The following is a 144,179-nucleotide window of genomic DNA, read 5'->3' as shown; positions in this document are numbered from 1 at the left end:
AACTGTGTCTGCAATGTCTTCTAAATACCTATCCTTTGTTTTTATATTTACATTACAGATTTTCAATATTAGTTTAAAAAACAAAAAGTTTAATGTTTTTAAACTACAACAAATAATCTTTTTTATAGATTTGAAAGATATTTGTAAAATATTTAGCTTTAGATCATATTTGTTTCGTCGCATAAAGTAACTTACGTCTTGTTTCTTTCCTACTTTCTTTCTTTCCAGTAGTTTTTAATTGTTTCACTGCCGCGCGGGATTAGCCGAGTGGTCTAGGCGCTGCAGTCATGGACTGTGCGGCTGATCCCGGCGCAGGTTCGAGTCCTCCCTTGGGCATGGGTGTGTGTGTTTGTCCTTAGGATAATTTAGGTTAAGCAGCGTGTAGGCTTAGGTACTGATGACCTTAGCAGTTAAGTCCCATAAAATTTCACACACATTTGAACTCATTCTTTCACTATGTATTTCTCTTCTTCTTCTGTCCATACTGCACTCGTATTTTTCTTTGCTTCCTCCTGGTGGCCTCTGAAACTTTTTACTTTTGTTCTCAACTTTTCTCTTTCTCCTATGTCTTCCACCAGCATTTCCATTTCCTTCAAATCTGCTTCAGGTTCTTTAATCTACATCACTGATGTCTTTAGGTTTTGTCAAAAAAGCTATAAATCCTTTTTGTTATCGTTTATTTCATCTAGCCTATTTGGGTGTCCATAGAATATAACTCTTTTCTTCCTCATTGTGTCTAATATACATTCTGTTTTCTCAAAAACTCCTTTATTTCATCTTAATTTCTATTTACCATTGACATATTTTGTTTTCAAGATCTTCCTGATTATTTTCCTTCCCGTCTCTTTTATTTCACCCAATTATTTGGCTATATTCAACGAAAGGCATTCTGAAACATACATGCATCCTGGTCTAATGACAGCGTTGTAGTGCCAGAGTTTTCCATTTCAGGAAAAAGATTTATTGTTATAGAGGTTTTTTTTTAACTGAAAAGCCTTTCCCATTTTCTTTTCGAAGCTACTTTCTTTGTACAAATCATTCGGATGTATTACATCACCAAGATATTTAAATTTTATCGCCTACTCTATTCTTCCATAGTCAGGTTCCATGTACTGACTTTCCGAAAAGTAGGCATAGACTTGATTTTGAATCTCTGTCTTGTTGGATATAGAGCAGCAATGCTTCATCATGGATTCAGCTAGAATGGCAAGATCGCCTACAGACACCAGTTTATACCCTTTTCTCCTAACTGCTATTCTTTAATTCCTTCTCTTGTTTCGTCGGTTTTAGACTGGACAGTGGAGTATTTACCGTTAGAGCCCACCTTTGGCTCATATGCGGTGAGGAAGAAGATTTAAGAATAAAGAAGAAGAAACATATCTTCATTATCCATCACAGTGGTTGGAAGAAAATCAGCTGCGTATTGTAACAACAATAAATGAAACAACATCAGGCTGCAGTTATGTTGTCACAAGTTTTATTGTACGATCGATTTAGAAACTTTACACTTCATACTCAGAAGCACTTTTGCACACATCTAGTCGAAGACTACGTGTTAATTTCCCTACGTGTTAATTTCCCTACGTCTGCAACACTATTCAAGCGACGCTACATCCGTGGGCAAGAGGTTATTTTATTTATTGCTTAAAAAAAATACTCAGCTCAAGGCTTTCTTGCCATTCGAGTGAGTTGAAGACGCTGCAGGGTCGCCAGCATTTGCAGTAAATATATAGTTTACATTTAAGATTTCGCCCTGCTGCGCTGTTTGTGCTCTTATGCGTCATAGTTTCCGATTAAAGTGTATGTCATGCTATGAATTTTGATCTGTTAAGCAGAAGCTGTTTCTCTATGGAACACTTGCTGAGAGCCCCTATGCTCCGTTTTTTGGGAAATCAACCTTTAGCGGTTTTGAATTGAAAATAATAACAATGCCACTCAAGATTTGACTGTAAAATATCTTTAACCCACGGAAAATTAAAAGACACTGACTCAAAACTGGATGTGCTAAAAAGTTTGAAGGAACATAAGTTGTAATTTTACTTTATCAATCCGCATGTCAGGTATTAAAAATTGGCACAAGAATTTTATTTGCATGGTCCGTCCCAATCAGGTCTGCTGTGTATTATTGCGAAATTACGTACCGGTCTTAGCGACTGATATCATTTCATTTCTATTGTTAAGCAGTCCTGAAAAATATATGAAACATAAGCGATGCTGTTCATATATTTAAAAAATACTAGTTTTATATTCGTGAAAAGTCAGCAATTTATAGTAGCTTTCGGTCACACTGCCCTTGGGCGCCCAGTTGTCTTCAAGACAGCGGATGGCATTTTTGGTGACACCGCTCTTTCGGGATTATGCCATGGTCTAACAGATACTTCAGCGCCTTCCCCATGCCATAAGGCATCTTCAGAATCAATAGTAATGTAGACGATCGATCCTTAAGCGTAACTAGCTTTGAAAAGAAAGTCATTGTACACTGTAATTTTTAAAGCAAGTTTAGATGGACAATCAGTGGCGGCACGTTACTGCATACCCGTCTCAGATGGTTAACAATTTTGTTGCTGGGATGGGACGCAAAATACGAGATAACATTTGAAATTTCGCTTGTCTATCGTAGGTGACATTTTAAACTTTTGATGCATTATGTATTACTATAATACATAAAATAGTTTCTGTTCTCGAAGTACCTCTTTAAACTGTAACTGGTAGTTTTGTGTGTGTGTGTGTGTGTGTGTGTGTGTGTGTGTGTATTACTTTCAAAGAAGATCCAAGTTTATATTCTAATGTGACGTTACAAGCTGAGATTCCACAGCTACCGGCTACTCTAAAAACATCCAATTATAAGCCTCCAGAGGTGTCGTACCACTGAAACTGACGGTGTCCTCGAGACTATGACGTCATCACTAAGAGGGAAGTCGCGACAGTTAAGATAAACAGCCTTCATTCCGAAATAATCGAAAGTTTAACGAACTTTCGAAATTAAGGACGCTGCACATTTGCGTAGGATACATTCATTACTGCTTATAAGGTACCTTTCTTATTCTCGACATACTCTGGAGTTATGTGTTGTTTCTGTGACATTATTTAAAATACCAGAATGGAGAGAAAAGCTGAAGGAAACTCGATGACAGCGTATGGACTATCCCATTCGAATATCATACATCTGGTGGCGCTATAAATACGATTAAAACACCATTTCAGACATACAATTCTAGGCAATAATAACGAAAAAACTGATAACGATAATTATCTGACTGAAACGCCACTTCAGCCCCCCCCCCTAAGATGCTCTCTCATAGTTCGGAACAAGGTCCAACGAAAGCTGCCAGTAGCAGACCGTAGCAGTGCAGCAACTAGAAATGTGGAGCGGCGAGTGTTTGCAACCAGCAGCCGCCACTGTGTGCGGTGATTGTGTTCCGGAAACTGCATTCGGCGAAAATAGTTCCCATTGCAGTTTTAGCACAATAAAATTGCTTTCTTGTGGCCAGACCAAATCGGATTTCTGTAAGGGAATACGAACGGAAAACACGATTTTATCGCGAATAAACGTAACAGCAGTTTCAATCTGTTGCCGCTACTTCCAGCTTAAATGCAATGAATTTGGCAAGCCTTGTCTCGTAAATCACGTTCGTTATCTAGAATGGAACTCTCGCTTTCTTTCTTATCCGTTGCGTTTATCCCGTTTGGAGCGGAGTCTCCTTTTTCCGGGATTGTGTAAATTTAATTCTAATTTTAATTCTCTGGCCAGATGGCCTTCCTGATATCACAATCGTCAAGGTAAACGTAACAAGGGGACCGTGCCAACTTCCCGGCATCGGTCAGATTCATACCGATAAGGGGTTTAGGGCACGATTAGGACTTCAACTTGTGTAAACAGGAAGGCGCAACTCTCAATCCTTTACGAGAAGAAACTGTTTCAAAATTATTGGCGTCGCTCGCGTTCAAAGAGTCTGCAAAAGATTCAGTAAGCGCTTACTTACATAACCGCAAGAACTATGGATCCAATCTGGCTGCTGGTACACAGTTTTTCCCTTTGCAAGTAATCCTAACAATAGACGTCTTGCCTGCCATGAAAGTGCGTGACGACCGAGAACCACTTATGAATGTAAATCAAATTTGTGCTTCAATATACACATTATACAAACCATGCACATTAAAAAATTCTGCATTCATTAGAAGTGCTGTCTGTCGCAATAATTACTGCCTTTCGTGTTCCTCTGATCAGAATACTCTGATTCATGCTGTGCTCCATAGTTTACAAATGAAACTAGTTGCAATTATAGACACAATTATATACATAAAATGACTGTATTGATTTCATTAAAATTTCTTGTGTACCCTTCTTGATATCCAATCTCCTAATGAAAATTTTTTCTCCTTTTTTTCATGATAAAGATTATGAAATAATAAATGAGTAGTTAAATATTGGTAATCTGCGCAATTGTTGTGAGAAATAGGTGAGAACGAAAATAAAACGAGTGGTGTTGGGAGATTTGACTGAAATACCTTGCACAGAGGTAACTATGCGGTTACTCGCTCAACTACGGACTCCATAAATGCTAGTCACCTTACAAAGAACACATTAAGGAGACAAAAGTCATGAGATACCTCTTAATACCTCCTAATCTCCTTTTGCTTGGCGTAATGCATAAACTCGGTGAGGCATGGATTCAACAAGTTGTTGGAAGCCCCAGCAATAGTGCTTAAATCATCATTTGTACAATAATATTGTAACAGGTGCTCAATTTCTAATGTATTTCGTCAACCTACATCTGTAATACGATAACGTGACGTGCGGAAGGCGTATAGACATCTCACACCAGATACACCCACAGATCGATAGTCAAATCGAAACCAGCTCTATTTTGACCGCCATCTTGTCCACTGCACTACAGCTTTGTTTTTGTGATCGTGTTTCCAAGTTACTGGTACGTTTGTGAACATTTGTGAACAGCGATCAAGAAACCCAAGAGTGCCACAGAAATAGAAACACCTCAGCTCATCACAACGAGACTGCCACGCCAAAAGAACAAAGTGAGTGACTCATACAAAACATTTTGATGCAAACATCAGTCCAGCTTTGCAAAGCGACGTTAGGTTTTCTCTTCTTCCACAGAATAACCACAACATTTACGAAAAGACTGTTTAATATCTGTCTGATCTTATTGTGTAATTGTTTTTGTAATGCCATATATCCTGATGATTAGGTATTCCCTCGAAACATGTGGTACAGTAAATAAATAATAGATTAGTTAACAAATCTTGTAACAAGTAGCGACATTTAAAAAACCTTTACATATTTCTTGAGACAGTCACGGTCGAAAAATAGTCAAAATGGCTTCAAATTCGCTCGTATTGTCCAGAACGTTCTTCAAATAAACACTGTACAAATGTGGCATGTGATATGGCGCACTGTCATCCTTCAAAATTCCTTCGTAGTTTTGGGAACATGAAGTCCGTGGATGGCTGCAGAGGGTCTCCAGGTAAACGAACATAAATATTTACAGTGAATGATCAGTTCAACTGGTTCAGTGGACCCAGTGCGTTCCATGTAAACACCGCCCACAGAACTATGGAGCCACCACCAGTTAGAACGGCGCCTTGTTGACAACTTGTGTCCATTGCTTCGTGGGGTGTGCACAACACTAGAACCCTACCATCCGCTCTTGCCAACTGAAGTCGGGAGTCATCTGACCAATCCACGGTTTTCCACTCGTCTGGGGGTCGCTCTATATGGTCACAATCCCAGGAGGGGCGCTGCAGACGATGCCGTGTTGTTAGCTATGGCACTCGACTCGCGTCGCACTGTACTGTAGCATTACCGCCATCTGTATATGTGCATATCGCTATACCATGACTTTTGTCATCTTCGTGTAGGTTCAGTTGTCCCTCCCATACGTCTGACAGTCACTATACCAACAGTTTAAGAATTACGGAGAGTTGCCCTTTAATATCTCATCTTGTTTTATACATATTTTCAAGTACTACAAACCTGGAAGTGCTTTAAGTTTTAAATGCAACGAAACCTGAATAACGTACTTCTACTCTGCCAGGATATATAAAACTTTAGGACGCCACTAAAGGCAAGTAACCATACAGCGCAACCGGCAGCATAATATCCTTTAAATGTGTAGTGTAAGTATCATATATAAATAATGCAGGGTGTGTAATATTAATCAATAGTGACAGCACATTTGATCGTAGGCTATCAGAACAGCCATGGCAGAACAAATACCACTCAGACACATATATTTCTGAGGAAAGACGCCGGCCGGGGTCTTTCCTCAGAAAGTTCTAGGGGACTGATGACCTCACAAGTTAAGTCCCATAGTGCTCAGAGCCATTTGAACCAGCCAAGGATTATCTTCACTATTCTGGGTTAAATATGACTTTGGAACGGAAAGGGATGAATTATGCTGCCACACAAATCTTTGGTCATTTGCCAAATAACATTGAAGTCTGACAGATAGCTAAGCAGCATTTAGAAACAAATTAAAAGAATTTCGGAATGACAACTCCTTCTACTCAGTAGCTGAATTTTTAGATATGAAGTATTTATTGTAAAAAAATTATCGCGTAAAGAAAACTTATGTTAAATTGACAATTTCCACAGTTATACGAAATGTCGTATCCACGATCTGTGGAACAGGTATTAACGTAATGTAATGTAGTATCAGAGAGGGGAGCCCTACTGCTAAAAAAGCCGTTATCTATTTAGTAGTCTCCAATAGCCAGAGACAATTGATTTAAAGAAATATTCCATAATTCTCACCGAGGGAAAGAGTAACTCAAAGCTGTTCACTGACCATCAGTGTTCTACCTGCATTCCGAGATTACTTAGCAGTTTTTGATCGACATCTGCTAAAGACTGATAGGATGTACATTAGGTTTCTTTGGCCTACTGTCCAATCAGTTATAATGACTTATCCACTTGAAGCATTACCAAATTCGGACAAAGTGTAAATTTCTTGAGGAATAACACACAGTGCTGCTATTTTCTTGCTAGAATGTTGCAAAGCTGTAGCCTATCTAGTGAACATAGTGCCTGGACTTCTTGGGAGAGTTGCAACCTGTTGTGCTTTGGAGGCCATGACTTCCAGTTACTCGTGTCACTAGGGAAAACGAAAAATGGAAGGATTATTATAACATTTTACCTCCCGCCTTTTTTCTGAAGGACAGATATGAAAGGCTTATTCCACACTTATTTCTTGTGTACACAGGCCACCTGCATGAGTCTAGTTTTTCTGATGTTGAGCTTCCAGACATTTTTGTAACACAGTACTGTTCAACTTCGTTATAGATCATCTAGTTACTCGCGTGTCATCAGCTGAGCAGAATATACGCAGCAAATGTAACGGAATCCCTTGTGTATGCAGTTAGCTACTTCTTCTTATGCAGATTGCTTCGTGAGAAAATATGTTGATCCTCCGCTAAGTTACTAATTAGAGGTTAATGCCACTGAAGAAACTCCAAAGGTCAGAGGCAAAACACGACGCTAATTAACCCTCCCAGTCGCTCTTTTCGGTCATTAGATCAGCTCCATTACAATATTCAAAGCTCCGCATAAAACGATAACTTCGTTATTTCATTTAAAAGGTAATCAATGTTAAGTTTAACAAATTAATTGTTTTAGTTTCCTTTTCGGTGATAAATAAACTGAATGATTAGGTGAGCTAAACATTCAAAATTACATTCCCATGAACAATTCCAATAAGAAAAATGACCCATAAAATGCAATATACGCTGTGCACCTCTATCACAATATTCCATTACCTCACCTAAGATGACCGAGATTCGGCAAAGGCGAAGATATTCTGCATAGTTCCGCGGGTGAAGATCTACGAGCGCCCCTTGTTCGCGCTGAAAACTGTCACAGATATTTGATAGCTTTCTGACTTGTACATCAACTGCAAGATGGCTATAACATCTTCAGCTCACAAAACGGTTATGTGTAAGTTTTCTACCTTATGAAAACTGGCAGTTTTATTTGCTATATTTGCTACAGACAGGGCTTTTGGATACCGGAACACATGGGTGTTACGTAGCTCTTTGGTTAGTTGGAAGTAGATGGGATCACTTTCCGCCACGAGTAGAGTCTGCTGAGGCAGCAGCGCGGGTGGTAGACATGCTGCAGAGAGGATGATTTTTTGACAAGCCTCCTGATGTGGCTGTTATTTGGAATGAGGTAATATGGGCGAAGTTTTTACTTGCTGTGAGCGCTAAGCATAAACCCGCGAAAGTTGCTTTTTTGTAAGTATCAGTTTGTACCCTCTCCTCTCGGTTAAATGTATTTGAAAAGAAAGTAAAAAAAAAAAGAAAAATTAATTTTAGTTAAATGTTGACTGAACTTTAGTTACTATCTGAATCAGCTTCATTGTTTGTGACAATACCTGAAGAAGATTATACACTGAACAGCTAAAACATTGTGAGCAGCCACGCGGGGCAGCCGCGCAATCTAGGGCGCATTGTCACGGTCCGTGCGGCGCCCCCGTCGGAGGTTCGAGGCCTCCCTTGGGCATGGGTGTGTGTTGTCCATAGGGTAAGTTAGTTGAAGTTAGATTAAGTAGTCTGTAGGCTTAGGGACCGATGACATCAGCAGTTTGGTCCCATAAGACCTTACCAAAAATTTCCCAATTTTCGATTATGACCACTGCGCACCGTGACTTTGGATGCCACCTGGTGGCATTGCGGGCTCGTGACGCGGTAACAAAAGAACGTAAGCGGAGCGGACACGGACGGGGATCACCCTAGTGAAGATATAGGCTGCGAATGAGGAAATCTATTGAGATAAGCGGCTTTCTCAAAGGGCAAATTATTATTATGCAGTGCCTGTGAAAGAGTATCTAGTAAACGGCCAAGCTCTTCGAATGTTCACGTGCTACTGTCGTGACCATCTACGGAAAGAGGTAGAAGGACAGCGAAACTACCACTATGCGCCGATTGGTTGGACGTCCATGACTCTTCACAAAACGTGGGTTGAGGTGGTTTGTCTACTCTGTAAAGTATGATATATGGTGATTTGTGGTATTTCTGCCGAAAGAACAGAATGATGGTACACACCGTTCACCGTACAATGTCGAACGTGGAGCTCCGCATCGTATCACCCGTACTTGTTCCCATGTTGGCCCAATGACATAATCAGTTACGGTTGGGCATGGGACCATCGCGATTCTATCATCGATCAGTGATAACGTGTCGGCTCTTCAAGGGGAATCACATTTTAGCTACATGAGATCAATGTTCGTCTCCACAAACGCTGTCATCGAGGTTAACGGCGGCTCGGAACGTGTAGCGCACCAAGGATGCAGGCTGATGGGAGCAGTATTATGCTATGGGACACATTCTCCTGCGCTTGCGTGGGACCTGTGGTACTAGTCGAATACACGCTGACAATGGCGGACTTCCTGCATCCCGTCATGCTTGATGTCTTTTCCGTCGCGATGTCATCTTCCAGTAGTATAATTGTCCGTGTCTCGGTTCCATAGCTGTGCTACAGTGATCTCTCGGTGACCAAATTCGCCTGGTATAAATGGCATGGAACTTATCTTTGTTAATATCGGGTACCTTCACCGCGTGTATAAATCAGCTGCCTATTATTTAAGCGAATTTCATGATCTGTGTATAGACGTCTAATGTCACACACCTCCACAAACGTACCAAAGACTGTTGGATCGCTGATGCGCAAAATCAGCGCAGTAATTCGTTCCAAAGACGGACAGAAAAGATATTAAGCAGGTTGTCATAATGTTTTGGCTCATCAGTGTAGCTCTCATGTAATGTAATTCAGACTCTTTGTGGTTAAAAGCAGTAATATAACTTTTGGAAACTTGTGGTAAGTTTCTAAGGAACCAAACTGCTGAGGTCATTGGTCCCTAGGCTTACACGCTACTTAATCTAACTTAAACTAATTTGCGCTAATGACACACCCATGCTCGACGGAGGACTCAAACCTCGGACGGGGCAGGCCGCGCGAACCGTGGCAAGGTGCCTCCAACTGCGCAGCCACCCAGCGCAGCAGTAATATAATTTCAGTTAAAGCACCCATTTCATTTATTTGCTGTCAGTTAGCTAAGCTTCCATACGACTGTTTGAAAGTAAAACTCAACATAGTTTTGCTGACACACATTGTACTGTTGTACTCTTAGCAACATAGCATTTCTTATTGGCAAGCATCAAAAGTTAGTGTTAAGTCTTTCAGCCGTGCGACGATTTCTTTCAGGGACATGCAGCTCAGTGTTTTAATTCAGTCATTAAAGGAGAGCAGAGCAGCTTTTCCTACAGCGCAGGTGGAAATCAACTCTAGGGTCACGACGACATTTCTGAAGAAGAATTAGGGAACTGTATCAATTTGTACATTTTCTATACAATCCACAAGTTGCATATTTTAACAGCATAAAGATTTGAAACAAGACAGCTGACCATTGCAATTTTGATTGTTGATGAGGAAGTCATTCATTGTTTTAAAAAACTGTGTGAATTCCTAACTGATCAAACTGCAGAGGTCATCGGTTCCTAGACTTGTAGTCTACTCAAACTAACTTACGCTAAAGAAACGCACACACCCACGCCTGAGGGAGGACACAAACCTCTGACGGGAGGGGTGGCGCTATTCTTGGCATGGCACTTCTAAACGTTCGGCCACTTCTCGCGGCCTCAGTTCTTTCAGTATCAATACAAGTACAGGTCGTCAAGTTTTGTTTATAGGATATACATCTCACTTACTGGATGAAATATACACAGTTATCATTTATATTCGGAAGTATTATAGCTATGGCACTTCTAAGTCACGGCGTACTGACGACTTTATAATCATAATTCAGAACACCTCCTCCTCTATTCCAAATACACTGACGGAAAACAAACATTGCAACATCAAAAAGCAGGTGTGCGACATAAAAGTTGGTAGGCGTGTTGCTACATGTAAAAGATGATGTTTGTTAAGATTTCACGCCAGTTGCGTAAGAGTAGCGCTAGCTGTTTGCTTTAAATACACGTTGTAACGGTCGTGAGCGTTAGTTACGTTTGAGCTTGAGTTGATGTTAGTCAAGAATGAATTTCAGGTGACAAAGACGCCATTATCAGCGCCTCACTGAGGTTGAACGAGGTCGTGTAATAAGGTTACGAGAAGTTGGATGTTCCTCATATGTTACTGCAGAAACATTTGGCAGAAACGTAGCTACTATACATGATTGCTGGCAGCAGTGGTCAAGAGAATGTACGATCGTAAGAAGACATGTCTCCGGATGGCCACTACCACCACCGAGAAGGGAAACCATCGTCTTCGGTGTATGGATCTGGCGCATCGCACTGCATTTACAGCAGCAATATGAGCAGGCAGTTGGCACCACAGTCACACAACGAACTCTTACAAATCGGTTACTTCAAGGACAGATCAGAGACAGATGCCCTATAGCACGCATTCCACTGCCCCGAAACCATCGTCATAAGCGACTTCAGGGTTACAAGCGAGAGATCATTGGACGGCAGGGTAGATGTCGGTTGTGTTTTCTGACGAAAGCTGGTTCTTCCTCGGTGCCAGTGATTGCCGTGTGTCGGTTAGCAGAAGGCCACTTGAGGTCTTACACCCAACGTACCTGCTTGCTACCATAGACCCACTGGGCTTACTTCTGGAGTTACAGTCTGGATGTGCCATTTCGTTTGAAAGCAGGAGCGGTCTCATGTTTATCCCACCCACCCTGACCTTGAATTTCTACATCAGTCTGCCGTTCCTACATGTTGTGCTGCCATTCACGAACAGTATCCAGCAGCAGGATAACGTTCGCCCACATACCTCTGTTGTAACCCAATATGCTCTATGGAATGTCGACATGTTACCTAGGCCTGCTCGATAACCGGATCTGTTTCTAATCGACCACATATAGGACTTACGTTGACAACTATTCCAGCACCATCAATATATAGCATTAACCTTCCCCGTATTCATCGACTAAATGCAGTAGGCGTGGAACTCCATCCCAAAAACTGATATCCAGCACTTTATGACAAATGCATGCTCGTTTGCAAGCTTGCATTCAACATTCTGGCGGTTACAATCATTATGAAATGTACCTGGATTTCACATTTGCAATGCGTTACTTTATACTGACTTATCTTGCACTTACATTGACCTGTGATCTTGCAATGTTAATCACTTAGATATGCTACCTACACAGATGTACCCGAATTTTCATTACTCTAAGATTAATTATTTTTTGGTGTTGCGAGTTTTCTTCCGTCATAGTAGTACATAAAGATACACCACGTAGGCATCCTCACTGTTCGTAAAGTAAACACACCTGAAAACTTACAAGCACACCTGCTAACTTCCACTTGCTTGTACGGGGACCCCGGATACATAGACAATGGCACGACAGTGCTGGTGTTGATAGCGTGTGGTGCAGACAGCCTTCACGATCACCAGACAAAGTGTATGGCCAACCACTGCCACAGTCATCGCCACGGCTAAGACAGCGGATCGAAGCTGCAGTAGAGCGCTTCGCCACCGACACGTTGCACAATGTTTCCGAAGAGTATAAATATCGTCCTGACGTTTATCTAGGAGCACGTATCGAATTCCCGTAACCGGTTAAAAGAACTTTGAGGCAGACTATATTAAAATGTTAAGGTTCCTAGAGAACGAATTGTGTCCTTCATTTTGCATCAACAGAAAATTTAAATCTACACACATGAAAAAAGTTTTGCATCACCTTGGTTCCGGGAGTTCTGAAACCTGTACAGATGATTGCTGATCAAAAACACACATTGCATTTTGTACCACCGTACAGCGAGACCTTCAGAGGTGGTGGTCAAGATTGCTGTACACACCGGTACCTCTAATACCCAGTAGCACGTTCTCTTGCATTGATGCATGCCTGTATTCGTCGTGGCATACTATCCACACGTACATCAAGGCACTGTTGGTCCTGATTATCCCACACCTCAACGGCGTTTCAGCGTAGATCCCTCAGAGTGGTTGGTGGGTCACGTCGTCCATAAACAGCCCTTCTCAGTATATCCCAGGCATGATCGATAGGGTTCATGCCTGGAGAACATGCTGGCCACTCTAGGCGATTGATGTTATCCTGAAGGAAGTCATTCATAAGATGTGCACGATAGGGAAGCGAATTGTCGTCCATGAAGACGAATGCCTCGCCAGTATTCTATCCACGTATCGTACAGCCGTTATGGCGCCTTCCATGACCACCTAAGGCTTACGTCAGCCGCACATAATGCCACCCCAAAACAGGAGGGAACCTCCATCTTGCTGCACTCGCTAGACAGTGTGTCTAGGGTGTTCAGCGTGACCTGGCTGCCTCCAAACACGTCTCCGACGTCTGTGTGGTTGAAGGCATATGCGACTCTCATCGGTGAAGAGAACGTGATTCCAATCCTGACCGGTCTATTCGGCATGTGTCTGGCCCATCTGTACCGCGGTGCATGGTGCTGTGGTTGCAAAGATGGACCTCGCCATGGACGTCGGGAGTGAAGTGGCGCATCATGCAGCTTATTGCGCACAGTTTGAGTCGTAACACGACGTCCTGTGGCTGCACGAAAGAATTATTCAACATGGTGGCGTTGCAGTCAGGGTTCCTCCGAGCCATAATCCGTAGGCAGCGGCCATCCACTGCAGTAGTAGCACTTGGGTGACCTCAACGAGGCATGTCATTGACAGTTCCTGACTCTCTGTATCTCTTCCATGTCCGAACAATGTAGCTTTGTTTCACTTCGAGACGCCTGGACACTTCCCTTATTGAGAGCTCTTTCTGGCACAAAGTAACAATGTGGACGCGATTGAACCGCGGTATTGACCGTCTGGGCTTGGTTGATCTACAGACAACAAGAGGCGTGTTCTTCGTTGCTGGTGGAATGACTGGAACTGATGGGCTGTCGGACCTCCTCCGACTAATAGACGCTGCTCATGCATGCTTGTTTACATCTTTGGGCGGTTTTAGTGACAACACAGCAGTCAAATGGACTGTGTCTCTGAAAAAATATCCACAGTCAACGTCTACCTTTAGGAGTTCTGGGAACCGGGGTGATGCAAAACCTTCATTCGATATGTGTATGTTGTGGCCATCATACATTTGTTCTGTTCTGCATTCGGATACGCCATAGTTTTTGAACAATTCTTCCGTTTTCCTAATTTTTCTGAAAATGGCGACCGTCTTGCGTATTGTTAGGTATTACTGAATCATTCGATAGGCTCTGGTCACAACTCCAATGAGGACGATTTACTGACTTGAGATTCAGCTTCACATTATCCATCCGGATAGTCGCACGCTTATTCACGCCGCTTGCGAGATTAGGGACGCCTCGCGCACCCAATCGCCTGGCGGAATAAACAATAAGGGCCGGTGTGCCCGCCAGCTTGAGTTTGGTTTTTTTGAGTGGTTTACCACAACAAGGATGGTGAATATCGGGCTGGTATCCAGATCATGCGCCAGTTACACGTTTCACAAACATTTAGAAAACGCTCTCAAATTTCACATGGGTTAACACGACGCAGACAATATTCGTCCTATGGGGACACGGGTAGGGACAGCAAGGGTACCCTCTAAAATTAACATTGCCAAATCCATATAAACAGGTGTCAACATCATCGGTTTCAGGCAGATGACTCCTTCCGTGGGTGAAGTGTTCAGTGAAAGAAATGCCATCTCACGAAGTCCAGTCACCAGACAGAGGCAAACACCGAAGGGTTTTCTACCCAGTGCTAGGGTGAAGAACTCTTCTCCTATAGAATATGCAGGAAAAAAATTCCAAGTTGACCAATCTCTTCTGCACCTCGAATTTTCTTTTCTCTTCGCGAACTATCCGTGGTCTGTTACTGTGCCGACGAGAAATTGGTGCACTTATCTCGACAAAGTTCTTTGAGAATCTCGACGTTCATTCAGCAACAACACATGTTAACATGCTGTGAAAGTAGCTGTCAAAGGATAACAGCATCTATTAGATTGGTGCATAAGCTCGTAGCGTATCTGTTTTAAGGGATTTATTTATCTGTTGTCGTTTTTTATTTATAGTTCGCTATTGCTGTTTGAGTTTACATAGTGTGATTTTGTCATTTAGAGATAGTGAGTGCAGCTGTGGACGCTGGCAAATTGAATACCAAGTCGGGAAATCGGAACGTTTCCGACATATTCTTTTGTTTGAGTATAGTAGAGGGGTGACATTAGGGGAGATAGCCGGAAACATTTGTGCCATGTATGGGGATAACGTGATTTTACAGAGAAGGGCAAGCAAATGGTTTTCTCGTTTTAAGGAGGTTTGCACATTAGTGCCTCTCCAAGTTCAGGAAGACTTCCGCGGTTTGATGAAGATCGTTTAAATGCGTTAATCCACAGTGATCCAAGTCACTGTATTCAAGAACTAGTAAATGTGATGAACTGTGACCATTCCGCCATCATGCGACATTTGAATGGAAAGAGAACGTTCAAAAATTGGGTGTATAGGTATCACATGCTGCTGATCTTTATTCTCTAACAACTGAGTCGACTAGCAGACGCAATGCAAGAACATCGACCCGGATGACTGCATGAAGTGATCCTACTCCACGATAACGCCTGCCCGCATTCTGCTGGGCTGTGAGAAAACAATATTAAGGCTTTAGGTTTGGAAGCTATTCCTCTCCCGCCTTATTCACCCGATCTTGCGCCCACAGATTTTTACCTTTCCCGTTCTCTATCGTACTACCTTCAACAAACTTATTTTTCAGATGAAAATCAGCTCCGAACATGACGAGTTCTTAGCCTCAAAGCCACGAGGTTTCTACGGTCACGACATCAAAAAGTTACCACGGAGTTGGCAGACTGTCTTGAATAGGGAAGGACAATATATTACTGATGAGTAAAGTCTTTGTTATGTGTATCTGTTGTGTTTGTTGTACTTATCAAAAAACTCTACGAAGTTATGCACCAATCTAATCTAAATGTTTACGGAAAATATTTATACTCTTTAAGTCATCGAGGTTACAGTCTACAGTGAGAGCGGAAAATTTGCTTTTAAGCTGTATTATATTGTGCAGTTAAAAAGTCAAGAATTGCCGCGGTGTCCCTCCTAAACTTGCAGTTTTTGGTACACGACAAGGTGTTAAATAGTCATTCTGACGCAGCGTTATCTACACACATGACACCCACGCTATAATCCGTTACCACTACAGACAGATGTCATGACTGCAGGGATTCCAAAATCAAATGTAGGATCATTCGATGTTCAGTCGCTGTTGTTGCTCGCACTTTATTGTAGTTTTAATATTTCAAAAATGTGCCCTGATTTGTGGCCAAGTCCTATGCAGGACGACAAGCGGAGTTCGCGTTACACACGGACGAAAGAGCTACTAGTATCACTGTTCACAGGAATTGGCGATAAATGTAAATGAACAACTAACTTTCTAGAAACGAAGTTCTATGCAGAGCACTAGACATCGCTTCCATTCGGAAACTGCCGTGTCACTTCACCCAGAACTCTAGCCAGACCAAGCTGTCTAAGCGTCGAGAAAACGGTGCCGTTTATGTTTTTGATTGGGTACTACCAGCATATGCCCGTACAGCTCAAACAAATTTCTTCTACCTTTTCAAATGAAAGTTCCGTCATTTGACTAAATAGATCTTTTGTTCTACTGCAAACGCGTGATTTCAGTGTTTGGCCATTTTCAAGTACCAGAATGTGGGGCATGATCAGTCTTCTATAAACGAAGTCATAGTCGAAATTTCGTAGATGATCATTCCAATTATAGAGGCCCGATCATAAACAACATTTTAGTACTTGAGAAAGACCAAAAGCTGAACACATGATTTCGCAGTAGAATATGCGAACTAAACAGTCATATGGTGGAACATTCATTTAAAAAGAGTTTCAACACTGTAGTCCAAAGCCACGGTGAAATTCCAGAATGAGTTGGTAGAGCACTTGCCAGCAAATGGCAAAGGTCCCGAGTTCGAGTCTCGGTCCGGCACACAGTTTTATCTCCCAGGAAGTTTCACGGTGAAATTATCAGAAATCTACCTCCTCTCATTAAATCAGGTTGTTCATCTGCTCAGTCAATCACACACTCTGTTACGAAATGTAATAGAGAAAAACATAAAATTAACATCCAAATATACCTCGTCCCCCCCATCCCTCCAACCATGTTTTTAAGGTTAATAAAATTTTTAAAACTGAGAGCAATTTCTTTTGTACAGTGATTGTATTGTTTTGTATGGAACTGGTGATCTAGAAACGACGAAGAGGCTTCCCCCCCCCCTCCCCTCCGTAGCCCTCAGTGGTTTACAACCCTACAGCAGGTTACAGAAGTCCACTCACCCCAGCGCCGCCCCACACCGAACCCAGGGTTATTATGCGGTTCGGTCCCCAATGGACATGCCCCCTCCCCCCACCCCGCCCCCCGCGGGAACGTCTCACACCAGACGAGTATAACCCCAATGTTTTCCTGGTAGAGTAAGTATGGTGTACCCGTACGTAGAGAAAGTGTTTGCGCAGCCGACATAGTGTAACAGAGGCGGAATGAGGGGAACCAGCCCGCATTCGCCGAGGCAGATGGAAAACTACCTTAAAAACCATCCACAGACTGGCCGGCACACCAGACCTCGACACTAATGCTCCGGGCGGATTCGTGCCAGGGAGCGACACGCCTTCCTGCCCAGAAATTTTACAGTTTGTACTTCAACGTCAAATAACGCAAAAATCATAATAAAATTTTAAAAGTGAATAATATCGTAAAACTGTAGGGAAAAAGCGCCAGCTTATTAACAGCTGTTTGCGGAGCACTTATTCTCTTCCCGCTGACACACCCGTTTTCCGAGGAACACAGTTTGGAAACCCCACTGTAGAGAGCGGGGGAGTGGCATAGTTATTACAGTGTTCGTGATGCATGAGCTTGGCGGAGGCCGCCGCTTCTATTGCCGCAGTCGTGGCTAGTCAAAACTCAAAGTGCTATATTTAACTGTAAAACTGCCAAAGCGTTGTCCTTAAGAGTTCCCTGTTGCGAAACGGTTGGTCGTGCACTCGTAAAAAAGCAATTAGTGGCATCGTTGGGAAGACTAACGTTAATTTCGAGAAACTGTGTCGACCATCAGAACTACTACATAAGTGAATTTGTGTGATTACGCTACCAGTAACTAAACAGAGTGACAATCAGCACAATAGCTTCCAGTGCACTCCAAGTAGACCACGTGACGGTGCTGGTAACTTCCTATGGGACCAAACTGCTGACGTCATCCGTCCCTAGGCTTACACATTACTTAATCTAAGTTACGCTAAGGACAAAACACACACCCATTCCAGAGGGAGGACTCGAACCTCCGACGGGGGGAGCCGCGCGAACCGCGTTATCGCTTTTGACTAGCAGATTATATTTGGATCTTTCAAGATATCCGTGGCAGTCATTGTGTACATACTCTCCCAACATTTAGCGAATTAGTGGACAGTTTAAATTTTGGTTGGTGGTTGAGCTCAAGGCACACACTAAATATTCAGGCTGATGTGCCTGTATTGTGCAAGGTCGCAGTACGTGTGCAAACGTAAGTGTTTTAACCCCTAAGGCATGAGCGTATAAATTTTATTCTCACGCTTACTTAAAGCATTGACACAAAAAAAAATCTCAACAGCTGGAAGGAGTTGTGGAACACAAACGGAAGCTGGTAAGCGTGTTTCTACATCTGAAAGGTGACATCTATCGGAATTCCACACCGTTCGCATAAGACTATAAGCACTACTATAAGGATGCAAATTACGTGTGCTTTAAATACACGCTCTAACGGTCGTTAGTTACCTTTGAGATTGGTCGTGATGAGTTGATGTTAATCAAGAATGCCTTTAAGGTGACAAACATGCAATCATCAACACCTCACTAAGTTAAAAGAGGTCTTCCAATAGGAAGAAGAAGATACACCTCGTACAATAGCGACGGTTAACCATCCGTTGCCATGTGTGAAGGAATCATTGATGTCAATGCTGAAATTCAGTCTGCACCCACAGAAGACTGCTGGTCCATCCAGTAGAGAGTGTGCAGCAACAGATTTTATAGTATTCTTCTTCTTGTCTGCAGCAGATGTTGTCATTTCAACGTCTTCAATTGTTTTATATATTGTATGTCTTGCACGACGACGATATCTTCTGTAATAATATCGTCGTCGTGCAAGACATACAATATATAAAACAATTGAAGACGTTGAAATGACAACATCTGCTGCAGACAAGAAGAAGAATACTATAAAATCTGTTGCTGCACACTCTCTACTGGATGGACCAGCAGTCTTCTGTGGGTGCAGACTGAATTTCAGCATTGACATCAATGATTCCTTCACACATGGCAACGGATGGTTAACCGTCGCTATTGTACGAGGTGGTTCTGGAGTTCCAAATGTAGGCGGCCTCGAAAGTTTTGTTGACCGTGATGTCATCGCCTACAGAACCTATCATGTTACCGAAAATGCTAATAAAGATTTTGGCAAATCTACCTATATGTCACCCTCACCCTTTACTTTATATACACGTAGTAGACGTAAGTTATCAACAAATGAAACTGTATTTATTTGGATCAAAGGCAAAGGTACCTGTGAATATGTAAAGTTTGTTGGTGATTGTACTTTGTATTTTCATAAATAAAGTGATTTGTGGCGTAGCTGAGAACCGCTGCAGTATCGAAGAAAGAACGGCGGGAACGTAGCAACTGTGCATGATCGCTGACAGTGGTGATCACAATATATGGTCGCAAGTGTGGGCTCCGAAGGGACAATTGACATTACGAAGAGGGAAGACCATCATGTTCGGCGTGTGGCCTTCGCGCATGGTACTGCATCTGCAGCACCAATCTGGGGAGTAGTTGGCAGAATGTAACAAATCGTTTTACTGGAAGGACATCTCCATCCCGTATACTCTGCAGCGTGAATAACACGCACCCCAAACCACCGCCATTTGTAACTTCAGTCGTGTCACGTAAGAGCGCATTGGAGGGAAGGGTGGAGATCTGTTGTATGTGCTGATGAAAGCTAGTCCCGTCTCGATGCCAGTGGTCCTGCGTGTTGCTTACGAAGTCAGCTGTGCCCCTGCAACCAACTTATCTGCTTGTTAGGCACGCTGGAGCTTCACCTGGAATTATCGTCTGGGTCGGAATCTCGTATTGTAGTAGTAGTACTCTCATGGTTATCTCATGCACAGTGACTGTCAATTTCTAAATCAGTCTGGTGATTCGACCTGTAGTGCTGCCATTAATGAACAGCATACCAGTGGGTGTTTTCCAACTGGAAAACCCTGGTCCACGTACCGCTGTTCGAAACTTGCTCCACAAGATATCGACACGTTGTTTTGGTCTGCTCGATCCCCAGATCTGACTCCAAGTTGAGCACCAGCGTCATCAACAAACTGCATTAATTGTGCCTGGATTGACCATTCAACTCCAACGGTCATGAAACTCCATAACACAAACTGAAATCCGGCACCCGTGCAACGCAACACAGCCACGTTTGCATGGTTGCATTCCACATTCTGGCGGTTATTTCTGTTAGTAATGTACCAGCATTTCACATGTACAATCAGTTATCTCTTTTTTACATTAACCTGTGATCTTACAATGTTAATAGCTTAAATATGCTAACTAGACAATTATATCCCGAAGTATCAGTCCTCTGCACTATTTTTTGTTTAGATTGGTTTTCGTCAATATATAATTAACTCTATTTATTTCATCTAATACTTATATACACCAGCCATTCCGTCTTACTTTCTAATGGCACTACAGTGAAAGAGCGTGATAGCGAAGTCATGTTGATATCTTTGCCACCAAATTCGCCTGAATTGAGCCCGATGGAACCCATGTGGGAGGCTATCGGGAGCCAGCGCCGCGACCACAAACCACTGGCTTGTATTTTACAATAATAGCATGATCTATTCATAGACATCGGGTGGTACATATCTTCAGAAATCTACCAGGAAGTTTTCGAATCCTTGTCACGCCGAAGCACTACTTTATTGCGTTCCGAATGTGGAGCAACTCGCTATTAAGCAGGCGGGGCGGTCATGATGTTTTGGCTCGTCAGTGTATATCGTTCCAGACTGTACATCAATGTGCGTTCGGTATGAGATGCGGAGAAGTAAGGAACAACATTATTTAGTTTTGCCACCTAGTACTACACTAGAACGCGTCTGCAACGTAACGCTTAAGCAGCTGCTACTGCGCTGATCGATTTTACTGGCACTAATCACAGTGCAAGGATACAATTAAATGTTAATGAAAATCACTTATCTGATAGATATGTCGTTCCTCCAACAAGGAGATGGCCTCAGACAGGGCCAACCGATTCGGCTCAAATTTGGCAGGTCGCTTGTGTACAACCTAAAACGGAGGACTGTAAGATATTTTGGGTCAAAACCCCCGAAATTTTGAGAAAATCACCCCTAAAGGTTATTACGAGCAATCGACTCAAAATTGTAGGGATCGGTAGATAATTGTAAATAGAGCATTTTTCATCATCAGGTATGGGGCCCGCAAATTCAAACTTTTCCTGAAATCGGGGAAAGAAACTTTTACAACTGCCGCTTCTGTATCCACATGGTAAACGCTTTTCGTCGACAGCGCCGATAGCGCAACGGCTAAGGTAACTGGTTGGGAATCGGAAAACGAGGGTTCGAATCTCGAAGAAACCAAGCAGTTATCTTCTTTTCGTTTGAAGTTTTACATATCTCAATTGATAGGGATTGGAGGGTTAATGAGGTAAGTAAATCAATGTTGTGTTGTTGTGGTCTTCAGTCCTGAGACTGGTTTGATGAAGCTCTCCATGCTACCCTATCCCGTGCATGCTACTTCATCTCCCAGTACGTACTGCAGCCTACATCCTTCTGAATCCGCTTAGTGTATTCATCTCTTGGTCTCCCTCTACGATTCTTACCCTCCACGCTGCCCTCCAATACTAAACTGGTGATCCCCTGATGCCTCAGAACGTGTCCTACCAACCGATCCCTTCTTCAGTCAAGTTGTGGCACAAATTTCTCTTCTCCACAATTCTATTCAATACCTCCTCATTAGTTATGTGATCTACCCATCTAATCTTCAGCGTTCTTCTGTAACAACACGTTTCGAAATCCTCTATTCTCTTCTTGTCCAAACTATTTATCGTCCATGTTTCACTTCCATAAATGGCTACACTCCATACTAATACTTTCAGAAACGACTTCCTGACACTTAAATCTATACTCGATGTTCACAAATATCTCTTCTTCAGAAACACTTTCCTTGCCATTGCCAGTCTACATTTTATATCCTCTCTACTTAGACCATCATCAGTTATTTTGCTACCCAAATAGCAAAACTCCTTTCTACTTTAAGTGTCTCATTCCCTAATCTAATTCCCTCAGTATCACCCGATTTAATTCGACTACATTCCATTATCCTCGTTTTGCTTTTGTTGATGTTCATCTTATACCCTCCTTTGAAGACACTGTCAATTCCGTTCAACTGCACTTCCAAGTCCTTTGCTGTCTCTGGCTGCAGTACAATGTCATCGGCGAACCTCAAAGTTTTTAAGTAAATCAACAAGGAATGATAATAATAAGGTAAGCAAACTAATTTCCCAAACGCCGTGATTTGTAAAGTACTAAACTTTGAAGCCTTGTTACATGAAAACAACTCCGAGTAAGAGTGCTGCGAATTCCTCACGAGGGATCACAGATAGCCAATCGCGAGGCACGAGTCAGAATGCACGCGGGGATAGTTCTGTAGACCCGGTTGCCTCTTCGTCATATCATAGTTGTGAACCTGGAAGAGTGAAGGTGTCCAGCACGAGCCTTATGGAAGTCAATCGGAAAGAGTTGCTTTCCGTCATTAGGCTCCCGCTAACCTCGCGTATACATGTAGTGATTTTTCTATCGTTAATGCGCCGAATGAAATACGTTGTGTGAATAATTACAGTGTTCTTCCGTAAGTAACATATGACGAGTACTGTATGTAGCTTGTAGTAATTAGTTCGTCAGTTTATCCCGCAGTAACTAGCTATTGTTTGTTGTGTCATATCTTTCAGGTGCATAATTTGAATAATGGAGGATGTACACCCTTTGACTAGCGCTGCAATATATACACTCCTGGAAATTGAAATAAGAACACCGTGAATTCATTGTCCCAGGAAGGGGAAACTTTATTGACACATTCCTGGGGTCAGATACATCACATGATCACACTGACAGAACCACAGGCACATAGACACAGGCAACAGAGCATGCACATTGTCGGCACTAGTACAGTGTATATCCACCTTTCGCAGCAATGCAGGCTGCTATTCTCCCATGGAGACGATCGTAGAGATGCTGGATGTAGTCCTGTGGAACGGCTTGCCATGCCATTTCCACCTGGCGCCTCAGTTGGACCAGCGTTCGTGCTGGACGTGCAGACCGCGTGAGACGACGCTTCATCCAGTCCCAAACATGCTCAATGAGGGACAGATCTGGAGATCTTGCTGGCCAGGGTAGTTGACTTACACCTTCTAGAGCACGTTGGGTGGCACGGGATACATGCGGACGTGCATTGTCCTGTTGGAACAGCAAGTTCCCTTTCCGGTCTAGGAATGGTAGAACGATGGGTTCGATGACGGTTTGGATGTACCGTGCACTATTCAGTGTCCCCTCGACGATCACCAGTGGTGTACGGCCAGTGTAGGAGATCGCTCCCCACACCATGATGCCGGGTGTTGGCCCTGTGTGCCTCGGTCGTATGCAGTCCTGATTGTGGCGCTCACCTGCACGGCGCCAAACACGCATACGACCATCATTGGCACCAAGGCAGAAGCGACTCTCATCGCTGAAGACGACACGTCTCCATTCGTCCCTCCATTCACGCCTGTCGCGACACCACTGGAGGAGGGCTGCACGATGTTGGGGCGTGAGCGGAAGACGGCCTAACGGTGTGCGGGACCGTAGCCCAGCTTCATGGAGGCGGTTGCGAATGGTCCTCGCCGATACCCCAGGAGTAACAGTGTCCCTAATTTGCTGGGAAGTGGCGGTGCGGTCCCCTACGGCACTGCGTAGGATCTTACGGTCTTGGCGTGCATCCGTGCGTCGCTGCGGTCCGGTCCCAGGTCGACGGGCACGTGCACCTTCCGCCGACCACTGGCGACAACATCGATGTACTGTGGAGACCTCACGCCCCACGTGTTGAGCAATTCGGCGGTACGTCCACCCGGCCTCCCGCATGCCCACTATACGCCCTCGCTCAAAGTCTGTCAACTGCACATACGGTTCACGTCCACGCTGTCGCGGCATGCTACCAGTGTTAAAGACTGCGATGGAGCTCCGTATGCCACGGCAAACTGGCTGACACTGACGGCGGCGGTGCACAAATGCTGCGCAGCTAGCGCCATTCGACGGCCAACACCGCGGTTCCTGGTGTGTCCGCTGTGCCGTGCGTGTGATCATTGCTTGTACAGCCCTCTCGCAGTATCCGGAGCAAGTATGGTGGGTCTGACACACCGGTGTCAATGTGTTCTTTTTTCCATTTCCAGGAGTGTAGTTGGGAGCCTGTTACAGACGACGGCAAGCGAGAAGCTACCGACGCTGTGTCTTGGTTTGTAAAAGTGTTGCAAGACAGATGCATTATCAATGCTCTACTGGAAGCAGGCAGTTCTGTTTCTCGGCATTCCAGATTGATAGGAGCGGCTATCGTCGAGCGATTTTTGGAGCTGACAAGCGAAATGACTTTTGTTGATACTGAAATACTATACCATGAAGACGAAGCAGAAGGTGATTCAGTGGAAGATATCCTGACCAGTGAATCGCAAAATGGCCATAACACTTTGGAAATCTCCGCATTACTCGGAATATGTGCTTCATCTGTTCCCGATGAGTATTACGACCATGTTACTAAACGATTGTACTACGGCACTATACCCCTTGAAGTAAAAGTAAAGGCGGTAGCGCCAGCCACGAATCATCCAAATTGGAACCCACAAACACTACAAAAGAATGGAGCAACAACCGCCCTGAAAAGGAAGAAGGACTTGAAATTGTGCGAAAGTGATATCGTTAAAGAAGGGACAAGATACGACAAATACCAGACGATAAATAAGTGAACATACAACCGATTTGTCGAATCTCGTTGTCGTAACGAGAATGTAACAACGCGAATACTTCAGGAGTGGACTACAGGTGCAGCGCTTCAATATACGGCCAACAAGGATTTTATGTTTGCTGCATCATTATCTAGGGGAAGAAATTTCAAACCGGAGTATAAAATTCGTCAACGGCACGTCACTAAATACGTCTCTCATAAGGAGGTACAAAATATAGAAGATATGCAGAAAGCGGCGGCTCTTTCCAGCACGCAAACGGTGTCATTTATGACCGGTGTTAATCATGATTACGTGATAAACACCGATCAAACAGGATGCGAGTATCGGGTGAACATTCGACTCACGTTATCGCATAAGGGAGAAAAACGAACCCTTGTCGCAGTTGGTAGTAAGAACAATCTGAAACATTCGTACACGGCGCAATATCCCATCACAGCCTCTGGAAACGTAGAAAAATGTTTACATTACCTGCTCCAAATCCAGGAAACTGACGAATGCGATTTACACAACATTTCATGACAATGTTTTAAAACCATACGTTTCTGATAACAAGTTTTGTCTAGTATTGGATTCCTGGAGTGGACAAATAAATACTACAATATATGACACAATGTTTATAGATGATGAGAGTCAACCGACGTGCACAATAAAAAGTAATACCGTCAAACTGCACACCTGTGTGCCAGCCGTGTGATGTTTATTTCTATCGACAGGTTAAGAACTTTAGTTCCAGGCTTCGGAATTGCTGTGTGTTTCTGGAAACCCAGCGGGAATTGCACAACCGCACGGATGCAGTAGCTATCCACAGCATAATTCATAAACAACTTTCAGCACCGATTTTTCAGGCAATGACATCGTATGCGTGGTACGCATCATAATTAATTCCCGAAAAAGACAAATTTTTAAATGTAAATCAAGTTTGTTTTCCGCACACTCTACGGAAGGAACAGTGTAAGTGTCGAGAGATTGCATTCATTAGATTTTCTTGGTGCCGTAAGTATATTTGTTTCGACTGTTTATACGACAAGTACCATCCATCTAGTTGTTCGAAGAAAAGTGAGGACACGTAACAGTGACTGGAAGAGCCATTGTAACGTGACATGGAGTAACATTTTAGTTGTTTACTATCCCAAGAGATTTGAGAAATTTATTTGCCTACCTTAATATTATCATTCCTTATTGATTTACTTACCTTATTAACCCTATTATCCCTATCAATTGAGATATGTAAAAATACAAACGTAAAGAAGAACATCCGCTAGATTTCTTCGAGATTCGAACCCGGGTTCTCCCATTCCCAGCCAGTTACTTTTTTTTACTTTTTTTTTTTTGTCGTTGCGTACGTCACATGACATTCTGTCGTTCGTTTCTTGTTGAACCTTCCACTCAGTTTTTTATTATAGAGGCCAACCTGCTCTCTGACGGAACACGCTGAGCTCCCGTGCTGGCGAAATACGAAATATCGATATCAGTTGCATTGGGACTTTATGAAGAGTTACCTGGGCCGTTGCGCTATCGGTGCTCTCGGCGAAAAGCGTTTACCACGTGGGTACAGAAGCGGCAGTTGTAAAAGTTTCTTACCTCGATTTTTGGAAAAGTATGCGTTTTCGGAGCCCATACCTGATGATGAAAAATGCTCTATTTACAATTATCTATCGATCCCTACAATTTTGAGTCGATTGCTCGTCATAAACTTTAGAGGTGATTTTCTCAAAAACGCGGGGGCGTTGACCCAAAATATGACAGAGTCCTTCGTTTTAGGCTGTACACAAGCGACCTGCCAAATTTGAGCCGAATCGGTTGGCAGTGTCTGAGGCCTTCCCCTTGTAAGTGTGGCCACCACCGCCCGCTGGTTGAACAGCGATTTTATGAGTGATATCCGTCTTTCGGCGGCTACCAACAGCAGTCGTCTCCTCCAAATGACCAGGGCTGGTCTCGTTGATCACTGGCTTAGATCCATTGTACAGCGTGCACAATACTTGAATGTCTACCATGGCTCTCGCATCGCACACGTGGCACAAGTAATTCCGGTGCCGATTACCCTCGCCTATGTATGACGATTGCGATGGGATCTTCTATCTGTACTGGGATGTTACTCAAAGTTCAGTAAGCCTTAGTAGCCCTTCGACGGGTGCGTGGTGTGTTTGGCACTATCCGCTTGCCAGACAGAGCTGTGGCTCTTTTTGTTAGTTTCGAAACTCTTGTGCTGTTCCCCGACGAGCATCACCATAATGCTTCTTCATGAGTATGAGCCATGCACCATGTCAGCCCCAGTCATGTCACCACGCATTCCAACCCCCTCTTATAACTTTCGGCTTTGCTTTCTAGAACTAAATTACATCCTCCACTCCTTACCACTTACATAAATAATCAAGACAAAGCCTGTACACGAAGCATTACAAATGCGTAAAGGGTGCATGCAGACTTTCTCGATACCAGCGCCCAATCCGCCTCGTGTATCACCGTCGATCGCAAACAGTTCAGCCAGTATCATTTGCACTGCATCTGCCTCGCTGACACACCCTTGTGTTTTCACTGCGGTGTGTACGACTGTACGCCCACCGATTTGCATGTGCTCCGTCGTCTGACGTCTGGAGGCTCGCGCAGCCTATCTTGGCTTCCCTTTACCCGACAGACACCTTCTCAGGTCACTTTCCAGCCACTTTTATTCCCGGACGTGATTAATTACCCTGCGAACGGAAAGTAACGCTCTGAATAGCAAACGCGGCCAGATAGCGTGCTATCTTTTAGGTCCCGACGAGATATCGGAACTTACTGATCGACACTGCCCACTTGTTCGCAATCCCAAATACCAGCAGTTTTCTCTAATTTTCTATGGAGCGCTTTTCAAGGACCCGCTTTCCAACTGGAACGCATAGACTATGAAATAATTAGGCGTATTTTGCCGACATCATGCCATGAACGGAAGCTCCATTTAAATTTCAAGAATACACGTTTGCATGTTCCAAACTTCGAGGACGAGAGCGACTCCCGAAATGCAGGTACATAAAAGAATAAAAAGGCCCATATAGAACTCCTCTTACTTCCTTTGTTTCTTTCCGCCTATTAGTAATAGGTTGGTTGTTTTGGGATAGGGGTAGGTAGGCGCCAACGCCTGAAGAGTTGCAGTTCTTTTTTCTTATCTCACAAGTGGGGGTGGCAAGTAGATATATTTTTGCAGCTCTCTTTCCTGTCCCGAGGCGTAAAAAAGGAAAAGAAGAAGGAAAACAAGCGATCTAAGGCAAGCTCTTTGATTAGTGATTAAAACGTGATTAGTCCCTGTTCGCCCTCATTCTGCCAGCGACCTTGTAAAAGAGGGCGGAGGACCAGCCAGAGGTTCAGGGCACAAGTGGGAAACAGCGCCTATAGACGGAAGGAACATCAATGATCAGCGCCTTCAGGACGCAGAAGGGAATAAAAACCACTCCATTAAAGACACATAACACAATCCAAAGGGCATGTGGACTGTAATGTAAAAGTGTCATGATGATATCTCCTTTGGCAAAAGATTCCGGAATGTCGTCAATTCTGATCTCCGCGAGGGGACTGCCAAGTGGGGATGTGACCATTGTAAAAAGACTGAATAACCCACGAAGGGTAACTTTTTACGAATCGGGGTGTGGAATGTCAGAAGTTTGAACATGGTACGGAAACAAGAAAATTGGAAATGGGAAAGGCTAACGTTCAATCTATGAGTAGTGGGGTCAGTGATCTAAGAGGGAAAGAAGGCAATGATCTCTGATCGGATGAGTAAAGGATCAACAGCACTAGAAAATGGTATACCTGGAGTAGGATTCGTAATGAATAGGAAGGTAGGGCAGAGAGTGAGTTACTGTGAACAGTTCAGTGATAAGGTTTTTCTTATTAGAATCGACAGCTAACCAACATGGACGGCAATAGCTCAGGCTTACATACCAACGTCGCAGGCCGTAGATGAAGATACAGAAAGAGTAAGTTAAAGCGGATGAGTAGGAAGATCAAACCTGTAATGTTCGGATACATTATTACTAGTGCCCTGCTTGACACTGTCAAGACGATTCATTATCTGGGCGTAACGCTGCAAAGCGATATGAGGTGGAGCGACTATGTGAGAACCGTGGTAGGGAAGGCGAATGATCGACTTCGGTTTATAGGGAGAAACTTAGGAAAAAGGGGTTCACTATTAAGGAGACCGCATATAGAACGCTTGTGCTACCTGTTCTGGAGTACTGCTCTAGTGTTTGGGATCCGTAACAGGTCGGATTGAAGCAATTCAGAGGCGAGGGGCTACCGGTAGGTTCGAACAACACTTAAGTGTAACGGAGATGCTTCTGGAACTCAAATGGGAATCCCTGGAGAGAAGGAAAGGTTCTTTTCGAGAAACGCTATTGTGAAAATTTAGGGAATCGGCATTTGGAGCTGACTACAGAACTATTCTACTGCCACCAATATACATTGAGCGTAAGGACCACGAAGAGAAGATACGAGATATTCGGGCACATATTGAGGTATATAGACAGTCGAGTATCCCTCGCTCTAAATGCGAGTGGAACAGGAAAGGAAATGACAAGTACTGATACATGGTTCCCTTCGCCACACACCGTACGGTGAGACGCAGAGTATCTATGTAAATGTAGATCTAGATCAATGGCCGACGGCCTCACTTAACGACCAAGAGCAACGACGTTTGCGTAATATTACACGCAACTGAGGAAGGCGGGACTATAAAAGTTGAAGATGTTATCAGTATTCTTCAAGCGTCAGATCGAGCCTCCTTCGAGAACCACGACATTCATTTATTCCTTGAGAAAGACGATGTAGGTTATCGTAGAAAGCTTTATTTCTTATTCTGATTTGTCGCGGCCAAAATACCAAAAAATTTTTTCATACGTAATCTCATGAGAAACTTACTTACCGTTTTAACCAGAATTTATCCATGTTATATGGTTCGATTGGGGGGCTGCGATTGTATTGTGAATTTATGGAAGAATTTCTAGTTTCACTCATTTACTATCAATATTTAATTAGCAGGATGCGTTTCAGCAGCATGCTTCTATCTTTACATCTGCATGTACGAGTGCTTTGCATGTACATATGATTATGTTCATCTAGTGCGTATGCCAGTGAAGTTATGCACCGAAATACAACCTTCTGTAACAAGATATATTTTTAATATGTACATTAAATGAATTTTCATGTTTAGATCATTTATTTGGAGCATTTACTTACCTTTTTGTTGGAAATATACTTATCTTCAACGAACATATCAAAGCTTAACACTTTGATATACAGATGTTTAGGTCATTCCAAAGAGTCTTAACTTCTAAGATAAAAAATCGAACTTTTTCTTCCTAGCTGTATTTATGTCACGTGACAAATTACATAATGTAATTTCTTCTTTAATTGTTAAAGACAATACCTTTGATTAAAATAAGCATTCAGCATTAAAGAATCTTTTGAAGAAATTAATACTGTTACTCTCTAGTTTATATGTAATAATATTTTACTGTGCACTGTGCCATGAATGTGAATTTCTAACTCTTCATATAAATCCATCTGATCTCCCTTGTCCATATTATGTAATATACGAAGATCATTTACACTGTCATGGAATGGATGGATACTGTCCTCTCTATTGGTACTGTTGGTGATATACTATAATCGTTTGTGTGGTAGGCATTTACCCGTATATATTCTTGTATCTTTTTCGGAACTCTCTCTCTCTATTTTACCTACGTAAAGATCTTTGCATGTATTACATACTGTTTTATAAATGCTCTATTGTGCGTGTTTACCTGTGTGGGTCTTTATTTTGTGTCTCAGTATATTTCGCAGTTTGTTACTTGTTGTGAAGGTAATGTTAATAGTGTACGTCTGAAAATATTTGCGATTTCGTATGAGAGTCTGCCTGTGAATGACGTGTTAGTAGACCGTTTATTTTTCACTTTCTGTGCGGCAGTTGATTTATAAACAGTTCTTTCTTTTCTGCTCAAGGTTGTCAATAAGTGTGTCATCACAGCTATTTGCTGCAGCTGTTTGATTGTGCTGAGTACATCAAGCCTCGCACATTTGCCCTTCGGTATACCGCTGACTCTGTTACCTAGTGCTCTGTATGCATCATGTTTGTGTGGCGTCGGATGGCGAGATGAGCTGTGTGTGATGGTGTCTGTTGTTGTTGTTTTGGTATGGACTTCGAAGGCTGTAAATTGTATCCCTACTGACGTTCAGATCTAGGAAGTTGATGCTACCACCATTTTCATATTACCATTGTTCTGTAAGAGGGTTTCCATCAGCCGGAAGGCTTACAAATGTACTGGTTAAAAGTGATAGATATATGTAGCACAGATGCCTATCCAGCACTATTGGCTTTCCTTTGTCTATATTTAATCATTTTAATTCATAAAGTTTCATAAATATGTGGTCAGTTTATAAATCAGGGCGTATACATACGGCGAATGGGATGTTTAACTGTCAGCAATGTTTATTGCTACAAATTCACTGTTATGAGTCTTGCTATGGCAGCACTCCAAATAATAGGCAATTTGACAGATACTTAATTCGGTACAGATGAGGACAAACGCAGTTTCCTTGGCGAAATTCTATTTTAACTCGCGTGTTTTAAAAGCAGAAGGGTAGTTTCGCGTTGAGTTTGCCGGGTGGGTAGCTGGTAAACATGAAACAGTGTGCAGAACAGAATGAACTTTGTCAGCAGAGTTGGACTGGATGTTATTGGGAAACCTGCGGGCAGACTGCATTCTAATACGACATTACAAGGCGTTGCAGGGAAACGAGTTTGCGAATGTCAGAGGTCGTTGCATTATTCACGTCCCACCACTGAGGGCCACGGGAACAGCCCTGCCGAGAACTTGGCGTCTGCCCTGGTGCTATTCGGGATATGAGAAGCGGAAGCGGTAAAAGAGATCACCGGCCGGTTACACGATAAAACGACGCAATAATAGGATCGCACAGAGTGCAGTAACAGATTAATCAAATCCGCGCGATCGATTCATTAAGGCCGATAGCAGGAGCTGTTCGCTTCGATGGAGCGGCGAATCGAATCCCGATTAAGGGGGCGAGCCGCTCCGGCTTAAAGAGAAGGCCGTACAGTGGCAACGTCACATCGGACAGGGGTGCCAAACCGTTTTATCCGCTAGACCTGTACCAGTGATCCACGTTATATTAGTCTTCCTGTGAAACAGTCACTCCTATTCAGATTAGGCGTGTGTGTGTGTGTGTGTGTGTGTGTGTGTGTATACGTATGAGACATTACACGAAAAAAGAAATATTTCGTTGATATTATGAAACAAAATTGTAAGTCGCGACACATTCAGGTACTCCACGTAACATTACTAATTAAATTAATTGGTTTTTGTGGTGCTTCATACAGATAACTCAGTTCTGGTGCCAAAGCGTAAAACTTGACAGAAGCCGTGTGTGCTCTGAACAAGACCCCTTGCTTATCGGATAATCCGTGGGTACGTTGATTAGACTGACGCTGAATATATCACAGCAGATCATAATAAATAGATTCCCCCACGAAGCTAATAGGCTACTTGAAACATCAACTGTCACGCACATAAGAAAATGTCATTTGATAAGTTCCTGAATTCGTCAGTGGCATCGCCTATTGCTTACGGCTGGAGTACTGGGCACATCACTTAAATAATTTACTTTAATGATGTCCTTAAGTTAGTTAGGTTTAAGTAGTTCTAAGTTCTAGGGGACTGATGACCGTAGATGGTAAGTCCCATAGTGCTCAGAGCCATTTTTTACTTAAATGATTTCTGAGAGTTTGAACTGGTAGAGTAATACTTATTGAAACAATATGTGCAAATTACTCATGGCACATAAACTTAGACGTTATAAAAGAATGTGAGACGGAAATGGAAAGTGCCGTGTGCCTAGGGCCTCCCGTCGGGTAGACCGTTCGCTGGGTGCAAGTCATTCGAGTTGACGCCACTTCAGCGACTGGGGTGCCGATGGGGATGAAATGATGATGATTAGGACAACACAACACCCAGTCCCTGAGCGGAGAAAGTCTCCGACCCAGCCGGTAATCGAAGCCGGGACGTTAGGTATGACATTCCGTTGCGCTGACGACGCAGCTACCGGGGGCGGGCAATGTGAGATTAAATTTACGTAATTAAAATAAGACAACCAGCGGAAAATACATTGTTCTTAGGGTCACCACCAGGATGATTCTGAACATTTACGGTTGAGACACATAAGACATGAAATATGCGTTCAGACTTGTTTGCAAAGCTTTAAAATTACATAAAAAAAGTAAAATAGCTTGCAACAGATCAATGAATAAGGGAAGAATCAGACAGAAACATAACTAGGCGGGTGAACTCCAGTGATGACTGGAGCGTTAACTCAATAACGAATTAAAACGTGTTCATGAAACGAAATATCCTTTGAAGTGAGAATTAGATTGCCTACCAATACGTGAAGCACGTAAATCAAGCTAAGGAAATCTAAAACGGAACACAAGAATGAACTCTTCTTCCTTCAACATATCGCGATTACTACAATCGGGGAAGCGGGAGACCCGCACCGCTTTACTAGGCAAGGTCCTAGTGGAGGTGGTTTGCTATTGCCTTCCTCCGACCGTGATGGGGATAAATGACGATGATGAAAACGATACAACATCCAGTCATCTTGAGGCAGGAAAAATCCCTGACCCCACCGGGATCGAACCCGGGACCCCCTGCTCGGGAAGCAAGAACGCTACCGCGAGACCACGAACAGCGGACGCAATCGGGAAGGGACACTGCAAATGAGATTTCATCGTGACTGCAATTGAGGTGGTTACCAGCAAGTCAGGGTACTCCAAACTGCGACCGCTGCTAACTGTTGCTTGTCATCCTCCTCATTACCCTCCGCGGATGGGGGTAAGTTCAAAGCGAAACCTTGAAGACTTGGCAGAGAGCCGAAGTGACTAAACCCATTTACGACTGCGGAGTCCGGAGTAACCTCAGCGAGTGGAAGTTCGAATCAAAACACCCGTACGAATCCGAATTCGTCTACGAATGCCTCTCTCAGTTTTCGGTAGCCTTCCTTCTGACCTCGGAAGGATACCACGCACAATCTTCTCTAGTAAATCCCAGAATGCGTCTAAGGGCTCTTTCAGTGGGGGATCTGGAATTCCGTTCCCTAGCTCGCACCATGAAGTTAAAATGCATCTACTAGAGACATAAGTTTGTATGGAAACTGGAGTGTTGTCTCGTTCTCGCGTCCAGACTTGTCCGTCAGAAATTCTGGAAATTTGTTGGGTTTCGCTCACTGTTCTCACTGAAAGGACAAAACTTGAAAATTTGCAGACACACGGAATCGCTATGTATTTTGCGTGAGGAAACTTGTCTGGAGACCACGCACAGCAGCATAAAGGAGGTGGGCGCTTGAGAACTCCACGCGAAGGTTAGTAACATGGCAGATTTCTCATCCCTTCCACAAGTGGTTTCCTGTTCTGCTATTGAGGACACCAGTCAGCCGTACCGCCACTAGTTGTTCAAGGAACCTTATCCGGGAGGATAATCCCTGAAAGGCTCATCCGATTGTCCAAGCAGCCCACTTGCGTAAGACCTAGCACTCCAGATTCCAGGCAGCTCTTCCAGAACGTGCGAAAGTTCCTTCTGTTTTCACCCCAGAGAAAAGGAGTTCTCCTGGTACAGGCTCGATGCATGTAATGGAAGAAAAACAACTACATGAATGAAATGTGAACAACACACAATACAAGTGGAAAATCGACAAATAAAACTAAATCGGAAAGTAAATGAAGCAAGAGAATCTCATACGCAAATTCAGTATCCAAAGAGGATAAAATGAGAAGACAAAGGTCTGAAAGAAGCCGCCGCCTCACAAAGAAATAGTCGCCTTCCGACAAATCTGTTAATCGGACTCATATAAGCATAGTATTTCCTCCTTTGTACTAGTCAGTCGGGACATGCATTCTGGGAAAGCGTTGTACTTCCTATTTGTTTAACGTGCGAATTTCAAACGCTTTCACGATGTATCTGGATGGTTTTCTGATAAATTATCAATTTCTGACTTATCGAGTAGTACCTGAAGTCCATTATTGTGTCTATTGTGCTCATGTGATCACCCAATACGGAATTAATAGAAGTCCGTATTCACACACTTTTCATTTACGTTCCACCTGCCTTGACGACGGTAGCTTCTAGGGGAAAGAAATGGTTGTATCGCATTATTGGTAATGAGACACAGCCTGTGATTATCTAACTGCCTGGTACTAGTCCTTCCATTTGACGGAATTTGAGAGACTTTCACGTCAATGACGATGAGATACAGTGTTTGGGGCACCACAGGCATCCAGACCCGGAGCTAAGAAATTTTCCGACCCAGCCAGGAATAGAAACCAGGACTCTGCAAACAAGAGGCTACGGTGCTAACAACTAGACCGCGAGCAGTTTCTTTTAATGAGCTATGAATTTGGTTTTTATCGCACTCTTCACAGAATACCACATTATTTTGGATGAATCTCAAAAAAATATTGTAGCATAACTACGAATACATGTTTGACAAAGCCATTAGCTTGTGCTGAAATTGACATTTGATATTACAAGCGAAAGCATAATCACAGGAATTTTAGACACTCAACGGCATAAAAAATCGCCATGCGTATTTCGAGTATCGACCTTCACTTTTCTGTGAGAACATCACGTGGAATACTGTAATCCATCAAAGGAAACGACAAACAAAAATTAATAGTTTGTTACAGGCATTCGAGCATAAGGAAGGCGCGAAACTTAGGGAATTGTCACTCCTATGACTGTTTAAAAAGTACGGTACTTTTAAACAGTTAATGATTTTTTAACACGTTCGATAACTCAAATGAATTTAGACATTCAACACAAGGTATCGACTACACCCTCCAAAAATTTAAGACGGTGTACAGTTTCAGTCACAGAATCAGTACCTTCCTCTCCGCCTTTTTTGTGAAATACTAAGCTTTGCTAGCCAATGACTCAACAAACGTTTCAGTTTCTTTTGTTACTAGGAAAACTGCTATGACAAGAGACACATCAGGTTCCATAAGTGCCTGTGTTCTCCAGAGATGCGGTGCAGTGTTCCTTGGGACGTGCGTCCTTATACGAAGGAACATTGCATTCTATTTCTGAACAACACAGGCACTGCAATACTGTATTTATCCGCCGACAATAGGCAGGCGACTTTCATTAAGAAATGTCTCTACTGTGCGAAAATATACATAATGAATGTACGAGAGCAGGCTGTAGATACATGATTAACGATTTATGGAAGTTTGGCTCTGGCGTTTAGTGGAAAATCCGTGTTCGAATCCCGCTCCGGCAAAAAGGTTCATTGTCATGCCATTATATGCAGCTGACGGTTTTCCATATTTGCAATTACGAATACATTCGTGTACATCACGTTCCATTCTCATCAAGTGTTTAATTCCCACAATAAGCAAACGAGCCACTTTCTCTGCTTTATCTATCTGGTTATTATTTGGATTGCTGAATGCTGAGCATTACAGGACGATTCATCATCGGCTTTCTATTTTCCTATCCAACCATTTTTCTCACCAACTTCTTCCATGTTAGTGTCACTCTGGGTGTCATTAGGTTCTAAGAATATCACTTTTTATAGCATCAATACGATTAACACACAAAGGTACTGTTAGGTTCATTAAGAATGTAAACTGGGGTTAAGAGTTCAGGAGGAATATCGTCAATCTACTGCAATAGCAGCCATGTCTCAGATGATAGTGTACTTTCGTTGAAATTATATAACAACCCATGAAGCCTCTTGCGCCGGCCATTTTGGCCGAGCGGTTCTAGGCACTTCAGTCTGGAACCGCGCTGCTGCTACAGTCGCAGGTTCATCTACATCTACATCTATACTCCGCGAGCCACCTTACGGTGTGTGGCGGAGGGTACTTATTGTACCACTATCTGATCCCCCCTTCCCTGTTCCATTCACGAATTGTGCGTGGGAAGAACGACTGCTTGTAAGTCTCCGTATTTGCTCTAATTTCTCGGATCTTTTCGTTGTGATCATTACGCGAGATATATGTGGGCGGTAGTAATATGTTGCCCATCTCTTCCCGGAATGTGCTCTCTCGTAATTTCGATAATAAACCTCTCCGTATTGCGTAACGCCTTTCTTGAAGTGTCCGCCACTGGAGCTTGTTCAGCATCTCCGTAACGCTCTCGCGCTGACTAAATGTCCCCATGACGAATCGCGCTGCTTTTCGCTGGATCATGTCTATCTCTTCTATTAATCCAACCTGGTAAGGGTCCCATACTGATGAGCAATACTCAAGAATCGGACGAACAAGCGTTTTGTAAGCTACTTCTTTCGTCGATGAGTCACATTTTCTTAGAATTCTTCCTATGAATCTCAACCTGGCGCCTGCTTTTCCCACTATTTGTTTTATGTGATCATTCCACTTCAGATCGCTCCGGATAGTAACTCCTAAGTATTTTACGGTCGTTACCGCTTCCAATGATTTACCACCTATGGAATAATCGTACTGGAATGGATTTCTGCCCCTATGTATGCGCATTATATTACATTTATCTACGTTTAGGGAAAGCTGCCAGCTGTCGCACCATGCATTAATCCTCTGCAGGTCTTCCTGGAGTACGTACGAGTCTTCTGATGTTGCTACTTTCTTGTAGACAACCGTGTCATCTGCAAATAGCCTCACGGAGCTACCGGTGTTGTCAACTAAGTCATTTATGTATATTGTAAACAATAAAGGTCCTATCACGCTTCCTTGCGGTACTCCCGAAATTACCTCTACATCTGCAGATTTTGAACCGTTAAGAATGACATGTTGTGTTCTTTCTTCTAGGAAATCCTGAATCCAATCACAAACCTGGTCCGATATTCCGTAAGCTCGTATTTTTTTCACTAAACGTAAGTGCGGAACCGTATCAAATGCCTTCCTGAAGTCCAGGAATACGGCATCAATCTGCTCGCCAGTGTCTACGGCACTGTGAATTTCTTGGGCAAATAGGGCGAGCTGAGTTTCACATGATCTCTGTTTGCGGAATCCATGTTGGTTATGATGAAGGAGATTTATATTATCTAAGAACGTCATAATACGAGAACACAAAACATGTTCCATTATTCTACAACAGATTGACGTAAGCGAAATAGGCCTATAATTATTCGCATCTGATTTATGACCCTTCTTGAAAATTGGAACGACCTGCGCTTTCTTCCAGTCGCTAGGTACTTTACGTTCTTCCAGCGATCTACGATAAATTGCTGATAGAAAGGGGGCAAGTTCTTTAGCATAATCACTGTAGAATCTTAAGGGTATCTCGTCTGGTCCGGATGCTTTTCCGCTACTAAGTGATAGCAGTTGTTTTTCAATTCCGATATCGTTTATTTCAATATTTTCCATTTTGGCGTCCGTGCGACGGCTGAAGTCAGGGACCGTGTTACGATTTTCCGCAGTGAAACAGTTTCGGAACACTGAATTCAGTATTTCTGCCTTTCTTCGGTCGTCCTCTGTTTCGGTGCCATCGTGGTCAACGAGTGACTGAATAGGGGATTTAGATCCGCTTACCGATTTTACATATGACCAAAACTTTTAGGGTTCTTGTTTAGATTGTTTGCCAATGTTTAATGTTCGAATTCGTTGAATGCTTCTCTCATTGCTCTCTTTACGCTCTTTTTCGCTTCGTTCAGCTTTTCCTTATCAGCTATGATTCGACTACTCTTAAACCTATGATGAAGCTTTCTTTGTTTCCGTAGTACCTTTCGTACATGATTGTTATACCACGGTGGATCTTTCCCCTCGCTTTGGACCTTAGTCGGTACGAACTTATCTAAGGCGTACTGGACGATGTTTCTGAATTTTTTCCATTTTTGTTCCACATCCTCTTCCTCAGAAATGAACGTTTGATGGTGGTCACTCAGATATTCTGCGATTTGTGCCCTATCACTCTTGTTAAGCAAATATATTTTCCTTCCTTTCTTGGCATTTCATATTACACTTGTAGTCATTGATGCAACCACTGACTTATGATCACTGATACCCTCTTCTACATTCACGGAGTCGAAAAGTTCCGGTCTATTTGTTGCTATGAGGTCTAAAACGTTAGCTTCACGAGTTGGTTCTCTAACTATCTGCTCGAAGTAATTCTCGGACAAGGCAGTCAGGATAATGTCACAAGAGTCTCTGTCCCTGGCTCCAGTTCTGATTGTGTGACTATCCCATTCTATACCTGGTAGATTGAAGTCTCCCACTATTACAATAGTATGATCACGAAACTTCTTCACGACGTTCTGCAGGTTCTCTCTGAGGCGCTCAATTACTACGGTTGCTATTGCAGGTGGTCTATAGAAGCATCCGACTATCATATCTGACCCACCTTTGATACTTAGCTTAACCCAGATTATTTCACATTCGCATTCGCTAATAACTTCACTGGATATTATTGAATTCTTTACTGCTATAAATACTCCTCCACCATTGGCGTTTATCCTATCCTTGCGGTATATATTCCATTCTGTATCTAGGATTTCGTTACTGTTCACTTCCGGTTTTAACCAACTTTCCGTTCCTAATACTATATGCGCACTATTTCCTTCAATAAGAGATACTAATTCAGGAACCTTGCCCTGGATACTCCTGCAGTTTACCAATATTACGTTAACTTTTCCTGTTTTTGGTCTCTGAGGACGGACGTTCTTTATCAACGATGATAATGTCCTCTCTGGTAAGCCGTCAGGTATTTTATCGTTTCGCCCAAGGGGGGTCCCTCTAACCTAAAAAACCCCCGTGTGCACGCCACACGTACTCTGCTACCCTAGTAGCTGCTTCCGGTGTGTAGTGCACGCCTGACCTGTCTAGGGGGGCCCTACAGTTCTCCACCCAATAACGGAGGTCGATGAATTTGCAACCATTATAGTCGCAGAGTCGTCTGAGCCTCTGGTTTAGACCCTCCACACGGCTCCAAACCAGAGGACCGCGATCGACTCTGGGCACTATGCTGCAGATATTAAGCTCAGCTTGCACTCCGCGTGCGATGCTGGTTGTCTTCACCAAATCAGCCAGCCGCCGGAAGGAACCAAGGATGGCCTCAGAACCCAAGCGGCAGGCGTCATTCGTTCCGACATGTGCTACTATCTGCAGCCGGTCACACCCAGTGCGTTCAATAGCTGCCGGAAGGGCCTCCTCCACATTACGGACGAGACCCCCCGGCAAGCACACCGAGTGCACACTGGCATTCTTCCCCGACCTACCCGCTATTTTCCTGAGGGGCTCCATAACCCGCCTAACGTTGGAGCTCCCTATAACTAATAGGCCCGCCCTCTGTGACTGTCGGGACCTTGCCGGAGAATCGGCCACTGGCCCAACAGGCGAGGCATCCTGTGGTGGCTCGGAAACGATGTCATCACCACTAGGAAGCACCCCGTACCTGTTGGAAAGGGGTAAGGCAGCTGCCACGCGGCCAGATCCCACCTTCGCCTTTCGGCCAGGCACGCGCGAGCCCACCACTGTCCGCCATTCACCCTGGAGTGATGGCTGACCGGTAAGATGCTCACTGCCGGAAGACGCAGCGACATCAGGGGTTGCATGTGATTCCAAGGCCACCGAAGTAGGCATAGGTCTCACCACAGTTGCCCCAACGCCACTACGAGCCGACGCCTGCGCCTCGAGCTCGATGAGCCTAACAGACAAAGCCTCCACCTGCCCCCGAAGAGTGGCCAATTCTCCTTGCGTCCGCTCACAACAACCACAGTCCCTACACATGACTATGTTTACCCTACCCTATACGGTGACAAATTCCCAAGATAATCTTCTGATGAGCTACTCTGATAATCAAGAAACACTCACTGAAATACGAGACGCGAAAACTACGCTAGGTTTTCCCAGAAAAACTATTTAAAAGCTAAGCGCAGCAAATAAGTACAAAAACGCTTTATACAAACAGTACTCGCTGCTGCTGGTGCTCTCGCTCTGGCTGTCACAAGACAACTGCTGATTCAAGTGACTAGTGGCTAACGGCCGCGAAACAAACAAAGACGGTTTTAGGGCGCTTTCTGTTCTAAACGATCAAGAAAACACTAAGAAATCTAACACGAAAACTACGTAAAGTTTTATCAAGAACTGTTAGTTACTGTGCAGAGCAGATAAACACAAATAGAATCCCTTCCTTAGTGGAAGGTCGTAACAAAATGCAAAATAAACGCTTTATACAAACAGTACTCGCTGCTGCTGGTGCTCTCGCTCTGGCTGTCACAAGACAGGCATGGCTGTGTGTGATGCCCTTGTGTTAGTTAGGTTTAGGTAGTTCTAAGTCTAGGTGACTGATGACCTCAGATGTTACACGTCCCAAAGTGCTTAGCGCCATTTGAACCATTTTTGAAGCCTCCTGCACACCCGGTAATTAGCGAGCTCGTGACATATTACTGCCCGTAACTCCCTCCGAAACCCGATAGTTGAGGACAGGTTTTTGGGGAAATTAGGGGTATACAAAGAACGTATATTCTGTATTAGTGTGCTTGACTCAGTTCAAAACCGTAGAACTATGGTAATAGCAAAATCTCTGGAAGTCAAGAAAATTCGGTATTGTGAGGTTACTGAGCAACATTACTTCGGTGGCTATTTACGTAACCTGTACTGAAAAGGTACTGTTAGGTTCATTAAGAATGTAAACTGGGGTTAAGAGTTCAGGAGGAATATCGCCAGTCTACAGTTCAAAGAAGTCCTCCCGACGTTTGTGTGGCTTAAGTGATTTACGAAGACCAGAATTTGAAACTCAGCTCTCCCGTATCAGAGTCGCATGTTTTAAGCATCAGGGAAAGGTTATCAGTTTGTTGATTATCATTCACGAGACAAGGGTTTTACAATAACAACTTATTTAACTATTTATGACCAATCAGTAGCACTAAAGTGGACTTGGAAAATGGACAGTGCCTTACTGGAAATACCGTCCCCATGGGAAGAAGATCAATGACATAATTTCCGTGGTACTATGTGTAACAATCGCAGCTGAAGTGAACGTTCCACCAGCTTAATACTGCCTTTAGGATCTGTTCGTCCATAATAATGCACTGAGGATATGTTCTCCTGGAAGGGAATCGTCTTGAATTTACCATTTACATGACATAGTTACAAGCACAATTCATACATCCAGTCATTTTATTCTACAATTTTCCATCTACGTCAGTATCTATGATGAACAAACGTCCTATCAGGATGTGGAACGGGCTACTTTTAGTGCCATTGTCAATTCTCCTCCTCCCTTTTTCCTGCATTATTTGCACCGGATGCCCCGAAAATACGTGTGCTACATCACGTTAACCTCGTGTCGCAGTTGTCCACTACAGTGGACAGCTGTTAATGTGGCTTATTTGGCGTTTATAATCAGTCCTGAGACAGCAAATGCATACGGGGCAAAGCTCCAGTAGGGATTATCCACTGGAAGGCACCGCGTGCATTTTCTGTCTCAGGACTGATTAAAAACGCCAAATAAGAGAAATTAACAGCTGTCAACTGCAGTGGATAATCGCACCACAGAGTTAATACTCCGATATAATAACAGTTTTCATTCTTCAAGAGCGAGGCTTGCTCTGAGCTGGTAGCTGCATTGTAATGTACTGGGACTATTGTCAGCCGGTACAAGAAAAATTTATAATGCAGCGGCTTATACCACACCGTCTAAACCAGTTGGCCGATTTCAACCAAATATGGTGCACATACAACTTACTATCTGCAAAGGACCGCTGAGGGGGAAGGAAGAGAGGGCTCAGACAGAGGGTAGGGGAGGAGATCAGAGAGAGGGGCAGGAGGACGTGGAGTGTAGGTTTGTGGAGCAGGTGGACGAAGATAAGGGGTGAATGAAATGGACAGAGAGAGGGTGAAGGAGGATATGGAGGAAAGTATATGTACTCATTTAGTCATATACCGAAATAAGAATACATGACACATTTTTACAAAATAAGGAGATGAGCCAATGTCGCTCACACATATCCTGCTCCCCGTCTACGTGAAATAGGTAGAAAAAATCTTGAACAGTTTTCATTTAAGAGTTAGTATAAAAATTTTCAATGAATGTGAGAATTTACGTGGGTCACATTACTGTATTAGTTATCTGCACAACTGAGATTTTACAAATTACTCATATAATTTGAGATTATTAATGAAATACAGGGTGTTACAAAAAGGTACGGCCAAACTTTCAGGAAACATTCCTCACACACAAATAAAGAAAAGATGTTATGTGGACATGTGTCCGCAAACGCTTAATTTCCATGTTAGAGCTCATTTTACTTTCGTCAATATGTACTGTACTTCCTCGATTCACCGCCAGTTGGCCCAATTGAAGGAAGGTAATGTTGACTTCGGTGCTTCTGTTGACATGCGACTCATTGCTCTACAGTTCTAGAATCAAGCACATCAGTACGTAGCATCAACAGGTTAGTGTTCATCACGAACGTGGTTTAGCAGTCAGTGCAATGTTTACAAATGCGGAGTTGGCAGATGCCCACTTGATGTATGGATTGGCACGGGGCAATAGCAGTGGCGCGGTACGTTTGTATCGAGACAGATTTCCGGAACGAAGGTGTCCGGACAAAATGACGTTCGAAGCAATTGATCGGCGTCTTAGGGAGCACGGAACATTCCAGCCAATGACTCGCGACTGGGGAAGACCTAGAACGACGAGGACACCTGCAATGGAAGAGGCAATTCTTCGTGCAGTTGACGATAACCCTAATCTCAGCGTCAGAGAAGTTGCTGCTGTACAAGGAAACGTTGACCACGTCACTGTATGCAGAGTGCTACGGGAGAACCAGTGGTTTCCGTACCATGCACAGCGTGTGAAGGCACTATCAGCAGCTGATTGGCCTGCACGGGTACACTTCTGCCAATGGTTCATCCAACATGTGTCAATCCTCATTTCAGTGCAAATGTTCTCTTTAGGGATGAGGCTTCATTCCAACGTGATCAAATTGTAAATTTTCACAATCAACATGTGTGGGCTGACGAGAATCCGCACGCAATTGTGCAATCACGTGATCAACACAGATTTTCTGTGAACGTTTGGGCAGGCATTGTTGGTGATGTCTTGATTGGGACCCATGTTCTTCACCTACGCTCAATGGAGCACGTTATCATGATTTCATACGGGATATTCTAACTGTGCTGCTAGAACAAGTGCCTTTACAAGTACGACACAACATGTGGTTCATGCACGATGGAGCTCCTGCACATTTCAGTCGAAGTGTTCGTACGCTTCTCAACAACAGATTCGGTGACCGATGGATTGGTAGAGGCGGACCAATTCCATGGCATCCACGCTCTCCTGACCTCAACCCTCTTTCATTTATGGGGGTGTTTGAAAGCTCTAGTCTACGCAACCCCGGTACCAAATGTAGAGACTCTTCGTGCTCGTATTGTGGACGGCTGTGGTACAATACGCCGTTCGCCAGGGCTGCATCAGCGCATCAGGGATTCCATGCGACGGAGGGTGGATGCATGTATCCTCGTTAACGGAGGACATTTTGAACATTTCCTGTAACAAAGAGTTTGAAGCCACGCTGGTACATTCTGTTGCTGTGTGTTTCCATTCCATGATTAATGTGATTTGAAGAGAAGTAATGAAATGAGCTCTAACATGGAAAGTAAGCGTTTCCGGACACATGTCCACATAACATATTTTCTTTCTTAGTGTGTGAGGAATGTTTCCTGAAAGTTTGGCCGTAACTTTTTGTAACACCCTGTATACATAAGTTGTTTCTACTAAGGAAATTGCCACTTGAATAAATTCTTTAGGCCTGTCTTTAACACAATTGAATTAGAAGCTAAGCTACTATGGCTGCTTGCACGTAACTTTCCTTTACTTTTTTTAACCTTCCATTAAAATATTTAACCGCTGCAACGAATCACCTTTCTTGAGAAACGAACAATAACGGTAACTATTATCGTTGTAGTAAATACGATACACCGTGTTCCGGACTCCGATGACGAGACCACAGCAAATGCGGTGATCGGAGCCTCCCTCCGGTACTTGAACGCGCACAGCCCTGCATGCAGCACTTAAGTGCACCCTGTACAAAACATCTTCTAACAGAGTGCATTCAGCAATTATAATTTTGACATTTATTTCCTGCATAGTGATATTATTTAGATAGTCCTCTTGTGTTTGTGAGTACATTGGCAGCTCTTCCCCATATTCAAGAAGAATGTGTGTTTCGAACTTTACTACTGTACCAAACGCGTGGTCATTAAATGTATTTGTTTCGTCAGTTTTAAACTTTTAAAAGGGCTTTTCAGTTCCTAAATGCATGTTGTTGAGTCCACCACATTTAAATACAAAATAGCTATGCTTTTTGAGAGATTAAAAGTTGGCTAGAGGTTTATAAACAGATTTTTAGTTTATCTTTTCGTAGTAAATGTTCTTCGATCCATTGTTTTCTGTAGGTACTCCAATATAATAGGGCCAAGTTTCATGGTATTTGTTGCAAATGCAGATCCTTGTATTCCACAATCAAATCAGTAATGTCCATGTACAATCATTAAAATAAATTGTAAGCCTTGTTTGCGCGTCTATATTGGCTTGTTCTTTTTCCTGTAACAGATTATATCCTTCCGCCATGGCAGTTGTTTTCACCAAATATTCCAGTTTGCATTTTCGAAATAAACTTTTTGCATTTACAGTTTTCTTTTGCGTAGCTGTTCTTAAAGATGTAATTTCAGCTATACCTACTGGTTTAAGTCTGTTCAGCATATTAATTCATTTCATTAGGACCTGCAGAATAATATTGTTCATGGTAACCACTCTCAGTTCGGCTATATCTATATTGGGAAGTACTGTGGAAAAAAATGCCCTGGACTGAAAAAACTGTGTGTTTCCACCTTCAATATTGACTCGTGCCAGTACTCGGGATTGATAGTGTAAGCGAGTATACCTTTTGTTAACTGGCGGGAACGTGTTTACTTCCCGCACCCACACGGAGCAGACGGCCCAGTATCGTCTTATGGAATTGCTCGAGTTCGTGGGGTCGTTGAATCCTGGAGCGACCTGTGGCATTATCACCGGTGATGGGTTGGGCGTGGTACTTTCTCAATTAAATAAATGTTATCGTCGACTGAGCAGATATTTCTTGCCGCCTTTCTACTAATTGTGCGACCCTACATTCTAGGCCTGTTAACTTATCTGAGCGCCTTCAGAAAGAAATTAGCCTTATCACACGAAGTTCGGCACACGACATAAGGCTATAATCCTTCTACTCCAGGACGATCGCAGAACAATAATGATCCTTTGACAACTTTTTGTTCACTTGTTTCGGATTTCTTCCAAAAACTGACACCGAAAATCTTCATTTATACCTCTCATCGTTAATATTTTACTTGTGAAGTTATCTTCTTTTGTGTCGGCCGATAACTGTTAATTTACCACCTAAGCTGGGTGACTTTTTATAAAACCATTCCCCTTCTTTTCTAGCCTCACTCATTGTGTAAATTCATTTCTTAGCGATGAATTTTTTTCTAAAATTGTGTTTCTCTCTCTGTCACAGCTCTACATCATTTGTTATCCTAATTGTTATTACTATTCCAAGGTCCCAGTGGTTTTATTTTCTAAAATTGTATTTCCCCTCTCATAGTTCCGCATCATAGTTATTACTACAGTGGGTTTGCTGTGTCAACACCTCAGAACTGTGTTGAAGGAAAAGTTATTTAATTACTTCATTTCGTTATTTAAAATCCACATTTTTATTAAATATTCTTTTTTTCTAATGTTGAGATTTGTTCTTCAAAAAAAAAAAAAAAACCATGCCCCCAAAATTAATTTCTGCAGAGTATTAAGGTGACAAGTAAAAGCAATTCAGCAATTCAGTTAGCTATCTGAAGGCCTTTATGACTCTTGAAATAACGTTCTTTTCTTCAACGTCGAGATATGTTGTTTGGAGAAATTCTTTGTTGTCAGATTTCATTTCCAAAGGATGCTACCCTAATGAAATTATGCAAATCGTACATTTCATGGCCTGCCACTGTATCATTCAATCCTACTTTTCTGGTCCCTATCAGGTATAACACTTACCTTCCCCATGTTAGAGTATATGTTAAATTCCACATAGTTTATGTTAAATAATTTGAACTATAAGCAGACAAACCATAGCTTATAACCTTCTCTTGGTCGTGATGTCTTAATGTTTGCTTGCACACCAATTAAATTTTGCGCATTCTTATGACCCCTCCGGAGACAAACTGCAGAACACTATTTAACACAACACACCAACTGTTTTATAATCTTTTCGATAAGTTAAACCACACGCAATCGATTAGCTCATTGTACATGGAACACATTGTAAATCATGTTTGTTGGCATTTCACACACTTAGAAAGGATTCCGCAAACACACCATCCATTCTGCAACTACCTGTCTAGTACTAACATGTTTTTTACCGTAGGAAGGTGTTAAAGTTTCTTATAGGAAAACATTAAAGAATATAAAATAGACAAAATGTTTATTGATATCTATGTTCACTCAAGGGCTCTTCATTTGACATATAAATTTGTTATATATATTTAATTTATTGTTGGAGCCTAAACACTTTAAATCGTCTATTCCAAATGTCTAATCCAGGTGTTCCAAAACTTTTCCTGTGACAGAACACTTCGAGAACCCTGGTACTTGGAATACGTTACTTATTTTGAAGGTTAATAAAATTTTTAATAACGGGAAAACGCTATTTTATTCAGTGATTACTTCTATTTCAAATCATAACTAATAACACAGAAACCATAATGGAAGTTTAAAAAAGTACCTAGTACCGTGGAATGTCGCAACATTTGGCGGAGCACTTATTCAATTTCTGTGGAACGCCTGTCTTCTGCAAAACACAGTTCGGACACTCTGGTGTAGTCATTGTTCATTTTCACAGTGCTGTTTCCTTGATAGTTTGTTTGGACACGGCAGCTGTGGTCTGGTGTTAGGTACCGACACTTCTCCACTTTGTTAAAAATCCCATCAAAATCTTGCATTACACACAGGTCTATGTGCTGCCCACCAGGTGCCAACGTAACACGGGAACCTCATCGCTTAGTTCAAATAGCACATCATGATACGCAGTTAGCACCCAAGATGAATTGTTGTTCCCAATATTCCTCTTGCTGTCACGTTATCGCTCTCATGTAGGAGAAGTGAGAGTCTTGCCTTGACACCGTGTTTTACAGAGATGAATTTACGATGTAGATAACTGTTACGTACAACGCATATTTAGTTCAATAAAATTTCAGACCAGTTCTTATCCAATTGCTCTTAGCAGTCCACCAGTACACAGCTGACTTACCCCTATCCCCTCCCTCTCAAGGAGCTTCCTAGTACACAACCCTTGTCCGTTCTCTTTTACCAGATAGGAGTGACGGAGTACATCGAAAAAGTCTAAAGAAAGGCAGCACGTTTTGTATTATCGCGAAATATGGGAGAGAGTGTCACAGAAGTGATACAGGATTTGGCCTGGAAATCATTAAAAGAATTGCGTTTTTCGTAGCGACGGAATCTTCTCATGAAATTACAGTCACCAATTTTCTGCTCTGAATGCGAAAATATTTTGTTGACACCGACCTCCATATGGAGAAACAATCGCCACGATAAAATAAGGGAAACCAGAGAAAAGATATAGGTGTTCATTCTTTCCGAGCGCTATACGAGATTGGAATAATAGAGAATTGTGAAGGAGGTTCGATGAACCCTCTTCGAGGCACTTGAACGTGATTTGCAGAGTATCCGTGTGGATGTAGGAACAAGTGCAGCCAACATCTCTGCAATTTAAAATATGAGAGATTCTTTTACAAAGTTTTGAACATGGCTGCCTAGTTCAATTTTTAGTTTAGACTAAAAATTGTGACCGAGGCTCATTGTTTCAGCTCTAAGATATGAGAGAGTTCGAAAATTTCAACAAGCCTCGACTCAGCCGAGACTGCAATACCCCTTCCACCTCCCCCCCACCCCTCGTGTCGCGCGCATGTGGCGCTTCCCACTTGACCCAGCCCTTCCCCACGTGTTGGGCAACCTTTGGAACGCTATACAACAGTGATTCTGCTTGCCATGGATTCGACGAGCCGTTGTTAGGTTTTCGCAGATATGTGTCAGCAGATGTCAAGATCAAGGAATTACCACAGATTATGAAGCAGTAGTTCATGGGCACAGAGAGGGTAACCGAGAGCATCCCAGATCCATCTGTTTCAGATCAGGCGAATTTGGTGCCCAAGCCTTCAATGTTAGTTGACTACCATGCTCCTCAAACCACTGTAGCATTATTTTGACCTTGTGATTGGGCCGTTTATCCAGACAGAAGATTTCATCGCATTTCTAAAGGATGGGGCCCCTCCACGCCCACACCAACGCGGTGACCAAACCAAGAGTTCTACTGTCACCTCCGTATAACATGTTAGTTTTTCAATCGGGAGTCACAGGATGCGGGCTATGATGTTATCCAGGCGTCTGGAGATAGAAAGTGGACGAAAGCGATGGAAGGGTAGCGGTTGTAAGGGCAGAGGAAAAAAAGTGCCAAGGCAAGCGCCAAGGGAAAAAAAACCTGTGCCACAGTAGGACGGGTAGTAAGGGCAGTAGCGGCTTGCTATCTGCGACAGAGCATGCAAGGTGTAATTATGTCAGTGCGAGGTACCGTGCATCGTTACCTTTATCGTTGCGGAAGCTCGTTGTGGGGCTTGCTGCAGTTGCAGCGTCCCTCTAAAAGTTCTAGGTCGTCATACATTAGTGGACGATCGGTCATAGATCGGCTCACAGTGTAGGGTGTGTGTGTGGCTGGTTTGCGTGCTGTGTACAGTACGGTTTGCTGCGGTTGCCTGTTTTTCGGCGGGTCGAGCATCTGGGGTTGCCAGTAGTTGCTATGTTGCAGAGGCTCGCCAGTACTGTCTTGTTAGCGTGCTATGGACCATAGATGCTTAGTTCCTTGCCAATAGTGTCTTTGGTCTATTATGTTTTCATATATGGTTGTGGTCGTAGTTACCAAGAGAAATGAAAAACGGGTTGCGCGAGTGTTTCGTGTTATTGCACAGTCGTGTGGAGAGTTTTTGGAATTTCTACAAGATGGTATCTAGCCGATATTCCCGGTGAAGGTCCGCGGTGCGTGTGTAGTGCGGAGCGTTGCTTATGGTTCTGAGTACTTTGTTCTGTATGAGCTGCAGACGGCGCAGGCGTGTGGGCGCAGCGTATCCACAGACAGGAGCTGCGTACGTCATCAGGGGTCGAATAAGTGTCACGAACATGGACCTGGACACCCTCCTACTCAGTGTGCTACTCCTATTAAGCATAGGGTAGAATTGTTTGAGCCTCGTGTTTGCGTTGTTGGTCACGTGTTGAATGTGGTTTCCCCAGAGTAGTTTCCGGTCCAGCCAGACACCGAGGTATTTGACCATCTCGCGGAAACGTATTGTGCGTGCATGTAGCGTTATTGGGTTGTAGTGCTGATGTTTGCGCAGTAGCTTCCGTCGCCTAGTGAACAGAACGGCTTCGCACTTGTCGACGTTTACTCTAACACGCCATTTCACCCGTCAAGGCTCTGCATGACTGAGTGCAGTCTGTAGTCGTGAGTTAACGTTAGACGGCTTCCAGTCTTGCGCAAGGATGGCAGTGTCATCCGCGTAGATTGCCACCGTCGTGTTGTGTGTAGCTGGGAGTCCGTTAATGTAGAGATTAAACAGTTAGGGCCCTAAGATGCGTCCTTGGGGTACTCCTGCCTGGATACCATGACGTGTCGATTGTTTGCCCTGCACGTCGATGTTGAAGCTCCTGTCCGTGAGATATGAGTGTATGAGACGTACGAGCCCGTCGGGTAACCCTGCGTCGCTGAGTTTGCGTATAAGGCCGTTGTGCCATAGACGATCTAAAGCCTTTTCGATGTCCAGGAACACCGCCCCAGTTGCTTTGTTTGTATTGTATCCGTGTGTTATGTATTCAACGACGCGGAGGAGTTGTGTTGTTGAGTGGTGATTCCTGAAACCGAATTTCTCCGGTCTCAGGGTGTCGTTTGTGATACAGTGCCTGGTGAGTCGTTTTAGTATTACCTTCTCAACGATCTTGCTTAGCGCGCTCAGCAGACCGATGGGACGGTAATTTTGTGGGAGGGAGTGGTCTTTCCCCGGGTTCCTGAACATCAGGAACTTGGCCGTCTTCCAAAAGGCGGGGAAGTGTTGGTGTTTAAGTATGGCATTCGTGATGATTTCATCGCAGTCAGTGAGTGAATCAAACATGAAGAGATTTACTTTGTCAGTTAAAACAGACCGTAACTGTCGTGGTGTTTTGATTGCTGCCACAGGTGACATTTACGCTTAAGGCTGGGTGTTACAACAAGGTACAGAAGTTATAGTGTCACTACCGCTGTTTTACACTGTCAGTCCGCTCTGTTCCATTTGCGGTAAGTCACCACATACCAACGAAGAAAGCTGTTTTTTGGGTTTCGTGCCTCAGTCTGCAAAAACGGAACCCTTATGGAATCGCTTCGTTGTCCTTCTGTCTGTCTCACTGTCTGTCTCTCTGTCCTACTATTGAGAACCCTCGCTCTTAGGAACAGGGAGGCGTATCAAGTTCGAATTTATGTCAAACATTAAGCCATATGGTCGCTAAGCGGTCTAAGAATTTTAAGCTCCTAAAACATACCAGTCACAAAGTACAGCCATTTATGTCTCACATTTTGATACTTCATAACTCAATCATCAAATCTATCGGGTGCTTCCAGTTGACCTAGAATCGTGAAATTTGGTAAGAAGCAACGTTTCACGATATGAGTAAGGTAAAAATCCGAAATTTGTATAAAAAAATATTTTTGCCATTTTTAATCCATTTGTCTGTTTGTCTGTTCTTCTGTTAAGACCCTATTTCTCTGCAAAATTTTGGCATATCAAGTTCAGATTTATGTCACTTACTAAGATCCATGGTCCCTTAGCGGCCAAGTCAGTGCAATCAAAAGATACGGCCATTTATGTCACATATTTTGCTACTCGAAAACTGACTCATTAAAACCTGGAAGATGCTTCCTGTTGACCTAGAATCATGAAATTTTCTGAGAAACAAGGTTTCATAGTACACGTAAATGGAAAGATCCGAAAATTGTCAATTTTTAATCACATAACACGTATAATTTTTTTGTCATTTTTCTTCCGTCCGTCTGTCTGTCCGTCCGTCTGTTAAACTCTTTTTCTCTGAAACAGCTTGCCATATCAATTTCAAATTTATGTCACATACTAAGGTCTATTGTCTGTTGACGGCGTAAAAATTTAACCTCGTAAGTCGGCGAAATCTAAAGATACGACCATTTATGTCACATATATTGATATTCGAATACTCGCTCATCAAACCGTGTAGGGTGTTTCCCGTTGACCTAGAATCAGGAAGTTCTGCAAGAAACAAGGTTTCACAGTGAAAGTAAAGCAAAAATTCTGAAACTTGTTGAAATGTAATTTTATCACACACGTAATATCTGTTGTGATTTGAAGAAAAGTTGCATTCGTCTTCCGACAAAAGAATTAAAGATGAACATCACTGCAAGCGAACATAAAATGAAAGCCGCAGTCATGTAGTCGTAGTAAGTAGATAGGAACGTTTTATTAAATCTCTCTAATATAAACTAAACTTCCATGCAATTTTTTTTTGTATGTCCTGGATATTGTGCGGAATTACTGCAGAGATTTTGATAAGGTATTGGAATTTCCGGGAGCGAGAGCAATATCTTGTCAGTATCTATATCGATAACAGGGAAAAATAGTTGAGATTTTCAATTCCCCGGATCCCTGATGGATTAAAATGGAAATTTGTGGTAAGGTCTTGTGGGATCAAACTGCTGAGGTGATCAGTCCCTAAGCTTACACACTATTTAATCTAAGGACGGCACACACATCCATGCCCGAGGGAGGATTCGAACCTCCGACAGGGGGGAGCCGCGCGGACCCTGACAAGACGCCGTAGACCGCGCAGCTACCCCGCACAGCTCCGGATGGATTAACTACATGTACAGGGTGTTACAAAAAGGTACGGCTAAACTTTCAGGAAACATTCCTCACACACAAATAAAGAAAAGATGTTATGTGGACATGTGTCCGGAAACGCTTAATTTCCATATTAGAGCTCAATTTTACTTTCGTCAATATGTACTGTACTTCCTCGATTCACCGCCAGTTGGCCCAATCGAAAGAAGGTATTCTTGACTTGCGACTCATTGCTCTACAGTAATAGCATCAAGTACATCAGTACGTAGCATCAACAGGTTAGTGTTTATCACGAACGTGGTTTTCTAGTCAGTGCAATGTTTACAAATGCAGAGTTGGCAGATGCCGATTTGATGTATGGCATAGTACGGGGCAATAGCAGTGGCGCGGTATGTTTGTATCGAGACAGATTTCCAGACCGAAGGTGTCCCGACAGGAAGACGTTCGAAGCAATTCATCGGCGTCTTAGGGAGCACGGAACATTCCAGCCTATGAGTCGCGACTGGGGAAGACCTAGAACGACGAGGACACCTGCAATGGACGAGGCAATTCTTCGTGCAGTTGAAGATGACCCTAATCTCAGCGTCAGAGAAGTTGCTGCTGTACAAGGTAACGTTGACCACGTCACTGTATGCAGAGTGCTACGGGAGAACCAGTGGTTTCCGTACCATGCACAGCGTGTGAAGGCACTATCAGCAGCTGTTGGCCTGCACGGGTACACTTCTGCGAATGGTTCATCCAACAATGTGTCAATCCTCATTTCAGTGCAAATGTTCTCTTTACGGATGAGGCTTCATTCCAACATGATCAAATTGTAAATTTTCACAATCAACATGTGTGGGCTGACGAGAACCCGCACGCAATTGTGCAGTCACGTCATCAACACAGATTTTCTGTCAACGTTTGGGCAGGCATTGTTGGTGATGTCTTGATTGGGCCCCATGTTCTTCCACCAACGCTCAGTGGAGCACGTTATCATGATTTCATACGGGATACTCTACCTGTGCTGCTAGAACATGTGCCTTTACAAGTACGACACAACATGTGGTTCATGCACGATGGAGCTCCTGCACATTTCAGTCGAAGTGTTCGTACGCTTCTCAACAACAGATTCGGTGGCCGATGGATTGGTAGAGGCGGACCAATTCAATGGCCGCCACGGTCTCCTGACCTCAACCCTCTTGACTTTCATTTCTGGGGGCATTTGAAAGCTCTTGTCTACGCAACCCCGGTACCAAATGTAGAGACTCTTCGTGCTCGTATTCTGGACGGCTGTGATACAATACGCCATTTCCAGGGCTGCATCAGCGCATCAGGGATTCCATGCGACGGAGGGTGGATGCATGTATCCTCGCTAACGGAGGACATTTTGAACATTTCCTGTAACAAAGTCACGCTGTGTTTCCATCCCATTATTAATGTCTATTTGAAGAGAAATAATAAAATGAGCTCCAACATGGAAAGTAAGCGTTTCCGGACACATGTCCACATAACTTATTTTCTTTTTTTGTGTGTGAGGAATGTTTCCTGAAAGTTTGGCCGTATCTTTTTGTACATACGGAACCCTACAACCGCGAGTCTTACTCGATCTCGGCCAGTTTTTATCACGTGTTACAGGTATCTTAAGGGGAACTTTTCACATTTTCTGCGCTATTATAAAGGGAACATGTAGTTCTCGAAAATTCGATACATCGATGTCTCTGAGACCGAAGATGAAGTTTCTCCTACAGACCCAATACAGTCTTCACTCACGCAGTCACTAATATTTCTCAGTAACATACACTGTGCAGGTATACATAAGGTACGTCAGCAAGAAATTGGGTTAGAGGGTTAATATTGAGTGTCGATTCACCTTTTTCACTGCAAGTGTGTGATGCATATGCTTACGTGTAACAGCTTTACTCAAGAAAGCATCAAATCGTTTATACAGTTAATATTGGCTACATTCAAGTGATGCTCGTTAAAAAAGTTATCTATAAATTCAATGTCTTTAAATTTAGAATAATTATATCAAAGTCTAGGGATAGCATCTTTCAGTACTATTCCAAACGTGATGGATTCCAGGATCAAACCTAGCCACTGCCTAAATTTTAAACAAAAATTATCACCGATGACGGCCGAAGTCTTCCGGCATAAGTATTCACCCTTGTTCTGTCGACGGCAATAAAAACCATAGCGTAGAGGACATGTTACCTCTATCTCAGGACTTGTACCGTGTAACTGAAAGAGATCAATATGATATCTCCAGTGGCAAAAGATTCCGTATTAGTACCTGATTCGGATCTCCGAGGGAGCACTACCAACGGGGAATGGCCATGAAAAAAAGATGGAATAGCTAACGAAAGGATAACATTCTACGACTCCGGTCGTTGTATGTCACAATCTTGAAAGTTGTAGGAAAGCTATAAAAACCGGAAAGAGAAATACAAAGGCTCAATTTCGATGTAGTGGGTGTCAGTGTAGCTAAATGGAAAAAGAAAAGAATTTGTGGTCAGACAAATACTATTAGCAGCAGTAAATGGTGTAGCGACAGTAGAAGTAGTTATGAATATGGACATAGGGCATGGAGCGAACAGTTTTGTGATACTGTTATTCTCATCACAATCGGTAGCAAACCAACGCCGCCAACAATAGTTCAGGTAATCATGCCGACGCTCAAGCAGAAGATGATGAGATTCAGAAAGTACGAGCATAAGAAGATATTGAACGAGTATGTAAATCTAGATGACAATTTAATAATCACTGGGGATTGTAAAGCTGTTCTAGAGGGATGAATAGAAGAAAGTTTTACGGGATAATATGGGCTTGGCCGTATGAAGGAGAATAGTGAAGGACTAACTGAGTTGCGCATTAAATTTAAATTAGTAATAGAAAATTCACAGTTTAAAAGTCATATGAGGAGGAGGTACCGTTCGAAAAGATACAGGAGGCCTCTAGTCTATCCAGTCAGTCAGACAGGTTCAGAAATCGGGTACTGGATTGTAAGGTGTACAGAAAAGCAGGCGTAAACCCACACCACAATTCAATGACGATGTAGAGTAGGCTGAGTTTTAAGAGACTGGTCTGGATGAATTAGTTCGCAAAACGTGGACTACTGGTACACTAAGGAATTGTGAAATGTGAATGAATTTCTTTCAGTCAATAGATACTGCAATAACAAGTACCTCAGTAGGCAGTTCAGATAAAGAGGAATGGACGCCCCTAGAAAGGACAATCACAGAGTTAGAGAGAAATTCATAGGTACAACGAAAGAAACTCCAATGAAACTTTGGGTAACAGGAGTAATACTTCAATCGATCTGTGAAAGAAGGACATACAAAACTGTTCATGGAAATCAAGATATACAGAAATACATGGTGGTCAGAATCACACCGAAGGGCTTGTAATAGTGTTGCAGTATCGTTTGTGGTCAGAAATAATAGTAAAAAGAAACTTCGTTGCGTTGCACCTTTTAAGAGTTAATTATCATTGAAATTGGCCAATCGGGCCGTTGTACGAGCGAGATGAAGGGGTCTGTCCTATACAGTTAGTGTCAGTTGTTCTCATAGTGTAGGTGGTAGCGCACGAGACTGCGCAGCCTTTTGTTTAGGTTCGAACATTACTACTGCTTTGAATCCAATTTTTGTATCGTTCTCTAGTTCGGTTTTGGGAAACCATATGAACAACACGTTTAGCGACACCGTCTCCGGCATGCTGCTTCAATTTGTGCCCGCAACGGCCTAACTGGCTCACTGCAGTGCTAATTAACTCGGAAACGGCGTATTGCAACATTTTTTTTCAACAGTTATTTCTCAGCACAACCTATTCTTAAAAGCCTTTCAGACTGTTTCTGACCATCGTGTGTAAGTCACTTAGAAATACAGTGAAGTCAACACAATGGATGCAAGAAAAATGGGAAGAGATCGTAAAACGAATGGTTGTCGGAAGTTCTGACTCGTCGTACAAAAAAGTCAAAATAATCATCGGTGATAATAGAAGGAAGGACAACATCATTTTGAGCGTAACGGGCATTCGACTGTTACGCAATTGGGCGAGCTGAAGTGTGAAGACCTCTACGAGAGGGAGGGCTTCTCTGACGACGTTATTGAGGAAGAAATGGGAATCTACAACTACGACGTTGTGAATCCAGTGCTAGACATTGAATTTAAAACAGCTTTGCGAGACTTGCGATAGTATAATGCAGAAGAAAAAGATAATATTCCTTCGGGATTTCTGAAATCATTGGGGCAAGTCTCACCCATGGGACTAGTGAAGCTGATGTGTAGAATCTATGAGTCTGGAGAAATACTACTATGTTTTGGAAAAATGTCGTCCACACAACACTGACGACAGCAAGGACAGATATGAGCGAGAAATCAGCTTAGCGGCTGGGATATACCTCCGACATATGACCCCCTTGTTGGAATACTTTAAGTACTAATTTCATCAGGTCACTGCTGTGTACCAATGAATAAATTCTGAAGCAGTCAGAGAAACTAAGATGGATATCGTTGTTGATTACGAGCAGTTATTTCAATACTGATCGAGCTTTCTAGCAGGTTTCGCTACAGACAGCTAAGCAAAAGCGTATGAAGAACTTTATTCGTGGGCTACGTATACACATTCGATGTTACATGGACAATACCTTACCAGTACGTTGTAAATAAATAATAATAATGTATTTATTGATCTCTTCTTCTGTAGAACTATAGCAAATGGTGAGCCTTGGCTTCTTCAATTAGTTTCCTCCATTCTTTTCGGTTTGAGGTCTGGATAACCGTTTTACCGAATAGTCCGTTCGTTCAGCAATAGTAAAAACACTCTTAGTAGTCTTCTAAGCAATCACAAGGAATTCTTCCTCGAAAATCGGTCATAACTACTTGATAAGAACTGTGTTTCATATATTCGACGAGACTTCACCAAGTCCGACGAAATGTAAGTGACCTAGAATTATTCATTCACGTATGATATGATGAGGCATCAGTGGCATTCTTATGTCCTTTAATGCTATTAATTGAGACGGTAACACATGAGTATTGATTCTATTTATTATTCATTTACTTATTATCCATATCGTAATACCCTCTGCTGCCTGAAATACCTGATACGAATGCAGATATACTGGATCCAGAATGAAATTTTCACTGTACAGCGGAGTGTGCGCTGGTGTGAATCAAATGGCTGGCTCTGAGCACTATGGGACTCAACTGCTGTGGTCATAAGTCCCCTAGAACTTAGAACTACTTAAACCTAACTAACCTAATGACAGCACACAACACCCAGCCATCACGAGGCAGAGAAAATCCCTGACCCCGCCGGGAATCGAACCCAGGAACCCGGGCGTGGGAGGTGTGAATCTTCCTCGGAGATTAAAACTGAGACTCGAACTCGATAGCATTGTCTTTCGCGGGCAAGAGCTCTACCAACTAAGCTACCACAGCACGGGCCACGACCCGTCCTCACAGCTGTACTTCCGCCAATCCCTCGCCTTCTACCTCCGAAACTCCACAGAGGCTCTCTTGCGAATCTTGCAAGTCTAGCATCCTTTGAAGACAAGATATTACGGAGACATTTTAATTTTGCAGTTGAGGGTGTGCTCTTATGAATCTTCGCGCCAGATTAAAACTGTATGAAAGACGGAGACTCGAACTAGGGACATTTGCTTTTCGCGGGCAAGATCTCATCTAACTGCCAGGAAGTTTCACATCAGCGCACCCTCCGATGCAGAGTGAAAATTTCATTCTAGAAAAATTACCAGGCTGTAGCTAAGCCACGTCTCACAATATCCTTTGTTCCAGGGGTGCAATGCTCGACAAGAGTTTCTGTGAAGTTTAGAAGGTGAGGCGAGGTAATGGCAGATGTAAAGCTATGGTGTGTCGTGGGTCGTGCTTCGGTAATTCAGTTCGTAGAGCACTTGCCGCAAGAGACAAAGATCCCAAGGTCAAGTCTCGGCCTGGCACAAAGTTTTAATCTGCCAGGAGGTTCAAAGCAGTAAAGTTGTTTGCTTCGGTAACTGCACGTTGGCAGTAAAACAAGTCAGATCGATGGAGAGGCTATATTTTAACTATTTTCTGTGACCGGCGAATATCGTTTCTTGCTAATACAAAGATACTTTCATGACATAATTTCTATCTCCGTAATACACGACTACAAAACAAAGAGTCGCAACAAATGGAACGGGCTAGGTGAATGATATCACAACCGCAATTCATTCTGAAAACGAGTTACATTTTCTCTGAGGAGTATATACTTTGGAATTGTTAATTACTGTGATAAATTGTGAATATTAGAGACGAATTATAATGCCCTATACTAATTCTAGAAGCCTGTGTGGCTCTTCACGCTAAGAAACTTGGAGAAGTTAATGGCGTCCAAGTATCCGTCTTTCGTACTTTCGATTACGCACTCTGACTCTGAGTTTCCGCGTTGGTGTTTCTGCCTAGCTTACTGCGCGACAATTAACAAAATATAATCCCAGTTTTTAGACAATAGGTAGACCTTTAGAACTTGACAATGTACTTGTAATTCTTACATTTATACTTGTTTTTAAGTTCTGTACCCGGTGCACTAAGGTACACCTTCCGCTACAAGAGTACTGAATTGGTTCAAATGGCTCTGAGCACTATGGGACTTAACATCTGAGGTCATCAGTCCTCTAGACTTAGAACTACTTAAACCTAACTAACCTAAGGACATCACCCACATCCATGCCCGATGCAGGATTCGAGCTGGCGACCGTAGCAGCAGCCCAGTTCCGGACTGAAGCGCCTAGAACCGCTCGGTCACATCGGCCGGCTACTCAATTGGTACAGCTGAGAATAGGAACACTACATGCGTAAAGAAGACGCACACTTCCCCAGCATTCTTTCAATCATCAATCAGCGGTCACAGGAGGGAAGCCTTGTGAATATCTACCGCATGGTCCTGCACAGAAGTCAGCGCTTTAGTTCTGCTCTATATCCCACTTGTTACATGCTTCTGTGCCTACATGACTGTTGTAATTTTACTTTGTAAGCTAGCAGACGGACTGCCTGCCTCTGCTATCAATTCTTTCAAGTTCGCCCTTTAAACGTTGCTGTCTCTCTCGAATACCTGTAAGTTACGTCCATGAGACAGATATTAAATTTGTTTTCGTTGACGAAGGCAAACCACCTAATTAAATGAACGAAGATTGCTTTCAATGCTACGTAGCTGGTTATTAAAAATGCAAAACCAAGAAGGAGGGCAGATGAAATTTTACTAATTTATAGTAGGACTAACACATTATTACGTGAGTTGGGGATGTCTACAGCTCTAAATTTATTGCATGTAGCTACCATTCCTAACAGTAAGAATTATTGTGATCCGGTTGAGCATGGAATCGATCTCTATGCCAGAATTCATCAGGTACAGATCATTTTACTATTTTTTTCATCATTCTTATGTCTGGTTGGATGCGGCCAGCCACGAATTCCTCTTCCTTTCCTGTGCTAATGTCTTGATCTCAGAGTAACACTTGCAACCTATGTCCTCAGTTATTTAGAAAAAGTGAAGTCTGATGGAAATCATGGGATTATGCACAGCTTCTTTGAATCATACTTAACACAATGGATGCAAAAGGTTGAGCTGAATGATTCAGACAATGTGAGTGAGGAGAAGTCTCAAACGGAGTCTCACAAGGTTCAATTTTGGGACTACTCCTACTGCTTATATATATATTGAATGACCTTCCACTTAACATTCAACAAGCCGAACTGGTACCTTCTGGAGACGATACTAGTGTTACAATTAATTCAATTACAGAGATAGCAACAGAAAATAGTAAATAATATTTTCCAAAGAACTATGAAGTGGTTCTGGGAGAATAAATAGTCCCTAAATTTAAAAAAAAGCACACTGTATTCATTTCGGCACAACAAACAGGGTCATACCAATAACTGATGTAACATGTGAGCAGGAGTCAGTAAATTAGATAGAATGCTGCGAATATTTGGGTTTACATGTTGAAGAAAACTTGAACTGCAAGGAGCTTATTACCGAGGTTCTCAAAGAATTAAGTTCAGCTACTTTTACTCTTCGTAGTATCGGAAAGCCTAATAATAACATGTAAGCCGAGAGATACCGTAGTACCGGAGACAAATAAAAATATTATTGTCAATAATATTTTCTTGGCACTCTTTAGCGTAACTAGGCTCCCACCACCGCTGGCTGCCCAGCTCTCTCTTTCCGACTGTAGGAATCTGGAACCGGTCCCCTGTAGTACTGTATGTCGTATTGTCACAAAGAATTAGTTCACACCTGCAAATAGGCAACCGTCAACCCAATTACTAGATTCGCCGAGCGGACTGCCTCCGCGCCTTGCCGGACACACCGTGGCAAAGACTTGCACCCACGAAATGGCGCTTGCCGCATCACACACGAAGGTCATATTGAGCACCTTTAACGTGAGTTACAAACTTGAGGAGATGCTTTGTCCACGAATTTTTGTGTAAATGCAGAACAATGCCAATTTTAACCATTTACTGTGCAACACTGAAAAATCAATTGGAAATTGATTTTTGTTATGAGCCATTCGTCATACTTTGCCTAACGTATATTTTATCTTACACTTACTTGTCGGAAATATAAATTAAAGGAGAGATTGTGGGGCTGAAGACGTGCAGCCAGATGGACCAAAATGAAAAGAAGAATACAATTCTCCAGAGGGCGAAAATTTTATTTCACTTCGTTCTCTGCCATTGTTATTCATAACACCTGAGGAGATATTAGAACAGTTCTGTAAAGCCGCATCTGGGGTTACCAGAATGTAATAAAAGCTAGACTTTAATTGGAGTCAGATTAAATTTTATCGCTTATGAAAGGCGCTTTCTCAGCAGCGAAAAGCAACTGAAGTATCTCTGCCGATTTTTGTTTCCCTAGCTTTCTGTTTAGCGCTCCATCGCAGTCGCGGCCCCGGGCAGTCTAAGGAACAATGGGAACAGCAGACGAGCGAAGCGGTGGGTCGGTGCCGCGGCACAGAAGTAGCAGCGGGGCATAAAACGTTTTAAAGCCATCGTAAATAAACTTAATCCGCCCTTTTAGATTTTCCCCAGTGTGGAGCGCAGTGAGCAGCACAAAAGGCGTACAATATAACGGTTAACAAAACTGAAGTGTACGGCGACTAAGAAATTTTACGCGAATTAAATTTGTCAGTAACACAAAAAAGAAGTGTTAGTGAGAAGGATCTGAAAATTTAAAGGCACACGAAAAAAAAAAAAAAAAAGAAATCATAAGCACTTTGAAGGAAATGTCTAATATAGTTTGTAGCACGCCCGGAAGTACAAATGGGTGGGGTACTTTGTCGTTTCTGAACCGTTGCTTGAACATGCGCCCTGGCCACTCCACGTACCTGGCAATCCCGCGGCGGTCGTACTGTTCTGCTCCACTGCTGGCTGTTGGCTTGCCTGAAATTATCTATCGAAAACATGCAAGCAGGTTTAGGGGAGCCACTCAACGTTTAAACACAACACTGTCCTATGTCTCGTATGAACATCTACACTCCTGGAAATTGAAATAAGAACACCGAGAATTCATTGTCCCAGGAAGGGGAAACTTTATTGACACATTCCTGGGGTCAGATACATCACATGATCACACTGACAGAACCACAGGCACATAGACACAGGCAACAGAGCATGCACAATGTCGGCACTAGTACAGTGTATATCCACCTTTCGCAGCAATGCAGGCTGCTATTCTCCCATGGAGACGATCGTAGAGATGCTGGATGTAGTCCTGTGGAACGGCTTGCCATGCCATTTCCACCTGGCGCCTCAGTTGGACCAGCGTTCGTGCTGGACGTGCAGACCGCGTGAGACGACGCTTCATCCAGTCCCAAATATGCTCAATGGGGGACAGATCCGGAGATCTTGCTGGCCAGGGTAGTTGACTTACACCTTCTAGAGCACGTTGGGTGGCATGCGGACGTGCATTGTCCTGTTGGAACATCAAGTTCCCTTGCCGGTCTAGGAATGGTAGAACGATGGGTTCGATGACGGTTTGGATGTACCGTGCACTATTCAGTGTCCCCTCGACGATCACCAGTGGTGTACGGCCAGTGTAGGAGATCGCTCCCCACACCATGATGCCGGGTGTTGGCCCTGTGTGCCTCGGTCGTATGCAGTCCTGATTGTGGCGCTCACCTGCACGGCGCCAAACACGCATACGACCATCATTGGCACCAAGGCAGAAGCGACTCTCATCGCTGAAGACGACACGTCTTCATTCGTCCCTCCATTCACGCCTGTCGCGACACCACTGGAGGCGGGCTGCACGATGTTGGGGCGTGAGCGGAAGACGGCCTAACGGTGTGCGGGACCGTAGCCCAGCTTCATGGAGACGGTTGCGAATGGTCCTCGCCGATATCCCAGGAGCAACAGTGTCCCTAATTTGCTGGGAAGTGGCGGTGCGGTCCCCTACGGCACTGCGTAGGATCCTACGGTCTTGGCGTGCATCCGTGCGTCGCTGCGGTCCGGTCCCAGGTCGACGGGCACGTGCACCTTCCGCCGACCACTGGCGACAACATCGATGTACTGTGGAGACCTCACGCCCCACGTGTTGAGCAATTCGGCGGTACGTCCACCCGGCCTCCCGCATGCCCACTATACGCCCTCGCTCAAAGTCCGTCAACTGCACATACGGTTCACGTCCACGCTGTCGCGGCATGCTACCAGTGTTAAAGACTGCGATGGAGCTCCGTATGCCACGGCAAACTGGCTGACACTGACGGCGGCGGTGCACAAATGCTGCGCAGCTAGCGCCATTCGACGGCCAACACCGCGGTTCCTTGGGTGTCCGCTGTGCCGTGCGTGTGATCATTGCTTGTACAGCCCTCTCGCAGTGATGTATCTGACCCCAGGAATGTGTCAATAAAGTTTCCCCTTCCTGGGACAATGAATTCACGGTGTTCTTATTTCAATTTCCAGGTGTGTATTTCATGTTTTCTATTTCAGTATGATCTTTTTCTACTTGATGAGTTAATGTCTCTAATTCTACATTATCTATTGAAGAAATCTCTACAGGTTTGGTAGAGACCTCTTTAATAGATTCTAATAATTCTCTACGAACAGTTTCTGTTTTCATAGAAAATTCATCTCGTAACTTATCGTTATTTTTCTGTATTTCATTTACAACTAAGATATTGACATTATCTAGTCTCTCGGTTAAGTCAGTAAAATCATTTCGCATGCGAGCTTTTTCCTCACGTGATTCCTGGATATGTTCTTCTAACCTTTTACAATTACCAGCAATCTTATTACTAAGTCCTACTAGTTTTTTCTGCATTTCAACTTTAGAAGCCTCTATTTTATCACTTAATTCTCGACTGGTTTCATTAAGATGTTCCTGTAACCTGTCTGTCGACTTTGTTAGCTCCCCTTTAAGTTCCTCTTTTAATCTAGCCGTAGATTCTTCGTTAGACTGTTTTAATTCCTGTTTTAGTTCCTCTTTTAATCTAGCAGTAGATTCTTCGTTAGACTGTTCTAATTCCTCTTTTAATCTAGCAGTAGATTCTTCATTAGACTGTTTTAATCTAGCAGTAGATTCTTCGTTAGACTGTTTTAATTCCTGTTTTAGTTCCTTTTTTTAATCTAGCAATGGATTCTTCGTTAGATTGTTTTAATTTAGCAATCGCCTTAAAAAGGGATCTCATGCTCCTATCGGACATAGATTGCTCTTCGTCTGACATTTCACTTCCTGACATTATTGTAAGATATTAACTAGTTACACACGCAGACTTGTAATCAACAATCCTGTAAAAGCACACTATGTACAACACTCCACTTCCAACTTGAAACAAACTCACCGGACACTAATATTGTAGTTTGTAGTTCTCGGTGATCAGTGTGCTGCTATGGGATGCAGATGTAACAGCCGCCGATGCAGCCACTGAGATGCTGCGATCCTGCTTCCGCAACCGACAGGACGCTGAGTCGAACACCGGAGACGTCACTGGCTGCAACCACGCACGGCCCACCGTTGACAGGCGAAGCCCTCAGCAACACCTCTAATACCAGCCGGAGGAACGCCCCCCAGCTGACGTACTGGGCCTGTTAGTATAGGAGAAAAAAGGTTGTCGGGGTTTGCAGCGTTCAGCTGCTGCCCAACAGATGCGCCTTCTCGTAGAATAACTGCGTGACCGTACTGCTTGGCCGCGCTCCGTCAGCTGCCCACACCGGCGAAGTCGCCGCTGGCTGGTAAAGGCTCCACGAAGACTCTCGTTGACTTCCGAAGGACTCTTGATGTTTTAATTGTTTCGTACCTGTGTGTCTTAGTTGCACACAAGTCCTGTCACGGTCGCCACGGTGTAGTGTAACGACGTAAGTTCTTTATAAATGATTTTCTTTCGACATATGACCATGTGTAGACTTCGTCACCTACGTCAGTTACAACCCACTTCAAAATTATTTATATTCTTTTTAAATTATCTCAGAATGGTTTTTGAACGAAACTGTAAAACATCATTTGAGTCGTATGCGCAGAATTACGTCACTCGGGCCAATTGGTTTGCGTAAACTTTTTCAATTTTTAGATGTCGTTTGTTTCTCCTCAGAAATTATATTGATACACGTTGTCTTGATTTATTGATATTAGAACCACATTGAATAAACTTTTTGAGATTCACAGTCGCGATGAACGCTGTCAAAATTCAATAATCGTGTCAAATATATTATTAATTCATTCACATAATTCTTCATAAATAAATCCTCGGAACACGTATTTCAACTTTAGTAGCATCCGCTAGTTTATTATCTTCCTACATACAGACGTGAACCTGAGCCTTGACGAGACAAAACTAACATTTTCAATAAGATTAAACTTCCTATGATATCATTGTTGTACAAAACATTCCAAATTTTCATTTATTTTATTTTTTAGAAGCACGACGCAACAACTCGGTTCCAGGATCTTCTGTTTCTCTTTGGCTGTCGACCCGCGACGTATAGTGGCCAGCAATTTTCTCTCTGGTCCCGGCAGCGAAGATGCTGTCTCCGTTCGTTGCGCCGCCCTCTCCGAACATGAAACATAAAAAAAAATACAAAAACTTTAGACAATTCACAACCATTACAAAAATATAACAAAAATACATAAACAAAACTAAATTAAACTTATATTCACCTGCAACTGGGCTGACACTGGTGGATGGGTGACGCTTCAATTTTGCGTCCCATTACAACTGGTACCGCATGTTCTAAGCCGAAATCACAAGAATCGGTGGTTGCAAAATGTGCAGCTCTGCTTGCCGGTCATCAGTTGGCTTGTGAACAACAGCGTCCATTCCTGTATCGTTATTGGTGACGAGAAATGGTGTCTTTATGCGAAAGTAAGGGAAAGATAGGAAAGGTTGAGCCCAAACAAAGCAACCATTCACCTTAGAAAGACTTGCAGGCATCCACGAAAGGTAATGTTACGCATCCGGTGGAAAAGCGACGGTGTGGCGCACTATGAATTGCAACTCCGAGGATTAACAGTCACTGTCTCCGAAAGTCCAAGAATAAAGTTCACGTGGGGGACCCTACAAATTTTACAACCTGCATGAGCAGTAGTGTTATGGGCAGGCGAATTATCAAGTAGTGACAGAGGTTATGTTTTTTTCTTCTTAATTATATTTAGTTACTGCCAATAGATTAATACTGTGGGAAGCTAAAAAAGGGAAAAAAATGAAATGATCGTATGGCATCGTTGGCCGGGAGGCCCCATCCGGGTAAATTCGGTCGCCAATTGCAAGTCTTGTTCAGTCGACGTCATAATGGGCCACTTGCACGCCGGTGATGAGGATGAAATGATGATGAGGACAACACAACACCCAGTCCCCGAGCGGAGAAAATCTCCAACCCTGCCGGGAATTGTACCCGGCCCGCTTGCATGGGAGGTGAGCCCGTTACGACTCACATAAACAGGAGCACTAACAAAAACGTAATCAAGATTAGCTATCATTTCAAATTCTCCTCCCTTGCAAATGTAGTAGGAGTTTCTTCTAGGATGCGTAAAGGCTGCAGGCCATTATTCTTGGTAAAAGGTTGCAAATGTCCTTATTGATGAGAAGGTACTAAGTATAGGGAACCACCAGCATATTGTTGTAGATACTAAGAGAACTTGCTGAAACCGTAGCACAAAATTATCTAAAAAGCGAACGCATTGCATGTGTGAAATATGTCACGTACCTTCGTGTATTAACTAGTTCGGAAATTTCACGATAAATAAAATTTTGAATTTTATTTATTAATTACTTAGTATTGTTAAAAATGTAGGCTAATGTATATAAAAATGTGAAAAATATCTGAAGCGCAACTGATAAGCTTATTCTCCTAAAGTAAAAACTTTTCACACAATAAGTCATAGGGTAATCTTAGACAGTTTGTGGTCGTACATGTCTTCTAATGGCAGTTGCTTGATTGTATCGACAAAAGAGTATCGTAGACTTCTCTCTATGGCATAGGGCACTGAAACGGAATTGCGATCTGTCTTTTCATGCCGTCCGCGCAACAGCTGTGCACCTCGGAGTTACTGGGAAATTCGTGCAAATGAATGCTAGACTACAACTGGACGGCTTAAGAATCTTATAATACCTAGTGGAGTTTAACAGCTGGGAAACCTTTCTGTATTTAAAATGCTGTTGCTACTGTCGATAAATACCCTCACGTAATACTTTACTTGAAGAAACAGATCGAACTGTGACTAAAATAGCATACCCATTCTTCTAAAATTACGAGGTTAATCCCAAAAGTAAGGTCTCCTACTTTTTCATGAGTACAGAACTCTGTTTTTGTGGCAGTTGGTCACACTGTTATAAAGAGTGCTTCACGGTTCGAATGGTTCAAATGGCTCTAAGCACTATGGGACTTAACATCTGAGGTCATCAGTCCCCTAGACTTAGAACTACTTAAATCTAACTAACCTAAGGACATAACACACGTCCATGCCCGAGGCAGGATTCGAACCTGCGACCGTAGCGGTCGCGCGGTTCCAGACTGAAGCGCCTAGAACCGCTCGGCCACAGAGCCGGCAGTGCTTCACGCGCTGTGTGTAAACATGCGCACGCCGCGCTGAGGCGCTCAGGCTTGGCTTGGCAGCCGTTGAGGAAGGAGCTCCCGTTGGAATTACCGCCAAGTGCGAATTGCGCGCACTTATTCGGCTTTTGAACGCAAAGGGGACTGCGCCGATTGAAATCCATTGCCAATTGACGGAAGTGTGTGGTGAGTCGTGCATGCATGTCAAAAATGTTCGTAAGTGGTGTAGAGAGTTTGCAGTTGGTCGGACCGAAATTCACAACGAACAAAGGAGCGGGAGACCGTCAATTTCTGAGCAGACAGTGTTGAAGGTTGTAACGGAAACATTGAAATACCGGAATGTGTGCGCAAGATGGGTGCCACGCAAGCTGACTGAGGACCACATGCGGCAACGAGTAGATGCTTCCCGCAACAAACAACCGCCTTGCAGCCGAACAGGACAACTTTCTGGACTCAATTGTCAGGGGTGACGAAACCTGGGCGTACCACTTTACACCTGAGACCAAGCAACGATCAGTCCAGTTCATAATTTTCTGAACAGCATGGCGGCGAGCTGGTATGACATGGGCAAACTGCCACAGCGTCTACAAAAATGCATCGGCAGAAATGGTGATAATGTCGAAAAATAGGTAAATGTTCAAGCTGTAAACTGATGTAAAACAATGCAGAAATAAACATTTGTATGTACTTATAAAAAATAGAAGACCTTACTTTTGGAATTACCCTCGTAAAAGCCGTGATGACGCGCAGAATGAACAATATCGTTCGCTTTATGTATCAGATACACATTCTTCATCCGACTTACATGCTGCAGCTAACATGTGTAATCTTGCTGGTTAGATATGACAGTTGACTCAGGTTTTCTACAACTGTGCCGTTTCCGACATCAGTGTCACGTTAAATGCTGTTCTTGTTACTACTACTTATCGCCTTCGTTTTATTTATCCATTAGCTGTACATTGTGTTAACTATACTGTCCATTACGTTAATAAAGTCTAAGCATTCCTTTCATCAAGGCAGAACGAATTGGCATCCCACAATTTTTTACATTGGTATCCGTTCCTACTGCATTTTCGTTTCCCTTTTAAAATTTTCATTCATCTTATTTACTGTTTCTTCCATAGAAAAATTGAACAACAATGGTGATAAGTTCAAACCATGCCTTACGGCCCCACATAACACGATTTACTTCCTTTGACACTACAGACATCTTATCCCACACTCTGTTGCTGGTATTTTAGGAGTACAAGTGCTAGGAAGGTTGCCTGAATTTGCTTTACTATATTTGCAATTACTCATGTTTTCATCCCTCAAGTGAATCAGATCTTCGCCCAGGGTGTGTCCATTTTTCTGTATATTATTAAGATCAACTAGGTGCAAATGCGATCCGTCTGCCTACTTGAACGGTAGTATCCACGTATAACATCACACGCCTTCTTTTTTAGCAATGTGAATCTTGTCAAGCCGACGGACGGTGCAAAACGCGGAACTATATGAACACTTAATAGTTGAAACAATTTATACAAGACTGTGCCTAAACTGACACACAATAATTTTAGCGCAACGCAATCTGACTATCAAAAATCCCTACAAAGGAATGGCCCTGACTAACATTAAACTATACCTTTCAGAAATCGCTTACCTCACAAAAATCTTCATTACTCGAACTACTGCAATACAGCGAGCGCCGTTACTGCTAGCTAAATAAAAGATTCAAACTACAGAAGGCACTAACTACTGATAGGGATAGTTAGCAAATGAAAGATATTAATAGAGAACAAACAATGCATTTACCTTAATAGTCATAATATATATAGCAGTTCATGACAAATTACAAAACGCCGCCATCTCTCTCCCCACATCCACCACTGCTGGCGGCTCACCTCCAACTGCGCAACGCTACGCGCTGTTCACATCCAGCTGCCGCTGCCCAACACTACAATGGCAGACAACAATGCAAACTAGCCACATACTGCACACAGCACAGCCAGTGATTTTCATACAGAGCGCTACGTAACGTTGCCAATAAGAAATCATAAACAGCCTACTTACATAGTGAATAGCAGAGTAATCACGTAGATGTAGATGTAGGTGTACCATATCGCCCTTACAACAGGCATGCTCTATAACATTTATGTCTATGAAAGGTTAGTATTACGGTTTATTTGCGCAAGGAACCGGTTTATGTGATGTAATCTGTTTGAAAGGGGAATTGGTTGTACAAGAATCTGCGACACAAAATACTTATACTTGAGCACCAAATTACATTGTTGCCACTGTAAAGGTGTAATACACATATCAAAAAAGTTTTGCATCACACCGGTTCCCAGAACTCCAGAAGATAGACGTTGACTTTGGATATTGTATCACAAACACAGTCCCTTTGACTGTTCAGAGATGTCATTAAACCCGCCCAAAGATGTAAAGAACCACGTATGAGCAGGGCCTATTAGACGGAGGGGATCCAACAGCCGATCATTTCCAGTCATTTCACCAGGAAGGAGGTACACGTGTCGTGTTGTCTGTAGTCCAACCATGCCTTGTCGGTCAATACTGTTGTTCGATCGCATCCGCATTGTTGCTTTTGTGCCAGGCAGGCCTCTTAACACGGGAAGTATCCTGGCGTCTCGGAGTGAACCAAAGCGATGTTGTTTGGACATGGAGAAGATTCAGAGAGACAGGAACTGTCGATGACGTGCCTCGCTTACTCCGCCCAAGGGCTACTACTGAAGAGGATGACCGCTACCTACGGATTATGGCTTATAGGAACCCTGACAGCAACGCCACCATGTTGAATAATGATTTTCGTGCAGCCATATGACGTCGTGTCACAACTCAAATTGCGCGCAATAGGCTGCATGATGCGCAACTTCACTCCCGACGTCCATGGCGAAGTCCATCTTTCAAACAACGACACAACGCAGCGCGTTACAGATAGGCCCAACAACATGTCCAATGGACCGTTCAGGATGGGCCTCACGTTCTCTTCACCGATGAATGGCGCTTATGCTTTCACCCAGACAAACGTCGGAAACGTGTTTACAGGCAATCCGGTCAGGATGAACTCCTTAGACACACTGTCCAGCGAGTGCAGCAAGGCGGAGATTCCCTGCTGTTTTGGGGTGGGATTATGTGGGGCAACGTACACTTGTGGTGGTCATGGAAAGCGCCGTAACAGCTGTACGACAGGTGAATGCCATCCTCCGACCCATCTTGGAAGCATATCGGCAGCATACTGGCGAGGCATTCGTGTTCATGGAAGACAATTAGCGCCCCCCTTCGTGCATATCTTGTGAATGACTCCCTTCAGGACAACGACATCCCTCGACTGGAGTGGCCAGCCTGTTCTCCAGACATGGATCCTACCGGGCAACCTGGGATATCATAGAATATAGGTATTATCTTCACTTGAAACTTCCGGGCTGATAGGCCGTGGTCGATGTATAAAACCCGCCCCTGACTTTTCGTCTTCGACTGCGAGAGGCATTCTCCGAGGTACAGCGGCGAACTGCGAAGAAAACTCGAGGAAGCGCTGATTATATAGGCAGTACAGAATGCGCCACCGTCCATCAAGTGGCGTCGCCTATGAGACTGTCTCTGGTAATGCCAACGTTCTCGATTGAAAGTAATCGATCGTCACTCTTGAGGTGCAACGCTGACATCCAAATTTTATCCAGTTTAACACCTTCGTCTTTCCTGTTAAAATTATTACGGTGTTTATCAATCTTGATAGCCTCTTTATACACTCCTGGAAATTGAAATAAGAACACCGTGAATTCATTGTCCCAGGAAGGGGAAACTTTATTGACACATTCCTGGGGTCAGATACATCACATGATCACACTGACAGAACCACAGGCACATAGACACAGGCAACAGAGCATGCACAATGTCGGCACTAGTACAGTGTATATCCACCTTTCGCAGCAATGCAAGCTGCTATTCTCCCATGGAGACGATCGTAGAGATGCTGGATGTAGTCCTGTGGAACGGCTTGCCATGCCATTTCCACCTGGCGCCTCAGTTGGACCAGCGTTCGTGCTGGACGTGCAGACCGCGTGAGACGACGCTTCATCCAGTCCCAGACATGCTCAATGGGGGACAGATCCGGAGATCTTGCTGGCCAGGGTAGTTGACTTACACCTTCTAGAGCGCGTTGGGTGGCATGGGATACATGCGGACGTGCATTGTCCTGTTGGAACAGCAAGTTCCCTTGCCGGTCTAGGAATGGTAGAACGATGGGTTCGATGACGGTTTGGATGTACCGTGCACTATTCATTGTCCCCTCGACGATCACCAGTAGTGTACGGCCAGTGTAGGAGATCGCTCCCCACACCATGATGCCGGGTGTTGGCCCTGTGTGCCTCGGTCGTATGCAGTCCTGATTGTGGCGCTCACCTACACGGCGCCAAACACGCATACGACCATCATTGGCACCAAGGCAGAAGCGACTCTCATCGCTGAAGACGACACGTCTCCATTCGTCCCTCCATTCACGCCTGTCGCGACACCACTGGAGGCGGGCTGCACGATGTTGGGGCGTGAGCGGAAGACGGCCTAACGGTGTGCGGGACCGTAGCCCAGCTTCATGGAGACAGTTGCGAATGGTCCTCGCCGATACCCCAGGAGCAACAGTGTCCCTAATTTGCTGGGAAGTGGCGGTGCGGTCCCCTACGGCACTGCGTAGGATCCTACGGTCTTGGCGTGCATCCGTGTGTCGCTGCGGTCCGGTCCCAGGTCGACGGGCACGTGCACCTTGCACGTTGCGACAACATCGATGTACTGTGGAGACCTCACGCCCCACGTGTTGAGCAATTCGGCGGTAAGTCCACCCGGCCTCCCGCATGCCCACTATACGCCCTCGCTCAAAGTCCGTCAACTGCACATACGGTTCACGTCCACCCTGTCGCGGCATGCTACCAGTGTTAAAGACTGCGATGGAGCTCCGTATGCCACGGCAAACTGGCTGACACTGACGGCGGCGGTGCACAAATGCTGCACAGCTAGCGCCATTCGACGGCCAACACCGCGGTTCCTGGTATGTCCGCTGTGCCGTGCGTGTGATTATTGCTTGTACAGCCCTCTCGCAGTGTCCGGAGCAAGTATGGTGGGTCTGACACACCGGTGTCAATGTGTTCTTTTTTCCATTTCCAGGAGTGTACATGCGTGAATAATAATGCGAAGTTCTAGGTATGACGCTCGTCTTGCTTAATGTTATTACATGATCACCTTCCTGGTAAACATGTTCCGCTACGGCCGATTTATCCGTGTGACCCAGGTGGCAATTCTTCTTATGTTCAACAAAACGGGTGTTCACAGTTCTCTTTGTGGTACCGATATAAACCTGACCACAACTACAAGGAATTTTATTCACCTCCGGTGTAGCCAAAGGGTGTCTTGCATCTATTGCCGATCTTAAATATTCTTTTCTTTTCCTGGTGGGTCGGCAAATATTTTCCACCCCGTACTTGCTTAAAAGTTTCCCAAAGCGATCTGTGAGCTTACTAGTGAACGGAAGAAGAACCTTGTCCCTGGGCGACTGTTGCTCGTCGTTGCTCTTGATTCTCTGCCTAGAGCGAAGTGCTCGATCTATATCCTTGCTAGAATAGCCATTCTTCACGAAAGTTGACCATCTTTCTGGTCTCGCTATGACGATGACACGTTCGTAGTATGGACACACTGAGCAGTGGACTAGATGCCTTCCTGACACATTTAAACAGCATTAATCCGAAAATCCAATTTACTATGGAGATGGAGAGTAATGGGCAATTGAATTTCTTGAATGTGCCTGTGATTAAACGACGGGACGGAACATTGCGCCATAAGATGTATACAAAGGCCACACATACTGATCGTTATCTGCATAGAGATTCAAATCACCACCCTAGACAAAGAAAGAGTTGAAATGAAAACCTTGGTGGACAGGGCGTACAAAATTTGTGAACCTGTTTATTTAAGAGATGAAACGGAACATCTACGGTCAATGTTCATGAAGAATGGCTATTCTAGCAAGGGTATAGATCGAGCACTTCGCTCTAGGCAGAGAATCAGGAGCAACGACGAGCAACAGTCGCCCAAGGGCAAACTTTTTCTCCCGTTCATTAGTAAGGTCACAGATCGCATTGGGAAAGCTTTAAGCAAGTGTGAGGTGGAAACTATTTTCAGACCCACCAGGAAAATAAAGGAATTTTTAAGATCGGCAAAAGTGGCACGACACCTTTTGGCTACACCGGGGGTATATAAAATTCCTTGTAGTCGTGGACAGGTTTATATGGGTACCACAAAGAGAACTGTGAACACCCGTTTTGTTGAACATAAGAGGACTTGCTGCCTGGGTCACACGGATAAATTGGCCGTATCGGAACATGTTTACCGGGAAGGAGATCATGAAATAAAATTCAGCGAGACGAGCGTCATATCTAGAACCTCGCTTTATTATGCACGCATGTATAGAGAGGCTATCGAGATTGATAAACACTGGAATAATTTTAACAGGAAAGACGAAGGTGTTAATTTGCATGTCAGCGCTACACCGCAAAATTGACGATCGATTACTTTCAAACGAGAATTTTGGCATTACCAGAGACAGTCTCATCGCCGACACCATGTGATGGACAGTGGCGCCGTCTGTACTGCCTATATAATCAGCGCTTCCTGAGTTTTCTTCGCAGTTCGCCGCTGTACCTCGGAGAATGCCTTTCGCAGTCGGAGACTAAAAGTCAGGGGAGGGTTTTATACATCGACCACGGCCTATCAACCCGGAAGTTTTAAATGAAGATGCCAGGGATAGATTTGAAGGGCTGTTTATGGACGACGTGACCCACCAACCTCTCTGAGGGATCTAAGCCGAATCGCCATTGAGAAGGGAGTCTATCTGGACCAACAGTGCCTTGATGAAGGTGTGGATTGTATGCCACGACGAATGCAAGAGGAGGTGCTACTGGGATCAGAGGTACCGGTGTGTACAACAATCTGGACCACCACCTCTGAAGTTATCACTCTACGGTGGTACAACATGCAATGTGTGGATTTCATGAGCAACAAAAAGGGGGGGGGGGGGGAAATAATGTTTATGTTGATCTCTATTCCAATTTTCAGAACAGGTTCGTTAACTCTCGGAACCGAACTGTTGCAAACAAATTTCTAATGTGTGTATTTGTCTTCTACATTTGAAGGAAAATCCCGCGGCTAACGCGAATAACACGGTCTCTGTTACCAGAAAGATGGCGGAGAACTCTGGTTGAATGCGGCGCTCCGTTTTTGTCGATGATTTGTGGAAAAACGATTAAATGAGTGAAGAACCTCACAGTTATAAGTCATAAGTTGCAGATTCTTATGAATTAATAAACTAGTCAACATCATAATTGTCATTTATTTATACGATCTGTTTTGGCCTTTATGCTGTCCATCTTCCGATCTAAGGCACCATGTGGCTACAGCCGGCGGTGCAATGGAAAAGTTGCGTTGAACTCATGGTCTTTTAACAGTAAACGACCGTGCCTTCACGAAACTGTTCTTTGCCCCACTGGCGGCAGCCACATGGTGCCTTAGATGTGAAGATGGTCAGCATAAAGGCCAAAACCGGTCTTTATATTTATTTTAATGATAATTGCCATCTTGACTGTCTTATTAATTGATAGTTTTGCTTCCGTCATTTTTCAATAGATGGTGCTAGCGGCAAGTGATGTTGCAGATGACATGTAACAAGTGTCATACAACAAGGTTATGCATTTGTAAACATAACGCCATCAAAGTGTTTGTCGATTTGTGGCAGCATCATAAAGCTATTCTCGAATGACTCGTCAACTCTCGAACGTAATTCAGGTTATTTAGACGAAGTTTGAATTTTCTGCTTTCGCTTAAAGAAATCAGCAGCTAAAACTGATAAAATGTTGAGTAAGATCTACAGTACCGCACCTTTTAGCGAAAAAACGTGCATAGAATGGATTCAATGCTTCAAGAACGGTGATTTCGACGTCTAAAACCAGCATAGTGTTGGAACAGACGAAGTTTTCGAAGCTACTGAAATCGTAATGGAAAGCATTTGATGTGTCTGAGCAGAGCACTGGAAGCGAAACGGCCACAATGCAGCGACAGACATCAAAAACGATTTTTCAGCATGACACTGCCCAACTCAATGTCGTCATACCGCCAAAACAAACTCGGAACCGTTGAAGTGTGAAGTCCTACCCCACCTACCGTATTTTCCAGATATTCATCCTCTGATTATTATGTTTTTTTTTTCTCTCTCATTGGCACACGACCTGGCTGACCTGCATTTCTGGTCATATTAAGGAGTGCGAAATTGGATCCATTCATGGATCTCCTCAAAAGACACCCAGTTGTTGCGCCTCAGAGTAAGACCTATGCTGCCCGAAAGATGGGAGAAAGTAGTGACCAGCGAGCGCCAATACTAGCAATCGCAAATGTTTTGTAATTTTTACAATAAAGACCAGGAATTCGAGAAAAAAAGGTGGAAACAAAGATGTAGAACTAATAGACCCCTGTCATCTGCAGATCATGTGTAAGTAGGCTATTTAGGTTTTTATATTGGTAACGCCACGTAGCGCTCTGTATGAAAATCACTGGCTGTGCTGTGTGCAGTCGGTGGCTGGTTGGCATAGTTGTAATATTCGCTATTGTAGTGTTGGGCAGTTGGACGTGAACAGCGCGTAGCGTTGCGCAGTTGGAGGTGAGCCGCCAGCAGTGGTGGAAGTTGGGGGAGAGATGGCGGAGTTTTGAGAGCGGATGATCAGGACGTGTGTCCATCAGAGACAGTAAATTTGTAAGACTGGGTGCCATGAACTGATATATATATATACAGGGTGAGTCACCTGACGTTACCGCTGGATATATTTCGTAAACCACATCAAATACTGACGAACCGATTCCACAGACCGAACGTGAGGAGAGGGGCTAGTGTAATTGTTTAATACAAACCATACAAAAATGCACGGAAGTATGTTTTCTAACACAAACCTACGTTTTTTTAAATGGAACCCCGTTACTTTTGTTAGCACATCTGAACATATAAACAAATACGTAATCAGTGCCGTTTGTTGCATTGTAAAATGTTAATTACATCCGGAGACATTGTAACCTAAAGTTGACGCTTGAGTACCACTCCTCCGCAGTTCGATCGTGTGTATCGGAGAGCACCGAATTACGTAGGGATCCAAAGGGAATGGTGATGGACCTTAGGTACAGAAGAAACTGGAACAGCACATTACGTCCACAGCTAACACCTTTTTATTGGTCTTTTTCACTGACGCACATGTACATTACCATGAGGGGTGAGGTACACGTACACACGTGGTTTCCGTTTTCAATTACGGAGTGGAATAGAGTGTGTCCCGACATGTCAGGCCAATAGATGTTCAATGTGGTGGCCATCATTTGCTGCACACAATTGCAATCTCTGTCGTAATGAATGTCGTACACGCCGCAGGCTGCCACAATATGTTGTTTCATATCCTCTGGGGTTGTAGGCACATCACGGTACACATTCTCCTTTAATGTACCCCACAGAAAGAAGTCCAGAGGTGTAAGATCAGGATGCGTCCTCCACGACCTATGAAACGCCCGTCGAACATCTTGTCAAGGGTCAGCCTAGTGTTAACTGCGGAACGTGCAGGTGCACCATCATGCTGATACCACATACGTCGACGCGTTTGCAGTGGGACATTTTCGAGCAACGTTGGCAGATCATTCTGTAGAAACGCGATGTATGTTGCAGTGCTCTCCGATACACACGATCGAACAGCGGAGGAGTGGTACTCAAGCGTCAACTTTAGGTTACAATATCTCCGGATGTAATTAACATTTTACAATGCAACAAACGGCACTGATTACGTATTTCTTTATATGTTCATATGTGCTAACAAAACTAACGTGGTTCCATCCAAAAAAACGTAGGTTTGTGTTAAAAAACATACTTCCGTACATTTTTGTATGGTTTGTATTAAACAGTTACACTAACCCCTCTCCTCACGTTCGGTCTGTGGAATCGGTTCGTCAGTATTTGATGTGGTTTACCAAAAATATCCAGCGGTAACGTTAGATAACTCACCTTATATATATATATATATATAAGGTGAGTCATATATATATATATATATATATATATATATATATATATATATATATAATGACTTTTGAACACTATTAAGGTAAATACATTGTTTGTTCTCAATCAAAATCTTTCATTTGCTAACTATGCCTATCAGTAGTTAGTGCCTTCAGTAGTTAGAATCTTTTATTTAGCTGGCAGTATTGGCGCTCACTGTTTTGCAGTATTTCGAGTAACGAAGATTTTCGTGAGGTAAGTGATTCATGAAAGGTATAGGTTATTGTTTGTAAGGGCCATTCTTTTGTAGGGATTACTGAAAGTCAGATTGCGTTGCGCCAGAAATATTGTGTGTCAGTTTATTGATGATCCGAATAAGTAAAGAGAGAAATGCCTGTGCACGTTCAGTTTTGCTCAGCTGTTTGAAAATCAAATAACGGAAGGGGTTTATCAGCACAATAATTCATAAACTTTTTTAAGGGGAGGTTTCACATGTTATCTACAACCGATTATTATTTTAACTTCTTTGGGATAATGCTGGTTAATGTCTCCCTTCACTGCTAAACAGCATAGATTTGAAACGGTTTTTTGTTTCTTTCATGGACAAAAAGTTGTCTGGGATGGTCAAGATAAATGGACCACTACGCATAGAGCACTGTTCTTACTGCATGAAGTAGCCTCATCCCGATGTTACTGCTTATTGCTCAATCTACTGCCCTTAACGTCACTAAGCTTTCGGAGCCTTCTATCATTTTACAACCTGTTGTGGTCAACAACTCAGAAAAGTTCCAAAGCAACTGACCTTCGATGCGAAAGACTACAAAAAGTTATCAGTTAAGCAGCACCTTGGACCCATGGAATCTACACTGCGCGAACCCCGTCTCAGCTCGGCGTCTGGTGCCCTCCAGAAGTGTCCACCTCGGAACGAGGAGACCACTCAGCGCAGAGCCGGACGACTGCCGGAGTGCTGGCGTTTGCATCCCCCGCGGCCGGCGGCCGCTGGCGGAGGGAGGTTGTCGCTGCTCTGCTCACGTCTCGATATCGGAAGTCGATACGTCGGCGGCCGGACGTTTGCGTAGCCACCTCGCCTGTTGTATTTGTTTCCGCTCTGCCGGAGGCAGCGGCGCCGCGTCGCGCGCACGCGAGAGCCGCATTAGTTAGCTGGCCGCCAGGTGGGCCTGGCTTCTCGCCGGCCTTCCTGGAGGAGCAACAGGAGTCCACTTCTCCGTACATAAGAATGCAAAGGTCGCGCGTAAGCGGCGTGCATGTCAGAGCCAGTGGATCGCTAGCAGTGAAGCTGAAGATCAGCAAAGTAAAGAAGTACCTAATATTTGCGTTCTCTTTAACTAGGTAACAGTTGTTGTTGTTGTGGTCTTCAGTCCTGAGACTGGTTTGATGCAGCTCTCCATGCTACCCTATCCTGTGCTAGCTTCTTCATCTCCCAGTACTTACTGCAAACTACATCCTTCAGAATCTGCTTAGTGTGTTCATCTCTTGCTCTCCCTCTACGATTTTTACCCTCCACGCTGCCCTCAAATGCTAAATTTGTGATTCCTTGATGCCTCAGAACATGTCCCACCAACCGGTCGCTTCTTCTTGTCAAGTTGTGCCACAAACTCCTCTTCTCCCCAATTCTACTCAGTACTTCATCATTAGTTATGTGATCTACCCATCTAATCTTCAGCATTCTTCTGTAGCACCACATTTCGAAAGCTTCTATTCTCTTCGTGTCCAAACTATTTATCGTCCATGTTTCACTTCCATACATGGCTACACTCCATACAAATACTTTGAGAAACGACTTCCTGACACTTAAATCTATACTCGATGTTAACCATTTTCTCTTCTTCAGAAACGCTTTCCTTGCCATTGCCAGTCTACATTTTATATCTTCTCTACTTCGATCATCATCAGTTATTTTGCTCCCCAAATAGCAAAACTCTTTTACTTCTTTAAGTGTCTCATTTCCTAATCTAATTCCCTCAGCATCACCCGACTAAATTCGACTACATTCCATTATCCTCGTTTTGATTTTGTTGATGTTCATCTTATATCCTCCTTTCAAGACACTGTCCATTCCGTTCAACTGCTCTTCCAAGTCCTTTGCTGTCTCTGATAGAATTACAATGTCATCGGCGAAACTCAAAGTTTTATTTCTTCTCCATGGATTTTAATTTATACTCCGAATTTTTCTTTTGTTTCCTTTACTGCTTGCTCAATATACAATTGAATAACATCGGGGAGAGGCTACAACCCTGTCTCACTTCCTTCCCAACCACTGCTTCCCTTTCATGCCCCTCGACTCTTGTAACTGCCATCTGGTTTCTATACAAATTGTTAATAGCCTTTCGCTCCCTGTATTTTACCCCTGCCACCTTTATAATTTGAAAGAGAGTATTCCAGTCAACATATTCAAAAACTTTCTCTTAGTCTACAAATGCTAGAAACGTAGTTTTTCCTTTCCTTAATCTGTCTTCTAAAATAAGTCGTAAGGTCAGTATTGCCTCACGTGTTCCAATATTTCTACGGAAACAGTAGTTGTGCCCTATTTTCAGTGGTCTTCTCCTATCACCGCAAAATATTCGTCTTTCATCTGTGAGATATGCAGGGTGGGGCAAATAAAGGTGGCCCAGATGAGTAGAGACGACTAAACGTGAATGTATGCATGTAACCACATACTGTGACGCGCATGCCTCGTGTATGCCCGCCATGTCATCCACACTGATTCAGAGTGTCGTGCGGGCTGTGTCGTTATAAACGGAGCAGTGCAAAGGGAAAGGTGGTACTCACAGTGGAGCAGCGGGTGTTCGTTGTGGAAAATAACGTTGCCACAAAGCCACGGAAACGGTGCGGTCACTGGTCTGCTAAGACGTTTGATGGTACAAAACCGCTAACAAAGAGTGCCAAGCTGCGCTTAGTACGAAAATGGCGTCAGACAGCATCTGTTTTGAACAAGTCGTAAAACGTTGCGAAACGTGCCTACACACCGGAAAATGTGCCTGCAGCTGACCAGAAAATGCTTCCGAGTACTACCAAATCGACCCGACGCCTTACGGCATACTTATACAATCTTCACGTCTGACGGAGTTGTTAGCAGATATCACCTGATCTGTCGGCATGCAATTACATTGTGTGGGGAACCCGCAAGTCTATGGTGTATCGCAAGAACCCTCGTAGTCTTCAGGAACTACAGCAGGACATTTCGGATGAGACTGCAGCAATTCCAGCAGTCCAGCTTCGATTAGCCTTCAGCAACTTGCTGAGTAGGGCCCACAACATCTGCTATAGTGAGTTTCTTTATATTCAGAAACTCTTTTTTCCAGGACACTTTCATTTGTCCCACCCTGTACATCACGACCGGCCGAGGCGGCCGAGCGGTTCTAGGCGCTTCAGTCCGGAACCGAGCGACAGCTACGGTCGCAGGTTCGAATCCTGCCTCGAGCATGGATGTGTGTGATGTCCTTACGTTAGTTAGGTTTAAGTAGTTCTAAGTTTAGGGGACTGATGACCTCAGAAGTTAAGTAACATAGTGCTCAGAGCCATTTGAACAATTTTTGTATATCATGTGGCTAGACGACTGTCTTGAGTGAGGAATGTGCAATGTAGCGTTTAATAAATATGGATTTGGAGAGAATGTTGGGAATAAAGGGAAGGGTGTAGATGAAAATTGCCTCAGTAGGTAACCAACGGCTTTCCTTTTCTGCTTTTTCCCCTGAATTGTGCGATGCTCAGCTTCGATGTATCGACAGAAGTTCATTTGTAAAACTGCTTTATCATGTTTTTTGTATGTACTACTGGTTTCATACATAGCACCTTTCTAAGTTAAGTGGCCCCCCATGAACCATGGACCTTGCCGTTGGTGGGGAGGCTTGCGTGCCTCAGCGATACAGATGACCGTACCGTAGGTGCAACCACAACGGAGGGGTATCTGTTGAGAGGCCAGACAAACATGTGGTTCCTGAAGAGGGGCAGCAGCCTTTTCAGTAGTTGCAGGGGCAACAGTCTGGATGATTGACTGATCTGGCCTTGTAACATTAACCAAAACGGCCTTGCTGTGCTGGTACTGCGAACGGCTGAAAGCAAGGGGAAACTACAGCCGTAATTTTTCCCGAGGACATGCAGCTCTACTGTATGATTAAATGATGATGGCGTCCTCTTGGGTAAAATATTCCGGAGGTAAAATAGTCCCCCATTCGGATCTCCGGGCGGGGACTACTCAGGAGGACGTCGTTATCAGGAGAAAGAAAACTGGCGTTCTACGGATCGGAGCGTGGAATGTCAGATCCCTTAATCGGGCTGGTAGGTTAGAAAATTTAAAAAGGGAAATGGATAGGTTAATGTTAGATATAGTGGGAATTAGTGAAGTTCGGTGGCAGGAGGAACAAGACTTTTGGTCAGGTGATTACAGGGTTATAAATACAAAATCAATTAGGGGTAATGCAGGAGTAGGTTTAATAATGAATAAAAAAATAGGAGTGCGGGTTAGCTACTACAAACAGCATAGTGAACGCATTATTGTGGCCAAGATAGACACAAAGCCCATGCCTACTACAGTAGTACAAGTTTATATGCCAACTACCTCTGCAGATGATGAAGAAATAGATGAAATGTATGACGAGATAAAAGAAATTATTCAGGTAGTGAAGGGAGACGAAAATTTAATAGTCATGGGTGACTGGAATTCGTCAGTAGGAAAAGGGAGAGAAGGAAACATAGTAGGTGAATATGGATTGGGGGGAAGGAATGAAAGAGGAAGCCGCCTTGTAGAATTTTGCACAGAGCATAACTTAATCATAGCCAACACTTGGTTCAAGAATCATAAAAGAAGGTTGTATACCTGGAAGAATCCTGGAGATACTAAAAGGTATCAGATAGATTATATAATGGTAAGACAGATATTTAGGAACCAGGTTTTAAATTGTAAGACATTTCCTGGGGCAGATGTAGATTCTGACCACAATCTATTGGTTATGAACTGCAGATTGAAACTGAAGAAACTGCAAAAAGGTGGGAATTTAAGGAGATGGGACCTGGATAAACTGAAAGAACCAGAGGTTGTAGAGAGTTTCAGGGAGAGCATAAGGGAACAATTGACAGGAATGGGGGAAAGAAATACAGTAGAAGAAGAATGGGTAGCTCTGAGGGATGAAGTAGTGAAAGCAGCAGAGGATCAACTAGGTAAAAAGACGAGGGCTAATAGAAATCCTTGGGTAACAGAAGAAATATTGAATTTAATTGATGAAAGGAGAAAATATAAAAATGCAGTAAATGAAGCAGGCAAAAAGGAATACAAACGTCTCAAAAATGATATCGACAGGAAGTGCAAAATGGCTAAGCAGGGATGGCTAGAGGACAAATGTAAGGATGTAGAGGCTTGTCTCACTAGGGGTAAGATAGATGCTGCCTACAGGAAAATTAAAGAGACCTTTGGAGAGAAGAGAACCACTTGTATGAATATCAAGAGCTCAGATGGAAACCCAGTTCTAAGCAAAGAAGGGAGGGCGGAAAGGTGGAAGGAGTATATAGAGGGTTTATACAAGGGCGATGTACTTGAGGACAATATTGTGGAAATGGAAGAGGATGTAGATGAAGACGAAATGGGAGATAAGATACTGCGTGAAGAGTTTGACAGAGCACTGAAAGACCTGAGTCGAAACAAGGCCCCGGGAGTAGACAACATTCCATTTGAACTACTGATGGCCTCGGGAGAGCCAGTCCTGACAAAACTCTACCATCTGGTGAGCACGATGTATGAGACAGGAGAAATACCCTCAGACTTCAAGAAGAATATAATAATTCCAATCCCAAAGAAAGCAGGTGTTGACAGATGTGAAAATTACCGAACTATCAGTTTAATAAGTCACAGTTGCAAAATACTACCGCGAATTCTTTACAGACGAATGGAAAAACTGGTAGAAGCCGACCTTGGGGGAGATGAGTTTGGATTCCGTAGAAATGTTGGAACACGTGAGGCAATACTGACATTACGACTTATCTTAGAAGAAAGATTAAGAAAAGGCAAACCTACGTTTCTAGCATTTGTAGACTTAGAGAAAGCTTTTGACAATGTTAACTGGAATACTCTCTTTCAAATTCTGAAGGTGGCAGGGGTAAAATACAGGGAGCGAAAGGCTATTTACAGTTTGTACAGAAACCAGGTGGCAGTTGTAAGAGTCGAGGGGCATGAAAGGGAAGCAGTGGTTGGGAAAGGAGTAAGACAGGGTTGTAGCCTCTCCCCGATGTTATTCAATCTGTATATTGAGCAAGCAGTAAAGGAAACAAAAGAAAAATTCGGAGTAGGTATTAAAATTCATGGAGAAGAAGTAAAAACTTTGAGGTTCGCCGATGACATTGTAATTCTGTCAGAGACACCAAAGGACTTGGAAGAGCAGTTGAACGGAATGGACAGTGTCTTGAAAGGATATAAGATGAACATCAACAAAAGCAAAACGAGGATAATGGAATGTAGTCAAATTAAGTCGGGTGATGCCGAGGGAATTAGATTAGGAAATGAGACACTTAAAGTAGTAAAAGAGTTTTGTTATTTAGGGAGTAAAATAACCGATGATGGTCGAAGTAGAGAGGATATAAAATGTAGACTGGCAATGGCAAGGAAAGCGTTTCTCAAGAAGAGGAATTTGTTAACATCGAGAATAGATTTAAGTGTCAGGAAGTCATTTCTGAAAGTATTTGTATGGAGTGTAGCCATGTATGGAAGTGAAACATGGACGACAACTAGTTTGGACAAGAAGAGAATAGAAGCTTTCGAAATGTGGTGCTACAGAAGAATGCTGAAGATAAGGTGGGTACATCACGTAACTAATGAGGAGGTATTGAATAGGATTGGGGAGAAGAGAAGTTTGTGGCACAACTTGACTAGAAGAAGGGATCGGTTGGTAGGACATGTTTTGAGGCATCAAGGGATCACAAATTTAGCATTGGAGGGCAGTGTGGAGGGTAAAAATCGTAGAGGGAGACCAAGAGATGAATACACTAAGCAGATTCAGAAGGATGTAGGTTGCAGTAGATACTGGGAGATGAAGAAGCTTGCACAGGATAGAGTAGCATGGAGAGCTGCATCAAACCAGTCTCAGGACTGAAGACCACAACAACAACAACAAGTTAAATGGGAAGTTTCGGAAACTGGGAGACAGATGGATATATGACGTTTCGTATTTTTTTCTGACAACGTAAATAATTCGCTTTTACTGTACTGGGACAAATATGCATGAGCGCGTTGCACGAGCAGTGGATAAGATCCTTGACCCTCTGTTTAAAGTCATCTGTGGTGCGCTTGGTCGCTACTCAGTTGTGCAGCGCTGGGGAATACTTGTGAGGGTAGCGGACAGTTTAAGTTTAGAGAAAGGGGTCTGAGATTTGTGAATCTGGGAAAACTTTTACGGAATACTTTATTATGGACATGATGGAGATAAATTTTGGACGAATATTTCAGGCTAATCAATACACATGTGAGAATGAAGTGTTTATTTATCAGGACTGTCAATCGAAGATAATCTTTGTCCCATAGATTATTGATAATATTCATGACTTGTATGCAGTTTGATCTCATTGTTTTCATTCTGTCACAAATTACGCAATTGGTTGAAATCACTGCAGTTTTTGTAATGAGATAATGTCGTAATTGTTAGATTCTTCTTATGTTGTACAATATTTTTTGACATTAATCAGAGTTTAATTTTCAAGAACGCCTTTCTTGAAAGTAAAACCCTCCTTCATCTGTCTTAGTAAAGTTTAGTCTTAGTAAAGTTTAAAATAGTATATCGTGACTGCATTCCGCAGACTGTTTCTGAGAAGCAAAGAAAAATTTAGAGTAGATTATTTCTCCTTACCTGCAGCGTTTGCAGATTTCAGTTTGCTTTCGAGATCGTCGGTACACCAGACACAAATTAGCATTATGACCTAGATGTAAGTTACTGTTCTTTCAAGGGGGATCTCACTTTGCATACTTGTGAGCAAACAGTATGGCGTCAGAATTTTCAGGTGTTCTACTAGGTAAGCAGTTTTATTTGCAGTGAACAGTGACGGTAGCATTAAATAGTAATTAACTTCAGTATTGAGCGTGTTTTATTTCGTGGATATTTCAAGTCAGACATTGCGCTTCACATTAAGTAACTTTCGTAATAACATTCAGTATCGAGTGTCAGTTAATTAATTTACACTGAGGACATAATTAATTTCTTTTGGCATTTAATTAGATTCATTTTCATTGTTTACAATTCAGAATTTCATTAAGATATAAGTGTTGTTTCAAGAAACTTCACATATGCAACACAGGGAAAACCAAGAGCCAGTTCTGCTCAGCAGTTGACGTCTGAAGCACACGTTACGCGAGGAGAAAATTTTTGAAAAACAGAACATTCAGTATTTCATATATAGATGAAATAAATATAAATCTTACAATAGTGTCTTTATAACTTAATTGGGATGTTCTGGTAACTGGAAGACAGAAGATTTGAAGAACGAATCGTTATTAATTTATCGTGTTTATCGCCTCTGGCGTCATTTGACTTCTAGAGATAAGAATATTTGCCTGTTGGTAAACGTAAGTCCAATGAATATAGTTCATTGTGCCCAGTAACTGTTTTATGAAAATCGAAGGCCATGGAAGGGAAACAGTATTTGAGATTGGAATGAGATAAGTTTGCATCCTGTCCCTGATATTATTAAATGACATTTAGCGAACTGTAGAGAATATCAAGGATAAATTTGGAAAGTGTAATGAAGCTCAGGGAGAACAGTTATATACTTGCAGTTTGCGGATGCCAATGACGTTCTGTCTGAGACTCCAAAGGAGTTTGAAGAGCAGTTAGGCCGAATAGACGGTGTCTTGAAAATAGATTGAAACAGGAACGTAAACCAAAGTAAAGCAAGGGCACATGAGGGTAGCACAAATAATCAGGTGATGCTGGCACCAAGTGGTTAGAGTTAAACTTACGGTGTTCCGAGTCCTGCAGTGCGTTTTGTATTCATCACAGGGTTCTGAAACCTCGTTTTCAGCACGGAACGCGATGGCTATTCAGAAGACAGAGCATGCACTACTGGTAAAGCTGTTTCATCCGAACGGCACCAATAGCAGCACAGCACTGCGGGAATATCGGCGACAGAAACAGCTGTGAAGAAGATCCATGGGTTAAAGAATATCGTCCAGGAATTTGAAGAAACGGTTGAATTCGGTGGTGCAGCAGGGACAGGGAGGCAGCCCTTTACCATGGCAGTGGCTGATGACGTTGCTGTACCTATAGCCGACCGCGCGAGTGCACGACATGCCCCTAATTCTGCAGTCAGGGCTCGAGCTGTATTACGGCAATTGTCTCTCCCCTGGTCAATATTTCAAAAGATTTTCCGGCGGAATTTACACTGGCATCAATTAAATATTCAGAATGTGCCTGAAATGAAGCTCCACAGTGGCATGTCTTTGTCATCCATATTTTGGCATACAATGCAGGTTAAGTGGCCAGATAATATTCTTTGGATCCACGAAGCACAATTTACTCTGCACGGTGCCGTGAATGCAAAGAACTGTGGCATATAATGTTCTACTTCGCCAAAGGATGTACAGCAACAGCCACTGGACTCATCGTACACACATCAAAAAAGTTTTACATCATCCCGATTACCAGAATTCCTGAAGATAAACGTGGACTGTGGATACTGTATCACAGAGTCCCTTTACTGTTCAGAGATGTCACTAAACCTACCAAAAGATGTAAAAAATGGCTCTGAGCACTGTGGGACTTAACATGTATGGTCATCAGTCCCCTAGAACTTAGAACTACTTAAACCTAACTAACCTAAGGACATCACACAACACCCAGCCATCACGAGGCAGAGAAAATCCCTGACCCCGCCGGGAATCGAACCCGGGACCCCGGGAAAAGATGTAAACAACAATGCATGAGCAGCGACTATTAGACGGAGGGAGTCAAACAGCCCATTAGTTCTAGTCATTTCACCAGGAAAGAGATACACAGCTCGTGTTGTCCGTAGTTCAAACATGCCTAGACGGTCGATATCGCGGTACAATCGTATTGTTACTATGTGCCATGCAAGGGCTCTCAACAAGGGAAGTGTCCAGGCGCCTCGGAGTGAACCAGAGCGATGTTGTTGGGACATGGAGGAGATTCAGAGAGACAAAAACTGTCTATGAAAAACCTCGCTCAGGGCGCCCAAAGGCTACTACTGCAGTGGATGACCTCTGTCTACGGGTTATGGCTCGGAGGAACCCTAACAACCACGCCACCTTGTTGAATAATGCTTTTCGTGCAGCCACAGGATGTCGTGTTACGACTCAAACAACGCAATAGACTGCATGATGAGCAACTTCACTATCGACGTCCATGGCGAGGTCCATCTCTGCAACTACGACACCATGCAGCGCTGTACAGATGGCCCAACAACTTGCTGAATGGACCGCTCAGGACTGGCATCACGTTCACTTCACCGCTGAGGGTCGCATATGCCTTCAACCAGACAGTCGTCAGAGTCGTGTTTGGAGGCAACCTTAGACACACCTTTCAAAAAGGTTCAAATGGCTCTGAGCACTATGGGACTAAACTTCTGAGGTCACCAGTCCCCTAGAACTTAGTACTTAAACCTAACTACCCTAAGGACATCACATACATCCATGCCCGAGGCAGGATTCGAACCTGTGACCGTAGCGGTCGCGCGGCTCCAGACTGTAGCGCCTAGAACCGCTCGGCCACTCCAGCCGGCAGACACACTGTCAAACGAGTGCAGCAAGGTCAAGTTTCCCTGCTGATTTGGAACAGCATTACGTGGGACCGACGTACGTCTCTGGTGGTCATGGAAGGCGAAGTAACGGCTGTATGATACGTGAATGCCATCCTGCGACCGAGGGTGCAACCATATCGGCAGCATATTGGCATGGCATTCGTCTTCATGGACGAGAATTCGCACCACCATCGTGCACGTCTTGTGAACGACGTTCTTCAGGATAATATCATCGCTGCCAGCACTGTAATAAATTTCAGTCACTAATAGCGAATACTCTGTTCAAGAATCACAAGAGGAGGAGGTATACTTGGAAAAGGCAGGGTGAAACGGGAAGATTTCCGTTATCGTACATCATGGTCAGACAGAGATTCCGAAATCAGATACTGGATTGTAAGGCGTACCCAGGAGAAGGTGTAGTCTTGCAGTAGTGTTCAAGAGTAGGCTGAAGAGGTTAGTCAGGAAATGTCAGTTACAAAGTAGTTGGATACGAAAGTACTTAGAATGTGCTTGAAGTTCTCTGAGGCTATAGATACTGACATAAATAACAGCACAGTAGGCTGTTCAGTTGAAGAGCAATGGACATCTCTAACAAGGGCAATCACAGAAGTTGGAAACGAAAATTGGGTACGAAGAGGGTAACTGCAGGGTAACCCTGGGGAAAAATGAAATTCTACAGTTGATCGATAATACATTAGTGTTAAGGGAAATCGGGAATACAGAAATACAAGTCGCTGAGGAATGAAATAAACATGAAGTTCAGGGAAGCTAAGGTGTAATGGCTGCAGAAAAATGTGAAGAAATCCAAAAGGCAATGATTTTCGGAAGGACTGACTTGGCATATAGGAAATTCTAAACAACATTAGGTGAAATTAAACGCAAGGGAGGTAAAACTAAGAGTGCAATGAGAATTCCATTGTTAAATGCAGAGGACAGTGCAGATAGGTAGAAAGAGTACACTGAAGGCCTCTAAGAGAGGGGAGATTTGTCTGATGCTATAGAAGAAGAAACGGAGTCGATTTCGAAGAGACAGAGGATCCAGTATTACAATCAGAATTTAAAAGAGCTTTGTAGGATTTAAGATCAAATAACGCAGAAAGGTTACATAACATTCCGTCAGAATTTCCAATATCATTGGAGGAAGTGGCAATAAAACGACTATTCACGTTGGTGTATAGAGTGTTTGAGTCTGGCGACATACCATCTGACTTTCGGAAAAATATCATCCACACAGTTCCGAAGACTGCAAGAGCGGTCAAGTGCGAGAATTATAGCACAATCAGCTTAACAACTGATGCAGCAAATAGCAGACAAGAACAAGATACAGAAAATGGAAAAGAAAATTGAGGATATGTTATATGTAAGTTTGGCTTTAGGAAAAGTAAAGGCACCAGAGAGCAGTTCTGACGTTGCGGTTGATAATGGATGCAAGACTAAGGAAAAATCAAGACATACGATCTGTCGACCTGGAAAAAGCGTTCGACAATATGCAATGAGACAAGATGTTCGAAATTTTAAGAAAAATTAGGGTAATCTATACGGAGAGACGGGTAATATACAATTTGTAGAAGAGCCAAGAGGCAATAATAAGAGTGGATGACCTAGAACGAAGTGCTCGGTTTAGAAATGGTGCAAATCAGGGATTTGGTCTTTCGCCCCTACTGTTCAGTCTGCACATGAAAGAAGCAATGATGGAAATTAAAGAAAGGCTCAGGAGTAGAATTAAAGTTCAAGGTGAAAGGATGTCAGTGATACGATTCGTTCATGACATTGCTATCTTGAGAGAAAGTGAAGAAGAATTACATAGTCTGCTGAATGGAATGAACAGTCTAATGACTACTGAATATGTATTGAGAGTAAATCGATGAAAGACGAAAGGAATGAGAAGTAGCAGAAACGAAAACAGCGAGAAACTTAACATCAGGATTGATGGTCACGAAGTATATGAGGTTAAGGAATTCTGCTACCTAGGCAGGAAAATAATAAATGACGGAAGAGCAAGGAGGACATCAAAAGCACACTAGCATTGGGAAAATGGTCATTCCTGCCAATGAGAAGTCTACCATTATCAGACATAGGCCTTAGTTTGAGGAAGAAATTTCTGAGAACGCACATTTGGAGCACAGTATGGTATCATAGTGAAACATGGACTGTGTTAAACCTGAACAGAAGAGAATCGAAGCATTTGAGAGCTGGTGCTACACACGAATGTTGAAAATTAGGTGGACTGATAAGGCAAGGAAGGCGGAGGTTATGCGCAGAATCGAGATGCCTCCCTCTTACACTACTTGATGGGGATCCTAAACACTCGAGCAATTCCAATATCGCACTAGCATTCTGTACGCCATCTCGTGTGTAGATAACCTACAGCTTCCTAACGCTCTCGTAACAAAACGAAGCCGAACATTCGGCTTCTGTACTACTAACCTGATGTGTCATTCCATTAAACATCGCTTTGCAACGTGGCGCCTAGATGTTTAATTGACATGACTGTGTGAAGCATGACAGTACTAATGCTGCATATGAAGATTACAAGTCTATTTTTCCTACTCAACCGTTCTTACTTACATTTTTCTATAGCGAGCTGTCATTCATGGCACCAATTGGAGATTGTGTCTATGTCATCTTGTATGCTCCTACAGTCACACAACGACGGCACCTTCTCGTACATCACAGCGATAAAGTGCTGCTCACCTTGTCCGGCAAATCCTTTATATATTACTTTGAAATAAAAGTTACACCAAGATCCCTTGTAAATCTCGTTATTGTTCACCGGTTTCGACAGATCTGTGCTGTCATCATAGGCTCTTATAACGCAATAACGTAAATTCATGGACCTTACACATTTTCAAGTGACGTAGTGATTTTGCGTCGTTTTACAATAAAAGATAGAAACGAACATCAGTCTGTCAAACATAAAATACCACCAATATATAACATCCACCATGATGTGCTAGTGCTCTCTCATTCGATGAACACTACAATGATTTTAAGAGAACGAACACGCTAGGATATTTTCTATTGGTCCAACTCTTCCTTCCCCCTCTCTGTCCATCTCCTCTGTCACCCTCACTGTCTATCTCCCCCATACCCTCCCTCTATCATCCTCTTACACACGTCTTCCATTCTCTGTACATCTCATCCTCTCTCTCTGTCCATCTCCTCCTCCACCACATTCCTGTTCACCTACTCCTTACCCCTGTGTCCATCGCCCTCTTATTTCTTCTCCCCTTCTCTTTGTCCATCTCCTCCTACACCCCTCACTCTCTCTGTCTCCTCTTCCCCCTGTCTGTCCATCTCCTCCTTCCACTATCCTTGTTCCTTTCTCTATCCATCTCCTCCTTTCCCCTCTCTCATGTCACATATTTTCGACATTATTTTAATATATTTCACGCAAACTTTTACACATTCCACCAATATCTGTGGCGAATTTCGAATTGCAGTTTCAGTGGTCTTGAAATATGTATTTTACAATTATACAATTTTGCCAGTCATCCAGTGGTATATGTGACTACTGTCTGCGAAATGTGTTGTAAATATAGTACTAAGGATGTAATAAATTCAAACGTCATAAATGATGCAACAGTTTTTTTTTCGCGTCTCAGTTTTTCACATCATATCTCCTGAACTAATTGTTGTGCAGTGTTATATTTCTATAGGTACAGTCATGCTCAAAAGTATCCGAACGACCTCATTTGCATTTCGCCTGATTCGAATGCAACCCATATAGCGCACCTGTCTAGCAGGTCCTCTAATCGCCCCTCGGTACAGTCGTTTGACTATTGAAAATGGTTCCAACAAGTCACCACTAGAAAACACTGCTCTGTATCGCAATAACTCAAGATGTAAAGTAATACCAGGGTACTACAAATATCAGGGAACATCTTATCACAGATAAGACGGTTCTTCAGGCTTGTAAGCTCACATTTATTACAATAAATGACACATGAAATGTTACCACTCTCATTATTACGTCAGATAGGTAATTCACGTAGTAGGTTCGTCGTATTATGATTTCCTTTTCAAAATAACATACCGTACTATTTATTTAACACAAAATGACATTATAAATTTAAGTTATTCACGAGCAGCTAGTTGAGAATACGTATGAACTTCAAAGGACACGACGTACCGTCTCGTTCTGCATATGAATTCAAACCCAGGTCATGCACTAAGCAAAGACTTCGTGACTGACGGAAACTAAAAGTCATTCCTGACTAGGCATACAGAGAGTGATATACCGCGATTTTAGACAGTATCAGTTAGCAAATATCAACTTTAAATTACATAACGTAAACATTGTTAACGGACGCGAATTCCTACCCAGCGTCTATTGTCCTTGTTAACGAACTACGAGAGATGTTAAATATTGCTTCTTCACAAGTAACTTACTTGAAATGCAGTGAGGTAAAGCTTTGTGTTGGACAGGGATTCGAACCCAGAACCTAACTGGATTGTCATCGAAGCACAATCAACTGTGACATATCGGATTTTCTCGGCAGTAGCTAGACGTCTTAACTGAAATGACGAGACGAAACATTAATTTTTTCTTTCCTAGGACTCCAACCTGGCACCTATCGCTGTTATATTCTAGAGAAAACGAACGTTAAAAGTGGGTTTGTTACACCAGCAGTGACATGTGAGAATGTTTGAACTATAAATAATATGACGAAGAGTTCAGCGATGACTGGGAATCGAGCACCACACATATCGTTGTTGACTTCACACAAAGAGACGTCAGCTACCAAATTTTTCTTCACCAGCAGCTCGGAATAACATCCTTCAATTTACAATGATTTCGCAAACAGTTCTGTGTCTCACTGGGACTCAAAAACGTCAGATACCGTTAGTGTTGACAACGAATGAAAATACATTAAAAATCAAAATTATTACCCACCAACAGATAGGTGTTCTCATGCTAGAACTTGATAATACATAATGAAAGCTTTAGTGCCGGGCCAGGATTCGAACCCTTTCACGCGCAATATGTGGAAATGTTGAGGATTCTGCAGTTTTGGACAAACAACAAATTGCAGTCGAGCTGTATTGTCACGAAGGGATCAAATTCCGCGTTAAGGGCGGACTGAGTTGCATTCCCAGATCAGAACCAATTTTATCGACATACAGAAGCTCAAATAAAAGATGGAATAAGTGTCCTGTGACCCTACATAGCGTTTGTTTCGTCACTAGAAATAAATAACTAGTATAAGGAAGGTTACTGTTGATAGGGTTTCTACGTGTCGTGACCCCTGACTTTATTGTGGTTCAACCTAACGTCTACTTGGTAGGGAAGGAATATCTTGTTTAACATGAATGTCAGACTACAATGCCTATATACCTTCTTCACTTGGCGTAGCCAGAAGAGAACAGAATCTGTCTCTCCTTATCAAAAATCATCAGCAGAAGTTGGAATCGAACCAAGATATGAACCTAGCACCAATCCAAGATACCATCAATTTCTTTTCTCGGTCACTCATTTTTCTATCATAACAATGTTGCGCCACACTGGATGATTATTCTGACGCACCTACTCCCTGTAGTGGTTTGCAGCATGTTCAGTACACTCATTTACTTGGTTGACCGAATCGTCATGAAATAACTGCCTCGGCTACCCAGTGCATACATTCGACTCTATTTTGTAATCACCGAAATATAATCATGTAACTGACACCTACACAGAACTGCCAACAGTGTAGGATGCAGAAATTTAAACAGAAAGGGTTCCTTTCGACTTCAGCTACTCTATTGCGCTATGTGTTTGTTAAAAAAATCGTGCAGTGCAAATGAAAAGCGGTAACTGTCTGTCTCTCAGAAGTCGAGATCCAGCCATATGCATTATCTCACAGCACTGTGCAATGCGCAAGTTCTGAAGGACTTGTTGTGGAGTTCTGGAGGTGTTGTAGCCATGTGTCAGGTAGTAGCGTAACGGTAAGCGTCGCGCACTGTTGATAAGACGTCGCGAGGTTGGATACATTCGCTGCTACATTTTTTAAAACGCCATACTGCTGTCTGCTGAAGTTATCGATGTAATGGAGCTTTGAACATAATTACCTTCTCAACCCAAAATAGTCGCATGTGGAAAAAGGGCTAACTTCTGCGACATTTTGTTCTTTTCAGGTTTAATAGATGGCCAGGCTGCAGATGCTTCTCGAAACATTTGTATTACGTATGGGGAGAGCGAATCGTGCCAAAATACATCAGAAGAGTATTTTCTACATTAGCTGTCGTGTGGCAGTGGCATTTTATTCTTCATAAAACCTTGTTTGACAGCTTTAAGTCAGAACAAGTTTTCTACATGCATGTAATCAATAAACTGCATGTGCATTGTCAGACTGTTACAGATAACATCAGAGAATCCGCATATATCATTGATGATTAATTTCTCTCTCATGTTAACTAATGTTTTAAAAACACTATACGAAACCGTACGAAAATTGTGCACTGTATTATAAGAAATGAAATAAAACTACTCACGATAACCTTACGACGCAAGTGTTTTTCAGTAAAACTGAGTATCTGAATTAGTAAAATACTACTCACTTTGATTTCGATTGGGTCTGTGTTTGATTGGTATTCTGTGTCATACTCAAGTGGTATACAAATGTGGCATTTCATAAATAAAGTTATGCATTCCTAGAATCCCAAAATTTGTTTGTCAGCAGCGGAAAGAGGCGTTACCTGTTGTGCAGCATTGTAAGTTTTTCACCACTACACTATGAGCCGAAAGTATTTTCTTGCGATTTCCTTATCGACGTGTGATCTGACTGCTTGTAGCTCTGTCACAGAAAGGATAAAAACGTTACAGTCTTCAAGACTGGAACCGCAAACCATAACAGAAGCTTTCTCTCAGGTTAGCACGTTTCTACTGAGCTACGGAAGAGGCATTCGTCTAGGTCTCCTCTTACGAGACCAGTAAGGGCTAGAACTCGTAAACCGGTATTTAAAGGACGAGATCAGATGCGATTTTCACGTGCAACGACTTTCCTGGGCTGAAATCCGTAAATTTACAATCTTTTGTTACAGCTGAAGCGTTAGTAATAACTCAGATTATTCAATGGAAAAGACAGAAAAATTCAAGTGAACTTTGAGGCTTAATTCCGTGAACACCAGGAAGTAACTCGTCGATCACAGAGTTGCCAAATATACCTTGTCTTGTTGCCAAATCTCAGTTACATTACCAGCAGGAAGAAGACGAACCGATGTGATCCTACAGTGGGCTGGGAAGTGACCATAGCTGACGTCCCATAGACGCGGCTTCTACGGCGTGGAATAGGTAATCCGAATGATTTACATTTCTGTAACTGGGTTTAGGGAGTGGAGCGTAGTTACTAACAATACTGAGAACTGAGTGCAAACTAAGCTTCATAAATCAGTAACTCTCATAGTTGTTTTTATATATCTTTCGTAAGTGTACTCAAAAGTAAGAAAATCAGTGACGTATGTTTTCGTGTCTCGCCGATCGTCCAGCACAACAGACGAATAAAAATAAAGATAGACTGTGTGCGTGTGTGTGTGTGTGTGTTAGTGAAAGAGAGAGAAGACAGAGAGAGAGAGAGAAGACAGATAGAGAGAGAGAGAGAGAGAGAGAGAGAGAGAGAGAGAGGGAGAGAGAGAGAGAGAGAGAGAGGGAGAGAGAGAGACAGAGGGAGAGAGATAAAAATAAAAAAGAATGAGTGAGAGAGAGTAAAAAATTGTTGTAAAGAAACTTAATTATGGTATGTAAAGAAATCTTTCATTAAAATGACACGTTCTATATCATTAAGATATGTGTTCATGATCTATGGGACAAGTATTAATCTAATCTAATGTAATCATATCATATTGCTGACAAGTCATGAAAAGGCACGAATTACAGAAATTTTCGCCAATATCAGTAACCAAATCTAAACTTGAAAAAAAAGACAACGGTTTTGTAATAAACCGGGACTTCTGTAAAGACCATTTCTTCCCTGTTAACTAACCCCGAAAGATATGTGATATACCTCCATTCAGAAGGAACAAAGTGTTCATGCATTTAAAGATGAAGCACATGATGTGAAGTTCTGTGACGGAGATACGAACCCAGCACGCAATCGGATTGTTAACTAAGTATCATCAAATGTTACCTATCGGTTTTTCTCACGAGCTGCTAGACGTTTGAATCTAAAATAAGGACACAAATTTTTGTGCCTGAGCGACAATCTAACCGCACACCTAGCGCCTTCTTTATCATCCACGAACATAGCTTAAGTAACACTTGCTTACTCACCTACAGTAAGATGTGTGCGTGTCTGACCAGAAATAACGACACCTAGTGCGATTGTTGGCAACACATGAACAGACATTAAAATGCACGTTAATTTTCACTAGCAGACTTGTATGCACGTGATAGGACTTGAAATGAAATTATGAATATTTTTGTACTGGATCAGGATTCGGACCCACATACTTACCTTTGGAGGAGACCTAGAGAAGACTGCAGTCTTGGGAAAAGAAACGAAATGATTGAACTATACTGTTCCGAGAGATTCAGATCCTCGAAAGATGAGATAGGAATTCGAATCACAGTCCAGCACCAAATTTATCAACGTCTCTAGTTCAATCAAGTACAAGAAAAATAAGAGCCCTGTTCCTTTAAATGGGTACGGTTTCATCAAATAAAATAAAATTTTCTAATGTAAGTAAGTTTACTGGAGACAGTATTTCTGTTTACCATGACTTCCGCCTATGTCATTTCCCTACGTAAATCGGCTCTGCCCAATTGGTAATGAAGGAACGTGATGTTTAATGCGGATTCTCGGTTATAACGTCTTTCTCTTGAGGTTACCAGAGGTAAAGTAAACCTTTTTGTGCCTCTTAAAAGTAAATGCCTGAACCCACGCATTGCACCTATGATAGTTGGTTCCACCAGACAATTGTGGCCTCATTTCCCAGCCCCAGGAGTGTGCTGTAACAGATGATGTGCTTAGCTTACAAAATTTGTCACGGTGGAAAAAATGCGAGTCTATTAAATGCTTAAGTAGAGGCAATCTTCTGACGTGGAGATTATGCTATTCTAATGGCAGTAGGCTGTAAAGACTCTTCTAGGCGTCATAGCCTCGATGTAAAGCCATTTTGAAATATTCACTAATTCAGCAAATTTCTTAGTTCAAGAAAATCCACTGTGAAGTGTGAAGTTACCAGATAATTCTACTATTACCGTCATTCTTACTATCATTTTCTTCATACCGTTGCTGGAACACATGTGCTTGAAGATCATTTAATGCCTTTTGGTCATTATAGAAGTAGTAGCCCAAGAAGAGATTCTTTCCCTGTCTACGGAGTCCTTTTCATGTTAATATCAAACATCAGCAATTACTCGCAAATTACATTAAAACAAAAGTAATTGATGAAGACATTACTTGATAACAAAAATGCGCTGCATTTCTTAATTTATTTGCGCCTATAAATGGCTGTCGAATACTGCCAAACCAAAGGTCAAGGGATCTTACTGCATTCCGTTATACGTCGCTGTCAGTTCTTTCACAAGATTTGGTCGACGTGACCTGTTTCAAGTTGTGTATGGCAGAGAATGTTTTAGAAAATCAGTTGTTTTCCTTTGCAATAAACAGAAAGAGTTTCATTTGAAGCTATCCAAGTTCAAAATTTTCGCATTATTAGTTCAGATTTAATGTTCACTTCTATAATGTAGGAAAGTATTTCACAGTTGCAAAACCCGCATCTGACTCATTGACCTTATACTTAGTCGCTGACCATAAATTCTAGCTCAGAGTGACACCAGTTTAAGTAACCTAATGTAGCGAAGACTGTTTGCCAGTACTCTTTTTCACCGGAAAATATGCATTTCACTCATTGGGCTCCAATAGTTCACTGTAACAGTAATTTCTGCGTGTATGCAATGCATGCGGATTGTGGAATTTAGTTGTGCTCTATCTTACACTTCTGTATACAATATGTCTGACCTAAACGGGCCCTTTATACATTACAGGCCCTGGGCAGTGCAACATCATTCTGACAACAGTAATGTGCTTATACTGACAGCCTGACTGTTCGTTTTAGCTGCTTTTGTAATCATTTAAATAAAACAACATGACCTTCCAGTGTGAGACATTTCATCCCTCTTTTCCTTGTGTGAAATTTGTCAGAAAACTTTTTGCCTTCCAACCAGCAAAATGCGGCAGAGTACAGCCAGTAAACGATTCACAAAACACGATTTAGTGCCGTTAAGACGATTTCTTTGAACATTGTCGTAGCTGAAGGAATTTAGTTTCTTCTTAAATCGTCTTATGCAGCAACGTTCGCAGATATCTCAAATAGGAAAAGCTCCTTATCCAGGTAAGAAAGTTGTAAAACAAACTTCCTACAGTTTGAGTCAGGTCGATCTTTTCGTCTTATAGCACTGCATAAGTATTTTGTCTAAGAGGTATCACAAGCAGTGTTCCTGTATCTGTGGGAATCATTGGTTGAAAACGAGTTTAACGCCAATCGGTACAATACTGCTAAATATTAGAAATGATTATCAACCTGTCTGAGTTCATCCACAAACTGAGGGGTATTTATAATACGGTAGCTAGACTGTGTATCCTTGTCTTCTTTGAGTGGGCATTGGAAGACATTTACACAACGTATACAGTCCTATGAATACTTCGATCGCTGTAGCTATCGTTGCTTTAAAATCTAATTTTAGTAGATGGGAGGATACAAAGAAACAATCAGACTCATGGGTGTGGACAGAAACTAAAGGGCCGATGCGGGCACTGTGCAGATCTGCGCTTTTTCTTCTTCCGATCTATACAAATAATGTATACAAATCAGCGTATGCATTGCTTTCATAATGTTTCCTCCTTGTTTAGTCTTCTAAAGATGAAGTGGATCCACACCCATGAGTCTGATTGTTTCTTTGTATCCTTCCATCTACTATCTTCGTGTGTTACTGCTCGGTGTTCAAAAAGCAAAATATTATGCCTGCTCCGATGAGGTATTAGAACGAGGTCGCATTAAGGCTAACGAATTATAATCAAAATACACTGAGACGCCAATATGTCCGTCGTCATGGTGTTAAATCGGTAGAAATAGTTGGGTATTATTGCCTGCATCACTGGCATCCTATTGCCGTCCGTCTTCTCTTTCGTTTGTGTGTTGCGCATGGTGCAAGAAATATTTGTGTTTTGCTTGCTTCTGTGACGGGTTTCATCCCACTGAATGCGAGCAAGCTCACGAATAGACTGTCAATAATTATAATTACGCAATAATACACTTAAAATGTGTATTTTTGCATTATGTATCGCGATGAAAATAACTGTAAATAGATTATATGCCTACTTGCTTATTACTCGCGCTTCTCGATGCTTTCCTCTGAAAATACAAATAAAGAGAGGGAGAGAGACAGAGAGAGAAAACAGAAATGTATTTCAAATATCAGCTCGGTGACGCCATGTCCGTCTTGTGATGTAAAGCAAGGGTAGTTGATAGACAGTATCTCATTGTACTAGCGATATGTATGGCTACAGGGGTCTTTCTTTTCTCTCTGCAGACAACCAGAACAGAATTCAGTAACAAAGAGTTAAGAAGACCCATGCAGTGCGACAATTAAACACTCAGTCTTTATTGGTTATTTTGTTAATCTTTAACAATCGTCTGTAATGCAGTAAACATCTTTGATTACTGATTTTTTATTACTACCATTGTCATTGTTATTCGTCACCTCACAACAGATTTCCTATCACTCACTGCTGCCGATGCACGTTACGAATGGATCAGGATGAACGGAAGGTGAGATGTTTCGTCACGGAGAATATACACAATCCTCTCGGCGTCTTATATTCAGGGTAATATGAAAATCTCAGTAAGAGCAGACGACAACGGGATGCCGGTGGTACAGGAAATAATATCCAACTATTTCTGTCGACTTAAAACCATGACGACAGACAAATTGGCGTCTCAGTGTATTTTCATTATAATTCGTTAGCCTTAATGCGACCTCGTTCTAATACCTCATCGGAGCAGGCATAATATTTTGCTTTCTGAACACCGAGCAGTAACACACAAAGATAGTAGATGGAAGGATACAAAGAAACAATCAGACTCATGGGTATTGATCCAGTTCATCATTAGAAGGCTAAACAGGAGGGAAACATTACGAAAGCAATGAATACGCTGATTAGTATTCATTATTTGTATAGATCTGGGAATGAAAAAGAGCAGATCTGCACTTTACTTTCTGTCTTAATGGGCATGATTTTTAGTTTCTTCTCTTCTGTATTTTCAAATGAATTGATTATTACATAGCACAGAATAATTAGTTAAAAGTGTTTCTTACAACTTCCATTCGCACCAACATTTTTCTACATTCTTACTGATTTTCTTGCTTTTCAGTACACTTACGAATGATATATAAAAACAACTATGAGAGTTACTGATTTATGAAGCTTAGTTTGCAGTCAGTTCTCAGTATTATTAGTAACTACGCTCCAGTCCCTAAACCCAGTTACAGAAATGAGAATCAGGCGGATTACCTGTTCCAGGCCATAGAAGCCGCGTCTTTGAGATGTCAGCTATGGTCACTTCCCAGCCCACTGTAGGATCACATCGGTTCGTCTTCTTCCTACTGGTAATGTAACTGAGATTTGGCAACAAGACAAGGTATATTTGGCAACTCTGTGATCGACGAGTTACTTCCTGGTGTTCACGGAATTAAGCCTCAAAGTTCACTTGATTTTTCCTGTCATTTCCATTGATTAATCTGAGTTATTCCTAACGCATCAGCTGTAACAAAAGATTGTAAATTTACGGTTTTCAGCCCAGGAAAGTCGTTGCACGTGAAAATCGCATCTGATCTCGTCCTTTAAATACCGGTTTACGAGTTCTAGGCCTTACTGGTCTCGTCAGAGGAGACCTAGACGAATGCCTCTTCCGTAGACCAGTGGAAACGTGCTAACCTGAGAGAAAGCGTCTGTTATGGTTTGTGGCTCCAGTCTTGACGACTTTAACGTTTTTATCCTTTTTGTGAAAGAGCTACAAGCAGTCAGATCACACGTCGATAAGGAAATCGCAAGAAAATACTTTCGGCTCATAGCGCAATGGTGAAAACTTACAATGCTGCACAACAGGTAACGCCTGTTTCCGCTGCTGACAAACAAATTTTGGGATTCTAGGAATACATAACTTTATTTATGAAATGCCACATTTGCATACCACTTGAGTATGACACAGCATACGAAACAAACACAGACCCATTCGAAATCTAAGTGATTAGTATTTTACTAATTCAGATACTCAGTTTTACTGAAACACACTTTCGTCGTAAGGTTATCGTGAGTAGTTTTATTGCATTTCTTATAATACAGTGCACAATTTTCGTACGGCTTCTGATAGTGTTGTTAAAACATTAGTTAACATGAGAGAGAAATTACACATCAATGACATATGAGGATTCTCTGACGTTATCTATAACAGTCTGACAATGCACATGCAGTTTATTGATTACATGCATGTAGAAAACTTGTTCTGACTTAAAGCTGTCCAACAAGGTTTTATGAAGAATAAAATGCCACTGCGACACGACAGCTAATGCAAAAAATACTTTTCTGATGTATTTTGGCACGATGCGCTCTCCCCATACGTAATACAAATGTTTCATGATGCATCTGCAGCCTGGCCATCTATTAAACCTGAAAAGATCAAAATGTCGCAGAAGTTAGTCCTTTTTCCACATGCGACTATTTTGGGTTGAGAAGTGAAGGTAATTATGTTCAAAGCTCCATTAGATCGATAACTTCAGCAGACAGCAGTATGGCGTTTTAAAAAATGTAGCAGCGAATGTATCCAACCTCGCGACGTCTTATCAACAGTGCGCGACGCTTACCGTTACGCTACTAGCTGACACATGGCTACAACACCTCCAGAACTCAACAACAAGTCCTTCAGAACGTGCGCATTGCACAGTGCTGTGAGATAATGCATATGGCCGGATCTAGACTTCTGAGAGACTGACAGTTACCGCTTTTCATTTGCACTGCACGACGTTTTTAACAAACAGATAGCGCAATAGAGTAACTCAAGTCGAAAGGTACCCTTTCTGTTTAAATTTCTGCATCCTAAACTGTTGGCAGTTCTCTGTAGGTGTCAGTTACGTGATTTTATTTCGGTGATTACAAAATAGAGTCGAATGTATGCACTGGGTAACCGAGGCAGTTATTTCATGGCGATTCGGTCAACCAAGTAAATGAATGTACTGAACATGCTGCAGACCACTACAGGGACTCTGTGTGTCAGAATTCTCATCCAGTGTGGCGCAACATTGTTATGATAGAAAAATGAGTGACAGCGAAAAGAAATTGATGGTGTCTTGGATTGGTGCTAGGTTCATATCTTGGTTCGATTCCAACTTCTGCTGATGATTTTTGATAAGGAGAGACAGATTCTGTTCTCTTCTGGCTACGCCAAGTGAAGAAGGTATATACGCATTGTGGTCTGACGTTCATGTTAAACATGATATTCCTTCCCTACCAAGTAGACGTTAGGTTGAACCACAATAAAGTCAGGGGTCGCGACACGTAGAAACTCTATCAACAGTAACCTTTCTTATACTAGTTATTTATTTCTAGTGACAAACAAACGCTATGTAGGGTCACAAGACACTTATTCCATCTTTTATTTGAGCTTCTGTATGTCGATAAAATTGGTTCTGATCTGGGAATGCAACTCAGTCCGCCCTCAACTCGGAATTAGATCCCTTCGTGACAATACAGCTCGACTGCAATTTGTTGTTTGTTCAAAACTGCAGATTCCTCAACATCTCCACATATTGCGCGTGAAAGGGTACGAATCCTGGCCCGGCACTAAAGCTTTCATTATGTATTATCAAGCTCTAGCAACGGAACACCTATCTGCTGGTGGGTAATAATTTTGATTTTTAATGTATTTTCATTCGTTGTCAACACTAACGGTATCTGACGTTTTTGAGTCCCAGTGAGACACAGAACTGTTTGCGAAATCATTGTAAATTGAAGGATGTTATTCCGAGCTGCTGGTGGAGGAAAATTCGGTAGCTGACGTCTCTTTGTGTGAAGTCAACAACGATATGTGTGGTGCTCGATTCCCAATCGGCACTGAACTCTTCGTCATATTATTTCTAGTTCAAACACGCTCACATGTCACTGCTGGTGTAACAAACCCACTTTTAACGTTCGTTTTCTCTAGAATATAACAGCGATAGGTGCCAGGTTGGAGTCCTAGGAAAAAAAAAATTAATGTTTCGTCTCGTCATTTCAGTTAAAACATCTAGCTACTGCCGAGAAAATCCGATATGTCACAGTTGATCGTGCTTCGATGACAATCCAGTTAGGTTCTGGGTTCGAATCCCTGTCCAACACAAAGCTTTGCCTCACAGCATTTCAAGTAAGTTACTTGTGAAGAAGCAATATTTAACATCTCTCGTAGTTCGTTAACAAGGACTATAGATGCTGGGTAGGAATTCGCGTCCGTTAACAATGTTTACGTTATGTAATTTAAAGTTGATATTTGCTAACTGATACTGTCTACAATCGAGGTATGTCAATCTCTGTATGCCTAGTCAGGAATGACTTTTAGGTTCCGTCAGTCACGAAGTCTTTGCTTAGTCTGCGTGACCTGGGTTTGAAACCATATGCAGAACGAGACGGTTCGTCGTGTCATTTGTTCATACATATTCTCAACTAGCTGCTCATGAATAACTTAAATTTTTAATGTCATTTTGTGTTAAATAATAAGTACGGTATGTTAATTTGAAGAGGAAATCATAATACGACGAACTTACTACGTGAATTACCTATCTGACGTAATAATGAGAGTGGTAACATTTCATGTATCATTTATTGTAATAAATGTGAGGTTACAAGTCTGAAGAACCGTCTTGCTGTGATAAGATGCTCCCTGATATTTGTAGTACCTTGGTATTACTTTACATCTTGAGTTATTGCGATACAGAGCTGTGTTTTCTAGTGGGACTTGTTGGAACCATTTTCAATAGTCAAACGACTTTACCGAGGGGCGATTAGAGGACCTGCTAGACAGGTGCGCAATGTGGGTTGCATTCGAATCAGGCGAAATGCAAATCAGGTCGTTCGGATACTCTTGAGCACGACTGTACATTCAACGACAAATGTGAATACTGTGTTTGACACGTATTGCAACTACTTAGTGGTAAAGCAGTAATAAATTTCAATATCTTACGTACGAGTAATGCGGCACTGGTTCTGCATGAACAGAGAAACTGTAGCAAACGACAAACTTTCTTCCTTTCGTTGTTTTGTGGGATTCGCGTATAGTTTATTGCAAGCCTTTAAGTGCTTTCATTCTCAAATATTGACTAAATGTGGAAATTTCCGTGCTGTGGTCTCCATTGCGTTTTCACCCCACCCCTTGTATTGGTAGACGGCTCTTAACCTCACAGCGATTCTTCACTGGTAGTAAATTGTATGTGTTGCAAGACCGGTTGAAAGCGGTACAGTGGCTTAGGAGGAGATGTGTAACATACAAACGTATATACATACATATGTACATATAGTTTTATAATACGTATGGATACGCTCTAGTTGTTTCTGCCATTTGTCATAGGTTAGAATATATTTGTGTCTTACAGTATGGTGGAGCCACGAACTGGCTATAAAAAAATCTCCCAGCGTATTTTGTATCCAGTGAAAAAGTTTTCTGTATTTCGAACGCATGTTTACTTATAGTTGATACTGTAATTGATACATTATCATATCCTCTCGTATCCACAGATGTACATTGGAGATACAAATATGTTGTATAAAAAAGCATCGGTAATATGCCCCCATATACAATGTTCACCTACTCCACTGCTGGCGTCAGTAAGACACGTCAGTCTCTTCCAGCAGTATCCATTATTAAGCTGAACTACCGAACTGGCTGTTAACACACTACCTCGTTACACACATATTCCTTAAAAAGTCCGCCCCAATAGCTGGATGGTCAGCGCGTTAGAATGTCATGCATCGGGCCCCGGGTACTATTTCCGGCTGGGGAGCGAGATTTTCTCCCTTCAGGGACTGGGTGTTGTGCTGACCTCATTATCATTTCATTCACATTGTCGACGCGCAAGTCGCCCCATGTGGCGTCGCACTCACTAAGACTTGCACTTGGCTGCCGAACTTCCCGTTTGGGAACTCCAGGCCACTGACGCCATACGATCATTTCCATTTCCTTTCAAAAATTTTCCTGTCAGACCTGAAAATTTGTAAAGATTCTTGGTCTGCCTTTTAAAGGTTCAATCGTTATTCAGCGTACGTGGCGACATATAGGTTCGCATTGCTAATCGTAAACGATACTAGCTCAACGTGAAAAGCACACATACGTTTCACAGTGGGAAACACCAGAGCTCTGTGTACAGTCGGTACGCGCCAGGAAACTCATAATACCCGCACGAGAGACGGAAATTCACTGGTGCGATAACTTGGATTCGCTGGGCCAACTGCCTAAATAATCCGAGAGCGGTCAACGACAAAAGGCTTAATGAACGTACCGACCCGCTTTGTGCGGTAGACAGATACTGAGACACGCAAGAGCGCCGCTGCTCTTAGAGCGTGCAGTCTGCCTCAGCTTTACAGTCCAAACAAAGGAGACTCATTTGAATGAAAAACAGTCCGCCGAGGGTGTACACTGAAAAAGAAACATAAAAAATCGTGGGAAGAAAAATAGAGTTTGTTTACTCTGCGACAACTGGTTGGTGTAGAGATCCTAGTTAAGCTTTGCAGCTACAATACGCTGCAAGGGATCACGGTGGCACCAGAAATAAGACTTCGCAATCGCACTATCAGCTTACGTGTGAAATCACCGCAAGGGAATTCGCAACTGCCTAGGGAAAGGAGGCTCAACACTTCTAATCGCTATGAAGACGTGGGTGAAGATTTTAAATACTGCATTGTTAAGTGCTAGTGTAATGCTGAACATGAATTTAAAAAAAAGACTCACACAAATCAGGGTATATAGTAATGTTTCAGCTAACCAGTATCCGAATTGCTTAAAATTTAGGATGCACATTACATTAATTATATCATCTGTTGTCTAGCTGACTATGCGGCTTTGCTCGGACACGTACTTATCCTAAATCTGTTAGTCGTTGACCTCCTTCCCCACTACCTGTCCAACTACTGCCCCCCTCGCTTTCAATCTCCTCCTCTCCCTCTTCTCCCTTCTCTCTGACATCTTCTCTACCATATATCTGTCTATTTCCTCCTTCCTCCTTTCTCCGTCTGTAGCCCCCCCCCCCTCCCTCTGTTCATCACCCCTTCTTTTGTATATTTCCCAATCACCCCCCCCCCCCCATTCCCCATCTTCCCTTCTCCCATATCTATCTCCTTCATCCCTCTTTCTGTCCATTCTTCTTCCTCCGTTCTCCTTTCACGTCATCATCCTCACCCCAGTAGGAGGTTGCTGGTTCTTGGCCTCACAGTATTTCTCTTCATATACACACATTAAAAGTAGTTTTGCATCACTCCAGTTCCCAGAATTCCTGAAGATAGACGTTGGCTGTGAATATTGTGTCAGAAAGTCCCTTTGACTATTCAGATATGTCACTAAACCCGCCCAAATATATAAAGAACCATGCATGAGAAGCGTGGATTGGACAGAGGGGTCCGAGAGCTGATCAGATCCAGTCATTCCACATGGAAGGAGGTTGTCGGTAATTCAACCATGCCTAGACGGTCATTGCCTTGGTTCGATCGCGTCCGCATTGTTACTTTGTGCCAGGAAGCGCTCTCAACAAGGGAAGTGTCCAGGCGTTTCGGAGTCAAACAAAGGGATGTTGTTGGACATCGAGGAGATGCAGAGAGACAGGAACTGTCGATGACATGCCTCACTCAGGCGTCCAAAGGCTACTACTGCAGATGATGACCGCTACCTACTGATTATGGCTCGGAAGAACCCTGACAACATCGTCACCATGTTGAATAATGCTTTTCGCGCAGCCACAGGACGTCGTGTTACGACTCAATCTGTGCGCAAGACGCTGCATAATGCGAAAATTCACCTCCGACGTCCATGGCGAGGTCCATTTTTGCAACCACGATACCATGCAGCGCTGTACAGATGGGCCCAACAACTTGCCGAATGGACAGCTCAGGATTGGCATCACGTTCTCCTCCCGATGAATGTCGCATATGCCTTCAACCAGACAATCGTCGGAGATATGTATGGAGGCAACGAGGTCAGGCTGAACGCCTCGGTGAGAGCAGCAAGGTAAAGGTTCCCTGCTGTTTTGGGGTGGCTTTCTGTAAGGCCGACGTACACCGCTGGTGGTCATGGAAGGCGCCGTAACGGCTGTACGATGCGTGAATGCCATCCTCCGACCGATAGTGCAAGCATATCAGCAGCATATTGGCGAGGCATTCGTCTTCATGGACGACAATTAGTGCCCCATCGTGCACATGTTGTGAAGGACTTCCTTCAGCATAAGGAAATCTCTCGAACAGAGTGGTCAGCATGTTCTCCAGACATGAAACCTATCGAACGTGCCTGGTATAGATTGAGAAGGGCTGCTTACAGACCACGTGTCACTTTATGGAATCTACGGCGAATCACTGTTGTGGAGTGGTACAATCTGGACCAACAGTGCCTTGATGAACTTGTGGATAATATGCCACGAGGCAAGAGAACATGCTTCTGGGTATTAGAGGTACTGGTGAGTACAGAAATCTGGACCACCAGCTCTGAAGGTCTGCCTGCCGTAGTGGCCGAGCGGTTCTAGGCACTACAGTCTTCAACTGCGCGACCGCTACGGTCGCTGGTTCGAATCCTGCCTCGGGCATGGATGTGAGTGATGTCCTCAGGTTAGCTAGGTTTAAGTAGTTCTACGTTCTAGGGGACTGATGATTCAGCAATCAAGTCCCATAGTGCTCAGTGCCATTTCAACCATCTGAAGGTCTCGCTGTATGGTGGTACAACTTGCAATATGCGGTTTTCACGAGCAATAAAAAAGGGCGGAAATGATGTTCCAATTTTCTGTACGTGTTCCGGAACTTTGGGAAACGAGGTGATGCAAAACTTTTTTTGATGTGTGTAGTAAGTACTGTGTGTTCCACCTTTGGTTGAAATTGATCCAGTGATTTAGAAGAATTTTTTTACCCACAGTTTTGTCCACATACGCACTTGCCACATATATTTAACATATTTCATATTTATTGGTACAGATGTTTTACCTGTACCTCTAACGAGCTTCGCTTTGCCGTTTCGTTTTCACACACTGCAGTGTTTAAGCCGACGTATCTTGTGAACTACGCCTCGTACAATGATGCAGTTTTGCGGATACATTCAGTGTTAAACGTGAGTACTGTCTTCAATATTTGTTGCGAAAGGGGGTTGGTTGTAAAGAAGTAATAAATTAGAAGGTCATGCCTGACGCGGCGGTTATGCTGCGTGAACAGCAAGAACATGTTAAGCCAAAAACCTTCCCCTGTCATTATTTTGCGATGGGTAACAGAAGATATACTTCAGTTGATTGATGAAAGGAGGAAGTACAAACATGTTCCGGGAAAATCAGGAATACAGAAATACAACCAATTTTATGTTCCTTTAAAATTTAATGCAAAATAGAATGAGTGTGTTTACCACTGTTACAAAGTCTATATACCTACATTAAGTAATTATTGAGAAGTTTTCCTGTAGATTTTATTTTTGTTGAGAATAATAACCCTCGAAATTAAAAACGTAAACTGTCACCTGTAGTCACTGGTACGATTTCAGGTAAAATCCCTCTTCATTTTATTCGGAAAACAGTTTTTGTGTCTCTTCACTCTTATACAATGGCTAGCAACTCGCGATCGCGTAAAAGTAGTGAAATTTGGGGTTTCTTCGCCGAGTTAGTTGATGGGAAAGCAAAGTGCAATTGTTGTTCTAGGTGTATTTCATATAAAGGAGGAAATACATTTAATCTAGCGCGTCATGTTCGAGTGCTGCATCCAACAGTGTCATTGTCAGTCAGGCGCATAGCGCTCCCTGCTCCTGCATCTTCCGATATTTCTTGGACAAATAACCTGGACAATCCGGAACCAACATCAGCAAATGCCAAAAGCGAACAGCAATCGATACCAGAAAATAACAGTATCACTTCATTATCAACAGCAGACATCAATATCCCGGAACATTACCTATGTATTTTCCGAACTCTCTTTCGAACAAAGAAATCAGGAGATAGGTTTCGCACTTCTGGAGACTGTTGTAAAGGATTATTTGCCCTTCAACATAGTGGAAAGCAAACATTTCCAAAGTTTTGTAGGCAAACTGAATGGTGCTTACAGAATGCCAGCTCGGAAGACCATTTCTAATACTCTACTACAACGACAGTACGCCATGATGAAAGAAATTGTGAGAGTCAAAATTAATTCTGCGGAAGCGGTTGTGCTGACACTGGATGAGTGGACCTCAACCACAAATGAGAGTTATTTGTCGGTGACAGCACACTACGTTAAAGACCTCGAGCTGGCGTCTTCCCTCCTAGAGTGCTTTAAATACTACGAAAGGCACACGTCAGAAAAACTCTCGGAAGAACTGCTACGTGTCACAAGGGAATGGGGCATTCAAAAAAAAGTCGTGTGTGTTGTGAGCGACAATGCTGCTAATATTGTGGCAGCTATGAGACTCACAGCCTGGAAACACATCCCCTGCTTTGCGCACACACTCAATTTAATTGTTCAGAATGGGTTCCGCACATTCAACCCATTCTGAACAAAGTAAAAAAAATTGTTGAATTTTTTAAAAGAAGTTCGCAGGCCTGCAAAAAACTGAAAAAGATGAAGGAACAGTTAAAAGAGCAAGTTCTGACACAAAAACAGGACACTGTTACAAGATGGAATTCAACCTATGATATGCTGCGAAGAATAATCGAGGTTAAGAATTCCCTAATGTCAGTTATCACTCTGAATTATCCGGATCTTCCAAATCTGACTGCAGAGGACATTACAAGTGTAACACAAGTCTGTGACCTGTTGAAAGTTTTCAAAGACTGCACTTAGGAAAAGTCAAGTGAAAATGTTGTCACTGCTTCTAAAGTTATATTTCTTAGTCGCTCGTTGAAAAAACGGTGTTGCAGGTTTGTTAATAACAATGAAATTCATGTAGACGTGCAACAAATGGCCGAAAAGATAGCTGAAGACGATTTAGAAATATAGAGGAAAATTCATTTTTCGCAGAAGCAACTTCATTAGATCCCCGGTTCAAATTACGTGGTCTTTCTGATAAAAATTCTGCTGAGAAGGTGAAATTAAACCTGATCAGGCACTGTGAGAAATTTTTGATGAACACATCCACTGCTACTGCAACAATCTCAGTTCCAACCACTGAATCTACTGCTAGTCTCTGGCTCGAATTTGATTAAATGTTTTCCAGGCTGCAGATTAATGCACACCCGAGAGCTGCTGCAATAGTGGAAGTGGACAAATATTTACAAGAGCCCCTGCTACAGAGACAAGGCAATCTACTTCAGTAGTTGTCTGAACGGCTGTCAGTATACCCCTCGCTATTTGAACTTGCAAAAATACGACTGTGTATTGTTGCGACCTCCACGCCGTGTGAAAGAGTGTTCTCGAAGGCAGGACACCTTATAACTGACAGAAGAAATCGCCTGACAGGAAAAATAGTGGAACAAATCATGTTTTTAAACGGAAATCTCTGAACATTCACCAAATATATATATATATATATATATATATATATATATACTCCTAGAAATGGAAAAAAGAACACATTGACACCGGTGTGTCAGACCCACCATACTTGCTCCGGACACTGCGAGAGGGCTGTACAAGCAATGATCACACGCACGGCACAGCGGACACACCAGGAACCGCGGTGTTGGCCGTCGAATGGCGCTAGCTGCGCAGCATTTGTGCACCGCCGCCGTCAGTGTCAGCCAGTTTGCCGTGGCATACGGAGCTCCATCGCAGCCTTTAACACTGGTAGCATGCCGCGACAGCGTGGACGTGAACCGTATGTGCAGTTGACGGACTTTGAGCGAGGGCGTATAGTGGGCATGCGGGAGGCCGGGTGGACGTACCGCCGAATTGCTCAACACGTGGGGCGTGAGGTCTCCACAGTACATCGATGTTGTCGCCAGTGGTCGGCGGAAGTGCAAGTGCCCGTCGACCTGGGACCGGACCGCAGCGACGCACGGATGCACGCCAAGTCCGTAGGATCCTACGCAGTGCCGTAGGGGACCGCACCGCCACTTCCCAGCAAATTAGGGACACTGTTGCTCCTGGGGTATCGGCGAGGACCATTCGCAACCGTCTCCATGAAGCTGGGCTACGGTCCCGCACACCGTTAGGCCGTCTTCCGCTCACGCCCCAACATCGTGCAGCCCGCCTCCAGTGGTGTCGTGACAGGGCGTGAATGGAGGGACGAATGGAGACGTGTCGTCTTCAGCGATGAGAGTCGCTTCTGCCTTGGTGCCAATGATGGTCGTATGCGTGTTTGGCGCCGTGCAGGTGAGCGCCACAATCAGGACTGCATACGACCGAGGCACACAGGGCCAACACCCGGCATCATGGTGTGGGGAGCGATCTCCTACACTGGCCGTACACCACTGGTGATCGTCGAGGGGACACTGAATAGTGCACGGTACATCCAAACCGTCATCGAACCCATCGTTCTACCATTCCTAGACCGGCAAGGGAACTTGCTGTTCCAACAGGACAATGCACGTCCGCATGTATCCCGTGCCACCCAACGTGCTCTAGAAGGTGTAAGTCAACTACCCTGGCCAGCAAGATCTCCGGATCTGTCCCCCATTGAGCATGTTTGGGACTGGATGAAGCGTCGTCTCACGCGGTCTGCACGTCCAGCACGAAAGCTGGTCCAACTGAGGCGCCAGGTGGAAATGGCATGGCAAGCCGTTCCACAGGACTACATCCAGCATCTCTACGATCATCTCCATGGGAGAATAGCAGCCTGCATTGCTGCGAAAGGTGGATATACACTGTACTAGTGCCGACATTGTGCATGCTCTGTTGCCTGTGTCTATGTGCCTGTGGTTCTGTCAGTGTGATCATGTGATGTATCTGACCCCAGGAATGTGTGAATAAAGTTTCCCCTTCCTGGGACAATGAATTCACGGTGTTCTTATTTCAATTTCCAGGAGTGTATATATATTAAATTTAATTAGGAGAATCCTCAAATTGACATTTAGTGTAATTATTTCAATAACGTGTACGAGATAAACATTCCTACATGAACGGTTATCATTAAAGCGTGGATTCCACTCATGCTTTGTCTGCAAGCGCTGCCAACGGTAGGCTACGCGTAGACGCGAAGTATAACTGCACAAATAGTCAGGGTAATGATGACAGCAGTGCAGAAAGCAGCTGACGCTGCCTTCCCCTCGCCCCTCACCGCCTCAAACCCTCCTAAACCTATCGTTCCCCAGAAATACCGCGCGATTCATCGACAGGCAGTAGAGGGTGTACTGAAGTAAAGGGAGAAGAGTGACGTAGCGCCGATGTAGTGGGGGAGGCAGAGGGGAAGAGAGAGAGTGAACTAGAAAGAAGTGTGGAGTGTGCTATCTGTGAAGAGTTTGAAGTACCAGTTCATTGAAATTGAGTGGTTAGTTCACACTTCACTGGCGTGAAGCGTTCATTTGAACGACTCATTCACGAGCTCCCCATCACTACTTGGTACACCATGGAGCAAGGGCTGATGCTATCCGCCGGCCGGCTTTTACACTGAGGGATTAACACTAAATTTTGTCGCACTGTTCCTGTGGATACGTTCGTCGTACGTTCCACATTAATTTCTGCGGTTGTTTCACACAGTGTTGCTTGTCTAATAGCAATGACAACAATACACAAACGGCGCTGCTCTCAATCATTACGTGGAGACCGTCGGCAATTGTGCTGTCCATGGTTAGAGGTAATGCCTGCAATTTGGTAATCCGAGAACACTCTAGGCACTGTGGATCTCGAAATATTGAATTCCCTAGCAATTTACGAAATCGGATGTCCAGTGCATCTGGCTCCAACTACTACTCCCAGTTAAAAGTTTGTTAATTCCCGTCGTGTAACCATAATCACGTCGTAAACCTTTTCATATGAATGAAATGAGTACAAATGACAGGCTCGCCAATGCACTGCCCTTTTATACCTTGTATATGCAATAACAGTCGCCACCTGTATACACCCATATCGCTGTCACTTCAGACCATTCAAGTGAACGGCACCGACCACGTAACATATCAGGTCTGCGTCTTGCAGCCGAATGCGATGGTCTTCCTGCCAGCGACTTGCAGCGTTCATGAATCGTCAGCGCTCTCCACAGCCCCTGTAGTCAGAGGATTCTGTACCTACCAATGATATTTGGCTTACAGCTGTGTCAGTTAGTCGAGACTCCAAAGGGCGTAGCTGCGCAAACTATGACCGCTGTACTTCAATTGTATCATTCTAGTCTAGTTTAAGTTTTCCTTAATCTTGGGTGATACCTGGGATCTGTTGGCAGATTATTCGTTTGGCGGGTTATTCGTCCGCTTCGAAGGGTCTGAATGTTTTGGGCTGTGCTAGCTTCGTACAGGGACATCTGCTTGGTAGTGAAGACCATCTAAAACGACGGAACTAATAAATATGCTGCACCATCGATACTTTTTTATGATGGTTCTTTTGTGGAACCATTGTCAAGATAGGTCAATATTTTTATTTCCAGATCGGTGTTTCGTATTCCGTTAGCTGCGTATACATTAGTAAAACTGTCTTAATTTGCAATCTTTTGCTAGTATCAAATTTGAAATTTAATGTCTCTCAGTCCCACATAAATCGCATAACAGTTAATGAATTTCCGTATGATATAAAGTTCTGTAATATCTCTACGTCGTTGTTGGGGTCTTCAATCCGGAGGCTGATTACAGCTCTCCATACTACTCTACCTTGGGCAAGTCCCATCGTATCTGAATAACTACTGACGCCTACACCCATTTGAACCTATTTCTCGTAATCATGCGTAAGCGTCCATTTAAGATGTTTCCGCCGAACCCTCTCATGCAGTAACAAACTCAGAATTCCTCGTGGTCTCTGATTGCGTCCTATGAACCTTTAAGTCAAGTTGTGCTACAATTGTCCTATTTTCCCCAATTGCATTCAATAATTCCACATTAGTTATCCGATCTATCTGTATAACCTTCAGCGTTCTTCTTCAGCAACACATTACAGAAGCTCGTAACTTCTCGCTTGAGCAGCTTATCGTCCATGTTTCACTTCGATATAGAGCTACACTGTATACACATACCTTCAGAAAAGACTTTCAAACACACAAATTTTTGATATGTTAACAAATTCTTTACATTTTTGCCACTGTCGCTGCATTTTCTATCCTTGCTACTTTACCCTTCATCATATGCTTTACCACTCAAATAGGACAAACAGGAAAACTCTTCAATTATTTGTAGTGTCTCGTTTCGTAATGTAACGCCTATGTCGATCACATTCAATTCCACTTCCAAGTCCTTTGGTGTGTGTCACAGATTTAGAATTTCATTGGAAAACCTAGAAGTTATTATTTCTACTGCCTGAACTTTAATTCCTCCTTCATTTTTTTCTTTGGTTTCCTTCACTGGTTGCTCAGTGCACAGATAAAATAAAACGGGTCGGAGAGGGGGGGGGGGGCGGCAACCAAGTGTCATTTCCTTCTCCTCAACTACGACCCTTTCATGTCGTGCGGGCGGTTCACATAATTGCAGTCTGGTAATTGTACAATTCACAAACAACCTTCCACTTTCTGTGTTTCATCTCTGATACCTTCGAAATTTGGAAAAGCTTAGTCCACTTGACTCTGTCTAAAGGTTTTCCAACCTATCTTCTAAGATAGGACGTAGGGTCAGTGTCGCTTCACGTTTTCCTACATTTCACCGGAACAAATACTGATATTCCTCGTGGTCGGCCTCTACCAGTTTTCCATTCTTCTGTAAATCACATTGTCGATATCTCACAATCGTCACTTATTAAACTAACGGTTTGACAGTATTAACAGCTCTCAGGACTTTTGATGTATGGTCTCCCATGGATGTCAATAATTCTCAGAGAATCTTGTCTATTTTAGCACACTTGTTACAATTTATCTGACTTCGCGGTATTATATCTCCTATCTTATCTTCACCTATTTCTTTTTCTATAATTCTTAAGTTTGTTTCCTTTTGTACGTACCATCCACTATTCAGCTTTCTGTTTCTTTGTTTAGTAGATCTTGTCATCTCAGCTGTTGATAATCATGTATCTCATCTTATCTCCTCAGGCCTCTTTTTCAATAAGTTTCATCTACCTTCCACTATTCATCTTGTTTAGTCGATAATCAACAGCATGTACAAATTTTTAAGAAATGCATAGCACTGTTCTTTCCACATTAATGTTATTTTTTGATTTATTTTGCAACTGGTTTCGGTTCTGAACCATCATCAACGGCAGGAAATTTATAGCAGATAAACCACATGTCATATTTGCTTTAGTAAATATTATCACAGAAATCCGTAACTGCCAGGAAAAATAATAAACTGCTACAGGATTTAAGCATGGTGCCACATTGATAATGTGCCGTTGTGTCATTGTGCCTTTATCCTTGAATCTTGTAACAGTTTTTTAGACGTTATGGTCTTCTGTGGTAACTTGAGCTAAAACATGCATGAGACGTGATATATCTGTGATAATTTTCCTGCCATTGACGACGGTTCAGAACATAAACCGGTAGCAAAAACAAAAATAAGGAACATTATGACAGACAGCACAGTGTTTTGCATTTTTTTTAAAATTTTCCCTATTCAGTCACTTTTTTCAGCATGGGTACTCTAGCCATTTCCGGTTAGGCAGTTTGCAATTCCCGTCAGTTTCATATTTAAAGTTCTGTATTCCATTGTGCCTTCTTTATTCCTGAATTTTGTTATATTTATTCCTTTTGTCAACAGTACTCAATATCTCATTCGTTACACAGCGATTACCTCTAGGCCTTGTTTGCCTATATATATCATGCGCCGCTGCCTTCCCTTTTCCATCTCTCAAAGCTATCCTCTCCTCTTCTATTATAATCATTTTCTCTGTTTTGAGTCTGTCGTTACCGAATGAAGTATCTGAAATCCTGAGCTATCTCTGGTCCCTTAAATGTATCGAAACCCCATATCCTTAATTTTTCCTATCTTTTTTCAATATCTTCAGATTTAATCCTCATTTCGTAACCAATAAATTATGGTTAGAGTCCACCTCTACCACTTGAAAAGTCTTACAGTTTGAAATCTGATTTCCAACTCTCTGTCTTACCATTATATAGTTAATATGAAACTTCCCACTGTCGATAGGAGTGTTCGACGTATACAACCATCTTTCATGATTCTTAGACTAGCATCAACAATGATTAAATAATGATGTGTGCAAAATGGCACCAGACAGGCTTCTCTGAACCGTGAATTTACTTTCAAAACCTTTTCTTAAGAATTTACTGTATTTACTAACGTATCATCAAGAACATTAACACATTTAATCACACTATGCGAGCGTGGTAGCAGTTGCCAGTGGGTAACTGATGAAAACAAATTAAATTTCTTTCAACAAATGTAAATTTTATTCCTGAAAGCCCTTTTCTTAAACAGATTTAATATTAAAATCAGAAAGCACCCTCAAACTATGAAGTTACAATTTTATTCAGAGGCAGAAAGCACAAATATTGACAGTATGAGCTTTCGGGCTGAGAACCTTGCCGCTGCCTTTTGACACGGCCCTAGTCACGGCCGCTCAGTACAAGCACTGAAAGACTACACTGGTGCAAATCTGCAACACACCAGATTACATTAAACTAATAATTTTAACAACTTACACAAACATATAAACTATGCACCCCGTAGGAGAGATGGAAATGGTACAAAACACTAACATTAAAAAAATAACTTGCCACCGAAGGTGCAACTTGATAAAAAAAAAACCTCTTACGGTGGAAGGTTGGCAACTTTATATACCAAAATGGCCATTTAAATAAAAACCCATGAACTGCAGGCTTACATAAAATATACAGACATGCTCTACATTACACATATACCAGCCCCTACTCCACAAGGGAAAAACGGACCACCCAATTCATAAATAACCACCTTCCCGCGGGTGGGCAAACGGAGAAGATTGGTGGGACGACCCGAAAACGAAGCGGCTGGTGACCTCACCAAGACAACAAGCAGAATTTAACAAGTAAATGAAACAACGTATCTCCAATCACTTAACTTCTAATAAACTGCGATTTCTCGAGAAGACCTGGCGCAGTACCCCAAACGCTCTCCCGAACCGTCCACTGGCAGCCGCTTCAACGGACGCAGGAAGGCGCGCCGATCTCCCGTCTCATGGCGTCGCAGCTCGCACCGGCCAGCCCGATTCGTGGGTTAACTCCTGTTGCTCTAGTGTCGACCGCAAAGCCACTACCCTCGCTATACGGCGCGGCCCACTGAACTCACTTGGCGACCTCACATGCGCCCAAGCTCAAGGCGAACAAGTCATCTCATGTCTCAGTGCGCGACCGACCAACCGATCGACCCAACCGCCAAAGACCGTTGCCAGAGAAACTCGAGCAGACTGGCGGCCTAACGCGCAGACTCAGATGTAGGAACTTAGCCCCGACCGGGCGACCACCAGCTGAATTCTGTTACCGGCGGAGTGGCAAGACTCTCATTTGCCGGCTTTAAAGTTTGATCGAAACGACAGACATACTCGCACTCCGACGACAGACAGACACTGACTGCCGCAAAAATGCAAACGAGAGACAGACTAGCAACTGGAGACGCGAGACTGACCCAGAGTCACTCCGACTGACCACCCGATCGATGCAACCGTCAATGACCATTGCCTGAACAAACTCGAGCAGACTGGCGGCCTAACACATACTAGCACTCCGGACGACATACAGACACTGACTGCCCCACACTGATCCGGATGACAAACTGACCGACTGGCGAGTTTTTTTTTCTTTATTGATTTTCAATTCCCCCCAAAGGGGGCGGGCCGGCAGCAGCTTACTACGCTGCTCTACAGCCTACAGACTTTTTTTTTAAATAAAGGAAGAAGAAAGAAACAAGGAAAAACAGGCGATAAAATGGCGATTTAAAGTGAAAAATGGCGTAAAATTGCGGAAAGTTAAAACAGAAAACAAAGGGGGTTGGCAATGTAGATAAAAGACACAGGAATCAGACAAGTAACACAGTAGACACACAATTAAAAAACATGGCGACAGTCTGGTTTCTGTTCGCAAGTAATAAAAAGCACAGCCAGCGACAGTATGATGGCTGTTCGCTACACTTCCCAAAAGACACAACACGGAGCACGCACTGGAAAAACACACTGTAAAACACTGCACGAAAAAGGCGGCACAAAGATGGCACTCCCGACCCAAGGCAGATGGGGGGGGGGGGACCTGGAGTAGGGGGAAAAACAAGGTATGAGGAGAGGAAAAAACGAAAAGGGGGGGGGGGAACCAAGGAGGCAGTGGACTAATAAAGGGGGAGAAGGGTAGACGCGAGAGGGAATGAGAGGAGGCAGAGGAGGGTAAAGTAAAAGGACGCGGGGGAGAGAAGGGGGCAAAGAGAGGGGAGGTGGGGAAGAAAGAGGATGGAAGGGGGGGAGAGGGAGTCCGGGAAAAGGACAGAGGAAAGGAGGGGGAGTGAGGATCAGAGTTGATAGGAGGGATAAATGGAGGGAGAGAGGGCATCATCCGGGAGGGGGAGTTGATGGAAGCCACCTTGGGAAAGGAGATGTAGGGTGTAGAGATGGAGGGTAGGGGGGACACAACGGTGAAGACGTGGCAGGGGGCGGGGACTGGCGAGCTCATAACGGCACTTAAATGCACGTGAACAGGCAACATTTCCCCGTTCCCACCAGAGGGAGACACCAAAGCTGCGATAGCCACAGCGGCGCCACCGCCAGAAACGGAGGGCGACTGCTTCACACGACGCGCGGCGGCGCGTTCTTCAAACCAGCAATTTTTACCACGGCTCATTCTCTTTCATTCCTTCCTCTCAGTCCATGTTCTCGTACTACATTTCTTCCTCTTCCTTGTCATACCACCGAATTCCAGTTACCCATCACATTGAAATTTTTACTGCGTTAACTATATGAATCATTTTATGCATCTCATCATAAATTCTTTCAACCTCTCGTGACACGAGAGTCATCAGTTGTCATTTGGAGAGAGAAGTCTGATCGCGGGTCTCGCTTCAAGGGGGCGCGCATCGCGGCCGGCGAGGCCGGCGTAGCCACGCAGCAGGTGAGAGCTGGTAGGAACACGGCGGCTAGCGAGCGGTCATCGGCAGATCACTCCACGTGGCCCCGACAGGTCCAAACGGCTGGCGGTTTCGTGACGTCACGCGGGTTTACCCCATTCCAGCGCATATCTTTAAGGCACTACATTAGACACGTTCGCACTGATTACACGCAAAAGGAAATTAGAACGACAAAGCACTATACGGAAAATGAAAGAGGGGTTTGAGACTAATCAACAGACACGCTGATATGATTTACATGAATTTAACATCAAAATATTTTAAATAAACAAATCTGCAGTTTACTGAAGAATTTGTGACTTTTGAAACAATGCCGGTACAGAGAAAATCGGGTGTTCATCTTAAAGGTCTTGCCGAAACGCTACGACTGACATACTTGTATAATTTGCAGCATTAATATTTCATTCGTAAATCAACAAACTTATTAATCTGTGGGTAATAAGTGATTAAAACAAATAATACAAGACAGGTATAAGAAAAGCAAGGCAGTTATGATAACGGATGTCTTTATCCACGGACCAAACGATTAGTTCGTGTTCTCTGTAATTATTATGATGTGTTGTCTTTGTTCATTAATAACTTTTACGTAGTTTTGCCCATATTTGCTTAACCTCTGTATACATGTAAATTCTGATCAGCGCATCAGAAACAAATTGGAAATTTGTGGTAAGTTCCTATTGGACCAAACTGCTGAGGTCATCGGTCCCTAGGCTTACATACTACTTAATTTAATTCACGCTAAGAAGAACACACATACACCCATGCCCGAGGAAGGACTCGAACCTCCGACGGAGGCAGCCGCGCGAAGCGTAATTAAGCGCCTCTGACCGCACGGCAACGCATCAGAAGGAGCGCTTCAAATCCAGATGGTAAGTGGTACGCAGTAAAGAACTTTAATGTTACTTAGTGGCGCAAATGGACAAAAACTGTTTTCGCACTCTGCAAAGATAATTGCAGAACATTAAAACATTAATTCTGGGCAAATTATTGCAGGTACAAATTTGTGTATTATCTGCTTTTTGACGAGAATTTGAGCACACGTATAATGGTGGAACAGATTAAGATTGCTCTTCTGTGTAAAAAGTTATGGAAGAGGTGACCAATGGAAAGCAGTTAGTGACGTAGATTTGGGAATTTGCGGCAGATGGTATTTAAGTAGAGATAACACAAAGCTGTAGAGTTCTGCGCACCTTTGCCGACGACGGACGTGTGTTGCTCAATGCGACCATTTGGTGGTTTGCGGTTTCAGAAGTATTGAACTCAGCCGATTTTCAGTGTGTGCACGAATTGGAGATAGAATTCCTTGCGAAGAATCCGGGCCTAGGATACTTCCGGTGTGGAACACAGAAGGGACTTGTGTTATTAACGCGTTGTGACTTTTGGTGGTTGTTTTTTTAAACAAACGGGACATTGTTGCAAAACCGTAGCTGTGGGCCTCTGTTTCCATTCGAGTGCCGCCACACTTCGCTGCTCAAGAGCAACTGTGGGACTCCGTTTATTTTTGAGCATTCCGAACTGTGTTTTGGGATACCAGCGGGACTTAGTTTTTGATACGGTCAGGTTTGCCTTCATCTTCCTTTAGGCACTTAAACAGATGTTAGTGTTAAGCGCACGGTCTGGCGGTAAAAACGTTGGAGATCATCCTCGAGTTAGACTACGAGAACCAACGAGCAGAAGCATTTGCAGCCCCATTCCAGTCCGCCGACTGTCGCACTTTTCATGATTTGTGTAGCTACCCGTCATATACACTTCTGCTGTTCATAGAACCTAACCAACACTGATATTTTCTTATTAGTTATTACGCCAACTTTAGCAATTTGATTTTATGTTGAAAACCTTGTACTGACCTGACCGAAAGGCCTGTTTTTCCTGCCACCGTACTTAACTAATTACCACGCCATTTAACATAGATTTTCTAACCTACCTACCTACCGGATTTAGGCAACCATCATTCCACGTTCACAACATCTTAGAATGCCAGTCTTGCTTTTTCCTGATGATAGCCGCCCGAGAAGTCCGCGCCTACAGGTAAGAATGAATGTTTTACCTCCGGAATATTCTACGCAGGAGAATGCCATCGTTTTAAACGATACAGTAGAGATGTATGTCCTGGGAAAAAGAAAATTAACGGCTATAGTTTCCCCTTGCGTTTAGTATAATGTTACAAGGCCAGATCAGTTATTCGTCCCGACTGCTCTTCTGCCGCTACTGAAATATCTACTGCCCTTCTTCATTAATCACAGATTAGTCTGGGATCCCCGCACGTACCCCTCCGTTACGATTGGAGCTCCCTCCTCCCTGTAGGGTTCAGGCTTGCAGACCAATCCGCCTCGACGAGATCCCCGGTTCGTAGGATTAGTCCTTCTAAATATGCCATAATCACTTCTTAATTTAACTTAGGGCCAGAGTTAAAATTCTAAAATAGGCGAAATTTTCTCTTGTGGAAAAGTTACTTACTTGAGAACAGGCAAAAATAATGTTTTTGGCAGCGGAAGTGCCAACACAGTGTCATGCGCCGATGTCAGGGCCCCATTGGTTACTCGGTGGTGGTAGTAGCCTAATCTGCTAGAATGGTGGAGACCTACTGAAACTTTTCTCTCAACGATTTGTAAATTTAGGCCGACATCTTGTGTAGCTACGTTTAGTGTAGCGCGGCGGAAAAGATACTGAGACAGTACCACATAGTCTTCTACTGTCGAAAATAAGTTAACGAGGATATAATTTTATTTGAACGTTTTCGTTCACTTTCCGATTAGTACCAACCAACTGAAGTGTGTACAAGTACTTCTTTTCATCCTATGTTTAGGATTTTATAAATGTAGTAATTTTGATGTAGGTACTACCAAATGACGCTCAAAGATATTGAAAAGTATTAAAACACCAGACAGTACATCCACTCCAACAACTTTCATAGAGTTTAGGAATGGAAGCATAAATTTATTTGCCCTCAAGCGTTGGCAACGTATACTGCTAGCCGGCATAGTCATTTGGCACACTGCGTTGGAACGCCGCCGCTGCGTCACCCTGGTAGCTAATCTTGTATCAATGGAACGTTAATTGCCAATGTGTTTGGCAAATAAGCGGATTTAGCCCAGTACATGCGCATTCATTACGCGCTACAGATCTTGATAATTTACTATTCAGTGAATTTTTTCTCTCTGTAGGGGTCATCGCTGATGTAATGGCAGTCGGGAGAAGAATAGCAAACCGGTGCCCATTAGCACGCCCTTGTTGAAGGTCAATATGATCGCAATGAATACTTTTCACGTACTTTTTCTTTAACTTATTAATTCCAACTCCTCAGTTTGTAGAAGTCGCAGGAATGTATTATTTTCATGCAGGGTTCAGAAGACATTGGTCCCTCTGGTTTCTCAGTGTCATCGATTAAGGATTTACTTCTGAGTATTCACTGAAGAATACCATTTTATAAGACCTATTTGCCATGTAGTGGCTGTTCTGTAAGCGTTACCAGACTTAATTAAAAACAGGAAAATCACAAATTCATGGCATTTGTGCATTCTAGACAAATACTACAGAGATCGAGAGTTCCTGTATAACTTTGTAATATCTTCAACCAGTCTTCCTCATTCTTACTTCAGTTGCATTTATCGTGCAGATAATAACAAATCCGTCTTTCGCAACTGATTGCTTATTCTGTTTTCAATCAAACATATTTTACCTACCAGCTGAAAATTATCCTGTCAGAGCACAAAAAAGTTGAATTGTTCCTCTGTAAATGTCTCTGAGAGAAATGTGTGAAATCATCAGTCTCAATCCTCATTCCGTTAACCTCACCAAAAATCTTGCCACTGAGCATTTCGTATACTCAGTCACTCCATTCTGTAATAAGTATCAGCAAACAAAGACGGGGTACAAGCAAAAGGATCGAGGAGCTGTCTTGGTAATAAGGAAGCATGTGCCATTAACAACGGCATGGAAAAATGTGTTAAAAGCCGATAACCACAAGAAACGTGTACGAGCCGCACAAGCAGTCTTCTAAAGAAGATATTACGCAACACAGTAACGAAATTAATTTTGTGATGTTTGAAACGAGACCAAATTTACAAACTGATGAGCAGGAACTATGAATAATAAATCAACAGTCGGTATTCCGAAATTGTCTTACCGTGGAAGATAACAATACGGTTTCTCCTTTCAACCGTCAGAATACACCATTAAAGATACTGAGATGATTCATGGCGGAATAGGAACTCTACTTAAGTCATTTAATAGTAGAAGGGCAACTGGACCTGATGAGATGTCGTTGAAACTCTACAAATATCGTGCGACGGAAATTGCTTCCTTTCTAGCAGTAGTTCACCACAGTTCGCGGGAACAACGTAGTTGACGATGCAACTAGAAAAAGCAAAGGTCATTCCCGTTTCCAAAGAGAATCGTCGAACTAACGGAAGTAATTATATACCTATATCACTGATGTCAATCTGTTATAGAATTGTGCAACGTGCTCTCTGTTTACGTATCATAACGTTCCTGAAGAACGAAAATCTCCGCAGTAGAAACCAACGTTGATTCCGTAAAAAAAGTTCTTACACAGCTTATTCTGTTACTCCACGAAATCCAGAGTGGAGTAGGCAAAGTCACGAAGGTTGACTCCATATGCCTTGACTTCAGAAGGTATTCGATACAATCCCGCTCTGTTGTTCAGTGAACAAAGTACGATCTCACCGAGTTCCAAACAAGATTTGTGACTGGATTCAAGACTTTCTGGTTGGCTGATATCAATACTCTAATCTTAATGGGATGAAGTCAACATATGGAAAGATAATTTTATGAATAGCCTACAGAAATGTGCTGAGACCATTACTGTTTACAATATATACATTGCAGAGCAAAATAAGTTCCACATTTTTGAACACCGTCATTTTCTCCTATTGCAAATAGTTGTTGGAGACTGAGCTTGACATTGCTTTTAGCTTTCTTCTGTAATGATGCTATGGCGTATCCGCTGTAACATCGTCCTTGGGCTTGGTGATTCTTGATACAGTAAGATGAAGTAAAAGGAAAGAGCTCAGTTCACGTGAGTTTCAACATGAGTTATTGATGTCACGTTGGCACCATATTTCACCACAATTTTGCCCAACGGCACCATGGACGTATCACACCATTGAAAGGTCATTTTCATCCCCTTTTTCATATCTCAACCCTTCTCAGGTTGCCTGTGCGAAGGAGGTCAGAACTGCAACGCTCCGTATTGGAATCGCTAGATTTTTGTATCGGTAGCAGAGGAAAACATTTTGGACACTCCGCTGCTCAGAATCGACACAAAAAGTCCTCACCAGGTGTCACAAAGTATATGACAGAAACCGACCCATCCTGTGGGGCGTTAATTTTCATTTTTTTTGCAGTCGGAAACGACAGTTTGAAATGTGTAGCCGGACTATATTCTTAACAACCTTTGACATCCCTCAGACGATTGAACTCGTCTCTAAGGACTTAGTTGGGCTGAAATACCGTTTTATGGTATCTTACTCTTTTGAAATGTAACGTAACCACAATTTTTTTCTGGTATACAGGATGGTACGACTGGAAATCATTCAAAAACAATTTGACGAAATTTGAGCGTCATGCGAAGTATAAAACCGTGTTTAAGCATTTCATCTCTCCTTTTATGTGCCTTTCTGTTCTCGTACCATGAATGGAGAGGGGGGGGGGAGGCGGACGAAATTGATGATTCCAGAATGAGATTTTCACTTTGCAGTGGAGTGTGCGCTGATATGAAAATTCCTGACAAATTAAAACTGTATGCCGGACCGAGACTCGAAGTCGGTACCTCTGCTTTTCGCGAGCAAGTGCTGTACCATCTGAGGTACCCAAGCACAGCTCGCACCTTATCCTCATAATTGCAGTTCTGCCAGTACCTCGTCTCCTACCTTCGCCACTTCACATAAGCTCTTCTGCGAACCTTGCAGAACTAGCACTCCTGGAAGAAAGGATATTGCTGAGACATGGCTTAGCCACAAGCTGGGGGATGTTTTAATCTGCCAGGAACTTTCATATCAGCGCGCACTCCGCTGCAGAGTGGAAACCTCATTCCGCAAATATCCCAGTTCAGTAGCACTATCAGTGACACCCTTGCTCCTTTGTTTACCACTTTAAAAATGTCCCTATACAGTCACTTTCAACGACCAATATCTGCCTACTGGCGGCACAGGCAACCCACCCAACACTAGCGCCTGGTGGCCATATGCGAAACATGAAGTGTCAGGCAGGTCGCCTGATCCACCAGCGGTTAGGGATCAGCAGAGGAGTGCCTCTGCTCAGGAATATTTTTGAACTGCCAGAGAAAGTTGCTTGGGTGACACAAAGAGTGTGGCCAAACACGTGAGTCTTAGAAGGAATCATTGTTAGAAGGGATCAAAAAGCATAGGCGCCATTTTCCGCTTTGCATGACGTTCAGATTTCGTTGATTATATCTGGAGGATTCCTAGTGATTCCTGCCTCTATATCAAAACGAAAATTGATGTCATACTACATACAAAAGAGGTGAGAGCATGTTAAATTAGTCTACCACCGTATAATGCCCTTAGAGAAGATTTAAATTGTTCAGGATGTAGTCAGCTGTGTCAAACGTTGTGAAGAGTGTCGATCGACGAGAGAACCAGAGACTCTCTTGTGTTTTCTGGTAGTGTAGTACCAACTTCGCTAAGCTTTTCCAGAGAGGTCTAGCAAGCGGTTTGTATTTCAGATAAAGCATTCCTTTTGGTTTCTTTCCGAAAAATTGGGACTGATAACCACCCGACTCATTTTTGGTAAAAAGAGTTATGTTTACGGCAGCTGCTATTGGCTAGCCTCTTTGTACACTTGACGAAGTTTGATTCTCTGCGTATCAGAGCTTTTCCCACACTTCCGTCTACAGGAAGCGTTAACTATCTACTCCACCCACGTAAAAACAGAGCGATCCCACGACAACGACCACTGGCTAGCGAATCGTGGTCCGAATGATGATGTTATTCGAAACATGTTCTTATAGATCTGTGTGTCTCAGTCAGTGAGTATAGTTATTTGTTACTGTTAGGAAATTGCTTTATTTATTATACTAAGCGTTTAGAGTTGTTTTTCGTTTCGTACCATGGAGTTCCCTTTGATCATTTCTCTAGGGTCATGATTGAATTAGGTTTCTCTGTTTGTTTATGTAAATGTGGTGGACTTCGTGTCAATAGCACCGGTGTTTCTTCACATGAGGAGCAATTCGAATCGTTTTTGGTATGGCGCCTTTCTAAATTCGCGAGTGTAAAAGTGGGTTGATGATTTCGAGCAATGGGCCTAATTCAGAACAGAGATACAGTTTGCATCCGCACGCTAATTTATTCAGTGGTTAACTCGTAACCCTTAAGCGGGTTGAGTGTTCCGTTCGTGGGGTCTGAATTTCGTTCCTTCATCGCTGGAGTTGGCATTCTTGCACGGCTCGACAGACATGTATGCACAATGCGTAGATAGCGCATTTCGTCATGACCAATGTCACTGAAAATATAGTTATAACAAGTAGTCATAGATAGGGGAAATGGGAAATGTTTACCAAAATATTATTTTTGTGCCACAGAGATAGCTTTCTAACAGTTGTATTCTACGTGCATCGTGGCTGGGTATCTACGACTTGATTCATAGTTGAAAGCCAGGAAGGTCCATAAGAAGTGAAGTTGCTGGGTAAAATTCGGTAGTCCTAACGTCACTGAAAGAACTTCAGTCGCTAGGTAAAATTCGACAGCGCAGACATCAATGAATATGTTGTTATAACAGGCAGAAAATGATAGGGTGAACTTGGATTTTCAGTCATCCGTCTTCTGACTACTTTGATGCTGCCCGCCACGAATTCCTCTCCTGGCCAACCTTTTCATCTCAGAGTGGAAATTGCTTGTTTTAAGTACTCCAATCTCGGTCTTCCTCTACAGTTTTTATCCTCAACAGCAGCGTTTATTACCGTGAAAGTTAATCCTTGATGTCTTAATAGATATCCTATCATCCTGTCCCTTCCTCTTGTCAGTGTTTTCCAGATATTCCTTTCCTCTCTGATTCTTCTCAGAATCTCTTCATTCCTTACCTTATCAGGGCACCTAATTTTCAGAATCCTTTGGTAGCACCACATCTCAACTGTTTCGATTCTTTTCTATACCGTTTTCCCAACAGTTCATGCTTCACAGCCACACAATGCTGTGCTCCAGACGTTCTCAGAAATGTTTTCCTCAAATTAATGTCTACTTTTGATATTAGTAGACTTCTCTTAGCCAGGAATGCCAACTTTGCCAGAGCTAGTCTGGTTATTGTGTCCTTTTTTTCCCATCCACCATGGGTTATTTTGCTGCCTAGGTAGCAGAATTCTTAACTTCATCTACATCGTGAACACCAATTTTCATGATACGTTTTTCGCTATTCTCGTCTCTGCTAATTCTGATTAGTTCTTCGATTTACTCTCAATCCATATATCCATGTAGTCTACTCGTTAGACTGTTCATTCCATTGAACAGACCCTGTAATCCTTTTCCACTTTCACTCAGGATAGCAATGCTATCAGCTAATTTTATCATTAATATCTTTTAACCCTGAATTTTGATCTAACTCTTGAACCTTTCTTTTGTTTCCGTTGTGGCTTCTTCGACGCATAGATTGAATAGCATTGGTGAAAGATTACATTCGTATATTACATCCTTTTTAATCCGCGCATTTCGTTATTCGTTTTCCATTGCTACTGTTGCTTTCTTTCTTGTACGTATTGTATATTACCCATCTTTCACTATAGGTAACCACTATTCTCAGCATTTCGAACATCTGGCAGCATGTGACAAAATTCTCGCGCTTGTCGGCTCCTGCTATCTTTGGTATTGTTTGGATGATATTTCTCCGAAAGCCTGACAGTATATAGTCAGTCCTACACATTCTACACGCCAACGTGGCCGTTTTGTTGCCATTTTCTTATGGTCTTAGAAATTCCGATGGAATGTTATCTATCCTTTCTGCCTTATTTGATCTGATATCTTCCAAATCTATTTTAAATTCTGATTCTAACACAGGGTTCCCTATCTCCTTTATATCGGCTCCTGCTTCTTCCATCACGTCATCAGACAAATCCCTCCTTCATAGAGGGCTTCCTTGTAATATTTCGATCTATCCGCTCTCTCCTCTGCATTTGTGGAATTCTCTTTGCTTTCTTAATGTTACTGTCCTTGTTATAAATTTGACCGAAGTTTGTTTTGATTTCCTATATGCTGAATCCGTCCCTCCGATAACCATTTCTTTTCCGGTTTCTTCATATTTTTCATGTAGCCGTTTCGTCTTAGCTTCACGGCACTTTCTATTAATTTCATTCCTAAGTTAATGGCATTTTAGCATTTCAGAATTTCCATAAAAATTTTTGTACTTGCTGCTTTCGCTGATCAACTGAAGTATTTCTTCTGTTAACCAAATTTCTTCGCAGTTACCTTCCTTGTACCTGCATTCTGCATTACATCTTCTGTGATAGCTCTTTTCAGAGATGTCCATTCCTCTTCAAGTGAAATGCCTGCTGACCTATTCATTATCGCAATATCTGTAGCTTCAGAGACCTTCCGGCGTATCTCTTCATTCCGTAGTACTTCCGTATGCCACCTGTTTGCGTCATTCTTCCTAACTAATCTCTTAAACATCAAACTGCTATTCATCAAAGATAAATTTTGTGTGTGTCCACATCTGTCCCTGGATTGTCTTATAACACAATATCTGATTTTAGAATCTCTATCTGACCGTGGTGTAATCTAACTGGAATCTTCCCACACCTACCAGCCTTTTTCCAAGTATACCTCTTCCTCTTGTGAACCGTGAACAGATTCGCTATTACTAACTGATATTAATGGCAGAACTCAGTCTTTCTCATCTCTAGTTCCTAATACCAAGTCCATATACTACTGTGGCAGTTCCGTCTACTCAGTCCTTACCACAGCATTAGAATTCCCATGACTACCAGATTTTCATCTTTACATACAGAATTACCCATTCAATGTCCTCATACACTTTCTTTATCTCTTCATCCTCTGCTTGCAACGATGGCATGTTTACCTGAACTGTTGTTGCCCGCTTTGGTTTGCTGTCGATTCCGAAATGAACAACTCTGTCACAGAACTGTCGACAGTAACTCACTCTCTCACCTACCTTCATACTCATAACGAGTCCTACTCCCGTTGTACCATTTTCTGCTGCTGCTATTGATAGTTCCTATACTCGTGTGGCCACAGTTACTTGTCTTCATTCCATTTTCCGCTGACCAACACTGAATCTAGTTTGAACCTCTTCAGTTCCCTCTTCAGATTTTCTAACTTCTCTACCACTTTCAAACTTCGGGCATCGCAAGCCCTAACTCGCAGTACTTTATCCTTTCGTTGGCGATTCAATCTTTTTCTCATGGCCACCTCCCCCTTGGCAGTCCCCTTCGGAGATCCGAATGAGGGACTAGCCCGTAATCATTTGCCAATTGACAGATCATCAAGACACTTTTTCCATTAAGAGCCACATGTCCTGTGGACACACATTATTTGTCATAAATGCAGGGGTTTCCACTGGATTCTGCAAGCATATGCCGTAGATGACTGTTGATTCTTCCGCTCTATTGGGGGCGGTTTCCCGCTCTAAGAGCAAGAGAGTGCCCCGAACTTCTGTCCGGCCTGCGCCCTCTTTGATAAAGCCGTTGGAAGAACAAGAGTGAATTCTTTTACCGGGTGGCTTCGGTCACCATTCCTCATATTTCTTTTTCATAATTGAAACAGTGAAGTGATTCTAAATCGGGACTGTTGATGCTTTGGTTATATTCAGTGTCGCTTTCCCTAGTCCACGGTTGCAGCCATTGTTTATCAGTGTATTATTCTTGTGCCACCGAGGTGGTTTCTTGGCAGCTGTGTTCCACGCACATCGTGGATGGGTATCTACGACTTGATAGATTGTGGGAAGCCACGAGGCTCGAACGAAGACTACAGCTGTCTTCTCTATTGAAATTCCCTTCTTTCCTGGAGATCTCAATGACTTCTCAGCTTTCTTTTCTGTAAGAGATATATACTTTGGCTAGGACTCACACACTTCAAAATCTGTATCTTGTCTGTAGTTCTCCTAATGTTTCTCTGCTGCCGATTACACACATTGTTTTAAATGTATGCGACAATGGTGCTCTTTAATAGAAGCTTTTACTGTTCTCCGGCTTTATTCTATACACATTTTTTTCACATCCCACTTCAGTGAGCATCTAAGTGTGGAAATGATCAGCCGTGTCCGTTGTCCGTCAAAAAGTATTTAATATTTTGCTGAAATTTTTACCGAATGATCTTGCTTATGTCCTTAGAAAAGGCAGAAACGGACGGTATCGTTACAGAATGAGAAATCGGTGTCTCGTTCTTATTGTTAGCATCGATAACACTGCCTCGCTGTAGTACCATGTCTATGAAAAAAACAATATGGCTATTGGCCGCCATTATGTTGTTTAAGCAATTTATGCGCACGGCGCTAATAAAAAAATGATAAACAGGTATCCCCATGGAGAAACCGCCAGATGTTTCAATAAGGTTGCCACCATAGCTACCTTCTAAAAAAACTGTTAGCGAAATGAAGCGGTTACGGCGCTTTTTCCACGTCTTTACGTGTTGTCTGGAAGATATCAGAGTGACTGATACCATTCTAAGAAAGATTTCGAAACTGTCATAGCTCCTTAATGCGATATTCATTGATTCGAACAAGTCTTCTACCTCATGTCTTTACCATGATATGGTCTACATTTCGTCGGTAAGTACTAGTTTAGAAGTATAGAAAGAATTACGTAAAATAGTGAGTCATGCCGATAATTTTTTAGAAGGATGTGTTTTGCTGTAAATTTTGAGAATTTACACCAAAAATGGTATTTTGGCACACATTACTTCAGAGTGTGACCGAAGTGATCCACCGTACGCGACGTACGGTGTTTGAGGAGGAAGACAAGCGATTGGTTCACTGTGTAGAAGATTTGCAGACAACGTGGTTTGCAACCGCAGAGTGAATAATTCATTCTTGGAATTCTTTTGAAGTTTATCTACACGAGCGAGTTCATAAAAAATGTACGTTAAGTAGCAGTGTGAGACATGACCGTATGGCAGTGGTTAACCCCAAATTTTTTAATTATGGATACAGATCTGAGGGTCGCCTTACATAAAGAAAGTTATTTTCAAACGCTGTAGTCCACAAGTGAAGTTTTGGAAAGCGAGGTACTATACTGAATTAATGTGGTACAATTCTCGATCGATTTGAATTCACAGCGTTTCCGTCTTTCGCTTCTTTATGCCTTATCGTTGTTAGTAATGATTGTTTTTTAACATGAACTCCAGAACATGAATAATGTTCAGACTTTATAGTGGTTTGTGGTGCCACAGATTACATAATGCATTAACTTATAAAGCAAACATTATTTAAAGAAAGGAACGAAATTTTAAATGTATGATTTACATAAATATTGTCTTTGTATCTCCAATTCCGCCTTTACGAGCGTGAGATAAAGTGTTGTCGAGAGTTTTGCGTGGAGCACCAGTGTTAACCTGTAGATTAATACGTCTATGCGCCAATATTTCCGATTCGTATTCTGTGATGGGGCTTCTATGGAGACAGTAAATCAACACTTAAGAAGAGTGGGCACAGAATGTTCGTCCGTCCATCCTGCAACAAAGATTTTGTATTCAACTCAAACCACCTCACATTAATATCTGAACGGTTTCTTAGAGCTAACTTATTTCCTTCCCATTCCTTCTGCTACATATCTAATGACCCTGCATTCCTTTATTTCTTCGAATACAGTAACATTTTCGTGATACTGAGCCGTTATGTTTTGGTAATAGCTACCATAGCAGATGGCGTTTTTCTTGTTATTATTCTTTCTCTATCTGCCCCCCCCCCAACCCCCCCCTTACACACACATACACATACACACATTGTAGTATATGTGTGCATATTAACAATATCATAAGACAGGCAAAGATATTTATCTGCAACATGGTCCTCCGCAAGGCACAAATTTTTAACCAATTAAACAGTGATACAAAACTACTCATCTATGTTTCCTATCAAGGGGCCGCATTACTTTAGTGCACCATCTCCTCCAATAGCTGCTGACACTTTTCGAATCTGAAGAAAAATGCTGAGAACTTTGTTTTGAACGCAGACAGCTCTCACGGTTTCTGATGTGTGGGCAATAGTGGAAGTACTGTTTGTACCCAGCTGAGGACATTGTTTCGTTTTTTAGGCGACTCGGTCTCATTTTTCCAAAGCATTCACCTCATTTTTCCAAGGATAGCGTCCTCGAGTGGGATGAGTCCCTATCAATACATTTTCCAGGTATCCTGCTGTGAGAGAAAACGCCGGCAAGATATGCGCTGTCAGAAATGTACAAATGTCCATGTATGTATGTGTATTTCCTGTGGATTATTCACAGAATTTCTGGCTTCAAGAAAATCAGATATCGCAGCGTAGATACGAGTAAGACACAACAGTTAAATAAAATGAAAGCATCTAGCATGTATAATAATTGTTAGTACTTTGAATTATTCCATTAAACTTCGTGGGTATAACGGAGGTCTTTTGGTCCTGGTAACTTTTAATTTTATCAACAAACTTTCATAACATATTTATTTTAGTGCGCGTTCTGTGTAACAGTTGTAAATATAATTGACATTCTTTATGAAGAACGTTTTTCGGTGCAAGTGCAAGTCATTATTTTTCTCAACGAAATTTGGAAACTTAAACGTATAATTCACGACAGGAGTGTTTTAGACCCCCACAGTGAACGAACCGACTTTCGCGTTATTTACCTTTAATCTGAATGACACGCTATGCCGGCCGGGATAGCCGAGCGGTTCTAGGCGCATCAGTCCGGTACCGCGCGACTGCTACGGTCGCAGTTTCGAATCCTGCCTCGGGCATGGATGTGTGTGATGTCCTTAGGTTAGTTAGGTTTTAGCTGTTCTATGTTCTAGGGAACTGATGACCTCAGATGTTAAGTCCCATAGTGCTCAGAGCCATTTGAACTATCTGACACGCTATGTTGGAAAGGTTACTGACAACAATTAGCGGTTAGACATGGATATACTCACTGTAGAAAAATTGAAAGAACTGTCAGACCTATAACCAAGCAATTTTTTGAAAATGAAGGCACTACGTTAAGCCAAAATTGTTTCTTGAGGAGGTCAGTTATGCGAAGTACTTTTATTCTTTACTTAGACTAACGATTCAAAATTATCTGTTTCAAGTGAAAGAACATCACCTGATGTTAACATGAGTTATTAAAATTTTGAATCAACAGTTCCTCAATGGTTAGAAGAAGAAGCTGCCTTTGATTAGGAAGATGATTGTGATTCGTATACTGATGGTCCTCAGGATAGTGAACTGAGGCTTCTATAGTCCCAAGTGAAGAAAGCAGTGGAGAATCAAAAGAGACACTAAAAAAGGGCTGATTTCTTTTTATCGCTCCTGATGCAGCTCAGTGGAGTAAAACACCGCCGACCTCCAACAGAGGCGCATGAATTCCACCTGTTGTACTTAGCGTTTCTTAACTTCACTCCTAAGAACGCTTGAGACTGTTCTGTCTAGCAAAGAATGTTAGAAGACATTGTGAATTATAGATTTCTAGTATCAAGAAGAATTATTCCGACGTTACATCTGAGTTTATGAATGCATGTTACGACTTATGAATATTGCTAGTACAGGTAGAAATTAGGATGTGCCAATCAGAGAGATAGTACACGGCAATGTCGCCTTTCCTACTTATTTAGTCTCACATGCATCAAACAAAAGAAAAAAGAAGAAAAACATACGCATGATGTTAATGTTTAGCTCGTGTTACAGCACTCTTCTTCTGAAGCTTAGTACGAACTGTGACGTATTGTTGAGATACATTGCCCCAATTCTTTAATGTGGACTCTTTATGGCAGACTTATTCGCCGTGCCACTCAAAGATGTGTCGGCACCTAAGTTTGATTCAAGGAAGGCAGTAAGCGGAATCTTGAGTCATCTTCTGCGTGGCTGAATGAATGTACTTTACGTAAACGAAGCAAAGTTGCTGAAGTTTCTGAAGTTACTCACTGTGCATTGTTTAAAGAGTGTGCAATGAATTAAAATTCTATAGTCCCAAGTGAAGAAAGCAGTGGAGAATCAAAAGAGACACTTAAAAAGGGCTGATTTCTTTTTATCGCTCCTGATGCAGCTCAGTGAAGTAAAACACCGCCGACCTCCAACAGAGGCGCATGAATTCCACCTGTTGTACTTAAAGTTGCTTAACTTCACTCCTAAGAACGCTTGAGACTGTTCTGTCTGGCAAAGAATGTTAGAAGACATTGTGAATTATAGATTTCCGTTTGCTAATCTGAGGGAACCAGAAACTGACCGTCTGAATTTGTCATATTTGAAAATGCGTGCCTCGACATATTCTAGAGGTGAATGCTAGGTTAACAGCCAGAAAGAGGAAAAAGTGACCAGCCAGGATTCGACCTCACAACCTTTCGAATTCCACCCACACGTGCTACCACTAGCCTAACACACCATATGGGAATTTGATTCCGCTTTCTGCATTCTCTAGATATTGCTGCTGTCTTGAATTGTGGCAGCTAATCGTAAGGTTGCAATGGCGTCGTTTTCAAGGCTTAGTTTTAATTCAGCATAGTTCAGAAGATTTGTATGAAATATTTAGGCACTGTATACAAAGAAAAGTCCTCGTGCATCAGTGTAGCTATTAGTAATCAGCGGGGCCAAATCCCAGTAGTAGTTCTTGAGATCAGCCTGCGTATATAGACTGATGCGAGCGAGCAACATTAATTTAAGGGTATAAAGAGAAGAGAGGGAGGAAAGAACCGATAAAACTAAACAGTTGTTCTCTTGACCAGAGAACAACTACACACTTATGCAACATACAATCAAGAAGAAGAGTTTTCCCTTATGAGCGGGCATTTGTATGTAGGAGCTGTGAACACCATTTCTTTATTTTCACCCCAAATACCATGAAAGCCGATTTAACAAAAACTACATATTTTTCTCGACGGTTCAGGGCAGGAATTACTAGGTATTCGTATGGAGAAAAGCGTCAGTAGCTGATTCCCTCGAAAGAATGTTCTAAAAATATGGCACATCGTAGAACTACTCGTCAACAGCCGGAGAGTGGATACTGGAACATCGCTAAAAGACGATTGTCTGTATATCCACATCTGTTTGATAGATAAAGTTTTAAACCGGCCACAGAGGCAAAAAACATATTTACCTAACAAGCAGTGTTATTATTTGTAAGAACTTCTGACATGGGCGCAATAACATTGGAAGTTTTTGGTTTAATCTTATAAAAATTAGAGTGTTATTTATATTGTTGCACTTTATATACTAATGTCATAATAAATACTTTGTTATTCATTGTGTGTAATCAGAGCCATCGCAAATTGAGAATAAAGATTTGATATGAACATATTGTATATGTTCGAATGTAGGGACCCCTATCATGAATTTTTGTGACTGCAACGACTCAGGCATCCAAAGGTTAATATGCCCATTGGGAGCGAGATGAAACAATCAAACAAAGTTTCGTTTTATGACAGCATATAGAGCTGAATTTATGAAAGCTAACGAAAAATATATTCTTCACAAGTTTATATCATTTCAGTATTTCAGTGTGTGAGTTATCGAACCAGCTGCTCAATCAGAAAAGTTTACCGACGATATTCGATACGAATAACAATGTGAAAAGACTGTCAGCAATGAATGATAGTTATGAACAAACCAACGTTTCGATGGGATTTATTTGATGTTCTGATGTACGGCGAATATAATACACTGACAGAAAAAATTGCAACGTCAAGAAAAAGTTGTACGATGCAAAGAAAAGTTGGTAGGCGTGATGCTACATCTAATAGACAATGTCTGTTCAAATTTCAGCCCGTCGCAGTAGAGTGGCGGTAGTGGAGCCACTATGATGGTGCATATCAGGTTTCCTTTAAATAAACTGTGCAACGGTCCTGAGCGTTGGTTGCCTTTGTCATTGGACGTGGTGACTTGATCTTAGTCAAGGATGACCGGCCGGAGTGGCCGAGCGGTTCTAGGCGCTGCATTCTGGGAACCGCGCGACCGCTACGGTCGCAGGTTCGAATCCTGCCTCGGGCATGGATGTGTGTGATGTCCTTGGGTTCGTTAGGTTTAAGTAGTTCTAAGTTCAAGGGGACTGATGACCTCAGCAGTTAAGTCCCATAGTGCTCAGAGCCATTAGTCTTTAAGACGACAAAGACGCTATTATGAACACCTCACAGAGTTTGAACGAGGTTGTGTAATGGGGCTGCTACAAGTTGGATGTTCCTTTCCGCGATACTGCAGAAAGACTTGGCATAAATGTAGCCACTGCACATGAATTTTGGCAGTAGTGGTCACGGGGATGTGCGGTGACAAGGAGACCGGACTCCAGACTGGCACGTGGTACTACTGACAAGGGAACCTCCCCATCGCACCCCCCTCAGATTTAGTTATAAGTTGGCACAGTGGATAGGCCTTGAAAAACTGAACACAGATCAATCGAGAAAACAGGAAGAAGTTGTGCGGAACTATGAAAAAAATAAGCAAAATATACAAACTGAGTAGTTGTGAAAGATAGGCAACATCAAGGAGAGTTTGGGCTCAGGAGCGCCGTGGTCCCTTGGTTAGCGTGAGTAGCTGGGGAATGGGAGGTCCTAGATTCAAAGTCGGCATGGTAGCTCAGCGTATTCGGCCAGAGGGGTAGGTATCCTCTTTAATAAGAAAACTGAGTAAATCGATCAACAACGAACTTAAAAGGATGTCTTACGACGTCCGCCCCGAGCAGATGCAACGAATAAAAGTGAACAAAACGAGTTAAAAAAAAGTCTTCCCTGGAGCGAAGAGTTAAATTTTTTATTTTCAGACAATTTTCAAAGTTGAGGCACTCACACATAATCAACTTCGCTCTCCAAAATTCCAGGACATGTTCAGATTTGCTTGGACATATGCAGGATTTGACGGTCTACACACGGAAACATTTGAAAATGTTAAAAACATATGTTTTGACAGAGCACAGGGAAAACTGTGCGACTGTGAAACTGTTGCATTCATTTGTTGCAGTTTTTGTGACAAACTCTTATATTTTCATCACTCTTTTGGGAGTGATTATCACATCCACAAGAAAACCTTAATCGGGCAAGGTAGAAGAATCTTTTTACCCATTCGCCAAGTGTACAAGTTAGCTGGATCGACAACATATTCCTGTCAAGTGACGCACATGCCGTCACCAGTGTCGTGTAGAATATATCAGACGTGTTTTCCTGTGGAGGAATCCGTTGACCTATGACCTTGCGATCAAATGTTTTCGGTTCCCATTGGAAAGGCACGTCCTTTCGTCTACTAATAGCACGGTTTTGCGGTGCGGTCGCAAAACACAGACACTAAACTTTTTATAGTGAACAGAGACGTTAATGAACGAACGGGCAGATCATAACTTTGCGAAAATAAAGAAAGTAAACTTTTCGGTCGAGGGAAGACTTGAACCAAGGACCTCTAGTTCCGCAGCTGCTCACGCTAACCGCGGGACCACGGCGCTCCTGAGCTCACATTCTCCTTGATGTTGCGTATCTGGCACATGGACTATACAGTTTGTATATTTTGCTTATTTTTTTCATAGTTCCACAAAACTTCTTCCTGTTCTCTCGATTGATCTGTGTTCAGTTTTTCAAGGCCTATCCATTGTGCCAACGTATAACTAAATCTGAGGGGGGTGCGATGAGGAGGTTCCCTTGTGAGAACGAAGGCAATGGTGGTCGGCGTACGGCTGGGGCGCGTCGTACAGCGTCTGCAGCAGCAGTCTGAGCTGCAGTGGGTACCACACTTATAAAATTAACTGTTACAAATCGGTTACTACAAGGAGAGCTCCGAGTCAGGTTCCCTGCAGCATGCAACCACAGCATCAGCGACTTCATTCGAGTGGAGCGAGATCTCATTTGGTGGGCAGGAAGGAGGTCTGTTGTGTTTTCTGATGAAAGCTGGCTCTGCCTCTGCGCCGATGATGGCCGTGCGTTGGTTGGGAGGAGGAAAGCCGAGAGAATGCAACCAACCTGGTTTGCGTGCTAGACATACTGTTCATGCACCTGTACTTACGGTCTGGGTTACGATTTCGTACGATGGCAGGAGCGCACTTGCGGTTATCCCACGTATCCTGGAAGCAAAACTGTACGTCAGTCTAGTGATTCTGCCTGCCATTCTGACATTTATGAACATCATTCCATGGGTTATTTTTCAACAAGATAATGCTTACCCACGTACCGGTTTTGTAACCGAACATGCTCTACAGTGTATCAATATGTTGCCTTGCCCTGCTCGAACGCCAGATCTGTTGCCAATCGAGAGCATGTGGGACGTCATCGGACGACAACTCCAGGTTCATCCACAACCAGTATTAGACGAACCTTTTCTGGTTGACCAAGTGCAAGAGGGTTGGAACTCCACCACACAAACCGACATCAGGCATCTGCACAATACAGTGCCTGCTCGTTCGTATATTTGCATTCAACAGTCTGGAGGTTAGCCCGTTTATTAACGTACCAGCATTTCGTATTTGCAAAGACTTATCTCATGCTTACATTAACCTGTGATCTTTCAATGTTAATGTACCAGTATTGTATATTTTCAAGAACTTACCTTACATTTACATTAACCTGTAATTTTGCAATGTTAAATACTTAAATATTTTACGTAGACAAATGTGTACGCAAATTTCATTACTCTATATTAATTATTTTCTTGGTGTTGCGCTTTCGTTCCGTCATTGTATATACACTGATGAGATGGAACAGCCTGACCGCTGACCACTGTGAAATTAGTGGCAGCTGATGCCGTTACGCGCACGTGACGCGGTAAGGAAAGTACAGGGTGGTCAATTGATAGTGACCAGGCCAAATATCTCAAGAAATTAGCATCAAACGAAAAAGCTACAAAGAACGAAACTCATCTAGCTTGAAGGGGGAAACCAGAAGGCGCTAGGGTTAGCCCGCTAGATGGCGCTGCCATAGGTCAAACGGATATCAACAGCGTTTTCTTAAATAGGAACCCCCAGTTTTATTACATATTCGTGTAGTAGGTAAATAAATATGAATGTTTTAGTTGGACCACTTTCCTCGCTGTGTGACAGATGTCGCTGTAATAGACACAAACGTGTTAGTACGTGGTATCACGTAACATTCTTTCAGTGCGGACGGTATTTGCTTCGTGATACATTACCCGTGTTAAAATGGACCGTTTACCAATTGCGGAAAAGGTCGATATCGTGTTGGTGTATGGCTATTTTGGTATGCTGCTCGGTATCCTGGACGACATCATCCAAGTGTCTGGACAGTTCGCCGGATAGTTAGCTACTGTCGCGGCTAATCCGCACATCAGTAGCAGACAAACTGCGCGAGAATCGGGAATCTCAAAATGCCGGTGATGAGAATGCTACATCAACATCGATTCCACCCGTACCATATTTCTGTGCACCAGGAATTGCATGGCGACTTCTGCCACTGAGCACAAGAGAAATTACGGGAGGATGACAGATTTTTTGCACACGTTCTATTTAGCGACGAAGCTTCATTCACCAAGAGCGGTAACGTAAACCGTCATAATATGCACTACTGGGCTACGGGAAATCCGCGATGGCTGCGACAAGTGGAACATCCGCGACTTTGGCGGGTTAATGTATGGTGCGACATTATTGGAGGAAAGATAAATGGCCCCCATTTTATCGATGGCAATCTAAATGGTGCAGAGTATCCTGATTTCCTACGTAATGTTCTACCGATGTTACTACAAGATGTTTCACTGCATGACAGAATGGCAATGTACTTCCAACATGATGGATGTCCGGCACATAGCTCGAGTGCGGTTGAAGCGGTATTGAACAGCGTATTTCATGACAGGTAGACTGGTCGTCGAAGCACCATACCAGGGGCCGCACGTTCACCGGATCTGACGTCCACGGATTTGTTTCTCTGGGGAAAGTTGAAGGATATTTGCTATCGTGATTCACCGACAACGCTTGACAACATGCGTCAGCGCATTGTCAACGCATGTGCGAACATTACGGAAGGCGAACTACTCGCTGTTGAAAGGAATGTCGTTACACGTATTTCCAAATGCATTGACGTTGACGGACATCATTTTGAGCATTTATTGCATTAATGTAGTATTTACAGGTAATCACGCTGTAACAGCATGCGTTCTCAGAAATGATAAGTTCATGAAGGTACAAGTATCACATTGGAACAACCGAAATAAAATGATCAAACGTACCTACGTAGTGTATTTTTAGAAAGCCTACCTGTTACCAACGGTTCGTCTAAAATTTGGAGCCATATATTTGTGACTGTTAGAGCGCCATCTATCACAAAGCGAAATAAGTGGTCCAACTAAAACAATCATTCTTCTTTACGTACTACATGAATATGTAATAAAAATGGGGGTTCCTATTTAAAAAAAACGCAGTTGATATCCGTTTGACCTATGGCAGTGACATCTAGCGGGCCAACCATAGCGCCATCTGGTTTCCCCCTTCAAGCTAGACAAGTTTCGTTGTTTCTAGTTTTTTCGTTTGACGCTTATTTCGTGAGATATTTGGCGCGGTCACTATCAATGGACCACCATGTACATAAGTGGACCAGAGACGAATGGAGACTCATTCTCGTGACGATACCCACCGAAAATGGGGAAGTAACGGACGTAAACGACGTCGACAAAGGCCAGAATGCTATGGTCCGTCGCCTGGGAACGAGATTCTGTAAAAGAAGAAGCTGTCGACTGTTCGCGTGGTTCTGTCGTGAGTATCTGTGGATGTGCTTGAAGGATGGTCAAACCGCGAGTGGCCGACAGGATGTTGGTCGTCCATGCTTCATCACAGAACGTGGACGTCTGAGGGCTGTACTTTCGACAAACTCACACAGGCCACGACATATGGTAGATCTCGTTTCTTGCTACATGAATTCGATCGTATTGTCTGCTATCGAGTGGAGTTCTCAACTTGATTCCATTTTTCTTGATTTCCAGTTTTCTTTTGACACTGTTCTGCACAAACTACTTCTAATCATATTATGTGCCTACGGAGAAACGTCTCAGTTGTGCGAAAGAATTCATAATTTGTTGTCACAAAGATAACAGATCGTAGTAATCGACAGAAAGTAATTTAGGAAAACAGAAATAATATCTGGCTTTCCCCAAGCATGTGTTACATTTCCTCTGCAGTTTCTAATATAAACGATTTAGGAGACAATCTGAGCAGAGCTCGCTTCTCACGCCCGGGTTTCCAGGTTCGATTCCCGGCAGGGTCAGGGATTTTCTCTGCCTCGTGATGACTGGGTGTTGTGTGATGTCCTTAGGTTAGTTAGGTTTAAGTAGTTGTAAGTTGTAAGGGACTGATGACCATAGATGTTAAGTCCCATAGTGCTCAGAGCCATTTTTTTTAGCAGTGCTCTTAGATTATTTGCAGATTTTGTTGTCATTTACTGTATAGTAAAGTCATTAAAAGACAAAAATAATTTCAAAATGCTTTAGACAAGATAAGAGTATATTGCGAAATATGGCAACTGATTCCACATAATGAAAAGTGTGAGGTCACACACAAAGTACTAAAAGTAGGCCATTAAGCTTCGGTTACACGATAAGTCAAACAAATCTAAATAACGTCAATTGAAGAATGAAAGTTTCACTCTACAGCGGAGTGTGCGCTGGTATGAAACTTCCTGGCAGATTAAAACTGTGTGCCGGACCGAGACTCGAACTCGGGACCTTTGCATTTCGCGGGAAAGTTTCGCAGGAGAGCTTCTGTAAAGTTTGGAAGGTGGGAGACGAGGTACTGGCAGAAGTAAAGCTGTGAGTCGTGCTTGGGTAGCTCGGTTGGTAGAGCACTTGCCCGCGAAAGGCAAAGATCCAGAGTTCGAGTCGCGGTCCGGCACACAGTTTTAATCTGCCAGGAAGTTTCGTATCGGCGCACACTCCGCTGTAGAGTGAAAATTTCATTCTAGAAACATCCTCCAGGCTGTGTCTAAGCCATGTCTCCGCAATATCCTTTCTTTCAGGAGTGCTAGTTCTGCAGGTTCGCAGGAGAGCTTCTGTAAAGTTTGGAAGGTAGGAGACGATGTACTGGCAGAAGTAAAGCTGTGAGGACGGGGCGTGAGTCGTGCTTGGGTAGCTCAGTTGGTAGAGCACTTGCCCACAAAGGGCAAAGGTCCCGAGTTCCAGTCTCGGTCCGGCAGACAGTTTTAATCTGCCAGGATGTCTCAACGTCAATTCAACTAAATACCTAAGGGTTACGGTCACGAACCACACTAATTGGAACAATGACATACACTACTAGCCATTAAAATTGCTACACGAAGGAGAAATGCAGAAGATCAACGGGTATTCATTGGACAAATACATTACACTAGAACTGACATGTGATTACATTTTCACGCAGTTTGGGTGCATAGATCCTGAGAAATCAGTACCCGGAACAACCACCTCTGGCCGTAATAATGGCCTTGATACGCCTGGGCATTGAGTCAAACAGATCTTGGATGGCATGTACAGGTACAACTGCTCATGCAGCTTCAACACGATACCACAGTTCATCAAGAGTAGTGACTGACGTATTGTGACGAGCCATTTGCTCGGCCATCATTGACCAGACGTTTTCAATTGGTGAGAGGACTGGAGAATGTGCTGGCCGGGGCAACAACCAAACATTTTCTGTATCCAGAAAGGCCTGTACAGGACCTGCAACATGCGGTCGTGCATTATCCTGCTGAAATGTAGGGTGTCGCTGGGATCGAATGAAGGGTAGAGCACGGGTCGTAACACATTTGAAATGTAACGTCCATTGTTCAAAGTGCCGTCAATGCGAAAAAGAGGTGACCGAGAGGTGTAACCAATGGCACCCAATACCATCACGCCGGGTAATACGCCAGTATGGCGATGACGAATACACGCTTCCAATGTGCGTTCACCGCGATGTCGCCAAACACGGATGCGACCATCATGATGCTGTAAAAAGAACCTGGATTCATACGAAAAAATGACATTTTGCCATTCGTGCACCCAGGTTCGTCGTTGAGTACACCATCGCAGGCGCTCC

Source organism: Schistocerca cancellata, chromosome 3 (genome assembly GCF_023864275.1).
Source record: "Schistocerca cancellata isolate TAMUIC-IGC-003103 chromosome 3, iqSchCanc2.1, whole genome shotgun sequence".
In the NCBI taxonomy this organism is placed as follows: domain Eukaryota; kingdom Metazoa; phylum Arthropoda; class Insecta; order Orthoptera; family Acrididae; genus Schistocerca; species Schistocerca cancellata.
Note: the sequence above shows the minus strand (reverse complement) of the source record.